At 52.7% G+C, this 142,029-nt stretch overlaps 2 protein-coding genes across 6 annotated transcripts; both read right to left on the bottom strand.

Annotated features, from left to right (window-relative positions):
• Nucleotides 1–632: 632 nt before the first annotated feature.
• LOC118725488 (2'-5'-oligoadenylate synthase 1-like) lies at nucleotides 633–8,705 on the bottom strand. The gene is made up of 6 exons (XM_036449369.2): nucleotides 8,416–8,705; nucleotides 6,210–6,501; nucleotides 5,076–5,260; nucleotides 2,983–3,215; nucleotides 2,136–2,282; nucleotides 633–1,081 (listed from the first exon to the last, which is right to left on the bottom strand). Exons 1-6 carry the CDS (start codon nucleotides 8,596–8,598, stop codon nucleotides 1,069–1,071), a joined length of 1,053 nt encoding a protein of 350 aa, XP_036305262.1. The 5' UTR covers nucleotides 8,599–8,705; the 3' UTR covers nucleotides 633–1,068.
• Nucleotides 8,706–15,042: 6,337 nt separating this feature from the next.
• Nucleotides 15,043–97,723, bottom strand: RPH3A (rabphilin 3A). Of its 5 annotated transcripts, XM_036449364.2 has the most exons (22): nucleotides 79,523–79,716; nucleotides 79,226–79,346; nucleotides 74,864–74,868; nucleotides 61,812–61,895; nucleotides 58,592–58,603; nucleotides 52,423–52,569; nucleotides 40,582–40,711; nucleotides 39,031–39,117; nucleotides 38,288–38,453; nucleotides 35,229–35,420; nucleotides 34,000–34,086; nucleotides 31,479–31,541; nucleotides 30,246–30,464; nucleotides 28,751–28,830; nucleotides 28,103–28,177; nucleotides 25,883–25,992; nucleotides 24,036–24,162; nucleotides 21,116–21,172; nucleotides 20,198–20,352; nucleotides 18,664–18,745; nucleotides 17,024–17,120; nucleotides 15,043–15,372 (listed from the first exon to the last, which is right to left on the bottom strand). In XM_036449364.2, exons 4-22 carry the CDS (start codon nucleotides 61,880–61,882, stop codon nucleotides 15,242–15,244), a joined length of 2,088 nt encoding a protein of 695 aa, XP_036305257.1. In that variant the 5' UTR covers nucleotides 61,883–61,895; nucleotides 74,864–74,868; nucleotides 79,226–79,346; nucleotides 79,523–79,716; the 3' UTR covers nucleotides 15,043–15,241. The 5 variants fall into 5 exon arrangements, with proteins under 5 accessions (XP_036305257.1, XP_045441374.1, XP_036305258.1 ...); XM_045585418.1 differs by lacking the exons at nucleotides 74,864–74,868; nucleotides 79,523–79,716 and adding an exon at nucleotides 97,617–97,723 and having other exon boundaries at nucleotides 61,812–61,898; XM_036449365.2 differs by lacking the exon at nucleotides 74,864–74,868 and having other exon boundaries at nucleotides 61,812–61,898.
• Between the last annotated feature and the right edge of the window lie 44,306 nt (nucleotides 97,724–142,029).

Raw genomic sequence — 142,029 nt, forward strand, 5'->3', positions numbered from 1 at the left:
CAGGTAACAGAGCTGGGCAGGGAGGGAGAAGAGCCCCGTTAAAAAAGACACTATGGCCGAAACCGGTTTGGCTCAGTGGATAGAGCGCCGGTCTGCGGACTGAAAGGTCCCAGGTTCGATTCCGGCTGCGGGCACGTCCCTGGTAGGGGGTGTGCAAGAGGCAGCTGGTCGATGTTTCTCTCTCATCGACGTTTCTAGCTCTCTATCCCTCTCTCCTCCTCTCTGTAAAAAATCAAAAAAAAAGAAAAGGGCTGAGGAGACAGGCCCCCAGATCTTACCAGGTGGGAAGGGGAGGCTGTGGAAGTGCTGTTGTTTTATCTCAAGTGATTTATTTTGCGAGTGTTAAAGGCTATAAACTAGATATCATCACGAAGGGAGACATTTCTACTCACAGATCCCTAGAAACAGGAGGGAGGGTCCCACACGCGGCCACACGGGATTGAGCCACAGGGAGAGAGGGGAAACAGGGGCGAGAACCTTCGCCACAGCCCTGGCTGGTTTCGCTCAGTCGATAGAGCGTTGGCCCTCGTACGGAAAGGTCCCGGGTTTGATTCTGGTCAAGGGCATGTACCTGGGCTGCAGGCTCCATCCTGGCCCTGGTGGGGCGGATCTGGGAGGCAACCAGTCCATGTGCCTCTCTCCCATCGATGTTTCTCTCACTGTCCCTCCCCTCCCTTCCACTGTTTCTAAAAATCAATAGGAAAAATACCTGTGGGTGAGGATTAACTAAAAAAGAAAAAGAACCTTTATGATAGTTCCCATAGGAAAGGGAAGGCGGGTCAGCAGGCCTAGGATGGGCCCGTTTGAATCATTCCAGTGCGCTCTGCCCAGGTGTCTGGGACCTGCCCTGGGTGAGTCGGGGGTCTGGGCTCTGATTGGCTGGTTTGCATCTGAAAGGCAACAGGTGAGTGTGTGTTCTGTTCTCCTCCATCGTGGGGGGGGGGGGGGGGGGGGAGAGGGAGCACTCTGCCCGGGGAAGGCCGTTGTAGAAGGACCAGGGTGCTGTCCGCAGTCGGGGTGCTGATGTGTCTTGAGAGCAGATGTTCCCCAGGCATCTCCGCTGCCTCCTCAGTCCTGCAAGAGTCAAGTGCACGGTCACCTTGCAGAGCTGCTGCCCGCCTTGGCTTTGGGGTGGCTCTGTGACAGGCCGCTCGGCTCCTCCTCAAGGAAAGGGGAGCAAGTCCCAGGTGGGCCGGGGGGCTGTTGCAACAGACGTCAGAGATAGGCCTTTTGGGGTTGGTTGTCTGGGTTTAAGGCCACTCCCTTCCTCAGTTGCCCCATTTAGGAGCCGATCCAGGGCCCCGGGGGGTGAGGGGGCTGACATTGTGGTCGGACTGCATCCCAGCTGGACTCGCCCTGTGCCCACACCTGCTTCCTTCCGCCCCGTTCCTGCATACCACACCCCCTCTTCGAGCCTGCTTCATGGGAACCCCCATGACATCACCAATCCCCTGGGCGTGGGAAGACGCCAGTTCAGGAGTGGCTGCCCCTACTAGCTGGGTGACATGCCCTCGCCACTCAGCTGCTCTGAGTCTCCTGTTTGTCAGATGCTGGAGGTGGGAGCAGGGGGTGGGGGGCGGGGACAGACAAGCTGTTTACACAGGGGAGTGGGCACCAGCCTTGGACTCCGCAGGTTTGAGTCCCAGCTCTGCCGCTCCCTCCCTACCTCGCTGAATGCCCTGAGCAGCAGCACCACCCCTCTGAGCCCCCTCTTGTCTGTGAGCCCAGAGAGGAAAACCTGCCTTATGCGTTGCTGCAGGGCTCGGTGATTGAATAAAATAATGTGTGCTAAAGGGCTGGGGACAGAAGCTGGGCGCCAGGCAGACATTCCGTGAGCAGTGGCTGCCATGCTTGTTATCATTGGAAGAAGGAGACAACTGGAGTGGTTACAAACGCGACCTTCGGCCAGGGCAGCCCGGTGTAAAGAAGGAACTTTGGACAAAGGACGTGGCCATTCAAGGAACCCTCGGAGTGGGGTCTACGTGGTGATGATAAAAAGTGACTGTAAAACCGGGAGCTCGGCCTGACGCTGTGTAGGTGAGAGGCGACTTCCTTGGGAACAAGGGCCCCCACGCTGTGTGGAGGGGGAGAGGGAGGGAGGACTGGGAGGGAGCAGGGGGGGTCTCACCAGAACTTTCCAGGGGCGCACTGGAGACCCATTTCCATTGTGAAAGCACTGGTACATCAACCAGGCCCCAGCCTCTCTCGCCAGCAGCTTCCAGCCTTTTCGATGTTGGCCACCGACGTTATTGGTAGGGTCCGCAGGGTCCAGAATTACAGGCCTGAGGAGCGACATTGAGAGAGGGACAGCGGAGGAGCTGGGCTGGGTCTCCCGAGTCTAGATGCTCCTGTAATTGCTAACCTCCTGGGGCAGGTGGGCCGGGGGGGGGGGGGTAGAGGAAGGACCCAGCAGGGCGTCGTTTCCTGGGGCTCACCCCACGTGTCCTGGTGAACAGCAAACCCAGGAAAAGGAGCCTTGCGCTTGGGCCTTGCTGTGCCCCTGATTCGCGCGCGGTGTGCCCTTGGGCCGGTCACTGGAGCTCCTTCAGCCTCGGTGTCCTCCTCTGTGAAATGGGGCCACCTCCAAGAAGGTGAAATGCCCCGCCCGGTACCTGGGACCCAGCCCAATGGGGGGGGGGGTGTCTATCTGCGTCAGTCCCCGTGATAATACGGTTTCCTGTTCGGGTGTGTGAGCCCCCCAGGGAGCCTCTCATCCCCCCCCTGTTTTAGCCCACATGGCAGCCGTGGCGCTCATTTCCTGGGACGGTGGGGGCAAGCTGCTCCCCCCTCAGACCCTCAGTGCCCGCCTCACAGGGCTGCCTGTTGTCTAACCGGATGGCAGAAAGGTGCCCGGCACTGGGGTTGGCAGCAGCAGATGGCCCCACCGACATGGAGCCTCCTGCTTCCTCATGCCCAAGGCACCAGAGCAGAGCTCCCCACAGGGCTTAGCGCCCCCCTCCCCACTCAGTGGGGACTGAGTACCTGGGTTTCCTGAACTGCCTCTCCAGGTATGGGCCAATCACGGGGTGTGAAGAGTCATAATATTGTGTCCAGTAGATGCACAGCCGCCGGTGTCTCATGACTAATGCCAAGACCTTCCGAAAGCCCTGCGCTGTGTTGAAGTCCTCAGGCTGGCCTGCACGCTCCCAAGCGTAGATGGTCAGGAGCTCCAGGGCGTACTTAGGCGGCAGGCGACCTACAACCTTCTCCTTACACTGAGAGGAGGGAAAACAGCCAGGAAGATGGGCTCGTCCGGCTCTGTGGCCGAAGCCTGCCTCCCGCCTGCTTTTGTAAATAACGTTTTCTTGGCGCCAAAGTCATGCTCATTCACGCATGTGCCGCCTGTGGCTTTCCCGCTCCAAAGCCTGCGTTGAGTAGCTAGGACAGAGACGCCCCCCACGGTCCAGGACAGAGACGCGCCCCACGGTCTGACACATTTACCACCTCGAGGTTTAGGAAAAGAGGTTGCTGACCCTGGTTAGGGCTGGGGCTCTGGATCCTGATTGAATCCTGGCTCCAACCTCACCTGATTCTGGGAGACAACTCTCTTTCTTTCTTTCTTTCTTTCTTTCTTTCTTTCTTTCTTTCTTTCTTTCTTTCTTTCTTTCTTTCTTTCTTCCTTCCTTCCTTCCTTCCTTCCTTCCTTCCTTCCTTCCTTCCTTCCTTCCTTTCTTTTTTTCCTTTAAATGTGTTCTTATTGATTCTTGGAGAGGAAGGGAGAGGGAGAGAGATATAGAAACATCGATGAGAAAGAGCCCAGACCCAGGCAGGTGCCCTGACGGCAATGAGCTGGTGACCTCCTGGCGCCAGTTGGAAGCTCAGCCATTTGAGCCACACTGGCCGGGCTGGGCAGACCACTCTTGAAGCCTCACTTTTCCCATTTACCAAGTGAACGGTAATAATAGCATCTACCTTAAAAGGACATGATGAGCCCGGCCGGTGTGGCTCAGTGGTTGAGCGTCGACCTATCAACCAGGAGGTCACTGTTCTGTTTTTTTTGTTTGTTTTTTTTTTAATATATTTTATTGATTTTGTACAGAGAGGAAGGGAGAGAGATAGAGAGTTAGAAACATCGATGAGAGAGAGTCATCGATCAGCTGCCTCTTGCACACCCCCGACTGGGGATGTGCCCACAACCAATGTACATGCCCCCGACCGGAATCGAACCCGGGACCCTTCAGTCCCCAAGCCGACGCTCTATCCATTGAGCCAAACCAGTCCCGGCTGTTCTGTTCTTGATACAAGCACATGCCCAGGTTGCAGGCTCGATCCCCAGTGGGGATCAGGAGGCAGCCCATCAATGATTCTCTCTCATCCTTGCTGTTTCTCTCTCTCTCCCTCTCTCTCTCTCTCTCTCTCTCTCTCTCTCTCTCTCTCTCTCTCTCTCTCTCTCTCCCTCCCTCCCTCCCTCCCTCCCTCCCTCTCCCTCTCCCTTCCTCTCTGAAATCAATAAAAATAATTTTAAAACGATGTTGTGAAAAATAATTCAGAGGAAGCACTTTAAGCACTTCCTAAGTGTCTTCTAGAAGCAAAATAAATAAATAAATAAATAAATAAATAAATAAAAATTCTCTGCAGGGAGATACATGATCCAAAGCTCCAAATGACCTCACAAATAATTTCAAGTACTATGACGAGCATAGAAATAACCAGGCACACAATGAAACAGGGCACCAGCAGGAAGAGAAGAAAAAGAAAAAAAAGAGAGAGAGATAAAATAGTAATAAATTTCTGAAACTCTAAATATTGCAGGGCCAAATACTGGCTTGGAAAGAACTGGGAACACTCTATCCAGAGAAAGAGAAACAGAGCAAGAGCTAGGAGGGACCTAGAAGTTATGCCCCTTCTACGCCTCCCCCTTCCTCCTCTCATCTCTCCCTCCATGTTCCCCTCTCCCGCCCCTCCCTCCCTTTCCTTCTCCCCCCTCCTCTTTCCCTCTCCACCGCTCCCTTCTCCTCACATGCCTCCCCTCCCGCCCCCGCCCTCCCTCCCTCCCTCCCTCCCTCCCTCCCCTCCTGCTCCCCTCTGCAGTCTCTCTCCCCTCCTCCCTCTCCTGGGTCTGGCAGGACCCACACCTTCTGGTACCAGTGCTTGACCAGGCGGACGAGGCTCTTGAGCTTGGCCGGGCGCTGTTTCAGGAAGGCTCGCTGCAGCTCCGTGAAGCAGGCGGAGAACTCGCCCTCCTTCTTCAGGATCTTGCACTCCTCGATGAGCTTGACATAGATGTTGGGGGAAGGTCTGTAGTGCTCCGTCACCTGACCTGTTGGGGACAAATCCATAACTCCCATCGCTCTGGGGGACAAGCTTGGTGGCCGTGGATACAGTGGAAAAGGCCATTTCCAGCCCCCCACCCCCACCCCCACCCCCTCATCCCACCCCGTTCTCCCATCCACTGCCACCGCCTGGCCCTTGCCATGGAGCTTACAGGCTCCGCTGTCCTGGCTGCTTTCTCCATCACTTCCTTCCTCCTGGTCCTCTCCTCCCCATCCATCCTCTGCGTCTTGCATTTCCCCCAATGCACTCAGATCCTCTCTAACCTGTGCTCTCCCCTTTTCTCTCTCTCTTTTAGGACCGTTGTACCCCAGCAGCCAACACGGGACATGGCCCCCGGGGGAATACTGCCAAGCTGTTTTTTGTTTGTTTGTTGTTGTTTTTTTTTCGTTTTGTGGTGTTTCTCTCGAGAGCCCAGGCCAAAAGAAATTCCTACCGGTTCTGTGTTCCTTCAACTTAATAGGAGCAGTTTGCACGGTGTCTGAAGGGAAAACAGATGTCGCCGTGTTTTCCCTCCGAAGTTTAAAAATCTAAGCTCTTCCTGCACAGCCCTGTGAGCCAGTTCTCCGGGGTGTCCTAGGGGCCTGGGGGCCCAGTTGGGGAACTCCCAGTTTTGAACACCTGCGAGGTGCCGGGCCCGGTGAAAGAGCTTCACTTTAAAGTGAGTGTGGCCGAAACCGGTGTGGCTCAGTGGATAGAGCGTCGGCCTGCGGACTGAAAGGTCCCGGGTTCGATTCCCGTCAAGGGCATGTGCCTTGGTTGCGGGCACATTCCCAGTAGGGGGTTGCGCAAGAGGCAGCCGGTCGATGATTCTCTCTCATCGGTGTCTCTAACTCTCTATCCCTCTCTCTTCCTCTCTGTGAAAAATCAATGAAATATATTTAAAATAAATAAATAAATAAAGTGAGTGTGACGTGGCTCGTGGCGGGGGCGCTCACCCAGCACATCGTGGGCGGGCAGCACGTCGAACTCCACCACCGCCCCCGGGAGAGAGGGGCTCTTGAGCGTGAAGCCCAGTGCGCGGGGGTTCCGCACTCCGGGGTTCCGGACCTCGAAGTTCACGGCGAACCTTCTCTCCCTCTGACACGCCTCCAGCTGACGTCTGATTTCCCGGATGAACTCCTCTCGGCGACGAAACTGCTCCTGAAAACTCGTGAGGGGGCTGAGGAAGACCACGAGGTCGGCGTCGGACGTGTCTCTGAGGGCCGTGCCTTTGCCCAAGGAGCCGGCCTGGAACGGAGCGGAGCATGAGAAGAGCCAAGGACCTGGGCGCCGGCCGTCGTTCTGAGGGCATTGCCAGTCCTACTTCCTACGATGCTCCCAAGGACTTTGCTATTCAGGCATTATTACTATTACTATTATTATTATTATTATTATTATTATTATTACTACTACTACTACTAATACTAGAGGCCTGGTGCATGAAATTCGTGCACTGGAGGGTGGAGTTCCTCAGCCCGGCCTGCACCCTCTCCAATCTGGGAATCCTCCGGTGATGTCTGCCTGCCAGTTTAGGCCCAATCCTGCAGGACTCGAACATCTCTCTCACAATCTGGGTCTGCTGGCCCCTAACCGCTCACCTGCCTGCCTGCTTGCCTGATTGCCCCTAACTGCTTCTACCTGCTGGCCTGATCACCCCCTAACCAGGGGTCCTCAAACTTTTTAAAGTGGGGGCCAGATCACGGTCCCTCAGAGAGCTGGAGGGCCGGACTATATGAACTACTAATTCCTACTGTAACACCTCGGCTGCGCTCACTGCCCAAAAAACCTGGCGGGCCGGATCAGACTCCTCTGTGGGCCGCATGTGGCCCGCGGGTCATAGTTTGAAGACCCCTGCAACGGCTCCCCTGCTGGCCTGATTGACACCTAACTTTTCCCCTGCTGGCCTGATTGACACCTAACTGCTCTCCTGCCTGCCTGATCACCCCAACTGCCCTCTCCTGCTGACCCGGTCACTCCCAACTGCCTTTCCCTGTTGGCCCGATCACCCAGAACTGCCCTCCCCTGCTGGCCATCTTATGGCGGCCATCTTGTAATGACATGGGGCAGCCATCTTGTGATGATGCAAGGGCAAGACGCCACTTGGACTTTTATTAGTATAGATGATGATGATGATGATGATTAGTTCCCATTTCACAGGTGGGAAAACTGATGCTCAGAGAGATGATCTAACAGCCCAAGCCACCACTGACAGGTGGCAGAGACACAGCTCAAGCCCCAGCTGCCTTGTTCTATTAGAAGTTGCAGTCTTCGCTGTCTGGCTCTTACTGTCTTGTATTATTACATGCTGTAGTCTGGCCCACGCTGGGTGGTTTACTTAATCTGCACAGCCCAGTAGCCTACAGGGAAGGATGGATGAGGAAGCGGAGGCACCGGCAGGCTGAGTGCCTTGCTCAAGGTTTTACTGCCAGTCGGTGCTACATGCTTTTTGCAATCATTATTAAACCCACTGGGGGGTGTATTAGCCGTGTACATCCGTTTCAGATGCACAACCTTGTGGTACATCTGTACAGGCTATTGTGTGCTCACCAATCAAGACCCTTGTGCCACATTGTATTTGAACCCTTTTATCCTCTTCATTCTCTCCCTCCACCCCCATCCTGCCCAACCTCCATTCACCTAGTGACCAGCAACCTGTCAAAATTTAGATTCTGCATAAATGGCCATTAATTAGCAGGTTGTTGATCCCAGCTGGGCCTCCGCTTCCCCATCTCTGAAATGGGCGTGGCTTAGGACGGTGGTTCATGAACTTCACTGGGTCAGTGAAGAGTCTGGCCAGGCCGGTGTGGCTCAGTGGCTGAGCATTGGCCTATGAACCAGGAGGTCACGGTTCGATTCTCCATCTGGCACATTTCAGGTTACTGCAGGCTCAATCCCTAGTAGGGAGCATGCAGGAGGCAGCCGATCAATGATTCTCTCTCATCATTGATGTTTCTCTCTTTCCTTCTCCCTTCCTCTCTGAAATCAATAAAAATATATTTATTTTAAAAATTACAGAGTCTATTTTCACAAACGGTGGTTATATTTTTGGTATGGATCAACTGGAAACCATCGCCCCCCTCTCCCCCAAGATCTCTTTCTCTGTGGAAACTCATACCCGTTCAACTCATACCCCCTCCTCCGCAGTCTGGCAGGGGGGCTCACCTTTACAACCTTCGATATCTGGACTTGACCTTGACCTTGGAAACACCTCTCCTTCAGGAAACTGCAGATGATGTCAATGGCTCCCTTGATCTGCGTTCGGAAATCAGTGTCCGGCAGGAGGTGGCGTTCAATAAACCTGTCCAGATCCCTGGCTGGGGTCGTTTCGAGCGTTTCGAGCGACATTGTGATGCTCGGGCAGAGACGGGAAGAGCCAGGGGCCAAGGAAACAGCTGGAGTCTCTCTCTCTCCTGTGACCCAAGCCTGAGCTGCCCTGGGTTTCGTTTCCTGGGAAGGGAGGAGCCAAGCCCGAGCCTCTTATCAGGTGGTCTCACTCCGGGGGGGAGGGGGGGGATCCCCAGCCCCACCCCACGTTCTGCACTTTATCTCTGCTGTTAGCAGCGGCCTGTCTTCAGATTGCGCCCGGAAACACCGTTTCTTCACCCCGTCCGGGAAGTACCTCACCAGAGAGAAACCAATGTTTGGTTCTCTTCTTCCTAGTTTCTGTTTTGTTTTGTTGTTGTTGCTGACAAAATTGTTTCATAGTCTCCCGGGATTAGTGCATGCATACGGCCAAAGGTCAGAAAACTCAGGAAGCAGAAAACCCCATTCATAACCCCTGTTAATGTGAATCTCTCTCTCTCTCTCTCTCTCTCTCTCTCTCTCTCTCTCTCTCTCTCTCTCTCTCTCACACACACACACACACCAAACACACTGAAACCTGTAAAGAATTTCTGTGAGTTTATTTGAGCTAAACTGTCAACATTTGGTTTACTATCTACCTGTCAATGGATCAACCAGTGTGTTCAGCGATCTGCTTCAGTTTTCCCATTCCATTTACCAAGTAATGTTAACATAAAACACCATTGAAGCCTGTAAAGAATTTCTGTGAGTTTATTTGAGCCAAACTGTAGACATATGCCGGGAAGCAGAACCTCAACAAATTGAGATAACGCTCCAGGGAATGGCGGGTTCCATCTGTATTTACCGTATTTTCCGGCGTATAAGACGACCCCCTAATTTTACAGTTAAAACATAGGTTTAGGCCTATATTCGCTGTATAAGACTACCCCCACTTCCAAGGCAACACCAGTTCTTTTTTTAATAGACTGCCTCTCTGACTCTGGCCAATCTGAGCAGGCTTTTTACTAGAACACAGTGTCGTCTTATACACCGGAAAAATACGGTATACATTGCCATCAAAGGAGGGACATAACTGGGTTTCATGAAATCCATTGGTCATAGAATGAGGAGGTGGGATGAAGCAAAGCGGAGGAAACCCCTTGGATTGGATAAAAAGTGAAATGATGGACACATGCTTAGGTGGGAGCAGGAACAATGAACAGGATAATGAAGGAATCTGTGGTCTCTGTCCTGGCGCCCAGCACATTTGGTTGTGCCCCAGGGGCTCCAGAAAAGGGGAGTTACAAGTCACCTAGACATTTTAAGGGTATGTTATCATAGATGCAAAAAGACAGCTAGGCTCAGTTAGGTAAAGGCTGACCTTGTCAGTGAAGATACCAGCCTAGGACAGAACTGCCCACCATCACTGCTTTTAGTTAAAGTTTAATTTCAGGCCATCCTTTGTGGTGACATCAGGTCTCTGAGTTTGCAAGACTGCCATGCAGGCCTCCCTTGAGCTGGTCAGGTCAGCATGTGGCCCCTTCCGTCCACACTCCTAACCTCAAAACCTACCGTCAGGAACATGTCGGTTGCTGGTGTGCCTCCCGGTCAGTGCACACACCCAGGTTACAGGTTTGATCCCCGGTCAAGGTGCATAGGGGAGGCAACCGAGTGATGTTTCTCTCTCCCATAGATGTTTCTCTCCCTCTCCCTTCCTCTGTCACTAAAATCAATACACATACCTTTGGGTGAGGATTTAAAAAACAAAAATTCCCTCTAATCACCGATTCCATTGCATCCCACAATTTTACTTGGTTGTATCTTCATTGTCAGTTGGTGCAAACTGTTTTTACATTTCTCGTGAGGATCCTTTGACTCCTGTGTTAGTCAAAAGTGTGTTAGTCCTCAAATATTTTGGAATTTTCCAGATAGCCTTCTGTTACTGATGGAGTGTTTGGTCCCCTCGTGGTGAGAGGCATCCCTTTTGAACGTGCTGAGGTGTGTCTTCTGGTCCGAACGTGGCCTGTCTTGGGGAATGTTGCACGTAAGCTTGAGGAGAACGTGTATGCTGTTATTGTTGGATGGCATCGTGTGCAGATGTCCATTCATCTGTCTTTCTTCGCTACCCTCCTCTTCGCCAGCTCCTCCGTTAGCTGGCTCTCCCCATTCCCGTGCACCGTGCTGACTTTTGCTTAAAGCAAAGTGTAACTTTGGCCAAAACCGGTGTGGCTCAGTGGATAGAGTGTCGGTCTGCGGACTGAAGGGTCCTGGGTTCCATTCCAGTCAAGGGCATGTACCTTAGTTGCGGGCATATCCCCAGTAGGGTGTGTGCAAGAGGCAGCTGATCGATGACTCTCTCTCATCGATGTTTCTAGCTCTCTATCCCTCTCTACAAAAAAATCAATAAAATACATATATTAAAAAAAATGTAACTATGAAGGGGCGGGCCTCCGTCTACACGGCACTCGAGTAGCCCACCGGTTGGGTCGTACGTATATCAGAGATTTTGTTTGCTCCCTTTGTGGCCAAAGTGCTTGTTCATGAAATGTTTACTTTGGGCTACGTCTACATATAAACAGATCCAACACGGGTCCCACAGAGACCTGCCCTTAGGAAACCAGCAGTGAATTCTTTAAGGGAAAGTGCAATAGAAGCATGTTTCACAAGACATTGCCTCGAATCAGGGAAGCGTGAGTTGTAAGAACTACCGCTGTCCGAGTGGAGGAAGGAATTGGAAGGGTACAGAATGACGCCCTCATGCTTTTGCAAGCGGCGTTACATTCTTGTTCCCTTTAAAGAAACAGGAACAGGAAACCATAGATGGCACAGCCTTGTGTGTGTCGTACAAGACGGACCGCGAGGGACTCCCCCCACAGAGGCCTGCCCTCAGCAAAAAGGTCTAGGACGGGCTTGGGGAACCTCCGGCCCGCGGGCCACGTAAGGCTCTTGCAATCATTGGGACTGACCCTGCCAAGGCATTAGGGGTGAGTTCATGAAATGTTTGACCAAATACAGCAGGCTAACTTCTGGGTTGGTCATTTTGTATGGCCCACGAAGGATGTTACAAATACCCAAATGGCCCTGGGCAGGAAAAAGGTTCCCCACCCCTGCTCCAGGCCTTTCTTGAATGGCCGGGAAGTGAAGGCCCGCGTCAGAGGATGGTGATGCTCGGATGTCCTACCTTTGGAGTCGAGGACCCACATGGGGAAGTGACTTGCTCAAGGTCATGCAGCAGTCCTGGGCCAGAGCCGAGCAAAACAGCCCTCTTCCGTGCATGCGTGGCAACGCGTATTTCCGTGGGGCTGGCATGTATCGTCGAATTTCCTTAGGCTCACGTCCCTGGCAAACTGGAGCGGAGGAGGGACCAGAATACTGACCGCTGAATCCGCTTGCCTGTGGGCCCAGCGCATACGCCTTCCACCAGGAACCACCAGCCTTTTGATGCCCTCCCCCTTCCCGGACCAGAGCTTGGCAACGTGGTCTCACCTCTTGGAAGTGTCCCCATGTCTAGAGATGTCCCCATGTCTAGAGAAGGAAATGAGGTGTCTTTTCAACTGCCCATGACTGAGTGGTGCTGGCGGCCTGGATTGCTGTGTTAAGAAGGATTCAGGCAAAAACCGGTTTGGCTCAGTGGATAGAGCGTCAGCCTGCGGACTGAAAGGTCCCGGGTTCGATTCCAGTCAAGGGCATGAACCTTGGTTGGGGGCACATCCCCAGTAGGGGGTGTGCAAGAGGCAGCTGATCGATGACTCTCTCATCAATGTTTCCAACTCTCTTTCTCCCTTCCTCTCTGTAAGAAAACCAATAAAATGTATTAAAAAAAAAAAAAAAAAAAGAAGAAGAAGGATTCAGAGGCTGCTAGGAGGCTCCGTGGGAATGATGCTGTATCGATTAGTGATGTCTGCCATGAGCAGAGGGAGAGAGTGGCAACAAGTGTCCTCTGCCATTCCCAGGAGGCCTGGATGGCTGTCATGGGCACCTCTCTCCACCTGGTGGCCGTTAGGTGAATTGCAGAAAAAAACCAACAGGATGTCAGGGCCGTGGTTTGCCAAGTCAGAATGGAGGTGGGAACAGACATCAACCAGGAAATATTTTGATCCACAGCAGGTGGATTAACCAGTCAGTGTTCTGGTGGGCAGAGCTTGGGTAGACTGAAAAAACATCTCCCCAGGGGATCCCGTTATGCCGCCTGCTGCCCCAACACTGGGAACCTCCCTTTGGGGGGGACAAGACAAGGAACTCGTTTCGAGCGTGGCCTGTCGGGTGGAAATGACTGTTCCTTCTGGGAGGAAACCAACATTCTGGATGCATTCCCCCCCCCCCCCCCCGAGCGCGCTGGGGATGGGGGACAGTGGGATCAGGGATCCAGCTGGGAAGTTTGTTACCTACTCAGCTCACTTTTGGGACCTGGAGAACCTCGAGGGAGGGGCCCCTGGGAAGGCTCCTTGCAGGATGGAAGGTGCTGGAATACAAAGGAGGCACTCGATGATCTCATTGGTGTGAATCAACCCTCGAGGAGCACCCACAGGGAGTCCCCGATCTAGGACCTAGCTCCCCCCACCCCCCCCCAGACTGGGCTTTGGATTACTCACCAGGTGGGTGAGTGAGCTGACAGCTGTCACGTTATCTGAGCCCACAACCAGGTGGGACTTGCCCCCAAGGCGGGGCTGACAGGGAGAAGCTGAGGATGCTGACTGCCTGGTGGGTGGGCGCACACACAGAGTCCTTGTCTAAGAGGCTGTGGGGTGAGACCAGTGGCCTTGAGCCTACCTGCCCAGGCTGACATCCATGGAAAGCAAGCTCCACGTGGACAGAGACCACGTCTTCCGTATGGAACGTAGTAGATGCTCATTAAACATCGCCCCTCAGGCCGGAGCTGTTTCCTGGCGGGAGAAGGAACCCCGGGAACCAGAAAGGAAGAGTGCAGGCCGAGGAGCTCATGGATATTCCTACTTTATTGTTGGCTACATCATCACAGAGAAAGGCGGGGGGGGGGGGGCGCGGTTCGGGGCTCTGCATGCACCAGAGGGCGTGTGTGTACACGAGGCTGGGGGGGGGGGGCGGTTACATCTGGGGGAGGGGGGAGCCGAGAGAGTGTGCGCCTGGGCTGCGGGCACCGGGAGCTCGCTGCATGCTGGTTCCAGCGCCAGTGCCAGCGCCAGGCTCGGGCGGGCGGCAGCCAGCATGCTTTCTCCGGAGGGCAAACCGTGGGCCGCGGAGGGTCAGGGGCCGAGGGCAGCCAGGAAGCTGTTGGCCATCTGGGGGCAGGCGGGGAACGGGGTGTTCGGGAACCAGGGGCTCCCCACGAACTGTGCGGAGAGCCGGGGGCGGAGAGCCTGGCCAGGGACAGTGGAAAGGCGCGCGTTTCCGGAAAGAGGGCGTTGGCGTGTCCGTCTCGGATGAGGGCGGGCGGGGTCGCTGCTCACAGGGGCCAGCGCGGCACCGAGGGAGCTGGGAAACACCAAGGCCGCCCGGACCCGGCCTCCGATGGGGACTGCCTGACGCACGGCTCCTCCTCCTTCGGAAGCAGTTTTGGTAAAGGGCCAGACCGGGTGGTTCCAATGGAACCAGAGCCTTTGGCACCGGCACTGTCACACTGACGTTTTAGACCCACGGTGGTGGTGGTGGTGCGTCCCTCCAGCACACGGGAGGGTGTGAGAGACAGAGACAGGGACAGAGATTTGGGGCGATTCGGGGTGAGACGCAGGCGCGCGAGTCAAAGCAGCCGAGTCCGAGTGTCGGGGACAGGGGTCGAGGGTCCACTGAACTGAGAGCAGAGGAAGGAGGAACCGATGCTGGAGGAACCAGGGAGGTCCCCACTCCTCCCTGCTCCCTCCAGACTGATCGTCCCCGATCTAGGACCTAGTCCGTCCCCCCCTCCCTCCCACTGATTGTCCTCTGGGCTTTGGCTTCCAGGCGCCTCCTGCGCCCACTGGGGGAGGCCAGGGGCTGAGAAAGCCCTCCTCGGCTGCTTACACAGTGCCCACAGCCGGCCCTCCGCCCGAGGCCACTGGCAGTGCCCGCAGGAGAGTGGGCACTCCGAGGAAGCAAGGGTGTGCCAGTTTCTCCATGATTGCTGGCCTGGCCGGCGGGAGGAGTGAGGGGGGAGGCTGTGTTAGGGTGCTTTCTGCTTTTGCTATTGAACCCCTTAGAGAGGGAGGGGAGAAGGGGAAAGAGACGGGGGTGGAGGGGGACAGAAAGCTGGGAGCCTGGAAGCTTCATGTTGCCCCCGTCCAGGGTCCCCACAGCCGTGTCCAGTGCTGACCGCCGAGGGGACACACAGACGCGACACAGGGAACGGGTGTGTAGGTGCCCGCCCGTTCGAGGCCAGGGCGGCTCAGACAGTCCTACACGACGGCGGACGTCTGTGACTACCCAGACCGGAAGGTTGTTCAAGGAGCAGCCTCCTTGTAAGGATCTCCCATCCCTGTCCCGACGGCTCCATCCCAGCGGGGCCTGGATGGAGGGGCTGCCTCACAGCCTGGCAGCCTCAGCCTGGCAGCCTCAGCCTGGCAGCAGCATCGCGGGGGGCGGAGTAGTTCTTTGGCGGCAACACCCGAGGTGAAGGGGACCCCAAAAGCAGGTTCAGAGAGGGCGGCAGGGGAGGGGTGGGGGGCATTCAGGGGAGAGACCAGAGTGCAGTGGGCCGCAGGGCAGGCTGGGGGAGGGGGGACCTGGGCACAGAGCTAGGGAGCTGGGCGCCATCCTAGTCGCTGGGCACGTGGTTCTCGTTCTGGAGCTGGTGCCAGCGCTCGATCTTCTTGTCCTTGTTCTTCAGACACTCGTACCAGTGTTTCAAGCGCTCTCCCTTGGCCGAGATGCCCAACTGGCAGCCGCCTGGGGGACACGGGCAGAGAGGGGCGGGGGTCAGCCTGGAGGGACTCAGTTCTGGACCCAAGACTGCAGCCACACAGTGAGCCCCTCCCGCGCCTGGGCATCCGTGCCCCGCGGGTGGGTGTTTCTGTGTTGTTACTCCTGCCTCTCCGCCCGCAGGCCACCTGCTCTCGAACCTGTCCTGGCTCCTACCGACACACCATGCTGTCTGTGTTTGAGGACCGGCCACAGATCACTGCGCACCCACAGAGACCGACCTCCCCAGGACTACTCCAACCATGAAGACAGAAGAGAAGCAGTCCAGAGATGGAAGACGCTGACGACGCCTTGCCATACTAGCAGTCAGCAGCTGTGTATCACTGCAGGTTGCCCAGGACCAAACCAGAGAGGGTTGGACCTGCATTTCCACCATTTGCCCACCATCCAGAACTGAAATATCATGGCTGACAGGTACACATAAGGAACTGTTTGACATTGAAATTGGGTCTCAAAAGAACCGGTGGCCCAGAAAAAAAGCTCACTACAGACTGATTCATATGCCTTTCATCATAACGATTATTGCTTGTCTCATTTTTTATTCTTATAAGTATATTTCCAGTAGGACATGATCTCACTCATCTGGGGGAAATGGTGAACAACCTAGATGGATGAACAAGAACAGACCCAGAGATAAGGAGCCATGGGTCAGACTGTTGGACCTCAGAGGGAGGGTAGGGATAAAAGGGAGAGATCAACCAAAGGACTTGTGTGCACACATATGAGCCTAACCAGTGGTGAAGGATAATAGGGGGGTGGAGGCATGAGTGGGGGGGGGATTGGAATGGGGGGCTGACGACAAATATGTGATACCTTAATCAATAAAGAAATTAATTTTTTTTTTTTAAAAAAAGAAAGATATCAACCTCCCTCTATTGGTGAAAACACATCATCAGTTTCCAAAGAGTTACTTCCATCGCCCGCTCCATCCTTTGCTCAAGCTGTGTCCCTGGCCTGGAGTTCCTTCCCCCCTCCATCTTTTTTTTTTTTTTTTAAGAAAAAAAAATGTTTTTATTGATTTTTTTTATAGAGAGAGAAAGAGAGAGTGAGAGAGAGGGATAGAACATCAAGAGGAGAGAGAGAAACATCATGGATCGGCTGCCTCCTACACGCCCCCTATTGGGGATGGAGCCCACACCCCGAGCATGTGCTCTGACTGGGAATCAAACTGGCATGGCTTTTTGGTCAACCACTGAGCCACACTGGCCGGGCTCCCCATCCATCTTTAGTGACCGTCCTTCCTCCGTATGTGGAGGCCGACTGGGAAAATCAGAGCCTTCACCCTGGACTTGCACATGGCTTAAGGAGACATCCTTTGCACCCCATTTTCTGCGAAGCCACAGGCTCTGTGCTCTGTGATATAACCATCCTGCCGGAGGCGACCTGTTCGGCAAAGAACCAATCGTGGCCCAATCTTCCCAACTCCGTGAGCTCTCTCACGTAACCGCTTCTCAAACTGGACCCAAGCAGGGACCGTGGTTTCTGACTCAGTGTTTGGATGACAGGTGCCAAGAAAGGAGGACTCTCCCCCCCCTCTCCCTCCTCCCCCCTCCCCCCCCCCCCCCCCGCAGGCCTGGGAGGACAGAGGCAGGGTTCGCGGGGAGCTGGGAGCACGCACCGATGTAATCGTTGGACTTGCCGATGTCATAGTCCCAGACCGAGATGTCCAGCGACTTCTTGGCCAGGTCGCTGTGCTTGATGTCATAGAAGAACTCCTGGAGGCAAGAGAGGGGGGTGGGCGTGAGTGAGAGGGTCCCCCAGCCTTTGGCATCAGGAGCTAAGAGGCCAAGTTCAAGGGGTTCACGGACCAAGGAAGGCCCCTGAAGTAGGCGTCCTGGGGACAAGGGGGCCCTCCCTCTCTGAGCCTCTATTCCAGGTCTGACAATCCCTCTTCTTTCTTCCTTTTTTAAATCCTCACCTGAGGATACTCTTTCCATTGATTTCCAGATAGAGTGGAAGGGTGGGGGGTGGAGGGGAAAAGAGAGAGAGAGAGAGAGAGAGAGAGAGAGAGAGAGAGAGAGAGAGAGAGAGAGATTTATGTGCCTCCCAAATGCACCCCTACCAGGGCTGCAACGGAAGTACGTGCCTTTGACCGGGAATTGAACCCATGACCCTTCGGTGTGTGGGCCGATGCTCCAACCACTGAGCAATACCAGCCAGGGCGTGACAATCCCTTTCCAACAAATACTCTGCATCACGAATCTCCTGAGCCCTGCAATTCTCTTTGCAGTGACTGTTAGGACCGGGAAAGCGGGTGGAGTTTGCCAGAGAGCTGGTCCCGGCCGAGTTTCCCTGGAGGCCGAGGGCCGTGGGTTCAGGCCTTCCACGTGGGTGGGCCTCCCTGGCCGCCATCACTGAGAGACCCCAGGTAGCTGAGGGGACTGAGGCCGGCATGGGCAACAGGTGCTCATGCTTCCCATGTTTTAAAGAAAACGAATATGAATATTCATGAACATATTATGTTTTGTGAAATATTCATGTAGCATACTATATTGAAATGCCTTACATCGTAGTTAGGCTGTTTCCAATTTTTCATGATCATTAATGACATGATGAGAGGCACGCTTGTGGCTAAACCATGCGTACACCCATGATGACTTACCGGGATATCCCAGTAAGTGGGGATATCCCAGAAGTGGGTTTGAAAGGGCTTGACTGTCGTGCTAAGAAGTTAGGGAGTCACTGTTGGGTTATTTACTGTAAGCAAGGGGCTGACCCATTCAGATTCATGTTTTACAAAGCCCATGTGGAGGTGACGGGGGGAGGGGGGGAGGTGTCTACTGCAATAGTCCTAGCGTGACACACCAGGGCCGAAGGCAAGGCAGCAGCAGGGAGAACATGGAGGAAGGAGCTGTTTGCTGAGCATCTGAACGGCAGTGTGGTGAGCTGGGTGGGTGAGGGAGGGAGGGAGAGGGTGCCGCCCGCTGGGTGGATGGTAGCGGGCATCACTACTCTAATGTATCTGCTCAGGTTTCAGCACTACAGCCTGTGAGAGCTGGTGACCTTACTGGAGGTGATTTCATTCATTCTCTCTTCAAACTCCACTTCCTGCCAATGGCATGCCTCGTTGACAGGTGTTCATCTTAGGCTTGATTCCTCCCAGGAACAAGAAACCCATCCCCTCTCCCCGAGACCATTCAAGCTGGTGTATGAGAGGAAGCACAGTCTTGGTGTGCCCGATGGCATTCTGGCGGGGAGTGTGTGCGACGCTCACGCCGTTGACATTCCACAGCACGACCAAGACCGGGGCAGCCTTACCTCGTTAAATTCAGGATTCAAGGTTTTCCTCTTAATCTGAGTCTTGTGTTTGGCCTTCTTCCCCATGTCTGGTTTCAGCCAGCTGAAGGGAGACACGAGAGGCTGTTATGAGTGGAAGTTCAATGAGTAAGAACAGCCCCTGGAGGACCCCAAAGGCTCCTTCCGGTGTCGGGGGCGGGGCGGTCACTGGTGAACACACGAGAGAGTGAGTCAGCGTTAACGATGACCAGGATGCCTCCAAGTCTCTGCTTGATGCTGGGCGCGGCACTCAGCACCTGAGGTGCACGTGTCCCTCCACAAACCCTGGACGGCAGAACCACGGCCACCCGCTTTACCTACAAGGAGACTCAGGGTCCAGAGAGGTTGAGACAGGTGCCTCGGGTCACACAGCAGGGGCTGAGCCCAGCTGCTGCATCTGGAGCCTGTGCTCTTAGCCAGGACTTGCTCTCAGAGGACCAAATTGAGACCCTGATGCTGTGCCCGGTATTTTACCATCCATCACCCCCCGGATGGCCCCAACGCCAGGGGAGAGGCCCTGTGTGTAGACGTGCTCCTTCTTGGAAATAAGTGGAACTATTGTCTCCACCTTACCAACGAAGAATCCGAGGCTCAGAGAAGTTAAGTAACTTGCTTAGAGTCACACAGCTAGCAGTTTCCAGAGGTGAGGAGGGGAGGGTTTGAACCTCATGTCTGATTCGAGGGCCGCTATGAGAATGTGCCTGGTGGACCTCCAACTACAGGGGCATCACCCACCCAGGCCCCAGCGGCTGGGCTTGGAAGCCAGGCCATGTTGGTGCCACGCCCACGCCCCCAGCTGACAGCCAGATGTGGTGGGGACACTCTGGCAGGCCCACTCTGCAGGGGTGGGACCAGGGAGGGGAGGTGGCATGGGGCCTAAGGACTTCCCTGACAGTCTTGCTGAACTTGTGTCTAGGAAGCTCCTGCTCATCCCTCCTCACTAGGGCCAGACTTGGGGCTCTCTAACAGCTCTCCATGTACCCCAACTCTCCCGCCTCCCCTCACCCAGCATTTCCTTTCATGAAATCCTCGGCTGTGTAATCCCACCGCGGATTTTTCTCAGAGGACCCCGACTAACAGATGACAAAGTCTCTTTTCTCCCCCACGGAGAGTGAGATCACAGGAATCACCCCGAAGTCTAAGGCCTTTTATCGGAGCGTTTCCAGCCTGAATCTGGAAAAAGGCCGGATTGCCTGTCGGATCCCGGGGCTCTGGACGGCTGGAGGTGCGTGTTGCTCATTCTGAGGGGCTGCAAATGGGGTGACTGTGACCTCGCCACAGGAGGGAACAGTCACAAACCTTTCATAGGGGCGCATGACACACCGTGTGACTGTGGGACTCCAGCCTCACACGTCAGCCGGTTCTGTCCTCTGTCTCGCTGTGTGGCCGTGGGCAGGCTCGTTTCCCTCTCTGGGCCTCAACGTACAACAGTCTCAGGGAAGCTCTCTGGCTCCCCATTTGCCAGGACCTAGAGCCCCCTCTGGGGCCCACTCACGGTCCCGAGGCACTGACTCACAGTTTGACGAACGGGTCCGAGTAGCCGTTGGCGTCCATGGCGGCCAGGTGCACGCAGCGTATGATGCCCACGATGAGGCCTCCCTGCTGGGTGCTGTACATGAGTGACACCAGGATCTTGCCGCGCTCCTCTATGTCTCCGATGCGCTCCACCTGCTGCAAGAGGAGGAGAGGGCGCGTGAGCCCGGAGGGGAGCAGGCCAAGCCCCTGGATGGGGGCCTTAGGGGAGGGCCGTGGGCAGAGGGAGGAGCTGGGCCAGCGCTAGTGCCGTCAGCACCATGGACAGCGGATCCCGACCTCTAGGGAGGGGCGGATGCGGAGGGTCAAGGGGACAGACAGCCCTGGGGACTGGTCTGGGCACAGGTCCGTGGTTTTACTTCAACAGAGACACAGGTAGAATTTGATCCTGGTCAGTGACTGCCCCAACTCTGACCCAGGACTGAGCCTTGACCCTGGCCTGGCCTGATCCCTGACTCCCCTGATAGAATGTGGTCCCTGGGGTTGCACAGAGACCCAGCCTGAGGGGCCTGGGCACCCAGAGCTCAAAGAGCCTCCGTCCATCCATCCCCACGGAGAGAGGTGGCACGGCTCCGTCCTGCAGAAGCACCGCAGGGCCTCTGCCAACGAGGCCAACTCAAGGCTGTCCCTGTGGGAGAGGATGGGGCCTCCCTGACCTCGGGCTCCGGGTGTGGCCAAGGGGACAGCCCTGGGGACTGGTCTGGGCGCAGGTAAAGTTTGCATAACATGAACCACTGGTTTTACTCCACCTGCTGTCATATCCTAACGCCGTGAGCAAGGCAGTTCTCACGGGAACCAGCAGGCAGGGGGGTTTGCGAGAAAGAGCAGGGGTGGGGCCGGGGAGGAAAGAAGAGGGAGGGGCCGGCCCCCGATTGGGGCGTCCACATCGCTCGGTGCTCACCTCCTCCTCATAGAGGGCCATGCCGCGGGCGGACCCGGTGGTCCCGGCGCGCTTCATCTGGAAGGAAGCAGAAAGGACATGTAACGTCGTCTGTGGGACTCATCTCCCATCTCCCTCCACAGCAAGGACAAGTTGCCCCACCCCTCCGTTAGCATCAGAGCCAGGAGGACAGGTTTTCAGAGCATCCAGCTTTCTCCCTTTCAGCTAAAGTCTGCATAACAGGAACCACTGACAGACGGTGTTAGTGCCTGTGATGCAGGCGGTATGCATTGCCCCATTTTACAGTGGAGGGCACGGTTGTTAAGCCCCGTGCCCCAGGCCGCACAGCCAAGAAGCGGCAGAGCGCTCGTGCATAAAACCGGCAGGATTTGATCTGCTCGGTGGCCGTGGCCATGGCCGTGGCACAGGGGGCCTGGGGTCGGGCCAGCACATGCTTCTTCCCCTGAAGCTCCTAAGGTCCTTTGGGGGGGACTCTAAGGCTCTAGGGCAGTGGTCAGTCAGCAAACAGCGGCTCTCGAGCCGCAGGTTGCTGCTCTGTTGACTCATGAGTTTGCCGACCACTGACCTAGACTCTCGATCCCAATCATTACAGGCTGCTGTTGTTCCTTGTGATGAAGCCCCTCTCCCAGTGGTCGGCAAACTCATGAGTCAACGGAGCGGCAAACAGACCGATGCTCCGGGGAACACAGCGTGAAGACAGCTGGTTAAAGATGACCTCACACTTTACAAATGAGGAGGACTGAGGTCGGGGGGAGGGAGGCACAGCCCCGATGTGGCCCCTGGCCTTGGTGGGGCCACGGGGAAAGTTGGTGGTGGGGAGCAGAGGGCGCAGAGTGAAGGAGGATGATCAGGGAGGTCCGTGGCCACCATGGCCTCTGTCCATCGTCCTGCCAGCCCCACACAACCAGGGCCAGCTGCATCCATCACAGCAGGACGGGCAGGCCCAGGAGCGGGCAGCTCAGGCGGTGGCCTGGCCACTGTCCTGGCCACCTGGACCCCTTGAGGGCAGGAAGGAAGCGGGAGCTGAGGAGCCGCTGTTCCTGGGCTGAGCCCAGAGGAAATGTGCCCTCCCTGGCCGTCCTCTGAGTTTTCTTTGGAGCCTGGCGTCCGGTGAACACTCCTCCTTGTGGCTTTCCTCATTGGGTCTGGTTCCTTCGCCTGTGCCACACACACACACACACACACACACACACACGGCGCGGCACACGGGTATTCCATGCTCGGGCCAGCCATATCTCACACACACACACACACACACACACACACACACATGTACAGCACATGCACACGGGTATTCCGTGCTTGGGCCAGCCATATCACACACACACACACACACACACACAGCATGGCACACGGGTATTCTGTGCTCAGGCCAGCCATATCTCACACACACACACACACACTCACACACACACACACACACATACACACATGGCATGGCACACGGGTATTCCGTGCTCGGGCCAGCCATATCTCACACACACACACACACACACACACAGCAAGGCACACGGGTATTCCGTGCTCAGGCCAGCCATATCACACATACACACACACACACACGGCGTGGCACACGGGTATTCCGTGCTCGGGCCAGCCATATCACTCTCACACACACACACACACACACACACACAGCATGGCACACGGGTATTTTGTGCTCGGGCCAGCCATATCTCACACACACACACACACACACACACACACACACACAGCATGGCACACGGTATTCCGTGCTCGGGCCAGCCATATCTCACACACACACACACACACACACACACACACATGTGCACATGGCGTGGCACACGGGTATTCCGTGCCCGGGCCAGGCACCTGGGGGAGGTTGCTATAGGCTCCCCCTCGGCCTGCCACGGCTTCCCCGTGGGCAGCTGGCCCTCTGCCTGGGGGCTGGTGCGCTGGCAGCGCGGGAGACCCGGGCTCTGGCTGCCCGGGAGCACGGCCCCGGATTCACGGCGTGACCTTGGCAGCACACTCCCCTCTCTGGGCCCGAGGTGGCCTTCGTGCCGCAAAGGGCAGGTTGGATTATGTCTGAACGTACAGATGGCTGGTCCCGCCCTGCCCCACCAGGCCGGGATCTCCCATTGGTTCTGAGCTGTAGCCCCATTGGAGAACCTCAAGTTGGTTTTTATTCCTTCTCAAGGGGCCAGAAGCACGTCTAACAAGAAAGTCCTCAAGCTTTACGAGTACTCTCCCATGAATCCTTAAAAGCCCTGAGGGAATGGATACTCTGATAACGTCCTGGTTTACAGATGGAAAACCAGAGCCCCAGGAAGCTGAGTTAAGTTGGCCCGGGTTCTATGACAAGTGGCAGAGCCAGGACTCGAACCCAAGGACTCTGGGTCCAGAGTCTGCGCTCTCAAGCACTGAGCTATCCCGCTCCCCTGCTCATCCGCACGGGGCTTCCTGCCTTCATGAGTGACAGGTGGGCCAGGCAGTATTACTCCTGTAAGAACAGCAGGTAACCGTTTATGAGTGCTCTCTAAGGATCGGAGGTTCTGTTCTGATTGTGTCTCTCACGCAGACTCCCCACGAGGCAGGTCCTGTTATCACGCCCACGGACAGACAAGGAGAGCTGAGGCTCAGAGCCGCTCAGACCCTTGGCCGAGGCCAGGGAGCAGGGGAGAGTAGCAGACCTGGGCTTTGAACCCGGGCCGGCCACACGGCCTCACCACTCCGCCCGCCCCAAGGTCACCGCAGAGGACTCTGACGGTCAGAGAGGAGGTGATGCTGGCCGCGGGCTGGTCAGAGGCAGGGACGGGACACCACGCGGAAGCTCTGGCCTGAATTCTTCACGCCCCTCTCAGCGGCTGTCCTGGCAGGCACCCTGCGGGCCCCGAGGGAGGCAGCACCCCCAGAGCTCTTTCCCGCCCCCATCGCACCCCCAGGGGGAGGCACTCACCGGGATCACGCGCTCGAGGCAGATGTTGAAGTTCTTTCTTTGGTTGGATTTCAGCTTCTTGAGGGAGAATCTGGTCTCACCGATAAACTCGTTATGGCCAAATTTGTCCTCATCACAGACAGAGATCCTGCGGTCCCCAGAAAGGGTGGGGAGAGAAAAAGAGCTGTGAGGGATGCTGGCCACGAACGTGTAATGTGCATGGTAGCGCTTCCATTTCCTATTTGTGGAGCACAAGGCCAGGCGTGTGTTTGTTTCCTAAAGACTGAGTGCCAGGCCCGGGCCAGGGGGCTCCGTGGGTTGGAGTCACTCTGTACACCAAAAGGTTGTGGGTTTGACCCCTGGTTGGGCCTGTATGGTAGGCAACTGATCAGCGTTTCTCTCTCTCTCTCTCTCTCTCTCTCTCTCTCTCTCTCTCTCTCATCAATAAGAACATACCCTTGGGTGAAGATTTTTTTAAAAAAGATTGAGTAGTGGGTTCATGGATGTTTGTTCCATTATAATCTACAGTTTTCTGTGTATTTGTAATATTTATTCATGAACACATTTTAAAAAATCTGTAATCAATCCATTCTGTGGAAAACGCTGAAGCAGTGAAAATGATGGAGATCTAAATGTTCCTCGTGGCTATGACTCTAAGACAGATCGCTAAGAGAAAAGGAAGGTTCCGGATGCACAGCATGGAACTGTCCAAGGTGCCAACACGGATCTGAGAATGCACGTGCTGGCGGAGGGAGGATGCCGACCCCGGCGGGGGGCGGGGACTAACGGAAGGGGGGGGGGGGTTCCTTCCTCTATCATAGTCTACATTGAATGTATCCTGTATCACGAATACAATTTAAAACGCAGTGCGAGACAACATTGTAGAAGATAAGATGCATCCACATATGGTTAAAACAGCCTGATTAACAGGACGGTCCATTTTTAAAAGTATGTTTTCACTGATTTTATTTATTTATTTTTTTTGAGAGAGAGAGAAAGGGAGAGGGAGAGAGAAGTAAACACATGAACGAAGTAGAAACGTCATGGTCAGCTGCCTCCTGCACACGCCCTATGGGGGATGGAGCCCACCCCCCGGGCATGTGCCCTGACTGGAAATCAAACTGGCAACTTCTTGGTTCCTGGGTCGATGCTCAGTTGCAGAGCTACACCGGCTTGGCATGATGGTCTATTTTTTTAAAGCACTTGATTTCATAAGAAACTTTTGCAAGCACACATAGACACACACACACACACACACACACACACACACACTCACACCCCCCAGATGCCCAGGCACCAAGACATTAAGAGTTTCACGTAGGCCGAAACCGGTTTGGCTCAGTGGTAGAGCGTCGGTCTGCGGACTGAAAGGTCCCAGGTTCCATTCCGGTCAGGGGCATGCACGTTGGTTGTGGGCACATCCCCAGTGGGGTGTGTGCAAGAGGCAGCTGGTCGATGTTTCTTTCTCATCGAGGTTTCTAGCTCTCTATCTCTCTCCCTTCCTCTCTGTAAAAAATCAATAAAATATACTTAAAAAATAAAGAGTTTCATTTAGATCAACCGAAGAACTTGTATGCATGCCTATAAGCAAACCCAATGGACGAAAAACTCGGGGGGAGGGCATGTATGGGAGTGAGGGCGGGTAATGGAAAGATATGTACACATATAATACCTTAATAAAAAAAATTTTAAGAAGTTTCACTTATTTGTATTTTTAGAAGTTCCTACCAGAAATACATATGGTTTCGTAGAAGTAAAAAAAAAAAAAAAAAAAAAAAAAAAAGACACTATGCAGACAGGTTTTAACGTGTGACCCGCACACACGTGCCAACCCGCCAGCCCCGCCCCTCGCGCCCGCCGGCCGGTACCTGAGGGTCTTGCGCTGCATGTCCTCGTCCGTGATGCCATGGTAGACGAGGGTCTCGTTCCAGACGGGGTTCCGGGTGTTCCGCAGGGTCTTTGTCCGAAGCTTGTTGGACTAGAGCCCAGAGACAGACAGACAGACAGACAGACACAGCCTCAGTGGGGGGCCAGCCCTGCAGTCACCCCCTCGGGGCTGATCTGGGGTGGGGGTAGGAGGAGTGACTTAGGAGACACTCCCTTTCGGAGTGCCCAGGAGCTCAGGGGCTCCCAAAGGCACGTCTCAGGGAGCGGGGGGCCTCTTCAGGGTGAAGCCACCACCAACGGGGCTGGACGCTGAGCCACCCCTCCCTCCAAAGCAGGCTCTCTCTTTGAACTTCCCATTAGGATTAAAAAGCAGTGCCATGGCTGGTGGTGTTCAGTGGTAAGAGCGTCAGCAGGTCCGATATCAGTCAAGGGCGTGTACCTGGACTGTGGGTTCTCTCCTCGTCCTCAGTCAGGGCACATGCGTGAGGCAACCAATTGATGTGTCCCTCTCACATAGATGTTTCTCTCCCTCCCTCCCTTTCACTCTCTCTGAAAAAGCAATGGAAAAATATATCCTAGGTGAGGATTACAAAAAGGAAAAGAAAGGGCCCTAGCCAGTTTGGCTCAGTGGATAGAGTGTCAGCCTGCAGACCGAAGGGTTCTGGGTTCGATTCCAGTCAAGGGCATGTACCTCAGTTGCAGGCTTCTCCCAGGCCCGGGTCCTAGCCGGGGATCGTGCAGGAGGCAACCAATCAATGCGTTTCTCTCACATCGATATTTCTCTCTGTCTTTCCCTCTCTCTCTTCCACTCTCTCTAAAAATCAATGAAAAAATATCCTCGGGTGAGGATTTAAAAAATAATAACTAAATAAGAAAGAAAAAACAATAACTAAATAATAACTAAATAAAAAAATAAGACATTTTCCTTTGAGAAAAACATTTATAGGTCAGGGAGGCAGAGATCAGGGTCCCCTGCTCCTCGGCAGCGAAGGAACAATGTCTAGGGATCCTGGGAGGATACCTTAGGTTTCCCCAAACAGCATCCTTCGTGCCTGAACTATGTGAGGGGGCAGGGAGAGGGGAGACAGAGTTTTTCTCTTTAAGAGAGAAGGCTAGAAATGCACTAAGCCAGAAGAGATGGCCTGGTGAGATCTAATTCGGACTGGCATGAGTCCCTGGATTCTTTGGCAAAGCAAGCCTGGATTTGGGAGTGAGCAAAGGAGAGAGCCTTACGGGGAGGCCGGTGTCACCAGGGCGTTAGAAGAAGTGGTCGAACACTTTGCAGTGTGGCCATGGCCAATGGGAGACTGTGTGTGTGTGTGTGTGTGTGTGTGTCTGTGAGTGCACATGTGTGTGTGTGTGTACGTGTGTGGTGTGTGGTGTGGTGTGGTGTGTGTGTGTGTGTGTGTGTGTGTGTGTCTGTGAGTGCACATGTGTGTGTGTGTGTACGTGTGTGGTGTATGGTGTGGTGTGTGGTGTGTGTGTGTGTGTGTGTGGTGTATGTGTGTGTGTGTGTGTGTGTGTGTGTGTCCTCTCTCATCTTAAGGGGCATGTAACACTCGCAGAGATTTTTAACGTGCCATTTGCTAAGATCATGCCACCAAGTGCACGGTCCCACTTGTACTGAGCACACCCACATCAAAAGGACAAAGCAAACCCCTCTGAGCAGGCCGAACCCCACGTCTCCTCCCTGGGGTAGAGTGATGGCCAGGGAGCTGCAGGGGGAGAGGGGGCGCATTTCTCTCGGGAACAGAGTGTTATTGCAGGCACATGGCCCTGAAATCCAAAGAGAGGGATTCCTTCCTCCTGAGAGATGGGGAGGGTTTGGCTGGGGCACAAAATGGGAAGAGGAGGGGAGGAGGAGGGGGAGGAGGATGGGGAGGAGGAGAGGGAGGGGGGCCGTGGTCAGCCCTGGGAGCCACGGGGTGGGGGGGGGGGGTGAGCCGGTGAGGGCATCCTGGGGGCATCCGCTTCTCCCCTGGCCTTCGGAAGCTCCTGGGTTTCGGGGTTCTGGGTTGGAGAAACGGACAGAGCCCATGCCCTCTGAGGGAGAGTGACTCCCAGCCCACCTCTCACCCCTTGCGAGGATTTGGCCACGCAGGGAGGGCGGGGCTTGGGGGCAGGTGGGCTATTTTAGGATCCCTGGGTGCCTGCCAGGGCCCGTGTTCCTGGCTTGCCGAGAGGCCCGGGCCATATGGTACCTTGCTGGCTCCAGGCAGGAGGTGCAGCTTCACATAAGGATCGGCCAGGCCGTTGGAGTCCATGGGCTTCAGTCCCTGCGAGAGAAAAGGCAGCGGTGTGAGGGCCGGCCACGCAGCTGCCAGGGCCCCGGCCACAGCCCCGGCCGCCGTCCTGCTCGTCGGTCCACCCCGTGTGCTCCCTCTTGCGAAGAGAGAGAAGGAAAAGAGCCCCGGCATCAGGCAGACGGGGCTCCAAGCCTGGTCACGCCACTTCCTGGCTGTGTGTCCTCAGGTGAGTTTCTCAGCCTCTCTGAGCCTCAGGTTCCTCGAGGGTCAAATGGGACGAGAACAATCCTGCCTCGTGGAGGGGTGAGACGTGCACACAATCTCCCCTGTGACGTGCCTGGCGCATGGTGAGGGCTCCATCGAGGCTGGAGCTCTGCCCTGGTGGCCCGGCTGCCTCTGCTCCCGCGCGCAGAGATGACCCTCTGAGACCATCTCCGGGGGGAGTCCTCCCCCCCAGTCTGGGCTGTAGCTAATGCCTGCCTTTTTCTCATCACTGTCCCTGCCACTGACAGGCCGGGCAGGAGCCTGGGGACCCGTGTCCCCCCTGAGTCCCCCGGAGAAGCCAGAGCAGCCCTTGGGGTCCCAGCCCAGCCCCTCACCCACCTTGGCCTTGATGATGGTGCAGTGCAGGGAGCTGTTCTCCGGGTCGTACAGAAGGCTGAATTCCAGGGCGCCCAGGGTGGCTGGAGGGGGCGGAGGCAGGAACCAAGAGGTCAGTCATTCAGTCATTCAACAAACATTCCCCGAGCGCTGACTCTGTGCCCTGTCTGGACTAAGCACGAAGCCCACACAGAGAGGGAGACTCAGGCCTGAAGGCCCCCGAGGGAGCACGGATGGGGAAGGGACAGCTGGCCTCTCGCTGGCTCTGGCCTCTGATGCAGGCAGCGGGGAGATGGACCAGCAGGCCCTCTCCTCCCTGGCTGTGATTTCTCAGCCAGGTCCCCGAGCCCCGGAGTTTCTGTCTCTGTCTCCTCCCTGTGAAACAGGAGAAGCAAAAGCAGCTCCGCCCAGGCCCCGGGATAAGGTCACAGGAGCAGGCGCCCAGAACACACTCGGAAACATGCCCGGCACCAAACAGGCGCCGACTGCTCCCTCCGGTGTGCGCGTTACCTGACCCCAGCGCCTCCTGTGTGCGTGGCACTAAAATGACAGTGGTTCCAGCTCACCGAGCACGCTCCCAGGGGGTGCCTCAGTGTACCCTCCTCGGTCCCCCCTAGGAGGCAGGATTCTGCTCCTCATTTTACAGTGAGAAGGGGTGACATCGTGGGCCAAAGCCATGCCACCGCTCACAGCCCTCGGTCCATCTAAGCAGATCCAATCTCTCCGCCTGACCGCGAGCTCTCGGGCCATGTGTGTGTGTGTGTGTGTGTATGTGTGTGTATGTGTGTGTGTGTATCTGTGTGTGTATCTGTGTGTGTATCTGTGTGTGTATCTGTGTGTATATATGTGTGTGTATCTCTCTCTGTGTGTATCTGTGTGTGTATATCTCTGTGTTTGTATGTGTGTGCATCTCTCTGTGTGTGTATGTGTGTATATATGTGTTTATGTGTATCTCTGTGTGTGTGTATGTGTGTGTGTGTCCCTAGGGCTCAGGTCTCAGTGGGAGGGGCATAGAGCGGGCACTTCATACATCCCTCATTGCATGGATGCAAAAAGAAACATCCAGAAATTTTAAAATGGTTTAAAAATTCGCTCTTTGAAGACACGCATTAGAGAGTTTTGGAACTACTAAAACGCACAGGTAAGTACACCTAGGAGTGGACGCTGGTCACGTGATAATTCCATGATCTACCAAACTGTACCACTCGAATATCGCCGAATTGCACTCTTTACAATGCGTTACAGGGTGAGTCTGATGTTACAGCTATTTTATCACAATAAGAAAATAGGCAGCTCCTATATTTTAGTAAGTTGATGTCATGTTGTGAAGACAGCAATACAAGCTTGTATCTTTATAACGGGGTGAATGCACCGATCATGGTTGGCATGTTGTGGAGCTGGGATGGTGTCTAGGGCCACACCCCTGGAGCCATCCCATGTCCCTCGGGGGTGACCCTGAAGGGGCTTTTCCCAGACCCCCTCCCCTAAGGCCACGTACTCCCTTCATCCGAGTCGTAGCTGTTGGCTTCCTCCTCGTCCTCCTCCGGGGGCGGGGGCTGGCGGGCAGGGGTGGCGACGGGCTGGGGGGCGGCAGCAGACGCTTGGGAATAAGGGCCTGGTGGGTGGCCCGCCCGGTCCTCCCTGGCTCCGGCTCCTAATCGCTCCTCCCAGGGTGGGATGGAGGCCCCCGGATAGCAGAGGTCGCTGGGGGCCGCGTCTGCAGGGGAGACAGAGAGAGGGCAGGAAGCGGCATCTGAGTCCCTGTGTTACCATGACAGCAGCAGCAATGGCTACAGCATGAGTGTGAGTGATGAGCACCGACTGTATACCACAGCCCTGCAACACAGAATTACTGCCTCCAGCTGACAGGGCGGCCACACTGTGCCGTTCCCTGGTTCTCAGAAGGCTGTCTTTGCCAAAACCACCGAGGGGAGCTTGCAAAATGCAGCTGCCTGGGCCCCACGCAGAATCAGTAGCCCATGCAGTGGGGCCCTGAAGTCCAAATTTTATAACAAGCCCCACAAGCTTAATCAGAAGCAGGCAAAACAGACCTCAAAGGGGGACTGGTCAGTGGTGTGGGCCCTGGAGCCAGAGAGCCTGGGCTCGCACCTCTGCTGTGTGATAGAGGGCACATTACTTAATGTCTCTGAGCCTCAGTTTTCTCATCTGTAAAATGGGAATTATCACACCGAAGTCACTCAACCCGTAGTAGCTATTATTTTTAAAAACTACCGAATGCATATACAAAAATCATAGCTGGCGCACCAGGAAGCAGTGACTACGCGGTAGCCACAGCGATGAGTGTGATGGTGACCAGGCACATATATCTCATGTAACAGTCACTGTCGCTTCGCGTGGTCTTCAACACTCCAGGCCACGTGCTAAGGTTTTATGTCTATGAGTCTGTTTCATCCTCACAGCAGTCACGGAAGCTAGTATTATTCCCACTTTAGAAATAAGGAAACCGAGGCTCAGGGAAGTGAAGTGACTTGCCCCGGGCCACACAGCTGGGATGCGAAGGAGCAGGGATTTGGATCCCGGCAGGGTGTGCTCCCCATCGCTCCACGTGTGGTCGTTTTCTCATTTTGGAATCGGGGTGGGGAGCCTTGGAGCTCATCTGGGAGGTCTCGGAGGGAAGGCTGGGCCGAGATCAGGCAGCCCCTGCTCTCGCGTGGAGACGTGGGAGAGAGGTGGTCACATGAACAGGCAATGGGAAGCAGAGAGCACTTGCCTGGTCTCTGGTCGGAAAAGCGTCCTGCTGGCCCAGGGCCGGGCCTGCTGCCTCCAGGGGGCGCTGAGGGGAGAGAGGAGAGGAGAGAGAGCAGAGAAGGTGGCGTCATTGTAGTGTCCTTCCCCTGTCCCCCTCATTACCTGGTCACGGACACAGGCCCAGGGGTAACAGGTCATGTGCAGCGGGACCTGGGGCTGCAGGAACAGTCCCTAGGAGGATTCTGGAGTCAGGAAGGCCTGGGTTCAAGCCCCAACGTTTCCTTCCTGTGCCTCAGCTTTCTCCTCTCTGAAATGGGCTAAGAATGCCTTAGATCACTCAGTCTAAGGGTCTTTTCACGTTTCACTGGCTATGAGGCTGATAAAGGAATGGAGTGAGAATTGTGTGTGAGGTGATGGGCACGTTTACACTTTGAATCCATCGGTGCTGTGGGGTCATTGCTGACCCAGTGGATTCTTCACGAGTCAGGGATGGGTAGGGAATAACAGTCACCACCACCATGCGAGCACCCAGGCTTCCCTCGCCTTTCAGCATGACCCCCTGAGGAAGTCTCACTGGAGGGTGCCTCTGGCTTTGGCACCTCTCTGAACTTGGTGGGTTTTCCTTTTGAACAAAAGGGGACAGGCCCCAGGCTCAGAATCTCCCTGGGCCAGAGGCAGGAGAATTTCGTTGCCTTATTTAATTTTCATTTAAATCATTATCCTCTGCCGTGGGTTTGACTGTGTTCCCTAAAAGATCTTCAAACCCACCGAAGCCGGTTTGGCTCAGTGGTAGAGCGTCGGTCTGCAGACTGAAAGGTCTCAGGTTCGATTCCGGTCAAGGGCATGTACCTTGGTTGTGGGCACATCCCCCGGTAGAAGGTGTGCAAGAGGCAGCTGGTCGATGTTTCTCTCTCATCGACATTTCTAGCTCTTATCTCTCTCCCTTTCTCTCTGTTAAAAATCAATAAAATATGTTTAAAAAAAAAAAAAAGATAAAGATCTTCAAACCCTGCTTCCCAGCACCTGTGAGTGTGACCTCAGGTGGAAAGAGGGTCTTTGCAGATGGTCACGTTCAGATGAGGTCATTGGGGCATATAAGCCTTAATCTATAGGACTGTGTCCTTATCAAAAGGAGGGGTTTGGCCCAGGCGGCGTGGCTCCCGTGGTTCAGCATCCACCATGAACCAGGAGGTCATGGCTCGATTCCCTGTCAGGGCACATGCCAGGGTTATGGGCTTGATTTCCAGTAGGGGGCGTGAAGGAGGCAGCTGATCCATGATTCTCTCATTCATGTTCCTCTCTCTCTCCCTCTCACTTCCTCTCTGAAATTAATAATATATATGTACACCGAGTGGCCAGATTATTATGATCTCTGAATGCATAATAATCTGGCCACTCAGAGTGTGTGTGTGTGTGTGTGTGTGTGTGTGTATTAGAGGCTCGGTGTCTGAATTTGTGCATGGGTGGGGTCCGGCCAGCCTGGCCAGGGGGAGGGGACATGGGCGGTTGGCCGGCCTGCCTGCTGGTCAAACTCCTGGTTGAGGGGATAATTTGCATATTGGCATTTTATTATATAAGATATACTCTGAGTGGCCAGATTATTAATCTGGTTACTCAATGTACATAAAAGAGAAGTTTGGAGAGAGAGAGAGAGAAAGGGAGAGAGAGAGAGAGAGAGAGAGAGAGAGAGAGAGAGAGAGAGAGAGAGAGAGACATCCTTAGAAGAAAGACATGGGAGACACAGGGAGGGCGTCATTTAGAAGCCCAGGAATGCCCGAGGCTCCAGGAGCTAAGAGGAAGGAAACAGACCCTCCCTCACAGCGTCAGAAGGAGTCCACCCTGCCAACACCTCTGGCCCCCAGAATGGGGAGACCACCCATTTCTGTTACTCTACACCACCCAGGGTGGGGTGCTCTCACACACTCTCCCTATAGTACGGAGCACTGGCTTCCATTGATGCCATCTTCATAGGTTTCTTTTAAACTAACCAAGCCCGCCCTGCACCAATTAGACATCATTACCTTTGTCTTCCACAGCCACAGGGGGTCAGATTTCCCCACGTTCCTAATCTCTCTGCTTACCACTGCTCCCTGAAGCTCACACAACCCTCCTGGGGACGTGTGCCATTTTATTACAGCCCCGTGGCCTCACATTCCCCTCGAGAGAGTCTGCGGTAGCAGGCCCTGAGCCATGCTTGCAGAGTGAGTCCGTGTGAAGAAAGATCAGGAACGTAAGAGGGTAGGCTGAGGGTGTGTGTGGTAAAAACTGTGCCTGTGGAGCGACCATCGCCGAAGGCAGGCAATGCTGAGGATGAAGGGCTGCCCCTTCCTGCACTCAGCTGGGTACTCTGCCCGCCCATGTCCCCCCATCCCCGGTCCCCCAGCCCAAGGATCACTCATTCTAAGGGACTTAGAGAAGCTTAGGACTCGGTGGCGGTGGCTGCAGCTTTGCAGAGAGCCGGGGATCTGCCAGCAAGGATGGGGGGAATTGGGGTCACCGCTGACTGATGTGACAGCCGGGGTGGCCTGGTGGGAGGCAAGTACCTGGCTGCCCGGGCTGAGGAGGTGCCTGGCTCGGCGTCGAGGCTGGGGCGGGTTTGGAGGCCTGGACTGAGTTGGCCCGTCTCAAGCCTGCGGGAGAGAGAAAGGGAAGCCGCCACCATGTTGCATGCACACACAGTGGAAGCAGAAAAGAGTGGGGACCGGGCAGCCAGCATAGAGCAAGGCCTTCTGGGTCTGAACACAATCCCCCTCCACCCTCAGCTCCTTCTGACCTCTCTGCCTCTGAAGGGGTTCGCTCTTTCCAATACTCAGACCCCCTGGGCCAGGCACCCGGATGTTGAAAAAGCTCAGGTTCTGTGATATCGCTTCCACCTGTATGACCTCGCACAAATGGCCTCTCCACCCTGGACCTCAGTTTCCTTGTCTGTTAAATAGGATGACAGTACCCACCGTACTGTGTATGGTGGTGATGCGATGATGCAATGCCTGCAGAGTGCTCAGAGCGTGTAGTAAACACTCAACATATGTCAGGTGTTGGTATTATTGTATTGTTCTTGAAAGAATCGGGTCTCTATCTTCACATCGACCTAACTTTGCATCCGAGCATGCTCTTTTGTAAGCTGTGTGACTCTGGGCTGGTCACTCCCCATCTCTGAACTTCAGGAGCTACTTGATAAGTATTAGTTATCATTTATTTGATGCTTACCATGTGCCAGGGACTTTACATATGAGAAACTTAATCTCTACAGCCCGTTTTATAAATGGGGAGAATGAGGCCCAACAAGGCTAAGGAGTTCATCAATGTCTGCCGGCTGGTCTGCGGCAGAGCCAGTGTTAGAACTCAGGCAGGCGGTCTCCAGAGTCTGCTGGAGACCACCAGATACTGCTCCCCAGCTCTCCTGCCAGGCGGAACTGGGATGCTATGCCACGAACCCCCTATTCAGAAAGAGAAGGCCAGGGGTCCCCGAGGGGACTGATATTCAGCCCATCTACTCAGAGGCAGTCTGATGACCTCGCTACAAAAGAAATGCGGGCATTAGAGTGAGAAAAGGATGTAACCAAAAATGTTGGATGTCTGGAGTCAGAATCATTTCTGAGTCCTCTCTTTCCTCCACCACAGGCTAGAACAAGCATCTGGCATTGAACACCGCACACAGTAGGTGCTCAATAAGCACCGAATGGATACATGAGTAAAAACACTCCCCTCCCCATTCCTTCTGATTCTCCTCATCCAGGAAGCCTGCCCGGATTTGCCTCCCACTCTCTCTCACCTGCTGGGCTCCGGCTGGAGTCCCCGGCTGCCCCGCCATGGCCGTGGCCCCAGCCCTCCGAGTCCCGGCTGGCGGAGCTCATTCGTGCCTCAGAGGCCCTGCGCACTGGAGGCCCATAGCTTCCTCGGCCAGGCGCAGTGGCCAGCTCAGGGCCTGGCTTCTGAGCTGGGCCCCTCCTGTCTTCGGTGTCACCTGGAGAGGGAGAACAGGGATGGGAAGCTGCTTTGTCTGGTGCAGGAGAGCCACTACGTAAGCGGGTCCCCAAAAGGGCCCATGCTCCCCTCCCAAGGGCTCTTGAACGTTAAAACTCTCCCCTCCTGACCAGCCCTTTGACACAGCTTTCCTTTACAATCTCACACGTTTCCTTTGTCTGCACAAGAATGTGATTGCACACAGGCTGAAGACGGGCCAAACTGGGACCGCCGGCTACATCCTCTTCTAGGTGGGCTTTGCCCGTTGAACCCGATTTTCCCAGGACTCACCCAGCACATTCCAACCATAAGCCCCATGCACACCACAGTCCCAAAGATCCTTCGGGCCCTCGCTATTGTTTCAGTCATGTGTCTCCCCAAAGACCTTGAATGGGGCCTCCTGTCACCGCCTGCCCCCTTTACCTGCTCTGCATCCATCCCCAGCACCTACCACTGTCCGATACTAGGTTGTGTTTGCATTGGCACCTGTTTCCCCCACCAGAATTTTAGCTGCATGAAGACGGGGGTCTTCATCTGTTGCAAACACCACTCTCTCTCTCTCCAGGGCTTAGATTAGAGTCTGGAACTCCTTCGGTGCCCAGTGAATGTTTGTTAAGAGAATACCGAAAGCACTGATGGACATAATTCCAAAACCATAAAGGACACTGACACCATTCAATTGTCAATAATCCTCACTATAGTGTGGTGTGGATATATCAGTCCGGTCAACAATCCCCTACTAACGAACCTCTTCCTGTGCTTTGCTGTCGTAAGTAATGACGCAACAAATATATCTATATCTTTTATATGGTACTTGGATTGCTATTCCATATAATCCCAGAGAGGGATTGCTGGATCAAATGGTACATACATTCCCCATTTTAATAAAGTCTGCCATATTACATTCCAGAAGGCTGGAGGTGACTTACAATCTAGACCATCAGTCGGCAAACTCATTAGTCAACAGAGCCAAACATCAACAGTACAAAGACTGAAATTTCTTTTGGGAGCCAAAATTTTTAAACGTAAACTTCTTCTAATGCCACTTCTTCAAAGTAGACTCGGCCAGGCCGTGGTATTTTGTGGAAGAGCCACACTCAAGGGGCCAAAGAGCCGCATGTGGCTCGAGAGCTGCGGTTTGCCGACCATGGGGCTGGGCCAATAGTTTGGAGAGTATCGGCCTCCTCATTCACCAGCACCGATGTTACTCCTATAACTTTCTAAGCGTCACTATGCAATGCTGGTGATGTTACTTCTCTCCAGGGAAGTGAAAGGGGTTATGTCCACCACATTTCCAGAGTGGTCTGTGTTGTCCAGAGCTTATCTAGTTCATGCCACTTACACGTGTCTGTGTATGTGTCTGGGCACAGGCGATGAACATTATATGTTATCAGTTAGCATTTACTCAGTGCTGCACTCTGTGAAACACTTGGCATGTAATAGTTTATTTAATACTCAAATGAATCCAATGAGTTATTTGCCCCATGTTATACAGGGTGGGGCAAAAGTAGGTTTGCAGTTGTTTATGAGAAAAACAGTAAAACAATTAATAAACTGTGTTTCGCACACTCACAACTGTAAATCTATTTTGCCCCACCCCATAAATGAAGAATGAATCTCAGAGAGGTTAGGACACTTGCCCAAGCTCACAGGGCTGGTCAGTGGGAGAGCTGGAATTCAGATTCCCAGATCTTTTCATTTTTAATTAAAAAACATTTTTATTGATTTCAGAGAGGAAAGGACAAAGAGATAGAAACATCAATGATGAGATCGAATCATTGATCAGCTGTTTCTTACACAGCCCCTATTGGGGATCAAGCCCACAATTTGGGCATGTGCCCTGACTGGGAATCGAACCGTGATTCCATGGTTCATAGATTGGCACTCAACCACTGAACCACACCGGCCAGACATACAGTATGTCCATGATCTTGACAGTTATGCTCTACAATCTTCTTGACCTAGAGGGGGAAATGCTTAAGCAGGAAGAAGAATGCTCTATTGGTAGAAACTGGGGCTCCTCAGGATGTAGTGGAGATGGACAATTTGGTAATTCTCTGCAAGGGATAGAAATTGCTCCCTTTGTCAGGAAGTATTTGTTGATGCCTTTTGAGTGCCAGACACAGCACCAGGAACATTAAGAAGTTATTTTATAGGAAACAAGTTCAGGCACTTCAATTTTTGAGACCTTCCTTCCAGAAGCACTGCTTGCACTCAACTCCAGAGTTGTCATCCAAAAATGATCACTTGGTGTTAATTGGAATTACTGCAAGGGCTTTATCTGATCAGTCCCAGTGGCCTCATCCAATTAATGTATTTTTATTGTGGTGGCCTTTTTTCTTTGTATATTTTTGCCTCTCTTTTTTAATCATCATTTTAATAATTAATCATAATACTTGGATGATAGTGATAGTATCCATAGTAGTGATAATTTTCTTTTACTAATTTCCTTTCTATTCAACTTTCCATTTTAATTAGTCCAATTTCAGATTTGCTGATGGTGGATATAAGAAATATCAGGAGTGAGGAAGGCCTCTCAGCAAGCCCCAAATGCCCCCAGGCTCCAGTGTGTAGTTTGGCTGTGATGATTATATATTATCTTTGCTCCTAATTTTAATTTTCACCTCTGCTGTGCCTCTAAATACTCCACCAAAAATGCCGGACATTGTTGACGAGTTCTCTGTACTATCTTCTTCATAAGGGTTCATGGTGAGCTGTGAAGGGGACATAGGATTCCCAGACCCAAACCCAGAGACTGCCTGTCCATCCACTTGGTAGAGAAACACAAACATATCAGGACATTCTCCAGGTAGACCAGTTAGCTGAGAGCTGTCCTTGATCCTGAAAGAACAAATTGTTTTGTCCTACCTTGAGTTGGAGCCCGGACAGGGTGCTTGGGTTCGGGGGTAGGCTGCTCTGGGACAGCGGGCTCAGTGTCAGGCTGCTTGGGTTTTGTCTTCCTTATAGGCATAGGCTGTGGGAGGACCTGTTTGGGGAAGCCCTTGAAGAACCAGGCTCCAGAACGCTTCCACACCTTGGGGAGGAGAGGGAGAGGATGATGACATGGCAGCCAAACATATTGCTCCTGCCTTCACGAGTGCCAGCTTTTAACTTTCCTCCCTCACCTAAGCACATGGACACAACAGCCAGCACACTATTCTCACCAGTATGCAGCCTTTCAGAATTTCTATTTGATCCCCACAATGTCCCTGACCACTCAACAGAGAGGGCCTGAGTACACCCATTTTCTAATAGAGAAAGTTGAACCTCAGAGGATATGAGCTAGTATAAGGCTTCACAGCCAGACCATACAAGGACAAAGACTAGACAACAAGTCTTCCAGCTCTTAAATGTGGTGTGCTGATCCCTATTACTAGGAAGAGAAAAGTCACAGAACTGGAAAGGAAAAGAAATTCACTCAAACACAAAGGGGCTGTTCTGCCAGTGGCCACAGCTGAGCTGGTTCCTTTTATACCAAACCCTTAAGACACATCCCTGCCTGGGTTCTCCAGCTCCCACCTGCCACCCTGTCTCCCTGGCTCTAGAGAGGAAGGGGGAACTGGACAAAAAGGAAGGGCGCTCTAGAAACTAGAAAGGACACGTCTACTCACCTCCCTCTGCTCGATGCAGATTTTGCAGAGCCACACAGGATGCGGGCGGTTGTTGGAGGTCTCCACCCCACACTTGGTGCAGACGTTCTGGGGGCAAAATAGAGGCCAGTGTGCACTCAGATTTGCCAGGTGCTCATGATCAGGGGAGGTGGCAATGGAAGCCCATTGCAGAAAGCTAGAACTTTCCTTCTCTCACCTCCTGTCCATGACCAGGGTCAGTTAGAATAAAGTTCCAGACCCAGAGATAAGAAGTCATGGGTCAGACTGTTGGACCTCAAAGGGAGAGTGGGGATAAAAGGGAGAGATCAACCAAAGGACTTATGTGCATACATATGAGCCTAATGGGGGCATGAGTGTGTGTGTTTGGGGGGGGTGGGGGGGATGGAATGGGGAGTTGAGGACAAATATGTGATATCTTAATCAATAAAGAAATTTTTTAAAAATAGAATAAAGTTCTAACTTGGGTCTTAATTTCCAATACCAAGACCTGGAGTGATTCCCATGCACTGGATAAAGAAATTCTCCAGGAGTGTCTGTGGGAACTGGGTTTCCAGCATTCACACAGGGGAGATGACTGAGAGGGTTTTTAAGGAGGGAAGGCCAAATATCCACGTGGCTTCCTAATGTTTTTCTCCTCCCTTCCCACGCAAATCTGAGTCTGCCTAGGCTACAACCATAGCTTCCCATCTTCAAGGAGAAGGAAGTTATGTGAGTAAACACCACGACTGCGTGACTGGACATTATATTTTTGGCTGTTTTCTGGCAGTCAAGGCAAACAGGAAAGCCTGATGAGTCACCGAATTCTCACTCTTGGCTGACGGCAGCAGATGAGATTTTTTGGAATAGATCGACTTCCTTCAATATTCCATCTAAATGCCAAAGGGGACCCCAAGCAGGAGATGCCAAGTGACTCTATGGGTGTTTCCAGGTGGCTCATTTTCCTAAGTTCCTTCCCTGGGAATCAGGCAGACCCAAGGACAGTTCTGTCAGGGCGCTGGCATTGTCAAGTGCAGACAGCTGAGGAGAGGGTACCGGGCGGAGGAATACGAGGAGAGCCCCCTTCAAGAATAAAGGGTCTCAAAGTCCAATGGTCCTAACTGGGCTGGAGAGGGGCCTTCTAAGTCACTGTACTATAACACAGGTTAAGAGAATGCTGGGTTAGCCTTTCACGTACACACGTGTGTAGACATGAGTCCACCATGCTCTTTTAGCCTGACACTTAACTTGCTAAGCCACAGCCAGAATACTTGCAGACTCAACCTTAGCTCATGCCTTACCTCAAGCTCCCAAGTTCATCCTGGATGGACCTGAGCTCTGAGGAGACAGAGGGGTCACAGGCAGGGGTCATGGGAGGAACCAGGATCAGGGTTACCTCAGGGGACAGCTGGATGTGAGAGCATCCCAGTAGGAATCATATTCTGGCAACTACCCTTCAGGCTCCTGGCCCTACCCCCAAGACCCAGGGTCCCCCAAAGTTTGATCCCAGGCCTGGTCCCTCTGCATGAAATGAGCAGGGATGCAGGGAGGAGAAGAGGAGGAGGGTGATGGTACCTTCTTACAGTCCTCGCACACGACGCAGGCAGAGCCCAGCATCCCCAGCTGCTCGCCACACAGGATACAGCGGTTCACCCCGTCCCCAGCCACGTTCTTCCTCATGGTCTCCAGACGGTCCACCAGACGCCTGGAAGCAGAGACAGGGTCCTGAGGACCTCCCAGGACCAGGGGCCACCTGCCTCTCCCACAGGATCAGGCTAATGGTCTATTGCTTCTCTGAGCCATGAGCTCTTACGTATGTCATGATGACTATTGGAACCTCCCTAAGAAACAAGCACAGGAAGTCTGGTGCATTTTCAGAAAAATCACAGAACCCCTCCCCTATCCCCTAAAGGCCATCTGGTCTACTGACCTCAGATTCAGACTCTAGTCTAGTCCTTTCTGCCTCGTGTGCCCTCTGATAGGAAACTGCCTTCTGAGCTCCAGGTCTGTCCATCTATGTGTCTACATGACGTTGTCACATGGATGTCTTCACAGGCATCTCATTCACTTGGCTCCATCATCTTGGCAGCTCTCTATTCCCACCCCGTCCCCAGCAAACATTTCCTTATTCTCCAAAAATGGCACCCTCATCCCACTGGCTTGCTCAAACCAGGATCTGGGGGGAGGGTCACCTTTTACCCCCTTCTCCCATGACATCCAATGAGCCAACTCAAACTCTAAGTGGCGAAGCTGCTAGCAAGCCTGTCTGCATGGGCAGGCTGGTTCTGCTCGCCTGTTTTATGCCTCCACATTAGGTGCCCAATTATCTGGACAGCATAAGTGCCTGTCGCCCTCTAGTTATGTGTTTACACACCTGATTAACTTGACCCTCCTGCCTCACACCCAGGAGACACATCCGTCACCAGGCTGCGTGCTGAAGGGGGGCTGTTGGTTACTCAGTAATGTCGGTGGGTACCTCCCATTTTCAGAGATGCTCCCAGAGGTGCCAGAAAGGGTATGCCCCCTCCTCTGGACACCAATGGATGACCTCTGGAGGTGGCAGGACGTGGATTCTCAACTTGGTCTGACCTCAGGATATAGATGAGCTCTGCTCATTAATTTGACAAATATTCATGGAGCACCTGCCAAGTAGACAGCGAGGATCAAAAAAAGGAGCAGCCAAAACCGGTTTGGCTCAGCGGATAGAGCGTCGGTCTGCGGACTGAAAGGTCCCGGGTTCGATTCTGGTCAAGGGCATATACCTTGGTTGTGGGCACATCCCCAATGGGGGATGTGCAGGAGGCAGCTGGTCGATGTTTCTCTCTCATCGATGTTTCTAGCTCTCTATCCCTCTTCCTTCCTCTCTGTGGAAAATCAAAAAATATATTTTTTTAAAAAAGGGGGGTGGGGGGAGCAAACAGCCCAAACCAGTTTGGCTCAGTGGATAGAGCATTGGCCTGCAAACTGAAAGGTCCCAGGTTCAATTCCAGTTAAGGGCATGTACATTAGTTGCGGGCACATCCTCAGTAGGAGGTGTGCAAGAGGCAGCTGATCGATGATTCTCTCTCATCGATGTTTCTAGCTCTCTATCCCTCTCCCTTCCTTTCTGTGAAAAATCAATAAAATATATTTTTTAAAAAGGGAGCAAACAGGTGAGGTCCCTGCCCTCATGAAGTTGGAACTCTACTGAGAGACTCAGATGTCATTTAAATAGTCACACAAACCGTCATAATTAGACTCCTAGTTGGTTGTCGGAAGGACACATCTGAGCAGCAGTGAGAACTCCTAAGAGAGGGATCTGAGAAGTCAGGATGGGGCCTCAGGGGAAGTGACCTTGAGTTGAGACCTGAGGATAAAGGGGAGCTGACCTAGTCAAGAGGGCGAGGAAGAGTCCTGGAAGAAGAGGGGACAGCATGTGCAAAGGACCCGAGAGCTGCTCAGCGTGGCTGGCGGCTGGATGGAGGAGAGGAGGCTGCAGAGATGGGCAGTGGCCAATCCATGTCGTGTCTGGAGTCTCAGTGACGGGAAAGCTTTCAAGGGCTTTGAATGGAGGTGACTCAACTTCTTCCTCGGGTTTGAGACAACACATGGACCTAAGGATGGAGCCCTCAGGAGGCTCGGAGCAGGAAGAGTTTCAGACACGATGGTGGTTCCAGGTAGAGTGAAGCAGGCGGGCCCCTAGAATCCATCCATACACGAGCTGGATCAGGTCCCTGGAAATGCCAGAGCTGTCCCAAGTGGGTCTGACTCAGTGGTGGTGAGAGAGTACGCACCAAATGCCACTGCATGCTCCCAGGTGTCAAGGAGCCACTCTGTGTATTAGTCTCTACGGCTGCTGTAACAAGTTACCACAACTAAGTGGCTTAAAGCAACAGATTTTATGTATAAATGAATATGACCTTCATATACATATGACCTTCATAGTCCTGCAGCTCAGATGCCTGGGCCAACGTCAGGGCCTCTGCAGGGCTGCATTCCTTCTGGGCTCTAGGGTAGGGTCATCCCCTGGCTTTGTCCGGTTTCTAGAAGCTTCCCACATTCCTTGGCTCATGACCCCTTCCTCCACCTTCAAAGACAACAGTGTACCATTTCCTGGTCTTTCTGTATGCTGTGGCGCTGGCCCTCCTGCCTCTGTCTTATACAGACCCGGGTGGTTACCTGGGGCTCACTGGATCATCTAGATGACCCCCACCCCCCTTCTCAGGATGCCTAATTTAATTACCTCTGCTAAGTCCTTTGCCAGGGAAGGTTCCATATTCCCAAGCTGCAGGGATTAGGATGTGGGCATCTGTCTACCATCCTCACGCCCCGGCCCCATCTACCACCCAGGTTCTCTTCCCGCCTGATTAGGCCTGAGTGAAATGCCAGCCTCCTTTCCAGAGCGAGGTCTGCGCTTCCTCCCTGCCTGGCTGTGGATGTCAGACCAGCCAGGATTTGGACTCTGCCAGGTGCCAACCACCTTCTCCAGGTGCTCAGCCCCGGGGAAGTGTGGACTCCCTACACACATGTACCAAACATGTACCAGGCATTCACACCTACACACATTTACACACACACCTACACGCACACCTACACACACACACACAACTACACACACTTACACACACACCTACACATCTACACACATAACTACACACCTACACACACACTTACACACACACCTACACACATACCTACATACATGCTCATACACACACTTATACACACCCCTCTACACACTTATACACACACACACCTATACACACACACACACACCTACACACACACACACACACACACACACACTTTCAGATGTTAGAAATAGGAGGCAGTTATGAAGCAGGTATTGGGTGCTTGTTCTGGAGTGAGTTTGTTTGCGTCCACCTTTGAACGTTGCTACTTCCTAGCTCTGTGACCCCGAGAAGGTGCTTACTCCTTTCTGAGTCTTCGCCTTTCATGTGTAAATTGGGGAAAACAAAGTCCTACCTCCTAGGGTTGCTGCAAAGATAAAAGGAGAGTGTAAAATGCCTGGAACATGGTATCTACTCGTTAATGGTTGCTGCTAATTATTTCTTCTGGAAATTTGTGGTTTTTATAACTCCCTGTAATAGCGGTTTTTCTGTGTAACCAGGGTGCTATAAGCTACCCAGGAAATTTGTCTTTCTAAAGCTTTTAAAGGGGCTGCAGTAACTAGAAGTTGACAGGACTCATGTGCCGGTCTCTAAACATACATATATGGTGGTGCATGTATCCACATGTGAATACATATGGCCACAGGCACACCTGTAGAAGCACACATGCATGTGCACTTGAGTGCACACACATGCATATGCACAGTCAGCACCAACGTACAGACCACACTTTCCCATGCAGGGCTGTGCGTGCCCTGGCCTGGCAGGGCCCCAGGCCCAGTGGCTGCCTTCCCCACACAAGGACAGCGCTGACTGCAGGCCCGATGGCGCGTGTCAGCTCCCTCTTCCCAAAAAAGCCGGGGCAGCCTGGGGAGCACGCGGCAGCTGCCTCTGAGCCCTCAGCCCAGCGCCGCTGCAGCACCTGCTGAATGGGGAGGGAAGGCTAATGATGAGCAACTGTGTCAGGAAGTGCTCCATGCGGAGCATCGCAGAGCTCAGGAAGACCCCCGCCTGGCACGGGCGGTGTGAGGGGTCTGGTACCGATTCCTCCTTCGGAGAGGGAAACAGCGAAAAGCTGGGGTTCCACTGCTGATCGGACGGACCAGAGCAGCTGCGATTAGAGCAGCAGCTAACCGTTACACAGCGATTCCTAAAAATGCTGCAAAGTAAGAGTGTGTGCCAGGCTGTGTGTGTGTGAGAGAGAGAGAGAGAGAGAGAGAGAGAGAGAGAGAGAGAGAGAGAGAAGGAGAGAGGGGGAGAGAGAGAGAGAGAGAGAGAGAGAGAGAGAGAGAGAGAGCGAGAGAGAGGAGAGAGAGAGAGGAGAGAGAGAGAGAGAGAGAGAGAGAGAGGAGAGAGAGAGAGAATAGAGATGAGACGAATCTCGCGACGAGCCCATGCTCTAGCTCTATAGCGCCCCGACCGAGACATTCATACAGCTACAGCGATGAGATTCGAGATATCGTCTCCGCACTAGTCTCGCCTAAGCGCGAGCCTCTCTCTCTCGCAACTCGCATCCTCGATCGTCGCTAGATCGATGAAGGAGAGAGAGGGGGGGGGAGGCATGCATACGCACGCACACCATCAATACCAGAGTCATGCTGCTGCTCTCGTTCTCACCCTAATTGCCAAGTAGGGGGACATTACCGGGAACTTTATTAAACGTGGCATTTTCTGAAGTTCAGATCAGGCCATCTGCCGAGGACGCGGACAGGATTTAGAAACAGAGGGCAGCTGCGGCTGTTGTGACCAGTGCCGCCGGGAGGGGCCGGAGCAGGGCCCCTCGGGAGCCCGTCCTGAGATGGCCGAGCCATTCCACCAGGAGGCCCTGCGCTGGGATGCGGGCTGTGCGCGTCTCAGACCCATTAATTCTCACGATTGTTTATGACTGCCGTCACCGGGGAGCCATCGAGCCCAATCTCTCCCCGTGATGGATGGGTGGATGGGGTTCCAGCCTGCACCGCAGCACTTCGTGGGGGGAGGATCACCCCAGCTCAGAGTTGGAGACAAGGGCGCTAATGTGGTCCCTGCCAGGCAAAGTGCTGGGTCATGATGAACCCGGCACATCACGGTTACCCAGTTCCCAGGTTCTGGGCTGGGCGCTGGACGGGCAGAGTTCTTATGTCTTCTACAGCCTATGGGGTCAACTCTATTGTTCACTCCCATTTCACAGGTGGGGAAACCAAGGCACACGCAGAGGAAGTTGCTTGTCTGGGGCACTCAACTGCCAGTGGGTGAGAGGGGATTGGAAGCGAGGTGTACCCCAGCTGGCCAACCTCCTGTGACTCTCCCCAGCCTCAGTTGTGCACTCAGCCTGGCCTGCTCCCCCTCACAATCTGGGACCTTTGGGGGATGTCAGAGAGCCAGTTTTTACCCTCAGGCCAGGTCGAGGGACCCCAAATTGTGCATGAATTCATGCACCAGGCATGTTGTCTATAATAATAAAATCACAATATGCTAATTAAACTGGACAGCCAAACGACCTTCTGGACGTCCTTCCGGACGACCTTCTGGAAGATGAAGATGCCGGGGCTGTGAGGGCTGAGGCAAGCCACTGCAGCTACAAGGGCCGAGACCCTTGCAAAAATTTCGTGCCTGGGGCCTCTAGTTAACTATGTGACTCTGGGCAGGCTGCTGCCTCAGTTTCCTCTTCTCTACAATGGGAATAACAGGATAGCCCACTACGCAGGGCTGTTGTGAGGGTGGCAGAAACGACTCTAACTAAAGCTTTGTGCATGTGAACTGGTATCATGTTAAGCTGAGGGGGGTTGCAGGGAAACCCCAAGTGTACTTCTTCCTGTTTTGTGAACCTAACAAAAGGGCCAGAGTGGTGGTCCTCAAAGGGGGTGCTGCTGCCCGCTGAGGGCATGTGGCACGGTCTGCAGACAGTTTTGGTTGTCATATCTGGTTGGGGGGGTCACTACAGGCATCTGGTGGACGAAGGCCGGGGGCGCTGCTAAAAAAAAAACACAACCCTCCAATGCACAGCACAGTCCACCGTCAAGAGTCATCTGTCCCACTGACACCGGTGTGGCTCAGTGGATAGAGCGTCGGCCTGCGGACTGAAAGGTCCCAGATTCGATTCTTTTCAAGCGCATGTACCTTGGTTGCGGGCACATCCCCAGTAGGGGGTGTGTAAGAGGCAGCTGATCAATGATTCTCTCTCATCGATGTTTCTAACTCTCTATCCCTCTCTCTTCCTCTCTATAAAAAAAAATCAATGAAATATATTTTTAAAAAAGAAAAGAATTATCTGTCCCCAAATGTCTACCGTGCCGAAGCAGAGGAGCCTGGAGACCACACAGTCCAACCTCGCACCGTGAGACTCAAGGGTTCTGTGAGAGGCCTGGACAGTTGGGTGGAGGGTTCATTTAACATGTGTTTCCTGTTATGCCAGACACGGACTAATGACGGAATTAAGAAGATTTCCATATATATATATATATATATATATATATATATATATATATATATATATATATATGTATGTTTTTTTTTTGTTTTTTTTTTTTTTGTTTTTTTTTGCACAAACAGACTCCGTACAGGCTGTAGCGCATGAGAAAGCTTTGGCCCAATCCCCAAGAAAGCGGAGGTGCTGCTCAGCAGTTTCAACATTGGGGGTTCAGAGTTTCCCCCAAACCTGGTGTGATCTATGAATATTCCTTCTTAAAAACGCACACAGACACATGTCACGGTGTCTAGAACACCCGCAGGACCCCGGAAACCTAGCCACAGAAGGCCTGACTCAAGGTCCAAAAAAGTGGGAAGGTTCTTTCTTTAGAAAGAGGAGGGAATGACCTGACTTACTGTCGGCTTGTCAAGCCATAGGCAAGATGCCAACCTAATAAGCACTATTACTCACTTCTCCCTCTGTCCACATTTTGGAAAGATTCTGTGCCTAAAATATAGGGGCCGGTGGAACAGAGATGGAGAGGTGATAGGAACCCAGCAGATCCTGTCAACAACAGGTTGTGTCTCTCTGATTGCCTCCTCCATCATAGCATCTGGACACCAAGGTTAATGACAAATCCTAATTACTTCTCTGGGGCCCATCTGTTTAGGGACAGTGACCTCGAATAGAAGCCACCGCTGCCTGTCCCTTCACAGGCAGGATCTGAGAGCCAATGCCTTTGAGAAGCTCCGAGCAGAAAGAAATATGATAAGGATGCAGAGGGTGCTACGATTGGGGGGGGGGTGTTAATTTTAATTTAAATATATATATATTTAATTGATTTTTATAGAGAGGAAGAGAGAGGGCTAGAAATTTAGAAACATCAATGAGAGAGAAACATTGATCAGCGGCCTCTTGCACACCCTCTACTGGAGATGTGCCCGCAACCAAGGTACATACCCTTGACTGGAATTGAACTTGGGACCTTTCAGTCCGCAGGTTGATGCTCTAAGCCGAACCAGTTTTGACAATTAAACCAAAAATGCAGGCACAAAATTTCCCAAGCAAATGTTTAATTCCAGCCTTAATACACGGTCAAGGTCCTGGGGATGCCTCATGGGCGTGTGTCCAACTCACAAAGCCCCTTTGCACACTCAGGAGAAGTACTCAGTGTCCATGCAGCCTGGCACCTCTAGTCTCAGCTGATTGGATGAGGGGCGGGCACTCAGAGGGAGCTGAGCCAATCAGAGTCCCTTCCCTGGGAATTTGGAATTAGGACTGAGAAGAGCTATAACCACTGGGGAAGTATAGCATGGCTATATTTTCTACCATGCGAGATGAGAAGCAGACCTTTCATGAAGCTAGGCTGTGTTCCTGTCCTCGGATCCCTAGAAATAGCTCTGCATCCTTATATTAAATTCCCCTTGCTGTATAATGTGGTAGTCTCCCAAGATGGCCACCACTAATGCCTTCCTATGGATGCATAAGTCACTCTTCCACAAGCAGATGGGACCCATTTCCCTTCTCCAATAGAATATGGTTGACTAATACCCTACTAGTTTCAGACCCAGCTGTTAAGAACCCTGGATCTTGTGGGATTCACCTCCCACATAAAGGAGCTCAGGCCAGACAGCTGAGTAAGGAAAAAAAAAAAAAAAGGATCACATAGAGCACACATATGTACGAACATGTCCTTGGACCTTCCAGCCCAGCCCAGCCGCCAGCAAAATGCAGCTGGGTCAGCAATCCCAGCCCATGTCATGTGGAGCAGAAAACCTGCCCAGCAGAGCCCTGCCTGAATTGTCAAAAATAACATACTGTCATTGCTTTAAGTCACCAAAATTAGGGTGCTTTGTTAATATAGCCATAGATAACTGGAACCACCTTGCTGGAATTAAGTTCCTTTCTGGCAAGCAAGCCAACTGTCCTAACGCATATGGAAAGCCTGTAGTAGGCAGGGCATGCAAAATAAACTCTGTCGTCCCACTTAGCCCTTGAATAAGGGGTGTGGGGGCATGATGAGGTGGTTATGAGTTTCCCCTCTCCTGTCCATCATCTCCTCTTCCGGGGGACCTGAGGAGAGCAGAGCTGGGTTGTGGGCTGAGTGGTGATCAAAGGTTTAGACACCCCATTGGGCCGAAGCAAAGAGGCTTCTGGGACAGAACCAGCTCTGATCTTCCGGGGTGCGTTACTCTAGCAAAGCTGCCCCAAGAAGACAGCACCTCCTTGGAGGCCTGAGGGTGAGGCTCCCTGGAACTCTCAGAGCCACAGGAGCATGGTGACCAGCTCTGGATGTACAAACAGGTTAGTCAGACCCGGAAGGAATAGGGACGGCATAGGAGGAGCTCCAACTCCTGGCTCCCAACATGCCCCCTCCAAACCCGAGCCTTTCAAATGTCCATCTTCTGCAGTCCGGGAAGTTTGGGTCAGACCTTCAGGAAAGATACCTAATAGCTAAGACCATACTTCTGAGAGCCAGCCAGCAGGACGTACAATACATCTTCACTTGACGTGACCTTAGGCAAGGGACCTGACCTCACTAGCAAAATGGGGATGATAATAATAGCATCTACTACTCAGGGTGGAGAAAAGCAGCTCAAAGGTTAATTCATGTGATGTTTTGTTATTATTGTTGCTGTTTTAAATATATACTATATACTTTTATTGAGAGGAAGGGAGAGGAAGATAGAAACATCAGTGATGAGAGAGAATCACTGGTTGGCTGCCTCCTGCACGCCCCACCAACTAGGGATGGAGCCCGCAACCTGGGCATGTGCCCTGACTGGGAATGGAATCGTAACCTCCTAGTTTCGTGGTCGGCAAACTGCAGCTCTTGAGCCACATGCAGCTCTTTGGCCCCTTGAGTGTGGCTCTTCCACAAAAGACCACGGCCTGGGCGAGTCTATTTTGAAGAAGTGGCATTAGAAGAAGTTTAAGTTGAAAACATTTGGCTCTCAAAAGAAATTTCAGTCGTTGTATGGTTGATATTTGGCTCTGTTGACTAATGAGTTTGCCAACCACTGGCCTACTTCACAGGTCAACACTCAACCACAAGGCCACACTGGCCGGGCCACATGGCATTTGTAGGCTCAGGGTTTGGCATAGAGTGGGTGCTCGATAAAGGGTACCCGGCAGGATGACTATTCGTGATGTGCATCAACAATGACTTCACACCTCTCTAGAGGGCTTTCCCTCGGGTGAGGGGAAGAGGACTCAGCATCACAGAGACGGGTGCCTGGACCCAGGACGAGGCACAGAAACGGCTGCTGTTTTAAGAGTCCGAAGGAGGTCAGTGGCTCTGGAGGAGCAGGTAGCCCCGTGGTCCAGAGGACTCCAGCCAACACCCCAACGTGTAGTCTGATTAGGAGGATCCCGAGAATCAGGCTGGCCACCTCCCTGAGGGTGGAGAAGCCGAGGCTCCCCAAGCCTATTCACCGGGAACCTCAGGTCCTGAAGCGGGGGGGGGGGGGGGGGGGGGGGGGGGGGGGGGGGCAAGGGTGCCAGGTTTCAGCCTCGCTCCACATCTGACCTGTCGCTTTGCTTTTATCTGGCTCCTCTCTGATCCTCTCCCAGGGAAGTGTGGGAAGAACTGGAATGAGGGCAGGTTGGAGCTCTTGAGACACAAATAGCACTGGGGGTGCCTCTGGCCATGCTGCCAACCAGGTCTTGCTGCTGGAAGTGTGTGTGTGTGGGGAAACAGCCGCGGCCAGAATCCCGCCTCTCCTCCCCTCCCGCAGCTGCTGTCCCCACCTGGATGGAAAACACAGCATCTCAGCAAAGGAAGACTCTGCCTCCCAGGGCTGGGTTCCCGCTTCCCCCGGAGCCTCTCAGATCTCCTCCCACGGAAGCCGGGCTGCTGGAAGCCCAGGGCTTGCCAAGCAGGAGTCTCGGGGCATACATTCCAGATCAGAGGGCTTGGCCAGGGACAAAGCCTGAGCTTCCACAGAAAGTTCATTGACAAAGGACTGCTACCGTTTACTGAGTGGGCGCTCTGTGCCAGGCACCACGTGAATCCGTCACGTGTTAAACACTCGCTGAGAAGCATGTGGTAACGTTATCCCCACTTTGCAAAAGAGGAAACTGAGGCACAAGGAGGTAAATGGCTTACTGACCAGGGGAGGTCACACAGGGGGTCAAGGTTAGACCTGGAATTTGGACCCAGGTTAACCACTGTGCTAGTCCATCCTATCACCAGGTTAGTCAAGGCAAATCACAAGACATGGAGGACAAGGCAGGCAATCCATCTACCCTGTTCCAGGATGTTCAAGATAGAACCTTCTCAGGCCACAGAGACATTCCCCACACCTTAACTTGACCCCCAGAGTCAGACATGTTCAGATGAGATGGGCATCGCAGCTGATTGGACGAGAGAGCACCTGACATAAGGCAGCCAATTAGAGTGCCTTCCCTGGGAATTTGGACCCTGAACTACAAGATTCTAAACTCTCCAGCCTCTTGGTCACAGGAGATGGAGAGGGAAATTAGGAGGCAGCATTATCTGTCATATTTTCTCATTCCCTCAACAAATATTCTAGTGTGCACGCCTATTGTGTACCAGGCTCTGGAGACTCCGTAGTGAACAAAACAGGCAAGCATCTCTATTCTTGGGAACCTTATCTAACTGGGAGACATAAACAATCATCAAAGTAAATATCTATATATACCCTGTTTCCCCTAAAATAAGACAGTGTCTTATATTAATTTTTGCTCCCAAAGATGCACGAGATCTTATTTTCAGGGGACGTCTTATTTTTCCATGCGCTAGGTCTTGTTTTCGGAGGATGTCTTATTTTTGGGGAAACACAAGTACATATAAAAGGCTAATATGCAAATTGTCCCTGTTGGAGTTGGACTTGGAGACCATAGTTTGATTGCTCACTATGACGTACGCTGACCACCAGGGGGCGGCATGGAACAAGGGAAGGCAGTGGCGGGCAGCTGGCAGCTGGGAAAGGAAGGGCACTGCCAGCAGCAGGAAAGCCCCAATTGGCCCTGATTGCCAGCCAGGCCTAGGGACCCTACCTGTGCACACATTTCATGCACCAGGCCTCTAGTGTAAATATCAAATGTTAGCTGGTGGTACGTGCTATTCAGGAGAAAGGCTGAGAGGAATTCTTGCTTCCAAGGGTTCATCCTTAACACACATATCCCTCTTCCCACAAGGCACAGGCCCACAGTCTCCTTCCTCCCCATCAGAAAAACCCCATTCCCCTCTGGAAAAGCCCTTTTCCCAGGAAGCTGCCTCTCCCCTCTACCTCCCCCAGCTCTCCAACCTCATGTGACAAAGATTCCAGTTCTGCCTGGGTGGGTGGCCTGGTGGGTCATAGACAGCAAGGCCCAGAGGCGGCCCCCCTCCACCCCAGCACTCCAGGCCCCGCCTCCAGGACCGTGGGATGGATGGGAAGTGTCAGGCCTCACCCAATCCGCGCCTGCTCCATCTCTTCCATTTTCTCCGCCCGGGCGATCACCCTGTTGATAATTTCCTTCTCCTCGTCTGTCAGCTCCTCCTGCTTCCTCTGCCTGTCGGACTGACCCCCGGGATGGACGGACCAGCCCGCCTGGAGCCTGAAAGGTAAGTTGGGAAGGCGTGAGGCTGGACCGGAAACGCAGCAGGCAATGTGGAGCTGTGGTTAGACCCCATGCTCTGGAGTCGGGTAACCCCCTGGGTCACACCTTTGCCGGGGAAACTCCCTGGCTGGGAGGTTCTGGGCTAAAGAATCGTATCTCTCAGAGCCTCAGTTTGCCCATCAGTACAATGGGTTTATTCTCATGATGTGCTTAGCACACATTTGCAGGAAGCTCTCGGCATCTTGGAGGACAGTGGTGTTCTCAGGAGAAGATGCCAGAGGGTGGAGCTAATTCTGGGAGGGCAGCCAGAAGCCCTGGGTGCCAAGTAGACCTCAGCCCCTGCCTGGCACAAAGATGCTTCTGGGTTTGAGCTACAGATTTAAAAAATAACACATGTAAAGCAGTTGCCAACGAGGCTTATGAAAGTCCCCTGCTTTCCTAGAAACGCCCAGATGTACAGCCTCAGAAGCTCCTGTAGCATTTTGAGTTTCATCCTGTGTTCTTCTTGGCTTTTTTAAAAATAAGCAGACACGCCCAGAAAGAAACTCTCTACAGACTGATTCATATGCCTTTCAGCATAACGACTATTGCTTGTCTCATTTTTTATTCTTATAAGTGTATTTCCAGTAGGACATGATCTCACTCGTCTAGGGGAAATGGTGAACAACATAGACGGATGAACAAGAACAGACCCAGAGATAAGGAGCCATGGGTCAGACTGCTGGACCTCAAAGGAGGGTGGGGATAAAAGGGAGAGATCAACCAAAAGACTTAGGTGCACACATGAGCCTAACCAGTGGTCAAGGACAACAGGGGGGTGGGGGCATAAGTGGGGGGGTGGGGGATTGGAATGGGGTTTGAGGACAAATATGTGATACCTTAATTAATAAAGAAATTTTTTTAAAAAAGCAAACATGGACACTGACCTCTTGGGTACCACACTACCTCACTCAATCCTCACATCCTCCCTACCAGACAGGGCCTGTCATACATCTCCTGGTGAGGAGACTCAGATATGGAGAAATTAGACCATTTCCCCTACATTGCACGGCTAGGGAGTGGCCGAGGTGAGATTCGAACCTGGACCGCCTGTGCACTTAACTTGCACAGCACAAAGAGGCCTGAGTGCCTGCCCATGTCGCTCCGGGGATGGCGCAGAGGATCAGAGAGTGCTGGGGAGAGCGGAGTCTACTGCACATTATGACCATCTCCACGGACGGCACAGTCCACGCCCCAGGGCACGGAGGCGCATCGCCCAAGTGGAATGCAGGGTTCAGCACCGCTAGGAATGCTGGTCCTTGTGTGTGTGGGGCGGGGGGGAGAGGGGGGGGGGAAGTATCTGGAATCCTCCAGAGCCTGCTCCCCATTAGCTGCCAGCCTCTATTACTTCCACTGCTCTACTCTCGCAGGCAGCCATGAAATTGCCTTTTGACACTCAACGTTAAAAATTAAAAGCTATCTCTCTTTCCCCCCGCCACCCCCCTCCTCTGCCATCCTCCTATCTCAGCAGGTTTGCACTAAAGAAGAGAGAAGGAAGAGTTTGAAAGTGAAGGGAAGCAGGTGTTCAGGGCCACGTCTTGTTGGGGGAAAGGGGAGGAAGATAAAATTCTGGTGGAAACACACCTTGCCCTGGAGCCAGGGCCTATGGGGATGGACAAATCAATGCTAAACAGGCTCACCCCCTCTGCTCAATACCTTCTGGTGGCTTCTCATTGGCTTTGGGGGGAAAAAAAACCCACATTGTGATAATGCTGAAGGCTACTGAATTGTACACTGTGAAATGGTTGACTTTATGCTCTGTGAAGTTTACCTTGGTAGAAATAAATGCCAGTCTTCTTGTCCATCTGCAAAGTCCTACCTGATCGGTCCTCATCACCCCCCTTACTGCACCCCGGCATCACTGGCCTCCCTCCTCAATCAAACCCTGAAACCTCGTTTCTGCCTCAGGGCCTTTGCACTCACTGTCCCCTTTCCAGGAACACTATCCCCCCCAGATCTCCCCGTGGATGGCTCCTTCTCATCATCCAAATCTGGTTCAAAAGCCAACTCAGAAAGGCCTTCCTTGATCCCTATTGTCCAGGTTCATTTTCTTCATGGCACCCGGTGCTAATGGAAAGTATCTTTTTAAAGAATTATGTTGTAAAGAAAAAGGAGGAGGAAGCGGAGGAGGAGGAGGAGGAGGAGGAGGAGGAGGAGGAGGAGGAGGAGGAGGAGAATCTCTGTCAATCTGCAAAAGCCTGTGTGTCTGATCACCCTCTTACACCCCTGCCATGGCATGACAACAAGCCCAGGACAGAAAGTTGGAGGCTGAGGGCCCTGTGGAGCAGAGCTGAATCATTCCAGCCACGGCCACCCTAGACCAGCCAACCCTTCGCCGCATAAGCGAGTCCAGCCAAGACCAGCAGAGCCACCAGCTGAGCCCAGATTCCTGGAAACAACTGTTCTACACCACAGAGTTTTAAGATAGTTTGTTATGTAGCAAAAGCTAGCTGATACAGGACCCACTATGACACCAACAAGCGAATGTGAAGCTTGCTAGGCTCCCTGCTACATTTACTTTGTGGTTTGGCATTGTTTTAAATGACAGTTGCACAAAGTTCACCATGATGCATTTAATGCTTTCAGCTACTCAACGTCCTTATCCAGCTCCACGCTTACCTGTCTTATCTGTTTAGCTTCGGGGTAAAATATTAATCAAAGAAAGAGTTTTACTGCTAGCAGAAAGCCTATAGATTAGGGGTGTCGAACTCAATCAGAGAAGGGGCCAAAATCTAAAATCTAGCATAAATCGCGGGCCGAATGGTTTACTGAACAGTCATAAACTGTCATTGTGATGGAAACGCAGCGGAGTGCAGTGATGACAGCGCGGTGTGGGCCACATTGCAAGGCCTGGCGGGACGGATTTGGCCCGCGGGCCTTGTGTTTGACACATGTGCTATAGATCATTGCGACTGACCTGCTCATTTTCTGGTTAATTTGCATACTCACTCCTGATTGGAGGGCGGGGAGTGGCCGAGAAACGTGTGTGGAGCAAGCATGCTCAGGGGCTCAGGAAACCAGCATCCTGGACATGCTTGATGGCTGCCTGAATGTACCCGCTTAGGGGCATCTAGAGAGGATCAGAAGGGACCCTCCCCCCAAAACCAGCCCCAGGGGCCCCAAATAAAAAAGGAACGAGTCCTGGCTCCAGGGGGGAGCCCCTCCCCAATGTTTCTCCCTAAATACCTGCCAAGGGCAGGCTCACACATCTGTCCTGCCTCCCCCCTTAATTCTTTATTTCATGCACACAATGGCCACGTAATAAACACCCAGCAGATGTCTCTTTTAACAAATTATAACTCCCAAAGGGAGTGCTGCGACGGAGGTGCCTCTGGGGCACCGAGGCTCTGAGGCATCGCACGGGGCTGCTGTGCAGAAAATTAATCCTTTTTCTTTCCTTTATTTTCCTCACACTCCCCCCCCCCTCCCCCCAGGATGCCGGCACAGGCAGGTGTCAGCAGGACGTCGCTTTACAGCTCCGTGAATGAGGTTTTAATGGATCCTGGAGGAAAGGATGGGGAAGAAAGGGCAGCTGCACCACAGAATGTTTTGCACATGCCCTGTGGGTGTAAAGGCCCCTTTCAGATGAAATTTACCCCCACCAGATGAAAGCGGGGTGCAGAGGGAAGCCAGGATCACCCCCTCCCCCCCAAACCCCCTTCAGAATGCTCAGGGAATCTAAGGCTCCTGCTAACCTGTTAAGCCAGACTGAGCCCCACGTGGTTCTTCTGAAATTCCATGTGTTCTCACTTTGGGACTTCGCCCATGCTGTTCCTCTACCTGGAACTCATCTGTCTCTGCTTTCGCTGGACCCCACCTTACTTCACTTCCCCCATCGTGACCCACACGGCTGTGCTAGACAGCCCTCCTGTGCTTGCTCGGCCCTCCGTGACGGCACACTGGAGTATATTTGTTGGTGACCGGCTGTTTACTTGTTTGTAGACCCCACCAGACACATTCTTTGGCTATCCCTGTATTCCCGGTGCTTACGACAGTGAGTGCTTGATACTCAGTAGACATTCGGTGAATAGTTGATAATGAAGGAAGGAAGGGAGGAAGGGAGAAAGGAAGGAGGGGAGGAGGGAGTGAAAGAGTATGGTCACAGACTCTACCTATCAACTCTTCGTATTCAGGAAGCTTCTATGAGCTTCCAGACCCTCTGGGGTCATGAGCTTCTCTCTTGTGACATTCATACTTATCACCTGACATTGTCTCGGCATCTCTCCCTGGCACGTCTGAATAATGCACTCACCATACTCAGAAGCAGATCTAGTCCGGCCAGTGTCTTACCAGCCAACAAAAGAAATTGTAGAACATTCAAACGGCCTTTAGCCATCAACTTGTCCAGAGCTCGCATTTGACAGATGGAGAAACAGAGACAGAACTGGGGAAGTCATTTCCCAGGGTCACCTGATCGATGTTAAGAAAACCTTTAGAGGATTTTGGGCCCAGTGATGTGGTCGTTTGGGTCCAAAAGAGCTGGACAAATTTTGCAAGTGATAGATATACAGGTTGTATATATACAAATACACACACAAGGTATCTATACTAATAAAAGAGAAAGATGCAAATTGACTATACCTTCGCAATGCCCACAGCCAATCAGGAGTGAGTATTCAAATTAACCCAACAAAGATGGTGGCTAATTTGCATACACAGGCGTGGAGCGGCCGGCCAGGAGCAGTGCAGGATACTCTGGGCCTCTGGGCTGGAGCAAAAATGGTGCCACCAGCCAGGGGAAGAAGGCCCATTTTTGCACGAATCTTCATGCATCAGGCCTCTAGTATATATATATTATGTATGGGTATGTATGTATGTACAATGTATATAAACAAAACACGGGGTAAGGCAACTTCCCAACACAATGCTTCACAGTTCACGGAGCTCTCCTGTGCCCCTCGTTGGATGCTCTGTCCACCTGGTGAGGGAGGAAGGACAGGGTGACCCCGCTGTCTTGCAGAGGAGACAGCCAGGACTCGGGAGGTGAAGGGCATGTCCACAGCCCCACTGGGTCTCCTGATGCCAGACCCCGCGCTCTGCCTCTGGCTCTGTGCTAACACCCCCATCGTGGGGAGGGCAGACCCCTTCCCTCCCCGTGGCTTCTGAGCGTGCTCCCAACCACCGGAGCCCTGCGTGCGGCTCTGCAGCCGACGCCTCACTGATTGGACCCGGCATCCAATCGGTCACGCCTATTTGGGAGATTAGTCCCATTGCAAAGACAGAGGTTGTGAGCAGAGCCGGGACCTTTGCGCCAAGGGCAGCTCACCGGGAAATCGGGGGCCTCCCTTGAGGGGACTGGGACAGCATGCATGGCGCGTGACTTCCTGCAAGCTCTGTTCTGCATCATCTTTTATTAATGGAAGCGGTTGCTTCGGTTAATATTTTCTTTATTTCGGAACAGAACTCTGGGCAAAGGCTGTGGAAACGGGGCACGGAGTGGTCCCCAAACTTGTGGAAATGCCACTAGAATGAAATTGAGGGCTTCCCTAGGGAACGGCTGTCCCTCCTTTCATCAAGATACTGTTTGAAATTTCATAATTCTTTTTCCCAAAAGGGTGTCTTTAAAAAAAAAACAAAAAACCACTTACATTTCTTTTTTAGATATATAAAGTGTGCTAGTTCCTTTTTTGGCCATCTCTATTGTAGGGGCAAGCCAATTAGATCAGAAAGTATATGCTAACCGTGTCCGGTTGCTCAGTGGTTAGGGTGTCAGCCATGGACTGAAGGGGCTTGGATTCTATTCCAATCAAGGGCATGAACCGAGGTTGCAGGTTCAATCCCTGGCCCCGGCCAGGCATGTGCATGAGGCAACCAATCGATGTGTCCCTTTCACATCAATGTTTCTCTCTCTGTCTCTCCCGTCCCTTCCACTCTCTCTAAAAATCAATGGAAAAATACCCTCAAGTGAGGATTAACAAACAAACAAAAAGAGATATAATTCAGTTGGTCGAACAATAAAATAGTAGCATAAGATACTCACTGTTCTTTGTCACTGGAGGAAGGCAGAGAAAGGAGAGAAAGAAAGCACGAAGTCAGGAAGGAAATCTCATCATGAGAGCAGCACTGTATGGATGCACCACCTCATGGTTTGACTGACAAGGACCTGTTTCCATTTGTCTCCCCCAAAATCATCGTGATCTGATTCCAGCTCATCCAGAACCAGGTTCCTGCAGGGTCGGCTTGTGAAAGCCACAGCTGGGGTTAAAATGACCCATCGGTGCAGCTTATGGACGAACCGAGCTGATCACTCAGCGTTTACATAATGGGCGTGGGGTTCTAAAGAGGAATCACTTCATGACGTGGCCAACGCCATTCTCGGCTTTTGTTGTCTCCATTGCTGTGAGGAGGGGCATGAGCCCTGAGCAGTGATTGGCTCCTCTGAACGTAGACCTTTCAATGCCCATCTATGAGATGTGCAACCCTACACAGACACCACCCCTGTGTCCTCTCTGTGTGACTTGGTTTCCCCCTCTGACTGCTGGCATGCTCTCGCTGGCCGACTTCAAAGCTATAGGGCAGCATGACCTTCCCAGCAATTCTCCCCAAGTTTTCTCAACATAAAGAGCTGAACGAGCCCAGCCGGTGTGGCTCAGTGGTTGAGCACTGACCTATGAACCAGGAGGTCACAGTTTGATTCCTGGTAGGGGCACATGCCTGGGTTGTGGGCTGGATCCCCAGGGTGGGGCATGCAGGAGGCAACCAACTGATGATTCTCTCTCATCATTGATGTTTCTATCTCTCCCTCTTTTTTCCTCTCCGAAATCAATTTAAAAAAAAAAAAAAAATATATATATATATATATATATATATATATATATACACACATTTTTTTTTAATAGTTAAACCACTGCCCGACCCTCACCAGACACAGGTTCCTTTTCCTCTTTCAAATGCCATCACATGTTTCACACACCACCTTAGGCTCAAGGAGGCTGAGAGAGGAAGGCGTTTGAGAATCACAAAGGCAGCCAGTGGATCTGGCTAGCCGGCAGTCAGTGACGACTGGACGTCTTCATTTCCCGGAGAAAGACATCACCAGCATCCGCATCGCCGCCGCAGCCGGCGAGAGAGCATGCGTGGCGGCTGCCACCCGCCCATCAGCATGTGTGGGAAAATAACGTTAATGTCCCAAGGAAACGCAGGCGCGAGGCGGCAGGCCATATGCACGCAGAACGCCGAGCTGTTATCCTTCTAATCTCATCGTAAAGCAAATGGCTGGGCCTGGTGCCCACGGAAGTAAACTCTCGGATGCGTGGGATTTTAATTAACTGACGTTTCGGCAATAAAATAAATGTCACCCCATCCAGCCTTCAGGCAACGGTTTATCTTCCAGAGACACACTGGTTGGTGGATGGAATATTTTCTGCAAAATAAGTCTGGGGCCCAAGGGAACATCATGGGAAGGGTTTGAAAGAGTAGGTGTTTTCTTTCTTTCTTTTTTTTTTTTTTCTTCCTGGTTCAATTTTTTAAATTTAATTTAATTATTTTCCAGGTGTTTCCTTTCAGAAAAGAAATTGGTAGAAAATTGTCTTCAAAACTGTAAGACTCCAGTTTTAGGCAGAAGTAAAGGGGTAGGGGCTTTAGCTCCACAGGAGGTGGATGGACTAGCTCAGTGGTCGGCAAACCGCGGCTCTCGAGCCACATGCGGCTCTTTGGCCCCATTGAGTGTGGCTCTTCCACAAAATACCACGGTCTGGGTGAGTCTACTTTGAAGAAGTGGCATTAGAAGAAGTTTCAGTTTTAAAAAAATGTGGCTCTCCAAAGAAATTTCAATCGTTGTACTGCTGATATTTGGCTGTGTGGACTAATGAGTTTGCCGACCGCTGGACTAGCTATTCAGAAAAGACCCTTCTCCGATACATATTCAGGTCCTAGATAAGTAAGAGCAACGTTCTTTCAAGCAGCTAGTTCCGGGATTAAAAAGTGAGGGGCCTGGACAGTGTGGCTCAGTGGTTGAGCATTGACCTATAAACCAGGAGGTCACGGTTCGATTCCAGTCAGGGCACATGCCCAGGTTGCGGGCTTGATACCCAGTGTGGGGTGTGCAGGAGGCAGCCAATCAATGATTCTCTCTCATCGTTGATGTTTCTATCTCCCTCTTTCCCTCTCCCTGCCTCTCTGAAATCAATAAAAATAAAATAATAATAATAAAGGGAATTCTCCAACAATTCTTCCCCCTTTCAAAACAGACTTCGTCCAAATAAAAGTAACTTGCCCTCTTCAAAAAACTCTGTTATGAAAAAAAAAAAAAAGGCAAGGCTAAACTGAGAAAATACTTGCAAAACGTAAATCCAACGAAGGGCCCTCACCTCTAACCTATGGAGGGAGAACCCCTGCAGAACTTACTAACAAGAAGCCACCGGACCTGACTTAACAATGGACAACGCATCTGAACAGACGCTTCAGCAAGGGGGCAGTGCGGTGGCAGTTTCGTAAGAAGGCCTGCGACACCGGTTTGTAGGGGAATGCAAGTCAACCCACGCAGACTCCCCGTCCCCGCACCAGAACGGTCCCAGTGAAAAGGGCGGCTGGGATCAGGTGCTGGGGAGGAGGGGGAGGAGCGGGAACTCCCATACATTTCTGGTGGAAGTTTATGACGCAGCTCAGTTGATGAGAGCGCTGCCCCAATACCCAAAGGTTGCAGGTTGTATACCCCCGTCAGGGCGCATACAAGAATCAACCAATGAATGCATAAGTGGAAACATCAGTGAAACAACAAATTGATGTCTCTCTCTCTCCTTCCCTCCCTCTCTCTAAAAATCAATTTTTAAAAAACGAAAACAATTATTATTTATATATTTATATATATTTATTTTATTTTTTAAAATATATTTTATTGATTTTTTACAGAGAGGAAGAGAGAGGGATAGAGAGTTAGAAACATCGATGAGAGAGAATCATTGATCAGCTGCCTCTTGCACATCCCCTTGACTGGAATCGAACCCGGGACCCTTCAGTCCGCAGGCCGACGCTCTATCCACTGAGCCACACTGGTTTCGGCTATTTTATTTTTCTAAAGCAGTAAAATCAATGGAGAAGTCTCCATGACAAAACCCCCACCGGGTTCCTTTGCCCCCATCCGGGGGGCACACTCAGTTCTTTGCTTGCTCTTCCTGTCCTCCTTGGAGAGCACCAATCTCAGGACCTCACCGACCCCAAACAAGCTACCAAGCCACCCCCAAGAAGACCCCGCGACTTACTTGGACTGAAGGGGCCGGTCGCTGGGACACACCCAGCGGCTGGAGCTGCTGCTGAACACGGTGTCGGTCATGGCGGAGGCCCGGCTCCTGGAACACAGTAACCACAGAGGAGTCACCCGGTGCTCCTGCCCTGGCCCCCTCCTCCAGGCCCTGCTCTGTGCCCGCACACCGGGGACACGGAGAGGGCGGACCTCATGCCGCCTGCCCCCTTTCCGGATGGGGAACCCCCAGCCCCGAGAGGGAACGTTCCTGCTGGAGGTCCCAGCTCCCACTGGCAGGAATGGATCGGAGCCGAAGACCCCGCCCTTAACCCCACCTTCTTCTCATTTGCCGAGTGGAGGTCCCATGCTGGCAGGGGTAGGGGCAACGTTCACAGGGGTCCCCCATCTCCCTGAAGGTCTGGGTACAGCACAGCCCTGTCCCCGGAGAAGCTGAGGAGGGGGGGAGTTGGGAGGGGCCGCAGAAGGACCCTGTGCTCCATGGGCCCACAGGTGGCTTAACGCTCTGCTCTCATTGCCTTGAAATTCTTAATGATTTGTGGGCACAGGGCCTTGCATCGTCACTTTGCAGCCAGTCCTGAGTAGAGTACATGGTAGACGTTCAATTAGCCCTCAGTACGTCGCAGAGCTCAGTGAGGGCAGTGGGCACTCATCGTCTCCGGTAAGTGGCTCCTGCTCTGCCCACCCTCCCTCCGCTTGGCGCGAACCTTGACGCCACCCTGCGTCTTACTGGGAGGCCCCGTCCCACACCCCGAAAAGCCAGGTTCAGAGCCCCCCTCTTTTCCCGTCTCCACTGCGCTCTGCCTGCTTCTCCTACGGCTCCGTCAGGGCTGTTTGCTGAGGACTGTGCCTCCAGCCCCAGATGGGCAGGTTTTAGTTGAACTGAAAACAACTCATATATATATATTATTGAGTTTTTACAGAGAGGAAGAGAGAGGGATAGAGAATTAGAAACATGGATGAGAGAGAATCATCGATCAGCTGCCTCTTGCACGCCCTCCACTGGGGATGTGCCCCCAACCAAGGTACATGCCCCTGACTGGAATCGAACCTGGGACCTTTCAGTCCGCAGGCCAACGCTCTATCCACTGAGGCAAACCGGTTTTGGCTGAAAACAACTCTTGAAACACAATGAACTTCCCAGTCACAGCAGGTGTGGCGCTCCACTCAGCTTGAGATGTTGCAGGGAACCTGTGTGAGCTCAGCTGTCTGCAGGGAGTTCAATGCCACAGTCAGCCTCACCACACACACACACACTCCAATTCTCCCGTTACCCCCCACCCCACCCCCACAGTCTTGGAATGAAACCAGATGCTTCTCAGCAGAACACACAGCCACCAGCTGGACGGTGCGCACGCACTCCCGTCTCTCTGTCTCTGTCCCCATCCCTCCCTCCCTCTGGAGCCCAGCCCATCTCTGCTCAGTTAGGGATCTGGGAAACCTCACTCAGACTATCTGACAGAGTGGGGGAGGGGGGCTCGGCTTACACAGAGGGCCTCAAAGGAAGGGGGGGGGGCGGTGGATTAGGGGCCCACAACAGCACCCAGGCTGAACATGGGTTTTGCTCGGCCCGTGCAGTGTTTTTGAAAAGTGAGATTCAGCCAATGCTTTAAAAGCACAGGATTTAACGGAAAAACACAGATTGCCAGCTTCTCTTGAGAAAAAAAAAATATATATATGTATAACTCTAGTCGGTGGCTCAGTGGTTAGAGCACCGGCTCACGAACTGAAGGGTTAAGGGTGCGATTCCGGTCAAGGGCACGTGCCTGGGTGACAGGCTCGATCCCTGGCCCCATATGGGGCAAGTGCAGAAGGCAACCCATCGATGTGTCTCTCTCACATAGATGTTTCTCTCTATATCTCTCTCCTCCTCCCTTCCACTCTCTCTAAAAATCAATGGAAAAAATATCCTTGGGTAAGGATTGACCAAAAGACAATTTTTTTTTTTTTTTAAATAGAACATCTACTACTGGATGCCAGACACTATTCTAGGCACTGGGGATCTGGCCTTCAAACAAACACAAAAGAGGAAAACCACTATTCCCATGTTACTCAGCCTTCTGGCAAGGAAGACAGGTCAAATATAAAACATACCAGCCGAGCCAAAATTGGTTTGGCTCAGTGGATAGAGCGTCGGTCTGCGGACTGAAAGGTCCCAAGTTCGATTCCGGTCAAGGGCATGTACCTTGGTTGCGGGCACATCCCCAATAGGGGGTGTGCAAGAGGCAGTTGGTCGATGTTTCTCTCTCATGGATGTTTCTAGCTCTCTATCCCTCTCTCTCCCTCTCTGTGAAATATCAATAAAATATATTTTAAAATAAAATAAAATAAAACATACCAGCAGATGGGCACTTTGAAGATAAATAAAACAGGGGAAAGGGGCTGGTGATGGAGAGGGACGAGTGACTTTAAATTGGTGGTCAGAAGGGATCTCTGAGGCAGATCATTCCAGGCAGGGGGGAAGCAAGTGCCAAGGCCTGGGGTGGCCATGAGCTCCGTCAGTGGAAGCGGCCTCCTCCTGTCGGAGTTGCTAAGCTCAGAGCACAGGAGCTGGGGCGGATCCTGGCGACCTCTGCCACCACGGCCACCACGTGGGAAAGACTGGCCAAAGGATGGAAGGAGAGCTGAGAGACGGAAGAAAACTGATGGCTGATGATGAGTTGGAATGCTGGATCAAACCTCACCTGAATCTACGATGGCCTTTTTGGATACCATGAGCCAGTATATTCCTTCCCCCCCCCCCACCCCCCCACAACCCTGTCAAATTTAAATTGAATGTCTGCATTGCAACCCTCCTGAACTCTGTGTGTGTGTTCGCCAACCAGTTACTTTGGATCTAACTTCCACCGGGATCAGCTGAGGGCTGGAAAAATCATGCCAGCCTGCAGCCCCTCCCTGCAGCCCCTCCCTGCAGCCCCTCTCTGCAGCCACCCAAACCCTCGCGGGAAGACAGGCGACATCTGTGAAGCATCCACACCGAGGCCTGCTGAGACCCTGCACTATTAAAATTCAGCGACAATAAGCAGCACTAATTAAAAGCGAAACTAAATACTTAATAAGACAAATGAGGTGGCAGCATTTAAAGTCGGGAATGAGAGAGCTGGCAGTAATTAAACATAAAGATTAATTTCTTTGCCTTCTCTAAAAAACGTGTGTGCCCGGAACAGGTTTTGTTTTGTTAATGTACAGAATGCCACGGGAACGGACAGACGGGATTGGTTCTGCCTGGGGGTGGGGTGAGGGGAGCCCCCCAGGTGAGGGGGATGGTGGGCCGGCTCTGGACGGATGAGCCGGAGCATGCATGACATGAAGGATGGAGGAAAGGCTGAGGGGAATGGAGTAGGCAAAGGCTCAGCGGCGCCAGTGGACTGGAATGTGTAGGGAACAGAGAAACCCATGGGGATGGAGCCTGGGGTGATGGGAGGGCAGGGAGGAGGGGGAACAGGACTGAAAAGAGGGGGAGGGGTGCCATGATGGACTCATGACTGCGGCTCAACAACCACAGTGCGTAGCACCCCCAGCACTTCCCACGCAAATACCCCCTCCTTCCATTTAAAGACCCAGAAGCCACCCTGACCGGTATGACCCAGTGGTTAGAGCATCGGCCTGCGGAATGAGGGGTCCCAGGTTCGATTCCGGTCGGGGGGCGTGTGCCTTGGTTGCGGACACGTCCCCAGTGGGAGGTGTGTAGGAGGCAGCTGATCAATGTTTCTCTTTATCCCTCACGTTTCAAGCTCTCTATCCCTCTCTGTGAAAAATCAATAAAAAATATATATTTTTAAAAAATAATGAAATAAAGTCCCAGAAGCCAAGACCACATGCTTTCAGCAGCCCGTTCAGCAGGGGGAGCTTAGGGTCCGGGTTTGGGGGGGGGGGTCAAGCCATTCAGCCTGACAAATACATTCACCTCCCTGGCCTCACCCGCGGAGTGGGGACAGAAGAGGAGAATTCCTGTGCGGATGGGGTAGGATCATGTCCAGGAAGTCCTGGGTCCAGGGCCTGGCACGGAATGCCCCTTGTCAAGTGGGCGCTATCACTGATCTGCGTTATGATTAATCATCCCTTCCTCCCCTGGACGATGGGTTCCTCTGAGCCCTGAGTCTATAAACTCCAATGCCAAACCAGCCGCCGCAGAGGCAGACACTGTTTGCAGCGCAGAGCCCAGGCCCTGCACGGCCCAGCCAATTACCTGATCCCCCGATAAAGCAGCAACTGCCTTTGTTGTGGTGCGCACCCAGCTTATCTCGGCCCCAGCCACGTCCCAGCGAGCAGGGAGCAGAGGGACCGCTCTGGACCGGCTCCTGCATGCGTGCGTGCGTGCGTGCACAGACACACGGCCCTGAGCGGGGAAATGTGATTAGACGGGTCTGCGTATCAGCACGTGTCCTGGCGCATAACGGCCCCCGGCGGCCACTGAGGCCCGGGCTGCAACGAAACTGACTGGGATTAAAATTCAGCTGCAGCCCTAATTCTCATCCTGTCATGGAGACCCCGAGGGTCATCCTGATCCTTCCCTTAAGGACAAAATACAGACAGCCCCCGGCTTAACATCCTTTGACTTACAATTCTTCTCATTTTATGATGGCTCCAAGGTGATACAATATCAAATTATGTGCAACCAACACTTTATTATAAAACGGGCTTTGTTTAGATGATTCTGCCCATTGGTAGGCTAGCAGAAGTGTCCTGAGCACGTTCAAGATGGGCTGGGCTATGCGATGATGTCTGGTTAGGTGTGCCAAATGCACTTTCTTTTTCTTTTCTTTTTTTAAGTATCTTTTATTGATTTTTTTACAGAGAGGAAGGGAGAGAGACAGAGAGTTAGAAATATCAATGAGAGAGAAACATCTATCAGCTGCCTCCTGCACCCCCCCCACCAGGAATGTGCCCGCAACCAATGTACATGCCCTTGACCGGAATCAAACCTGGGACCTTTCAGTCTGCAGGTCAATGCTCTATCCACTGAACCAAACTGGTTTTGGCCCAAATGCATTTTCAATGTACAGTATTTCCAACTAAAGCTGTGTTTCTTGGGGGGAAGTAACCCCCATTATTACGTCAAGGAGCGTCTGTATTCAGAGCAGGGGGGGTGGCACTTATTCCTCTTTTAAAATAATTTTTAAAATACGTTTTTATTGATTTCAGAGAGGAAGGGAGAGAGAAAGAGAGAGATAGAAACATCAGTGATGAGAGAGAATCATTGATCGGCTGCCTCTTGCACACCTCCTGCTGGGGATGGGGCCCGCCACCCCCATGTGCCCTTCACCGGAATCGAACCTGGGACCCTTTGGTCTACAGGCTGATGCTCAACCACTGAGCCACACCAGCGAGGGCCGCTTATTCCTTTTTTAAATGACAGCAGTCCCCGTCCTCGCATCTGAGGAGCACTCCCATTTCACAGATGAGAAAACTGAGGCCCTGGGGTTTGTCAGGATCACACTGGGAGCGGGTGGACCATCCAAGGACTCAGACCCGAGTCGTGCATCCATGAGCCTCCCCACCACCCTTCTCTATGGATGGTCGGTGCAAACCATATCAGCCTATTCATTGGCTGTTTTTAGATGGCAAATACCACTGCACGGGGGGCAGCCTCCAATGGCCCAGCCTCATGATAAAAACGGCTTCGCTGGGTATCTTCCACTCAATCCTCCAGGCGCACTCACCCTCCGCCCTGCTCTGTGCCCCAGAGGCCGCCCTGCGTGGACAGGATCCACAGCAGCCTTATGCCGGGCCTCCAGTTGGGTTTATCTATCAAAAGACACTGCAGGCCAAACCGGTTTGGCTCAGTGGATAGAGCGTCGGCCTGCAGACTGAAGGGTCCCAGGTTCGATTCGGGTTGAGGGCATGTACCTTGGTTGCGGGCACATCCCCAGTGGGGGGGGTGCAGGAGGCAGCTGATCGATGTTTCTCTCTCATTGATGTTTCTACTCTCTACCCCTCTCTCTTCCTCTCTTGCATCAATAAAATATATTTTAAGAAAGAAAGAAAGAAAGAAAGAAAGAAAGAAAGAAAGAAAGAAAGAAAGAAAGACACCGCAGAAGACCAGAGGGGGTGAGGAGAGAGACCGACTGGGGAACTGACCCCTTGGACCCCTCCTCCCGGTCACCAGGGCCTCTGGAAAGTCACAGCTCTGGAAAGGGAGGACCTGTCTCTTCTGGTCCATAACTGTCCCGCCCCCCGCCCCTCCCGGCCCGAAGGGGATGCTGGCCCTCTGTTTGGCTCCTGTGCCGCTTTAGCATCCTGGCTTCCCTTGACCTTGCTGGCTTGCTCCTGTGCCTGTGAACAGTCTTCTTCATTGAATTATCTTCCTTTTACTCCTCCCGTACGCCACCCACTCTCCTGGGCGCTCAGCTCACCTCATCCTCACAACGACCCGATGGAATGGTGATCGGTGCCCTTTCGCACGTGAGGCTCCTGGAGCACAGAGAGGTTGGGCAACTCCTCCCAGGCTGCACAGCGAGTGAATGATGGGGCCGTCTCTGGAATCCCTGCAGCGGGACCCCATTGCCTGTGCTCTGACCAACTCACATCCGGCCCCGAGGGCCTGGGCCTCGCAAAGGCAGGCAGCACAGACATTAGCGGCCTTTGCATGGGCGATTCCCACACGCCACCTCGTTCCCTCCTTGGCCCCCTCCTAGGAAATGGGCCCTGGAGTTACTAAGATTCCTAAGACCCAGGTGTTGTCTTAACTCACCCAAGATCTCCAGCCAGGAACGGCAGAGTCCCCAGCTGTGTCTCCCTTTCATACCAACACTGCTATCCACTACTTTGGACAACCACTCTCACAGCACAGCTGCCCGGCCGGGTCTGGCATCAGCAGGTGACAGGCAAAGTGAGGGAGATCTGGCTTGGGGTAAAGAACCACCTTTTAACCATCAGCAGTCTCAAAGGGAGGGTGTGCTACGCCCATGGGTAACACGTTCCCAGGCATCGGAGGCAATCAAACACAAAGAGCAAAACCACTTGTCCAGGGTGATGAAGAGAGGGCAGTGAAATGGAAAAAAATAAAATGGCTCAAGCTCACAGATTCTTCCCTCGCAACCTTGACGTGGCCTCTTACCAAGAACAGCGCCGGTCGAAAGAGTCCTCTCGCCTTTGGTGCTCCCTGCCCTGGGAAAATGCGTGTTTTCACTTTATCCTCGTGAAGAAGCAGCAACTAGAGCCTTGAGGCTCTCCTTGTCTTCTCACCTCACAACACACACACACACACACACACACCACACGCACACGCGCACACACATTTGCACATGAGCACATGCATGTGCACATGCATACACACGCCACTCGCACTGCACCTATGGCACAAATTTCGAGACAGAATCTTCCATCAGAAGCTCGGGCTTTGGAGTCACGTGGACCTGGGTTCAACCCCCAGCTACGCTCAAGCGTGGTGAGCCTGAGCAACATTTCAGAGCCTCAGTTTCCCTGTCTGTAAAATGGGGCAGTAACTGCCTCTACATCACGGAGTTGTTGGGAGTTTGGAGTGGGAAATGAGGAGGAAAGTGGATCAAGGCCCTGGGCACCCCCTTTCTGAGGTTACCCAGGAGTTTCTGCAGGACCGCACCCCCAGAATAACATGGGTCACAGAGTCTCCGGCCTGGAAGGGTACTTTCTGCCTCATGCAGCCTGGCCACTGCATGGGTGTGGATTCTAAGAAACCCGAGACCACGTCAGAAAAGAAACACAAAAAGCTCCTCTTAGTCCCCATGAATAATAGATCTTACAGACGGCCTCCGTCCATTGCCCTCTGCTGCCCAGGCCCCTCTGGCGCCAGGCGGGGGAGAGGAGCAGAAATACGAATCTCCGTGTTGGCTGGAGAACATGAATGAACCACAAACTCCCCGTCTCTCTCCCTGTGCCCCACCCGCACCCCGGAAACAGCCATCAAGTACGGACGGAGCTCTCTGCAATGGGCAAAGCCCCTGGTCTTTGCAATCGAGCACCTCAAACTTGAACCTGCATCAAAGACCCTGAAAGTCTGAAAGCAGACCCTGAGAGCAGACCGATGGCCACTTCCCAGCTTCAGGGTTTCTGGTTTAGGGGGTCCTGGACGGACCCCGAGAATTTGCATTTCTAATAAGGTCCCTGTGATGCTGGAGCTGCAGGTCTGGGGTCCGCCTGCTGAGAGCCACCGCTTTGTGCAGACCCAGCTCCCTGGCCCTGAGTCAGAGCAAATAGCTCTGGGTGTGCTGTGTCATGTGACCTGACATTGGGGGTCCCCCAGGGGAAGGCTGAGGGCTGTGAGGCTTTTCCTCCTCTTGTTTCTCTCCTTTTAGAACGAATCCACCGCTTAAGAGACTGGCCCTGAGCATTTGCTGCTGCTGCTGCTGCTGCTGCTGCTTCCCCTCGCGGCCCAAACCCTCGGCCTGCAATGCAGGGATTCTTAAATATTGAATAAGCCTCCTGCTCCGCCGGCCGCCGGGCTGAGGTAATGGTGCTCTTGGCGAAGGCTTTAATCAGGTTAGAGCCGGTTTTATAAGAGACCTTCCCCTGCTTCCCCATCACCGAGATCCCTGGCGCCTCCACGCCCTCCACGTCCATCCCTCCGGACCCTTCTAGAGATTTGCCGACGGCACTAGCAGGGGCGTGGGGACGGGAGCTGGGAGGGATCCCAACTTCTGAGAAAGCGTGAGAACTAGCCCGCTGGACCCCGTTTGTCCCCAGCTCCCTGGGGGGCCTCAGCCACCGGCGGGCGGCCAGGCGTGCTGTGGCGTGGAGCAGGTGTGGCGTCCACCTGCACCCACCAGGAAGCGCCCACCCCATAGCTACCGGGGTCCCCCGGGGGGGATCCGAGGCCTCCAGTTAACCCCTGCCTTTCCCAGCCCGCCTGGGGCTGCCACTGCTGTCACTTTTTGCTGGATGTACACCTTGTCGTGGGCCTGGTGGACCTGCTTGGCCTCGGAGCTTTGTGGCGTGGCCACTGTCACCCTGAAGCCTGGACCTTTTTCTGGTTCCTGACTCGCCGTGTGACCTTGGGAAATGGGTGCGCCTCTCTGGGGCTTAGTTCCTTCTGCATCTGTAAAAGGAGGCAGCAATTCCCACTCTCCCCTGCAGACGGTTATTGTGAAATATTGACTCTGGATGTAATTTCCTTAAAAATGTAAGTGCTGCCTGGCCAGGGTGGCTCAGTGGTTGAGCATCGATCTATGAACCAGGATTCCTGGTCAGGACACATGCCTGGGTGGTGGGCTCAATCCCCAGGGGGAGCATGCAGGAAGGAGGCAGCCGATCGATGATATTCTCTCATCATTGATGTTTCTCTCCCTTCCTCCCTGAAATCAATATAAATATATGTTTAAGTGTAAGTCCTATAGGATAATAAGCAGCTAATATTTAGATAGGACAGCATGTACTGGCCACTCCGAGGGCTTCCTGTAGATAGTAACTCATGTAATCCTCACAGCAGCTCTGTGCGGAAGGGGCTATGACCATTCCATCTTACAGGTGAGTAAACTGAGGGCAGAGAGGCCACATAACAGGCTCAAGGTCACAGGCTGGCAAGGAGCACGGCCGGAACCCCAAGGTCTGGAGGCAGGGACTGTGCTTCTGACCACTGAGCACACTGCCTCCTAGTGGTCGGTGCGTGCCAGTCCTTCATGAGAAGGACATTCAGGCTCTGGATGGGGCCAGGAAGAGCTGAAGACCAGACCCTATTTCTGCAAAGCTCTGTGTTGTTAGTTAAGCAGCATTCCTCAGCTGCTCGGTCCTCACAGCAACCCTGACAGGAAGTGAAGCGCTGACGGATGGTCACCCCGTTTTGCAGCGCCAAGGAACGGAGCCCGGAGAGGTTCATTTCTCTGCTGTGAAAACCCAGCATTTGGCTTGGGCGTCCACAAGAGCTGAGCTTGGGCCCCTGGCCCTACCCTTCCCTGACGATGGGAATCTGGAGAGCCACGATCTCCCTGCAGCCTGCAGCCTCAGAGCCCTGGCCTACCACCTGGGCATCAGAATAAGGCCTCTTGCCAAAACAGGTTTGGCTCAGTGGATAGAGCGTCGGTCTGCGGACTGGAAGGTCCCGGGTTCGATTTCGGTCAAGGGCATGTACATTGGCTGCGGGCACATCCCTGGTAAGGGGTGTGCAGGAGGCAGCTGGTTGATGTTTCTCTCTCATTGATGTTTCTTGCTCTCTATCCCTCTCCCTTCCTCTCTGTAAATAATCAATAAAATATATTAAAAGAAGAAGAAGAAGAAGAAGAAGAAGAAGAAGGAGGAGGAGGAGGAGGAGGAGGAGGAGGAGGAGAAAGAAAGAAAGAAAGAAAGAAAGAAAGAAAGAAAGAAAGAAAGAAAGAAAGAAAGAAAGAAAGAAAGAAAATAAGGCCTCTTGTCCCAGGGGTTGTGAGCATTCAAGGAGCTCACTCATTTCAAGTCCAAGTGCAGGGTCTCACCCCCATGACCGCTCTATGACTTGGTGGACAAGCCCTTTGCTCCCTTCACTTCCTGTACGAAACCATGGCTCTGGGACACAACTGCCCTGTGACACGGCTGGGCCTTGACCCCAAAGAGAGAGCCCTGAGCTCTGTGGTCTTTCTAGCAAGAGCCTGGGGCGATACAGAGAGCAGGTGGGGAGCCCTCTCCCCCACCCCCAACCCCACCCCGGGCATCGGAGACCACCCTGCAGGACAGACCTGAGGCCACCCTTACAGTCCGTGTCAACCAGAAATGACAGCCCCATCTTAGACCTGCTGCCATGACAACCAGAGGGAGCGGGAATGTGCTCAGTCCTGGGGCCCTGGGTGCCTCTGAGGCCTCTCTGGCCTCTCTGGCCTTCTGGGGCCTCCCACCTCCAGGCCCTGCAGCATTCGGCCCTCGGGGCACGTTCAGGGCCAAGGGGCGCCCGCCTGCAGCCACCAGCCTGGTCCCCGAGGCCACGTCCTTGTCGCCGGCGGAAACCCGAGCAGAGGCGGCCTGAGGAGCTGACTGTGCAGCGGGACCAGGGTCTCTCCACACAGACAAACCCGGGACAACAGGGGCCTAAGGAGACAGCGGCGTGTCCCTCTCGGAAAGGCACAGGAGTGTGTCATTGGGCTGCCCTCCGAGGGCCAGCCCCTCCCCGAGTGATGTCCGCCTGCGCCTGTCCTTGGGCTCACGCTCGGGGCGGGTGCCTCCCTCCGGCCAGACCGCCGGCTCCAGAGAAAAACAGGTAGGTCTCTGATGATCAGAGGAAAGACTGCAAACGTCCCACACTTCCTTCCACCTTCCGTCCTACCCAACGGCCTTGCCCACGAGCCCCCAGTCTGCGGGGCTTGGGGAGAAAGACTTGGCCAGACGCCCCAGCCCCTCACGCTGGCAGCCACTTCTAGTGCCTTCGCCAAGTTCCAATATCCTGCTTAAGGCTGACAGATTAATCCGGCCGTACAGGATTGGGGGGTGTGGAGGGGGGGGAGCCGGCAGGTGGAGGGGAACCAGGTCAGGGGCCAGGCAGTGGGACGAAATGGACCACATGGATGTTTCTGTGCCGGCATCTCCCGGGGAGGGGCTCCCCACGGACCAGGAGACACCCCCCTCCTCCGCGCAGCCCAGAACGCCGCCCCCCCGCCCCATCCCTGCTGGCACCGGAGCCCGCTTACATAATCAGTTCTCCGCTGAGAGCGGCTCCATTCACAAGCCGCCGCATGTCACTGTGTAGGTGCGTTATGAAGAGGAGAGAAAGGAAAAGGAGAGGAGGAGGCAGCTGAATGAACTCACTCAGATTATATTGGGACACGAGGCAATCCCTCCCCCCCCCCCGCCCCCGCCCCCTCTCCAAATGAAGCCTTCACAGGCCAAACACCATGATGCTGACGCTGTCAGATGCGTCTCCCCTTGTTGATTCACTGGGAAGGGGCGGGCGCCAGGCCCAGCTTCCTGAGGCCTGTTCGCTCCCTCGCAGGCTGCATGGCTCAAGCAGAGCCTGCATGGGCTCCATGACGGTGAGACTCAGGCGTGCACTCTGTCATTATGACTGATGACAGCAGGACAACCACTTCGAGGAAACGGCGGTGACACCACACACCGCAGCCTGGAGCCTCGACACTGCCCTGTGGTCTCCCTCACCCTCTACTCCCCCATTGCCCCGGCCCAAATGGGGAGCCCCAATGGCCAGGCCAGTCTCCCCATCACTGATAACCTGAGTCCCTGGGTCCAGTCTCAAGAGAAGCGCCCACGCCCTGTCAGACTTCTGTGGGGTTTGCAGGAAACGGGCCAGCCCTGAGGGATCCCGCTGCAGAGAGGAAAGAGTGTCTGGGTGGCAACAGGCCTGATTCATGTTCTGCCCCTGCCCTTAGGGGATGCAGGGCTCGGGGACAACCTTGGCAACAAGTGTGAGGCTCCATTTTGGCTCAGTGGATAGAGCGTCGGTCTGTGGACTGAAAGGTCCCAGGTTCGATTCCAGTCAAGGGCATGTACCTTGGTTGCGGGCACATCCCCGGTAGGGGGTGTGCAGGAGGCAGCTGGTTGATGTTTCTCATCGACATTTCTAGCTCTCTATCTCTCTCCCTTCCTCTCTGTAAAAAATCAATAAAATATATATATATATTTTTTAAGTGTGAGGCTCCCTAGCCTAGGACTGAGAGCTAACACCTGTAAAAGCGTTTTTGCATCTCACAAAACACTCCTCATCTATGGCAGGGGAGGCCTGTGAGAGCACAGGTCCCGGGGCTTGAGCTCAGAGCGCCTGGTGGCACCAGACCTGGCATTGGGGTCTCAGGTGCTTCTGGAGCCCTGCATCCCCGACAGAATGAATCTTCAGCGGTGTTCACCCCTCTCTGCCCTCTGTCCTCTGCCCTCCCTTCTACCTGCGAGATTCGTGTGTGCGAACGCCCCTCCCCACCCTAAAACCCTCTCCTGGCTTTCGGGGAAGTGGTTACCGCTCCCCCCTCGTTAGGGCGAATGACTGATAAGGACGGCTGGCTGCATCCCCCCACCTCAAAGCTCCGGCTCCTTCTCCAAGAACAAGCCTTAGGACAGAGAGTGAAGCCTTTGGACATCAGTGAGCAGAGTGTTTTAGGGTGACTAAGGACCGCCCCCCAAAAGATCACCTGTTAGAAGCAGCCGCTTACTTCATCTAAGTCCCACTGCGTCTCTGTCACCGTTTTATGCCCAGTGCCCACCATGGTGCCACGCACACTGTAAGTACTCAATACATGTGCGAAGCATGAGGAAGTGCTGACGCATGTCCAGGCAGGAAGGGAGAGAGGCCTGCGGGCTGCCTGTAGCAGATCAGAGGTGAAAGCCAAGTCCTCCTCAAACTCACCAAGGACTTGCCCTAATCAGCAAACACTAAGCGCCTGCTGTATGCATGTCCCTGGCTGGACCAGAGGCCACACTATCTCCCCAAATTAACGTGTCCACTAGTCAATCAACTGAGGTTTCTTTTAGTTGTCCACTCATTTATGCATTCATTCACTCTTTCATGCATGCACATCACTGCCGAGCTCTGTGCTAACTCTGACACCAAAAACGGAGACATCACAGCACCCGCAGGAGCCCATGCAGGAGCGCCGTGGAGGGAGAGCGAAAGCTCGGGTCTCCAGGAAAACTCGGGCTCCGAGCCGGTGGTTTGGGATGACTCAGCAAAAGCCTCCCGGGCTCGGAGGAACCAGAGACGCGGGCGCGTCCAACGCGTCTCTCCTCCTGGCTCTCTTCCTGCAGCACCTGCTCACCTCAGTCCCAGCAGCCCTGACCCTCGGGGCCTCCCCAGCTTTAAGGAAAGCGGGGGGGGGGGAGGGGGTGTTAATGCCCATTTCATGGATGAAGAAACTGAGGACCTGGGACCAAACACAGGGAACAAGTGGGGTGGGATGTCTCCTGTCTCCCAGCCACGTCCTCGCTCTCGTGGGCCACAAAGCTGCATGTCTGGCGGGAAGGAGTCACCTCGCCCTCCCTCGCCCTGATCCTGTTTGGATCCCCATTATTAAGATGCGTTGGACATTTATTCCTTGCCAGGTCCTTTGCAAGCATTAACTCTTAAAATTCTCATGATCCCTTTATTATTCCCACTTTACAGGTAGGAAAGTTGAGACCCAGAGAGGTGAACTGAGGCATCTAGAAAGTGCCAGAACCGGGATCTACACCCAAGAAGAGCTCAATTTCCAGAGCCCACGCTCTTAGCCACCACACAGGACCCCCTGAATATGCCTGCGCACCCTGAGTCTCGGAGAGGTTGAGGGTCTTGCCTGAAGCCCCACTGCCAGGAGGCACTGGAGTCGGGATTCAAACTCAGGGCTGGCTGCTCCCACAGCCCCATGTTGCACCCTTGGACGCTCAGGGGGCAGGCGGGGACGGGAGCAGAGGCAGAGGGAGTTAAGGGGCCGCCTTCCCCTCCCGGCACATGCAGGACCTCCATCCTGGGGCCGCTGAATAATTCAAGCTCCTCGGCTCCGGCCCACGCCTGGGTCCCGGGGATATTTTTATCCCAGGTTGCAGCCACCGTGCTTCACGGAAATAAACCGCCCCGCTGGCGTCTCGTCTTCGCGTCAGCTGCCGATTTGTCTGCATTTAGGACCGGCTCCCCTCGCGAATGGGATCGAGAGCAGGAGACAGGTCCATATGTCATGGTGGTTTTTATTAGAAAGTTACAAACTCTCTGTGACCCGTGTGTGTATATATAGAGAGAGAGATGGGGAGGGGGTAGATAAAGAGGAAATGCCACATGCTACAAAGAACGCCCCCACCACCCCCCCAGCAGCCGCCCTGACCGACCAGGTTGTGTGGGAGCAGGAAGGAAGGGGAGCAGCCGAGCAGGCTGCAGAGGCTGAGGCTCCAGGCACCCCTGTGACACAGCAGACACCCCGGCCGCTGCCTCCCTCCCGAGGGTGAGAAAGGGGGTGCTCGAGGCTCCCTCCTCCCCCCACATCCCAGGCTGGTGGCAGAGAGGTGGCCGTGGAGCCAGCAGTGAGGGATGACGCCTGACTTCGTGGTGGCAGATTTTTATGCTGCTGTGCCGTGACTCACTGTGTGGCCTTGGGCAGGTGGCTTTCCCTCTCTGGGCACCCCCTAAAAGGGCTGGGCTAGATCAGAGGTTCTGAACTTGAGATGCTCCGATGGGCATCAGGGAGCACTCACAAGCCCCCCCACTATTGTGTGTTTGAGTGACTGTGCATCTGTTCAGTATGGGAGTCGGGGGGGGGGGGGTCTCAATGGGGTCCTTGCTGTCACCCCGGGGATTAGTCTATAGGGCCCTCCTGTGCTGCAGATCTGAGTGTCTCTGCATCTGCCTGCGCCATACATACAGCAGAGCCCTCTCCATCTGAGCCCAGGACTCCAGGACCCGACCAACGAGCTTCCAAGAGACCCCATATCCCACCCCAGTTTACCCCAAACACGGACTCTCAACACACGTGACAAATTCCCAGAGACGGAGCTAACCCTTCCTAGAAGCACGTACACACACCCACGTACTTAGCACACAGCCAAGAACCTCAGAGCTGGAGGGGCCTGGGGGTCCCCAAGACCAGCTACCATATTGCACAGGGGGAGACACTGAGACCCGGAAAGGGGAGGGCCAGGATCCGGGTCTCCCACTCCAGGGGCAAGGCTCCTTCCAGAACGCCCATCTCCGTCTTCCCGACGCACCACAATGCGCCATTTCCAATGCGCTGGGGGAGGAGGCAGGGCTGCCTCTTGGATTCTCGCCATCCCCCAAGGAAGCGCAGCTGGGAGACAGCAAGGAGATGCTTGGAAAGCACCCACATGTGGACAACCCAGTCCCAGCCACCTCGGCGGGGCCGGCATGGACCGCAGCGCTGGCCTGATCGTTAACATATTGGCATTCTCCCGTGCCAGGCGGTGATGGCACACCGAGGCCCCTGTGGCTCCCTTGTCCCTCCCCCAGGCCACGCTGAACCCTCAAAGGCTAACACTCGGCACTGCGGGGGACACCTCGGATCCCCCACTCTGGGGCCCAGTCATAGCCCAGTCTGGCCGGTCAGTGCCCAAGTTCAACATCACCCATGGCCAGATGGGTGGCTCATAATCTGAGCCTCACGTTCCTCATTGACAGCTGAGGCCTCCCAGGGAGAAAACTAAGGCAACTTTGTCCTCAAGGTCACCCACCAAAGGAAGCCGAGGATTTGAGGACCACCAAGGAACCCCCCCCCCCCCCCGCCCCACATGTCCTGCCTGACCGGGCACATGCCTCGGGATTTGGCATCTCCACATGGCCCTGGGGGGTGGGAAAGGGAAAAAAATGACTGAGTGGGCTCCGCTTGCACCCCAGGCTTGCCAGCCTCGGGGGGTGAGGCTTCATCCCTCCCACCTCCAAGAACAAGAACTTCAGGAGGAAATCCTTGGGGATGCGGAGGACTGAAGCAACCCGTGAGAGAACAGCAGAGATGCTAAAAATAAGGGCGTGCGTTCCCAGAAAGGTAGACGTAATCAAAGCGGGAAGCAAGGAGAAATCCCCTTCTGATAAGTCGCAGATGAGCAGCCGAGGCGTTTTTAACATTAAATGTGAGGTGTTTTTTTTTGATTCGCTTGCCAAGGACCACCGCTCGCCAGGTGGATGCAGGCTTAGCCCATCAGGACCTCAAATCAAGCCATGAGAGCAGCGTGGGCTCTGCCTTGGAACAGATCGAAACTGGGGCTCGGAGCCCTTCCCCAGCCTCAGAACCAGCCCTGTCCTCCCCTGTTTCCCCTGCGCTGAGACGGGTTCAAGGATGCAGTCTCCCAGGCTGCACCCCTCCCCCCCATCCCCTCACTTACAGGTGACACCACCTGTGAAAATAAAACACCGTCTGCTCAGCAGGCAGCGGGCCGGTCCGCTCTGGTCTGTCCGACCACTCACCCCAACCAAAACGGGGTCCTTCCGTGGCTCCCACATCTCCCATCCCAGGAAGCTTAGGACAGCCAAGCATTGCACACATCACACCACGGAGCAAATGACTCGGCTATCCCTAGAAGCTGGCACAATCTGAGCCTGTCCTACGCAAGCCTATCTGGTGTGCCAAGGCGACCCTAGACAAGGGTTACCTTCCAGCCTCAGGCGACGCACTCCTATCCAGGGCCAAGATGCCCACCCACTAGGTCAGAACACACACAAAGACCCTCCATGCCAGGCTGGCCAGCCCCCCGAAGGGTTAATTCACTAGGAGGACTGCCGGCCACTTTCCACAGCCCCTGCTGCAAGGGAGAGGGCACACTGGGCAGAAGCCACAGTGTTGATCGCAATGCCTAAACCTGAGCACATTCACCCCCGGTCTCCCCCCCCCCCCCCCCCGCCCGGGCACTGGGCCGAAACCCAATTTGGCTTCTGGGTGCCGCTTGGGCAGCCGAACACTGCAGAATGTGGGCAAAGGACTGTGGTCATTCCTCAACGCCCCTCCCCTCCCGCCTCCCCTCCAGCCCACCAGCTCATATGCACACACCGCATGGCACCCGGGATCCCAATCCACCACCCGCCCCCAGCCCCTTCGCATAACGGAGAAGAATGCCACTTACCACAACACCAGAGGACTGCAGGGGGGACCGGGCGAGCCAAATTCTTGCCAACTCCTCCCTTCCCTGCCGGTGGGAAGATGTTAACTCCCGGCGACTTGGTCTGAAAGCTCAGCGGAGGCGCCTGGAAGAAAAATGTTTGACTCTCCTAGTCTTCCCAAAATAAAATCCAAGTGCCAACACACACACACACACACACACACACACACGCACACACACACACACGCACACGCACACACACGCACACGCACACACATGCACGCACCAACTATCCCTAAATCACGCAGGACCGAGACATACCACTGCCAGGCGAGGAGAGAAGTCAGCCAGTTAGTGGGCAAGGCAGGCTGTGGCTCCCTCAGACTGTCCTCCCCATGGATGAAGGGTTTTGCTCTGTAAGTCAGTCTCTCTCTCTCTCTCTCTCTCTCTCTCTCTCTCTCTCTCTCTCTCTCTCCCCCCTCTCTCTCTGTCCTCCGAGTAGGCAACTCGGGGCTGCTGGCAGCGGACGAATCGGTTGCGCTGCCTCCTCCACTGCTGCAGAGCCCTCTGTTGAGCAGGGGAGACGGGGGGGGGGGTGCAGAAGCTTCCCGGTGGCGCAGGGGAACCGAGCCTGCCTCCCACCCGTGATTTATGTGTGAGGTGCCTGGAGAAAGAGAGGTGGGAGGCGGGGAGGAGAGGTTGGGCGCATCCGAGATCCCAGCTGGCCGGAACGGCAGTCAGGAGATTGGCGATCAGCACCGCGGACAGCGCTAAGACGTGGAGGAGGCGGAGGAGGAGGAGGGAGGGGATGGGCGGGAAGCAAGCCCTAAGGCAGCGAAGTTAAGTTATTGGATGGATAGAGCAGAGAAGGGGGAGTGGGGGGGGGGGGAACAGAAGTGGGGGGAAGACAGGACTTCTCGCCATCGCACAGTGAAGTCAGTGTGACAGCCCACCTACCGCACACCCATTCGAATAGTGTCACTCACTCCCGGAGCTGAGGAGCTGTCACTTGGCAGCCCCTCTCCCACACAGGCCCCCAGACCTTCCTTCACCGCTGGGCTCAGCTCGGTGAAGAGTTTGACTACCCGGTGTGGGAGCCTTCAAGTGGTTTTTCTCAAAAGCAAACAGCCCAGCTGACCGGTCCTCCCCCACATGGTGGCAGATTTCTGACCTGGACCTCGGGAGCCTCAGGAATTTGGAATAAGGAAAGATAAACTCTTAGGAAAGGGGGATGTTCAAGGGACAGGGGGGCTTCGTGGAAGAAGCACTGGACCCCGTAGTTTCTGGGGCCCAGGTCTGGCCTCCATACAACCTAGTAAACGTCATTTAATGTCTCCAAGTCCCATCCATAAAATGATATTACGACTGCTCGATTTCCCCAGAGACAAGAAGCAAGAGGCTCAAAAGCAACAAGAAGAGCCCACAAGATGTGAGCTGCTAGGATCCCACGATCCACAGCTTGTCCCACGACTCAGATGCGTTGACAGAGGGAGAGAGGAACTGACAGCCAGCCAGGAGGGTAGGTGCTGGTCCCTCCTCTCCCTGGGCTCCCCGTGGTCTGAGGAGGAGGATGTAGGGAGATGACAGGGGGTCTACATCGGACGACGGAGCCTTCGCCAAAGACCCAGCCCCGGGAGATGCAGACTGACCTTCTGAAGTGACACCACCAAATGGACAAGAAAATACAACCACTGAAAGGACAAATGCACAAAGAGAAATTGATTCCCGTGGATTCCAGCGCTGCAGAGCTCCAGGCTCCTATCCCTGCTGACGACGGACAAAGGATAGGAAATCTCGAACAGACTGAGGTTCTCTGCCACGTGAAGGTCCACACAGACCCTCCTCTAACGCATGCCACTCAGGGGCCCCAGGGCAAGCTGCCACATTTGCCATTTAGATGTCAGAATTTGAACTTAAGATGTCAGAATCTCTAGACCATTTAGAGCTACACTTTACAGATGCGTAAAGCATCATCGTGATCATAATGCTTATGCTGGTGGTGGTGGTGGTGATGGTGGTGGTCTTTATGGTGATGATGGTAGTGATTTTGGTGGTGGTGGTGGTCAGTGGTGAAGGCAGCTGTCATTTATTGAAAATCACCTATGCACCAGCCATTCTGCTAGGACCCTGGTTGGCAAACTGCGGCTCGAGAGCCACATGTGGCTCTTTGGCCCCTGGAGTGTGGCTCTTCCACAAAAGACCACAACCTGGGTGAGTCTATTTTGAAGAAGCGGCTTTAGAAGAAGATTAAGTTTAAAAAATGTGGCTCTCCAAAGAAATTTCAATCGTTGTCCTGTTGATATTTGGCTCTGTTGACTAATGAGTTTGCCGACCACTGTGCTCGGTAGGACCTTTACCTATCTCATCACCTTGAGTCCTCACCATGACCCTGTGAGGGTGTTATTCTTATCCCCATTGTACAGATGAGGAAACTGAGACACGAGAAGTTAAGTCTTGCGTAAGGTCACATAGTAAGTGGGCAGGCACAGGGTTCAAAGCCAAGATTGTGTGATTTCAAAGCCCATGTTTCAGAAGGTCAGAGTCAAGTTCAAGTGCATTCTACAATGTTTTGGCAGGACCTCACTGCATCTTTTCTGGGAGGGTCCTAGGACACACATTCAACCCCCTCACTTTACACATGGAGACACTGAGGGCCAGAGTGGGGCAGGGAGAGCCAAAGAGTCAGGAAGTAGGAGAGCTGAATCTGGAACCCAGACTTTCTGAAGCCAGGACCTGTGTCTTAGTGCCAAAAACAGTGCCAGGTACATAGGAAGTCCCTCAACAAACACCTGAAAAGTGATTCAAGAAATCCAGAGAGGGCTCTAGCCTGTTTGGCTCAGTGGATAGAGCATCGGCCTGCAGGTTCAATTCTGGCCAAGGGCACATGCCCTGGTTGTGGGCTCGATCCCCAGTAGGGGGAGTGCAGGAGGCAGCCAATCAATGATTCTCTCTCATCGTTGATGTTTCTATTTCTTTCTCCCTTCCCCTTTCTCTCTGAAACCAATAAAGAAATATATTAAAGAAAAGAAAATCTTTTAAAATAAAAAATAAATTAAAAAACAAAAAGAAGCCCAGAGAGGGACTAAAGTCACACAGGCTGCTGGTGGTGGATTCAGAACCAAGTAGGTCTCAAGCCTTTCGGCTCCGGGTCCCAGGGAATATCTATCTACTTCATCCCTCAGCTTCCTGGACATTAGACACGTGTTCTCAGAGGGTCTGTCAATACAGCTACCACCTGCTAAATGCCAGGACGTCTACCGTGTACTGGGCACTGGTCTAAGCACGTTAGAGTTTCTGCCGCCTGTCTTCACCACCTCCTGAGGCAGGTGTGACTGAGGTCCCATTTTCACAAGAGAAGACTGAGGCTCAGACAGCTGACGTGAAGCCCCACAGCTCACACCACCGGCGGTGGCAGAGGCAGGGACGCCGATCTCGGGTCTGACTCCAAAGCCTATTGTTGTTTTTTGCCACCCTGCTAGTTTTTCTCAAACGGGGCCCCCCCGAGGTCCCCACGGGAGTGAAAAAGAGGCTCAAGTTGCTGCCCCCACACACCCACCCTAGTTTCCACTAGAGGAGCAGCGCTTTTAACCGTTTTTTGCATTCTGGGCATCTGCCCAAGTCCTCACTGCAACGGGGCTTTGCAGCAAAAAATTTAAGAGATAATATGGTTGAAATCAGAACCCTGCATCTTCCCTGGTATCGCGTCATCTAGGAACCAGCCCTGTCTTCTCGGGGAATGGTGCCCCCACCCTCCCTGGTCACCATCTCCAAACCCAGGAGCCCCTCGTCCGAAGAACCAGAACCAGCGGCTGCTGTAACCTCTGGCAGTGCTGCAGCAGGAGCCACCTCCACTTCGGACTCCTCAGGACTGAGCGGTGTCGCTCTGATCCTCCCGAAGCCAGGGCACGGCTAAGGGTTCCTCAGGGCCCTGGATTCAGCCCAGCCCAGCCCTGCCCTGCCCTGCCCTGCCCTGCCCTGCCCTGCCCTGTCCTTGCCCTGCCCTGTCCTTGCTCTGCTGAGGCCGGAGGCAGCCAGGAAGGCTTCCGTCACTCCCCGGGAGGATGGGGAACGATGGTGGTGGTGATAACTCTACCAACCAAAGCTACCCGCCTGTTCCAGGTGGCTCCGGGCACCGTATTAGTATTATCTTCACAGCAATCCTATGCGTTAATATTATCATTGTTTTCTTTTCTTTTTTTTTTATGTCTTTATTGATTTCAGAGTGGAAGGGAGAGAGATAGAGAAACATAAAGGAGAAGAGAGATTCATCGATCGGCTGCCTCCTGCACGCCCCACACTGGACACCAAATCCGCCACCCAGGCACGTGTCCCGACCAGGAATCAAACCATGGCCGCCTGGTTCATAGGTCAAGGCACTACCACTGAGCCATGCTGATCGGACTCATTGTTTTATTTTCCTTTCAACAATTGGGAAAGCAGACTCGGACACCTAAAGCAAACAGCCTGAGGCCATTTTGTTCAGAAGTGGCGAGACTGGGATTTGAACCGAGGCCCTCTGAGTCTCTATTATGCTCTAGAGACCCCTCATTATAATGGTCTCTCCCATTTACTGTTGGGGCTTGTTGTTCACCACGTGAACACTGTGCTTTGTCACCCCAGTACTTCCCATGGCATCACAGTGCAATTAAGTTGTGTTACTCCTTCGTTCATCTTACAGACGAGGAAATCAGATACAGAGAGGTTGGGCGACTTGCTCAAGGTGACACAGCTAGGACGAAAGGGGACGGCAGGGTGTGAATCTAAGCAGTTTGCTTCAGGGTCCATTGTGCTGTGCTGTCTCCCGGAGAGGTGGGTACTGAGCTTGCCCCCAAAGAAAGAAAGTGGCACACACAAAAAGTTCCCATTTCACTTGGCAAGTGGGACAGAAAAATGGCCTCAAAAGATGTCCACATTCTCATCCCAAGATATTGTGACTATATTACCTTACATGGCAAAGGAGACTTTACAGATATGATTACGTGAAGGATCTTGAGGTGGAGAGGTTACCCTGAGTTACCTGGAGGGGCCCTGTGTAATCACAAGAACCCTTATATGGGAAAAGGGGGGGCACCGAGGTCAGAGAGGAGAGGTGATGATGAAGTGTGCGGGGGGGGGGGGGGGGGAGGGAAAGAGGGGGAGAGGGAAGAAAGGAGAAGGAGGAAGGGTAGGAGGGAGGGAGGGAGAAGGAGAGAGAAAGAAAGAGAGAGAGGGGGGGGGAGAGGGAGAGAGAGAGAGAGAAAGAGAGAAAGAGAGAGAGAGACCATGTTACGGGCCTTGAAGATGGAGGGAAGTGGCCACAAGCCAAGGAATGCAGGCCACCTACAGAAGCTGACAAAGCACAGGAAATAGATGTTCCCATAGAGCCTCCCGCAGGAATGCAGCCCTGACAGCACCTCGATTTTAAGAATTCTGACTCCAGAACTGCAGACAAAACTCATTATTTGTTGTTTGTCACAGGGGCCGAGGGACACTGACACAGCAGCTTTGCCGAGGAGCCTGCAGTGAGAGGCCTCGGGAATCATCTCATAGTAGCTCCACCTTAGGGGTCATGAGCCCCCTCGTGGCCAGAGAACCCAATGTTTCAATCACATCACCGCCTGTCCTACAACACAGTGTGTGTGTGCGTGTGTGTGCATGTGCACGCGCACCTGCACACGTGTCCGCCCAGGAGGGGGCTTGGAGAGAAAGCATGCATGCTCCAAGCTTTCGCCCGGCCACCAGGCTCTGTGGCTGGATGACCCTGCCAGGCAAGCTGCGCTGTATTCGCTCCAACCTTCTCTTTGAAGAGCCTCCAGGGAAATGCTATCATCGGGAACACAAAAGGGAAGAAATGTCACCGGAGCACAGCTCCTCCCGGGGGACCTGTCAGAGACAGAACAAATAAATGCAGCAGAGACACAGGAGAGCAGGGAAAAGAGAGAACAGGAAAGCAGAATAGAGAGAGAACGGCTGGGTCCCCAAGGCTGGCCTGGGTCCTGGCAGACCCCTTCCCCCTGGGAAAGGAGCCAATCTTAAGGAAGCTCGTCAGCACACACACACACACACACACACACACACACACACCGTGGGAGAAAATGGGGTAACTACAGAGAAGATGCTACAGGACTTGGCAGGACACGCTTTTAAGACAAGTCAACCCGTATTATTTACTAATCAGTCCATTTGGTGCTAGGACTTGCATTCTGGAGCACTGAGCTCCATTCTAAGCTCCCCATTCACCAGCTGTGTGACCGTGAATATGTCCCTGGCATGCTCTGAGCCTCGGTTTCCTCATCTGTAAAATGGGACTATAACGCCATCCCCCTCTCTACCAACCAGTGAGCCCAGGACGTTTCGCTGAGTTAATGGAGGTGAACAAGAGTGGTATACTCTACTAGGGGTGTCGAACTCAATCAGAGAAGGGGCCAAAATCTAAAATCCAGCCTAAATCGCGGGCCGAATGGTTTACTGAACAGTCATAAACTGTCATTGTGATGGAAACGCAGCGGAGTGCAGTGATAACAGCGCGGTGCGGGCCACATTGCAAGGCCTGGCGGGACGGATTTGGCCCTCGGGCCTTGTGTTTGACACATGTGCTCTAAACAATGAAGAGCAACTACCGTTTATTAAGCACCAACTGTGTGCTGGGTGCTTAACCAGTCCCCCTTCTTCCTCCAGGAGCCTAGATAAGCATCCAGCCTAAAATGTCTGCCCTGGATGTTTTGGCTCAGTGGATAGAGTGTCAGACTGCAGACTGAAGGGTTCCGGGTTTGATTCCGGTCAAGGGCACATGCCCAAGTTTCGGGCTCAATCCCCAGTGGGGGGGGGGGGGGGGGGAGAGTGCAGGAGGCAGCCGATCATTGATTCTCTTCATTGATGATTCTCTCTCTCCTTTCCTCTATGAAATTATACACACACACACACACACACACACACACACATATATTTTAAAAACCACCCATAGGTGCTGGAGGAAGGGGAGTGGGCAGACAGCGTGACTAACAGTTAAAAGGCCAGGTTTAGGACAAGGCTGCCGAGGTGTGGCCTGGAGGAAGTAACCAAACGTCTCTGTGCCTCAGTGCTGCCATCTGTGAAGTGGGGACACACACACAACACCTCCGCACACGGTAGTCAGTGGAAGCACATTCGCTAGCCCGTACAAAAGCACTTAGAACCGTGCCTGGCACATGGGAAGCCCCATGAGTCTCATCTTTACGTTTTTATTGTTGCGACGGTATTATAACTATTATTAATAGTAGTAGTAAAGAGAAGAGCTCCCCACAGAATGGCACACGTTCTGCCGAGACACAGAAAATGAGTCAGGTGGTCTACGTGCAGGCATCGTTTTCAGGCCCCCATGTCACGCATTTATTTTCAAGGACGTTCGAAAAGCACGGCCTTGCATTGCCGGCGGTGACATCGTGTTTTCTGCTCTGCAAATGCACTCCGGCCGCTGTGAGGCAGGGGGAGGACGAGCCTGGCCTTTCTCCTTCGCTGTCCGGGACCTCGGCCGCAGCAGCTGCCGGGACACCAGGCCCCCTCCCCTCAGCATCTGCGTCTCCCGAGGGCAGCTTCCCGGCGGCTCGGTACCGGACGCAGGGTCTCGTGCCAGGAAAACAGCGGAAGCGAACAGGGTCATCCCTCTCCCGGGGCTCCTCCACGGGCTGCTTCTGGTCCACGACAGACACATGGCGCTTACTGAAGGCTAACCGCGTGCCTGTCCCTCCTCAGAGCTCCTCCACCACAGCCTAACCCGCCGCGGGGCCCCCTTCAGACCTGGCGGGCCAAGCACACAGCTCCATCTCGTGTGTCTCCGCGTTCTCAGGGCCCAGGGAGCGGCCGAGTCAGTGGGTTATTCTTGGGGCTACACGATTTTAGGGGGACCCGGGCTAGACCGTCGCCGCAGACCATCAGCGCCAGGCCTGCCGGCCACCAGGAGAGAGCCGAGGGAACAGGCGAGGCCGGGAAGGCCGCCTGGAGAGGGGGTCGGAGCTGGACCGTGGAGGGAAGGAGTGGCAAGAGGAAGAGCAGCTGGAGCAAACAGCTCAGATGTCCTAACACCCACCGAGCCGTTAAGGATGGAGGGGGCTGGCCGAAACCGGTTTGGCTCAGTGGACAGAGCGTCGGCCTGCGGACTGAAAGGTCCCAGGTTTGATTCCGGTCAAGGGCATGTGCCTTGGCTGCGGGCACATGCCCAGTAGGGGGTGTGCAAGGGGCAACTGATGGATGTTTCTCTCTCATCGATGTTTCTTACTATCCCTCTCCATTCCTCTCTGTAAAAAAAAATCAATTATATATATATATATATATATATATATATATATATATATATATATATATATTTTTTTTTTTTTAAAGGATGGAGGAGGCTGGTGTTTGCTGGAAGAACCTACATTTTTAAAAGGAGCTTGAAGCTCTGATGGGAAAGGGCTGATTCCCACTGAAACTGGAGGTGGGGGCAGGGGGAAGGTAAGGAGAAGCAGGTCCTGCAAAGCACTCCTCTAAGACGACCCTCTCAACTCCCAGTCTGGCTTTTCCCTGGAAATGCATAGACCAGATCCCTCGATTCTGCCGGAATGGGCATGTGTCCATGTCTTCCGGCCGTGAGCCAGTGTTGGGGAGGAAGCAGAGGGAACCCTTGCTCCTCGTTCAGTGCCTTCAAAGCTCGTCAAGCACCCAGCAGGATCATGGAAAGAAACTGGCTTGAGTCCCACTCACAGGCTGTGTGACCTTGGGCAAGTCACTCCACCTCTCTGAGCCTCTGTGAAATGGGGGGTAATCACAACACTGACCTCATTCATGTATGGGGCCCCTTTGAGGAGGTACAGTAGGAAAAGGGCCCAATACAGCCTGTGAAATGCTGGCCACAGAGGAAGTGCTCAACGCATCAGCTGTTACTCTTGCCATGACTGTGACCCTTATTCGCATGTTGTTCAGTTTTTTTTTTAATCACAAGGCAGAGACTGGAAATACTGAAGTGAGTGAGACTCCACCCCTCTGTGCTCCAAGCCCACCGGGAGAGAGAGAAAAAGGCCCCCAAATCACAAAAGAGTGATATGAGCTCCAAAACATCCTGTGGAGAGGAAGCTTCTTTCTGTCCCATGTGTGAGGCGGGGAGACCCGGAAAGTGGGGGGCAGGGGGGGCAGAGGGGGTAAGGGCATGCCACGTGACCCACCTCTCTGCACCCCGAGCGTTTCTCCCTCCCGCCTCCCACACCTGGGGAGTGGCGTTCCTCCCGGGAGCTGTGGGCATCGCCCTTATGTAATCCTGGCAGGCACGGCAGAGCTCCAGCAGCCTGGACGAGGCGGAGGCTGGCTCTGCCTCGGAGCCCGTGTGGCGAGGCGGGGAAAGGGCCGAGGAAACACGGCTTCCGGGCGGCGGTCCAGGCACTGGACCCGCTGACCCAGGTGGCAGGGTGAGCTGGCAAGAGAACTTCCCAGAGGGCGACCTGGCACTGTGTGCCCCAAACCGTAGAGGTGATACACACCCGCTTACTCCTCCACCCAGGGGGGTCTCTCCGGGAACGAAACCTAAGGAGACAGGCGTTTGTACACAGATGATCGTCCTGGCCTTGCTTCTCATGATGACAAATGGGGCACAACCTACATGTCCCACAACAGGGGGTCGTGTAAATGGACTGTGGTGTATCCCCCTCCGGGGACAGTTTCAGTGTCAGCCTGAAACAGGATTCTGTGTCATCCGGATGCTGGTCTTTACACCCCAGGTTAGAAGGTCCTGGACTAGGTCTCCGTCCCAGGAGGTCCCTGCAGAGGCCCGGGGACCACATCTGTCCTCAGATGCCTGGCGCAGTGCCTGGCACAGAACTACTTCCAAACCAGTGCCTGATAAATCAGCGGGTGGCTGCATGAATGGGAAGGGGCACTGGGATTTTTTCCCCCCCCAGAGATAGAAGTTTCTTCCTCTGACATGGACACCTATAGCTCACCGGGCCTCCCACCATCACCACCTCAGCCTGAGAACGGCATAGAAACGGTGCTGAAAGAAAGCAAGCACCCCATTCCCCCAGGGCCCCCCTCATGGACCGAGACCACATGGAAGAGGAGACTTGGAGAAAAGATAGGAAGTGACGCTAGTGGGGAGAGGGAGGGGGGTCAGGGGGGGAATCATTGGCCAATCTCCTGCCCCAGACCCGATCGCCCGAAAGACGTAGTCTCACGCAGCATCCCTGCTCACTCAGACGGCAAACCCGGGAGCCTGGTGCTCACCCTCTCTAGCACAGGAGACGGAGAGAGAGGAAGGACACAAGCCGGGCTGGGCCACGTTGAAAACGCCCGCTGGCTTTTCACAGGAACCAGGTAAGACCCAGCGGGTGCTTTTCATAAGCGTTTACGTGTCGCTCTCAAGTCTGGTGGTCTTAGGCGATCCTGCTGGTGGTTCTCAGCCTGTGGATTGTGACCCACAGGTTGAGAGCCGCTGCTGTGGAGCCTAACACCATCGGAAAACACAGATATCTACATTAGGATTCATAACAGCAGCAAAATTACAGTTATGAAGTAGCTACGAAAATAATTTTATGGTCACCAGCACATGAGGAACTGTATTAAAGGGTCGTAGCATTAGAAAGGTTGAGAACCACTGATTTAGATGGATAGGTGATTGATTGATTGATGGGTAGATAGTCTGTTTCTCTTACTACAATATAAGTCCCATGAGATCAGACACCTAATAGTCTGTCACAGCTGTATCCCCAGAACCTGAGTATATAATATACAAGATGTGCTCAATAAAAGTTGTTGAATGGATGGGTACATAGTGATGGATGGGAGATGCAGCCAAGGACAGGGTAGGAAATTTTAGTCAGACGTGATATGATTTGATCCATCATACATCAAATTTCTCCCTGGCCCCAAGGTATTTTCTTTGTTTTGCTTCTCTCTCTTTCTCCTTTATATTCTGTAATGACTTCAGATTTACAGAAAAGCTGTGAGTCCTCACAGACCCTTCATTCATCTTCTCCTAAAGTCAACATCTTACAAAAGCATGGCACAGTCGTCAAAGGTGTTACCATGGGGACATGTTAGTAACTGCCTCGTGTTCTCTGGTTGTGCGGGGGTCTGAGGTTGCAGGCAGTCATCACGTCTCCGTCTCCTCCGATCTGTGACAGTGTCTCAGTCTTTTCCTAGTTCATGTCCTTGACACTTTGGAGAGTCCTGGTCAGCCATTGGCAGAAGGTTTTCCCACCCCACCCCTCTCAGTTTGGGCTTGTCTGATGATTCTCATGATGAGGCTGGAGTCGTGGGTTTGGGGAGAGCATCCCATAGAGGTGAGACGCCCTTCTCATCACATCACTTCTGGGGGTACCTGCTATCAACGTGGCAATGTCTCAGCCACTTTCCTGGGTTTGCATAGGACCAGGGTCTCTTTGGCTCGGCATTTCTACGCCTCTGCTCTCTGACCACAGGCTCCGGGTTCTGGATTTTTCCACTCAGCAGTGCTCATGGGGCTGTCCCGGGAAGGATCAGGCAGCACAGACAGAAAGAAGAACGTGGCAGATGCTTTTCAGAGGGTGTATCAGTTTCCTGGAGCTGCTGTAACAAACTACCACCCAGTGGATGGCTAGAACACCAGAGTTATCCCCTCAGTTTTGGAGGCTAAGTCCAAAGTCAAGGTGTCCACAGGGCCGTGCTCTCTCCTGAAGGCTCCGGGGAAGAGTCTGCTCCATGCCTCTCTCAAGCTGCTGGTGGTTGCCGACACTCCTTGACTTGTGGCTACATCACTCCCGTTTCCGCCTCCACCGTCGCCTGGCATTCTTCCCTCTGCCGCATCTGTATCTGTGTCTTCCGCTCTTCTTATAAGGACACCGGTTCTACTGAATTTGGGGCCCACCCCAATCCAGGAGGACCTCCTCTTAACCTAACTAACTATAGTACAGAGATCCTATTTCTAACTAAGGTCACATTCTGAGGTGCCAGGTGGTTATGAATTTGGGGGATGCCATTCCCCACCCAGCGGCGGGGTATGATAGGTAGATAGGTGAAGGTCAGGTTCTGGGTCCCAGCTCTTAACTGCTCCTAGAGCGGCTTGGGAGACATCATTCCCTCTCCTGTCTCGCCTTCCCCATCTATGAAATGGGGGGAGGTGATGACACCGTTATTTGTACCGAAGGGATCAACTTAGCGCCAAGCTGTGGCAGCACCTTGGAATCGGCCAGATGCTTCGGAAGGATGAGCGGTTGCCTGTGGCCGCCCTGAGAACGTGGCCGCAGACTTCCGGCCACAGGAAGCTTCTCTGACGGAGGGCCCCCTCGGCTGCGCTCAAAAACTCATCGGTCAAACAAGGCCACAGGTCCCACGGGCGGCTCCCAGCCTATAGCCCAGTGCCGCAGGGACATTCAAACAAGGCCACTGGTCTTGGCGACCAGGGACGCCTCTGGCAGACGCAGTGGCCAGAGGGCTCCTGACACCTGCTGCAACTTCCTCAGACTGAGCAGAAGCCGAGGACGCTCCCAGCCCAGCTCCTCACCCCTCCCCTCGCTCTAAGCCTTCCTGGCTCTCTTCCTATTTTCTCCCGTAAGTGTTTCCCTAATCCAGTCTTTGCACATTTCGGCCCGTCTTTGGTGCGTGCTTCCAGGAGGACCCAGACAAGCGCATGATCTCAAAGGTCATCTTTGGCCCTGGCCGGGGCGAGGACCTACTTCCGTGCCCCTGGCTGCCCTCTGGGTCAGCCATCCTTCCCTGTAGCTGGCCCGTGACGTCCAAGTGGAGTTGTTGCCTCCCTCAACTCCAGGAGCTGGCACATGCCCACACCTGACCAATCCATCTATTTTGTGCCCTTAGCCACACTGGTTGGTACCAAGCACAGCACGTGACCAAGGCAAGCCCATGAGATCCCCATTGCCAGTGCTCTTAAGAAAGAGGTATGGCCAAAACCGGTTTGGCTCAGTGGATAGAGCATCGGCCTGCGGACTGAAAGGTCCCAGGTTCGATTCTGGTCAAGGGCATGTACCTTGGTTGCGGGCACATCCCCAGTAGGGAGTGTGCAAGAGGCAGCTGATCAATGATTCTCTCTCATCGATGTTTCTAACTCTCTATCCCTCTCTCTTCCTCTCTGTAAAACAATCAATAAAATATATTTTTTAAAGATATATTTTTTTTAAAAAAGAAGAAGGAGGTATGCCTTTCAGACTGGGGTTGCCAAGCCGGTGTAACATACGCCAGGAGCATCGTTGCCCTCCTCTAGCCCGAGACTGAAGTTTATGCAAAGGAGAGAGCATTGATTTCTGCCATCAAATGAGCACCTGGATCCAGCCATGCCTGAAGCCCCTGCACGTTTCCATGTCAATCAATAAATGAGTCTGTTTGTTTGTTTGGTTGGTTGTTGCTGTTGTTTCTGCTTTAGCTTATTGGAGTTGAGTTTCTCAACTACAAAACATTAAGTTTAACATTTTCCTCTGACACCATTCTTCAAAGTAAGGGCCAGAGGAAGAGATGGGGGCTGCCAGAGAGGGACTACAAAGTCTCGTAAACATCAAGGATGGGCAGAACAGGTTCTTCTCATTCTGTGTGTGAACAACTATCAGTGTCAGAAGGGTTAGAGATAAAGAAAGAACCGAGGAAGCGTCCGTGGGAGCCAGCGCGGCTCTGGGCTGCTTTTTAAAGAACAGCCTCTCCCAATTAGGATTTCCAAATATAACCCCCCTGCCGTTCGCCAGAACCCAGACCCTAGACAGCCACCTTCCTAACAGAAGAGAAATAAAACCCATCTGCTCTCCAGTGAATCACAAATGTACTACATCGCTGGCTTTGCTTCTGGTTTGGAGACGGGATCAAAAGAGGGTATTTCCCTTCTTTTTCAAAAAATAAAAAAGCCATGGAGATTTCTATCCATACATGGCTTCTGCTCTTCTCCCCACACACGGAGAGGCATTTTACAAGTGCTGGTGCCTCCTCCTTGGAAGAAGGGCTGATGTCAGCCCCATAACAGGGACTGCTGCTGAGGCTTCTCCTGCACGATGAAGAGCATCCTGGCCATTTTTTTTTTAATTTATTTTTTATTGATTTTTAACAGGGAGGAAGGGAGAGGGGTAGAGAGTTAGAAACATCGATGAGAGAGAAACATTGATCGACTGCCAAGATACATGCCCTTGACCGGAATCGAACTCAGGACCTTTCAGTCCACAAGCTAACGCTCTATCCACTGAGCCAAACCGGTTTCGGCTCCTGGCCATTCCTTGCTTGGCCATAAACAAGAACTCCAACAAAGCCAAGACCCCCTGACCCCTTTTCTCTACGCTCGATGTCGGGATCACGCGGCCAGCGGAGGCGCCGCCGTCGGCAGGACTGTGGCATTTAGCAGCATTGCAGCCGGTGAGACGCATCCAACTCAGGACCAATCGCTCGCCTTTGGAAATAAACATAAGCAAGAAGCCCTCAGTGTGCAGTGGTGGCATCCTTTAACGAACAGGAGGTGACCGAGCTCCACTGGGCAACGCCTTCCCCAATCCTGCGTCCAGGCCGATGATAGGTGGAAGGTCTGTCTCCTGTGGGCCCCCTTCCTCCAGGCTCAGATATGTCTCCATCCCTGGCCCAGCATTGACGGCACTCCGCAGAGGTGCCTATGTGTTCTTTATTGTGTTGGTTTTTTTAAAATATATTTTATTGATTTTTCACAGAGAGGAAGGGAGACGGATAGAGAGCTAGAAACATCGATGAGAGAGAAACATGGATCAACTGCCTCCTGAACACTCCCCACTGGGGATGTGCCCACAACCAAGGTACATGCCCTTGACCAGAATCGAACCTGGGACCTTCAGTCCGCAGATCGACGCTCTATCCACTGAGCCAAACCCGTTTCGGCTCCTACGTGTTCTTTAAATAGAGCCCCGCTCTGGCTTTGGTGACGGCGAGGGGTCGGAGGACACTAATGCGCCGTGGCTTCTGCGCGAGCAATCACGGGCGTTTTCCACGAACCTACGTGCTCCTCTGCGGAGAGGGAAGGCGAGCGGGCGTGCAGGAGCCAACGCGGCCAGGGGATCTGAACCCCAGAAACGCACTGAGCAGATGCCCAGCGGTGAGGAGGATGCAGATCAATCACAGTGATGTATCGATGATCACGGCAGCGGCCGCGGCAATGGCTGGGGTTTGCCGAGGGCCTCCACATCACGGCTGTGTGTGCGCCATCTCACCAGATCCTCACAAGGAAGTCTAAGAAGTGAGGGCTCATGGGATCTCCGCTTAATGAGAGGAGTGTGGCTGGCTGCAAGAATGGCCCTGATCCTGCCTTCCCCGGGACCCACAGCCCTCGCCCTGGGGCTCCACACTGCGAAGTGCCTTTGCAGCTCTGTCCACCCTGAGGCGGTCAGTCTTTGTCCCTCCTCCTGCCCCCTCGCTGTGTGCTGGCCTGGGCTTGCTTCGAACAATGGAAGCCAGGAGCCTGGACTTCAAGGGGCCTTGCGACTTCCGCTCCATCTCCCTGTAAGCAGCCTTTGCACGTTTCCTGGGTCTGCCGTGCCTCTGTGCTGCCGAGCCCCCGGCTGATGGCCCACGGGGGACAATTCATCCCATTTCCCTGTGGCTTCGCAGATGGCACGGAGCTGCCGCAGCCAAAGGAAGATGGCTTGTGCAGTCCCATCAGTACCTCTCCTGATACTCAGAGAGCTCGGCAAGTCACTCCTCCGAGAACTGCGTGGAGTGCCTCCTCGCTAGCAGATACCACAGTCGGGATACACCCTGGGGGGAGGGGGGACCAGGGGCCCTGTCCTTGGGAGTTGCATAAACACTAGGTGGAGGGTCAGGTCATTCACAAAATAAGGGGAAATGTGAAGGCATTGTGATTGTGGAGGGAGAGGAAGAGACAGTTTCTAACAGGGGACCCCCGAAATGAGTGACACTTGGACCTGAGGGATGAGTAGGGGAAATGGACAGGATGTGTGTGTGTGTGCATACATGTGTGCATGTGTGTATGTGTGTGTGTGTGTGTGCGTGCACGTGTGTATGCATGTGAGACAAGGGCTTAGTGTTCCAAACAGAAGACATAGCGGACCCTGAGTGAGGCCGGAAGGACTTCTTAAAGCAAAGGTGACTGAGACAGAAAGTTGTTCAAGTCCAACTGTAGCCACTGTTTCCAGGACCCAGCAAGGCAGCGAGGCTTTGCACTGGGGGTGGCAGAGCCCGCCGAAGGGGGCTTAGAAGAGTGAGTGAGGCCGTTTTCCGCATTGCGGTGACTGGAAGGAAGCTCCTGGCCGGAGTGTCTGGGGCCAAGGTGTCTGAGTGTCCTGTGATGCCCGGGACAGCCCCCCAGAAAGAAAAAACATCTGCCCTGAGAGTGACCGCGCCCCCTGTGACTCAGTCCCCAGCAGTGCCCCCTGGAGGTCCTGGGAGAAGCTGTCTGCACCTGGCAGGGGGAGAAGGGGAGTTGGGTGCCCCCTGTGGGGTGGATTTGCATTAGAACATTTTTCTCTGAGGACAGGGGCAGAGATGAAAGGGGAAGAGGACCTTTTCAAACTCCTTAGGCCCACACCCTCGGTAAGATCCATGTTTCCCATCACAACGCGTCCATATACACAGGCGAGCACAAACACGCAACTAAAGCCGGAGGTTCACAAGCAACACTTGCCTTTGTCACAAATGGCATTCTCTGATATGTTCTCGTCTGTTCTCTGATGGATTCCACCCACCAAATTGGCTTCACAACTTGCTAAATACATATCACTTCTGGGTTTGAAAATTATTGCTGGAGACCTAACTAGAAGAAAGTATGTTAAATATAAAAAATGTGACAGCACTCTATGCTGATGAGTGTGTGGGGAAATGAGCACCCTCGTGTTCCGTTAGCGAGCGTGGGAATGAATGCGGCTCCATTAGTGGGCCATGTGGCAGCCCTTATCAATATTTAAATGCATGTGCCTCTCTGACTCAGCATTTCCACATTCAGGAACTTCTTACAGATTTGTCCACATGTGTACTCAGAGATGGCTGTAAAAAAAAAATATATGCATTGCAGCATTTGTTTGTAGTAATGGAAGACTGGAAACAATATATCGATAAATGCCCATCAATAGGAGACTGGTGAATTGAATCATGGGACATCCATCCTTACTATTATAGAACTAGAGGCCCAGTACACGAATTCGTCCCTGGGTGGGGTCCCTCGGCCTGGCCTGCGTTTGGGGGGGCCAACCAGCCAGGGGGTTGGCCAGCTTGGGCTTTTATATATAAAGCTACTAAGCAACCAGGAGAAGAAACAAGGCAAGTTTAAATGAACTGGAATGGAACAAGGTGCATAGCATACTGTATAGTTGGAAAAGCAAGGGCTGTATGCTGATAATTGTTCAGGTGAACAATGCATACAGAGCGATGCATCTTTGCTTCTATATGTGTTTGGATTTTCCCATAGTTAAACAATTTTTTAAATATATTTTATTCACTTTTTACAGAGAGGAAGAGAGAGGGAGAGTTAGAAACATCAATGAGAGAGAAACACCGATCAGCTGCCTCTTGCACACCCCCTACAGGGGATGTGCCCGCAACCAAGGTACATGCCTTTGACTGGAATTGAACCTGGAACTTTTCAATCCAAAAGCCGACGCTCTATCCACTGAGCCAAACCGGTTTTGGCCATAATTAAACAATTTAAAAGACAAATGCCTGGACTATGTTGGGAAAGAGGTCATTTGTGTTAAAGCCCACTTGCTTTAACAGGCGAGAGGATATATAAGAGACTGTAAGTGGCCAGTGTCTCTGGCAAGATAACAGACATGAGAGGAAGGATCTTAACCTGCTAGCCATTCCTGCCTTCTAATTTGCAACCACGTGTAGCGTTGATCTACACGTGCATGGAAAATTAAAAATAAAATAGAAAGTTAAAAACAAGATAGAAATAGGACCCCCGCCGAGGATAAACACCTTTTTTATCTAAAGTCAAAAGAATCCAAGTTATACCTGAGAACAACAAACAAACCAATTCGTGAAGTATATACTCCTAAGGTTGACCCCCTACCTTCACCCTCAAGCATACCAAGACCTTTGGGGTCTTCGGAGCTACCAAGCGGAAAATGGAATTGTGGTCAATTATATTTTCCTGGCAAATTGTTATTTCTTTGAATGGACGCAGCACAAAGACTGGGCCCCAGGGGTCCCTGATTACATGCAGGTTACACTGAAAATGATTTCACGTTTAACTTGTTCAATCCCCACCCTTTAAGAATGGCAGGACTGTGGCAGAACCATCCGAGGCTCAAGGTCTATCTGAGAGAGGAGCCGGGCGTCATGTGACCAAACAGGGCGCCTTGGCCCAGAGCCTTTGGGGTGGCTGCCAGAGTCTGGGTCCGGCTGCGGTGGCCACTGTGCCTCGAGCATCCATGCAGCCCGGACACGGGCCAGCTGGTTCAGCCCAACGTGACTCAGCACTGGAGACGTGTGCTTCTTTAAATAGAGGCTGCTCTCTGCTGGCTCTTGGAGCTGATGGATGACTTACCGGTCACGGGAGGGGAGGTATCCAGGCTGGTCGAGGCCGTGGTGCTGGATGGAGGGCAGCAGAGGGGCGCCGTGAGCGCCGGAGGGAGGGCGTCAGTGGCTGGGACCCTGCTGGAGAATTCAGAGAACGATCGAGTGAGACACCCCTCCTGGCGCAAGATGCTAGTCAACAACAGAATGGGTCGAAACAGCCATTGTCTCTGATCATGAGAAAGGGTGCTAAGCCCCCTCTGGCCGAAAGCTAGGTAGGTGTGTGGTTCATGGAAGGTAATCAGGTGAGGCTGCTCTGCCTTCCATCCAGGAGGGGGCCAAGATTCACCTCCTTGATAGTCACACTCGGATGTCAACCTGCCACCTGCTCATCTCTGGTCTGAAGTACAGACGTCCACTCCCGACTACCCATCTCAGAGGAGGAATGAGGTCTCCTGAGCCCTGGGAAGCACACGACCCCACCCTGCTCCAGCCCCCTGAGCACCCATGAAGGACCAAGGCAGGCCAGGGGACACTCTCAGCTCCTGGCTGCAGAAGGCTGCTTCCTTGGGCCTCAGTACCCCAGCCTCCTGGAGAGCTGTCCACCAGGGCTGGTGCTGAAATGTGAGGTCCCGGGCTTTTCCTCAAAGAGCACAGCGAACAGCCACAGCCAGGCCCAGTCCATACTTGGGACGTTGAACCAGGGTAGTCAGAGCCCGTGTTTAAATTCCTTTCATCTCATCCATTTGTTTATTCAGCAGAGGTGCAGGAGGGAATCAATACGCAGACAATCCCATGGAAATATATGGTTCGAGGGTAGTGAAAAGACAATCGGTAGGGAAGGAAATGTAAATGACTCTTAAGCATTCTCAAAGAGGCTCAAATCTCGCTCCAAAAAAGAGAAATGCAAATTAAGATAACACTGAGATGCCATTCCCCCCACCACCACCACCACCACCACCGGCAGATTGGCAAAAATCCAAGAGGCGGATAACAGGCTGTGTCGGTGAGGCTGTGGGGAAAGGTATTCTGAAGCCCAGCTGGTGGCAGGCTCCTAGGGTGCATAATTTGACAACATCGATCAAAATAACAAATGCTGCAGATATTCTTTGACATGGCAATTCCTCTGGAAATGCATCCTATAGAGGTGTTCAGGCGTGTGCAAAATGGTCTGTGAGCAAGGTTATTCACCGCAGCATTGTAAGAGCAAAATCTAAAGAACAACCCAGATGCCTTTGAATAAAAGACCAGTTAACTGAATGAGGTAGGGTATATCCAAACAATGATAGTCTGTGTAGGGTGTTTTTTTTGTTTTGTTTGTTTGTTTGTTTTTTGTTTTGTTTTGTTTTGTTTTTAACAAAGGAGAGACCTCTCTCTTCCCTGATGTAGGCATAACTTCATAATATATTGGCAAATAAATTGGCAATGGGGTGACTCTGTTGGCTGGGTATAGGTTTTATCCCCAGATGGGGCTCATTTGGGAGGCAACCAATCTCTCTCTCTCTCTCTCTCTCTCTCTCTCTCTCTCTCTCTCTCTCTCTCTCTTTCTCCCCCCCCTCCCTTCTTCTCTCTAAAAATCAACAAAGCTCAACTGGGGAAATTTCTTAAATTCATATTGCTTGCATATGAGTGCTCTTCTTCCTGAATTGAATGTATGCCCTTACTTATTTTTTGTTGTTGTTGTTGATTCTAAGGATCTATTTCCTTTTTTCTTTTTCCTTTTTTGTCATTGGTTTATGGTATGTGTTCTTATAAGGTGTTCAAATAAGGTTTATTATTATGATCCAGACACTAAGGTGGGCACTTTCAATGTTTTATCTCTGATTTTTTTTTTAATACAAAGAGAAGAGGCATCATTATGCTTACTTTATAGATAACAGGCTGAGACTCAGAGATGCTACAGCTTGTCCAGAGTCACACAGCAGTCTCTAACCAGGCTGGTGTATTCGCTTCCTGGTGCAGCTGTGACAAACTGCCACAAACGTTGTGACTTAATACAACGCAGGGTTATTGTCTCACAGGTGTGTCCCAGTGGGTGGTCAGAGCTTTCTGGAGATTCCAGGGGTAATCACCTCTTTGCCCTTCCCAGCTTCCAGAAGCTGCCCACATTCCTTGGCTCATGGCCCCGAACGGCCTCTGCTCCCACCGTCCCATCTCCTACTCACTGGACCCTCCCGCTCCCCTGGTATGAGTACCCTTATGATTGCATTCCCCTCCCCCCCCCCCCAAAAAAAAAAGAAACCCAGAATAATCTTCCCCAGGATAATCTATCCCCTCACCACTGGCTCTTTCCCCCACTCTTTGCTGCCTCCACAAAGCCTGGGGTTTCCTTCTGTGGAAGCAGTAATCCCAGCACCTTCCTGGGTCTGCGGAGAGAGAGGAACACACTTCCCTGCAGACTGCACAAGACATGGGAATGTACGATGGTCCTCCAAAGAGGCATTTCCCCACTCCCAGTTGGAGCCGGGAGGGCTGTTTGTAAGGCGGGGCACCTAAGGATGTCCCCACCGCCGTGGCTGTGAGCCGGGGAAGCGCTGAGATGTGGCTGGCGTGGTTTTCTGCGTTGTGTGTTTGTTTCCTTGTCTGTTATCCCCTCCACTAGAACGTCAGCCTCAGCGTGGAGGCCACAGCCATCAATTCACGATTGTATCCCAGAGCCAGCGCCCGGAGCAGAGCTGGCATCCCCCTCACAAATGCAAACCCCCAGGGTACCCGATTGAGTGGATCTGGTTTCACCTGGGTGAAAAACTGGAAGATGAGGAGGGGCACCGGGTGTGCCTGCCCAGAATCCCTCGCCTTTGGGAGGGGTGATGTGCAGGCGAGGGCCCTGGTCCAGACCGTAAGGGAGAAGTGGGAGCAGGCTGATGTCGGCCTCGCTGTGCCCTTCTGAGAACAGGGATCCCATCTCCCGAGCATCCTCAGCGACGCGCTCTGCATCGATCGTGCTTGGACATCAATAACAGTCCGCCTGCGAAAACTTCCCCGCAAGGACACCGAGACAGATGCACAAGGAGACCCGCTGCTCTGTTTGCAACAGCAAAGAGATTGGACACAGCCCAGATGCCCCTCAGAAGGCGTCTGGGAAAATAAATGATCACTCGGCTACAATGATGGAATGCAAGGCGGCTATTAGATGGGCAAAGATACCCAAGATATATTGCTAAGTGAAAAAGTGACTTGCAGGAAAGTGCATAAAATATGGTCCTATGTCGTTGTTTGTTTTTTAAACAAAAACAAAAACAAAAAAGAAACAAACCACACAGTATATATCAAAACTCAAACTGCAGTGACCTGTGCAATTTTGAATATGAATTATCAATAAAGAAAAAGCAATATATGTATGCATCCTAGTTCTTTGACTTTTAAGAGTCAACTATCTTCCAATTATTTTGAATTGAAGAACTGCCTTTTATTATATATTGCCTTTTTTGCTAAGAGGCTGTTAAGTGCTGGCGATTTGGATTAGAAGAAATACAAGAAATATATATACTGTATATGTTAGCGTATATGCACATAGACAGTAAACACAGTAGGTAAGAATGAACATAGAAAAGCTAAAAAGATATGCATTTTGAATGTAGGAGGGACACGGTAGCAAGGGGAAGGTGCAGAAACTAAGCAATATATTTCTATAAGTCATTTTTTTTTTTTTACTAGGGACACAAATTGCTTTAGTAATGAGGAGCAAGTTAAGTTTAAAGGCTTTCTGGGGCCTTTGTCTTCCGTGGGAAAGAGTGAAATCCACTTTGTGTGCAGGAAAACGAGGGGCATGAGGCAATCTTACAGGTCCAGAGAACTGAGCCTCATTTGTAGTTTTAGAACAGGAAAAAAAAAATTACCCACAGACATAAATCGAGCTGATGGCTGCCAAAGGGAGGGGGAGGCAAATAAACTTTAAACACTAGAAAAAAAATTTCTTTGAAATTAAATAAAACACACAAAATAATCATTTTTCCTTTCTAGACACGCACAAATAAATAAACAAATGGTATTTTACTCTGGGAGAAATGAAACATTAAAAACAAAAAACCTGCCGAAACCGGTTTGGCTCAGTGGTAGAGCGTCGGTCTGCGGACTGGAAGGTCCCAGGTTCGATTCCAGTCAAGGGCTTGTACATTGGTTGCGGGCACATCCCCGGTAGGGGGTGTGCAGGAGGCAGCTGGTTGATGTTTCTCTCTCATCGATGTTTCTGACTCTCTCTCTCCCTTCCTCTCTGTAAAAAAAAAAAAAAAAAGAATCAATAAAATATATATCAATATTTAAAAAAACAACAACCCTAGAGCCTACAGGTGGCTCAATTGGTTGGAGCATCATTCCATACACAAAAGTTTGCGGTTCAATTCCTGCTCAGGGCAAGTATAGGAGACAACTGATCAAGGTTTCTCTCTCTCACATCAATAAAAACATACCCTCAGGTGAGGATTAAAAAGAAAAAAACAAAACCTAGAAATGGTGATTATATTGTTTACATAATGATAATGGCTCCTGAAATGATGTACAATGACAAGGTCAAAAAATTAAATAAAATAAAGATTTTAACGGGTTTTCTGATTATAAAAGTCATCTGTGCTCATTGTGTAACTAAACACCTAAGCAACATGGGAAACAGGCATTGAAATGTAACCATAACCCCACACTCTGTCCCCAAAGAGAGCAAACCTTAAGACGCATGCTTATTTTTACTTTCAAAAGCAGCACCTATCTCAGTATGCTCCTTAAAAATCCAATTTCCTCCCAAAGTGTATAGAATACCATACTACAATATGCGTCTTTGTTCCAACGCCCCCAATGCATCACATCGTGTTACCTTCATAGCTATATGAGACCTTACCATTGAGCATTTACATGGTTTTCTTGTTTTTCCCTCATTTAAACAATGGTGCAAAGAAATCTCTCGTATGCATATCTCCAGGCCCTTATCTGATCATTCCCTGAGGGTATAATAAATTCCTAGAAGTCCGATTTGCTGAGTCGGGGAGTTTGCACAATCTGAGAAGACGTGGCCACAGAGTCTCTCCTTAACAGAAATGCTCATTAGCGTCAGCCATCACTGAGCATGGAGTTCGTGCCAAGCCTCCCGTTCCTTTGCCTTCTGAGCAACCCCCTGAGGCTGGTGTTTTTACTATCCCTCATTCTGTAGAGAGGAAAACAGAGGCTCAGAGGTATAGCAACTCTCAGTGTCATTCAGCTAAACACTGGCAGAGCCGGGAACAGAACCCAGGTCTGCCTGCCTCCAAAAGGCAAGCTCAGTCATCGCACTGTGCTGCCTGCTGTTAACTCGGCTTCCAGAACAGTCCGTTAGGCTCATCATCCAACCAATGGCACTCGAGAAAGCCCACATTCTCACTCATTCCCCCTTCGCCCCAAGCTCAGTATGTTCATTTGAATCACGTAGGGAGTATACAGTTGCAAACAACGACAAAAAAAACCCAACCACCTCATTGACTTCAATAATAAAGTGATTCATTGGCTCAAATAACCAGAATTCCTAAGAAGGGCTCAGTGTCAAGGACAGCTGGATTCAACAGCAAAATGGCGGACCAGGGTTCACCTTTGTTTCTTCTCCCCATTTCCTGCGGTGCTGCTGGCTTCATCCTCCATGTGCCCCTCCTTCATGGTCTCGAGATGGTCCCTGACCGCTCCCAAGACTGCGTGCTTCCTTCCCCGAGCCCAGACGGGGAGAAGGGTGACTTCGGAAGCCCTCTCAGGGGAGTGGGGAATCCTTCCCAGCCTCCCCCAGACTCTCCGCAACCCACATGACCCCCGAGTGGTCTTCTGAGCCAACACCTCTCTCTCTCCAGGGGGAGGCTTATGGCGATAGGACGAGGCCTAAGCTACCTATTCCCATTCCCAGATCCGGGAGTGGGTAGCTTTCGCCTCCTCCAAAGGCTAAACAGAGACTGCGTGGAATGAAGGTCAGGACACTGATCAGGACACTGGGCAGGTAGCTCAGTCAGTTAGAGCATCATCCCTGTATGCCAAGGTTGCAGGCTCCATCTCTGGTCAGGGCACATACAGGAAGCAACCAATGAATGCATGGAACAACAAATTGATATCTCTCTCTCTCTCTCTCATCAATAAAGAAAGATGGAAGGTTAGATATTGGGCACATACAGCCTTGAACCCTCCACCCATCACCTCTCCTTGGGCCTCATCATTGTAGTGCACCCTACATGCCCCCTCTCCCTCTACCTTTGCTCATGGCAGGGCGAAGTATCAGAAAATTAACCCAGTGGGTAATCCCCAGGAAGCAGCCTTCAATCAATGATGATGATGATGATGATGATGATGGTGATGGTGGTGGTGATGATAATGATGGTGATATGATGATGATGATGGTGGTGGTGATGGTGGTGGTGATGGTGGTGATGATGATGATGATGCTGGTTGTGGTGATGATGATGATGATGATGGTGATGATGGTGATGATGGTGGTGGTGATGGTGGTGATGGTGATGGTTGTGGTGATGATGGTGATGATGATGGTGATGGTGATGATGATGATGGTTGTGGTGATGATGATGGTGATGGTGATGATGCTGGTTGTGGTGATGATGATGATGATGGTGATGATGATGGTTGTGGTGATGATGATGATGATGATGATGGTGGTGGTGGTGATGGTGGTGGTGGTGGTGGTGGTGATGATGATAGTTGTGGTGATGATGATGATGATGGAGGAGTAGGTGTAGAAATATCCCAGCTCCTTCAGCCTTTGGGTGGGTCCACTGAGGTTCACAGTTTCCGTGAATCTCCCGTGGGGTTAACTACGCAGTAATGCCCGGCTCGGTGCCTCACCCTCTTCTCACTCCTGTCTCTCCCCTCCCCATTCCCCACCCTGTGTCATCTCCAAACAAACCCCTTCCACTTGGGTCCCGGACTTGAGGTCCCCATCTAAGGGACCCCAACAGAGACAGGGATGCCGCTACGAAGTCCTCTCTGACCGTTCTGTTTTTGTCCGGTTCTGGCACATTCCACAAAGATAAAATACCCAGCGAGCAGGCTGATGGCAGGTCCCGGCAGAGGCTCTGAGCGAAGCGGCACCTCCGGGCTCCCTGTCTCACCTTCAGCACCAAGGAGAGGGGAGGCCCCTTCCTCCGGAAACTGCTCTGCGGGGCAGCGACCTCAGCACTGACCAGACAAGAATGCGTTACCAGGTACCCCACCGCGAGGCTGTCCTGCAAACAGAGACATCTGGCTCCTGGGCCGCATTCCTTCAGGAGACCGGGGAGAACTCCAAGACCAGACTCAGTCTGTGGTAAAGCGGGGCTGTGAAGAGACCTCTTTCTGGCTGCGTTCATTACCCACAAACTATTGGCCCGGGTGAGAGATTTAAAAAATAAATAACTTGCCGCAACCGGTTTGGCTCAGTGGATAGAGTGTCGGTCTGCGGACTGAAAGGTCCCAGGTTCGATTCCGGTCAAGGGGCATGTACATTGGTTGTGGGCACGTCCCCGGTGGGGGGTGTGCGGGAGGCGGCTGGTCAATGTTTCTCTCTCATCGACATTTCTGGCTCTCTATCCCTCTTCCTTCCTCTCTGTGAAAAAATCAATAAGATATATATTTTTTTAAAAATAAAAATAAAATAAATAACTAAAAGGCCTTCCTCATAAGATGGCAGACATTAATTTTTAAGTCTGTGCTTGAGAGAGTCATCTCCCTCTTCGTGCCCGTTAATGGGTTTTGTTTGATCATCGTTTATTTGCCGCCTTAATTAACTGCCGCATGGCTCTGCATGGCTGGGGGGCAGAGTTGGCAAATGACTGATTTCTACCAGGAAAAGAGGTGTAAGCAGCTTCGTTTCAGGGATGAGCCGTGCACTGAGCAGGTCTCCAGCTCAGAAACAGCCCTTTGCAAAGGGAAAAGCCTCTAGATTCCTTCAGTGCAGCCAGACTGCCAGGCCCGAGAGCGGGACGGGAAGGGAAAGGTGATGAGTCCCAGCGCTTCCCATGTGCGGAGCTGGGAGCCCAATGCCCCGAGGCAAAGATTACACAGTGAGATGGCGCAAAGCCAGGAGAGCACGCAGGCTTCCTGACTCCGCTCAGTCCTGGTCCCACTAAGCCCTGTCCCACTCAGCCCTGAGCCCACTAAGCCCTGTCCCACTCAGCCCTGAGCCCTGTCCCACTAAGTCCTTATCCCACTAAGTTCTTATCCCACTAAGCCCTGTCCCACTAAGCCCTGTCCCACTAAGCCCTGTCCCACTAAGCCCTGTCCCACTCAGTCCTTATCCCACTAAGCCCTGTCCCACTAAGCTCTGTCCCACTAAGCCCTGTCCCACTAAGTTCTTATCCCACTAAGTCCTTATCCCACTAAGCCCTGTCCCACTAAGTCCCGTCCCACTAAGCCCCGTCCCACTCAGTCCTGTCCCACTCAGCCCTGTCCCATAAGCCCTGTCCCACTCAGCCCTGTCCCATAAGCCCTCGGCCCACACCCCAGAGCACTGATGAATAGACAGCATGTACTTCTGTTCCCAGGAGGTAGGGCCGGGGGCTGTTAAATCAAATAGATTGAAGAGGCAGGTAAGAGAAATATGTAGCCTAGAGTGCATTTGAGAACCAACCTCTCTCTCTCTCTCTCTCTCTCTCTCTCTCTCTCTCTCTCTCTCTCTCAAAGCAGACTGACCCTGGGGTAAGTGCACTTTCTGAGAAATCACACAGAAGAGTACTTAGACCAAGAGAATCACAGGTAAATGCCTCCAGGCCCCAGACAGCACCAAATGTGTGAGGGCAGCGAGAGGGGAGCATTAAGGAGTGGGGGGTGAAAGGGGGGGACTGTGTCTAACATGAGAGCAATGTCTATCTCAAGGACCTCAGTGCTGACAGACCATCGAAATTTTTTGAGAGAGGCCCAAAAGTCCAAAGTATTATGGGCAGAAAAAGTTGCATGATATCTTCTGGCTTTTAAATCGTGACAAATAAAACAAAAATTAAGCCCCATAGAAGCCAAACAAAGCATGCCTTCTGTCCCAAGATAATAGTTTGTAACCACCGGTACAGATTGTCAACACCCGAGGGCAAGTCTGGTCACTCATTCATTCAGCATTGATGTGTTTGGGGTCAGTAGTGATAATGCTGATTCTTCCCACACATTAGAATCATCGAGAGCCTCTGTGCTCCTTAATCCTTGCTGCCTCATCGTGAAGATGGCAGGCCCACTGTGGACGCAGCTGAATGGGTCCATGAAGAACTCTGAAGGCCAGGCATTGGCTGAGTCCAGTCCCTTTGAGTTATTGGTGAGATCCTATTGCAGCTGCCTGACCAATACACTAAGCAATCTCAATAAAGATAAAGATTATGACGGCAGAAGGACCGGATGCTGTGGAGGATAGACCCAGAATGGGGGGACCAGGGAGGGCTTTCTATGTATTCAATAACTCATTCAACAAGTATTTACTCAGCACTTGCTATGCACCAGGCACTGAACTAGATGCAATGAATGAAATCAGTAACTGGTTTGTCATCTCTCTATATAAAAGCATAATATGCAAATTGACCAGATAGTCACTATGATGCACACTACCACCAGGGGGCAAACACTCAATGTAGGAACTCCCCCAGCCCTCAGGCCCCAATCACTTGATCAGGGCCTGCTGGCCAACCTCTCTGTCCCTCCCCCTGGCTGGCAGGCTCTGATCGCCCAATGGGGAATAGGGAACCCAGGGTGGGTTGCAGAAGACATGGGCAGCACCAGGCCAAGGAGAGTGCCAGTGGGACCCTAATCACCCTGCTGGTTGCCCCACACACAGGGGGCGGGGCCAGTTGTGGGCAGCTGGGGAAGATCAGCCCGAATCGCAGGCCAGGCCTAGGGTTCCCACCCGTGCACAAATTTCATGCACCGGACCTCTAGTTGTCATATAAATCCCTTTTAAAGTTTTGAGGAAGCCTGGCCAGTGTGGCTCAGTGGTTGAGCATCAGCCTATGAACCAGGAGGTCACGGTTTGATTCCCGGCAGGGCACACGCCCAGGTTGCAGGCTCAATCCCCAGTAGGGGGTTTACAGGAGGCAGCTGATCCATGATACTCTCTCATCATTGATGTTTCTATCTCTCTCTCCTTCTCCCTTCCTCACTGAAATCAATTTTTTAAAATATATCTTTAAAAAGAATCATGTGAAGTCCATTTTAGAAGTTTCCAGGGATATGGCAGGGTTGACTCAATAAACCCCGTCCTGGTGGAACTCAGGTTCCTTAGAGTTCAAGTGACGTGAGGAAGGGAGGCGGGAGCTGGGGAGGAGGGGACTGATATCAGCGCTCCCGGAAGATGGAACACGTGCCAGCCGTGAGGGCGGGAGACGGTGGCACTTTGCGGGGGAACTTAAGTAACTGGGTCTGGCTGGTGCCCATGGCGGGAGGCCAAGGAGCTGGCGAGAGATGGCCCTGAGACAGAGAAACATCCAGAGAGACCAAAAAACTGGCAGAGATGGAGAGATGGAGGCAGAGCAACACAGAGAGGCTGTCGGAGGCAGAAGCGGAGATGCGGACACGGAGAGGACAGACTGGCGGGGACAGTGGGACGGGCACGCAGATTCCCCTCCCCCGATCCCCGTCCTCGGCCCTCCTCTCACACCGGAGACAGGTGTCCACGTTGCACTCACTTCGCTTTGTGGAGAAGGTAAATATTTGATCTCCTGCCGCTCCCAGGGGTTTCTCTTATGTAAGAAGGGCATTGTTAATTAGCCTGAGAGCAGGCCGTGCGGGCTGGGGCAGGAGTGGCCTGCGGTCTGTCCTTAGCCACCTGGGGCTGAGGTGGAGCGCTGGGGGCAGGAGGAAGGCCTGGGTCCCAGACCCTCCCTGACTCAGCGAGGCTGAGGGGTGGCGCCTCAATCGCTTCGTTCACAAAAAGAGAGGAGCACTTTCCTTCTCCGACATGCGGCAGTGGCACTCGGTGGCCACATGTTGGTTTGATTGTAAAAATGTTTAATGGGTGTGACACAAAGGGGAGCATGAGGGCAAGTGTGTCTTATTTTGGGGTGAGCACATAATAGGTGTTCAAGGGCACATGGTAGGTGTACAAGAGCACTGGTTTGTTAACAAAAGGGAGAGAGGAAGGGGGAGAGAAAACAGGGAGAAAGGGACAGAGGAGAAGAAGAGAGGAATGAAGGGAAAGGGAGAAAGGGAGGGAGGGAGGGAGGGAGGGAGGGAGGGAGGGAGGAGAAAGGGGAAAGAGGGAGGGAGGGAAGGAGGGAGGGAGGGAGGAAGGAGAAAGGGGAAAGAGGGAAGGAGGAAAGGAGGGAGGGAGGGAAGGAGGGAGGGAGGGAGGGAGAGAGAGAGAGAGAGAGGGAGGGAGGGAGGGAGGGAGGGAGGAGAAAGGGGAAAGGGGGAGGAAGGGAAGGAGGGAGGGAGGGAGGAAGGGAGGGAGCTGTGATGTCAGGAGCAGTATTCACCCAGCAAAAAACCGGACTGTCTCCTTCAGACCTGCAGGAAAATGAACCCCATGGGTAACCGCACCATTTCTTACTGGTTTCCCCAGCCCTGCTCACAGTTTGGAAATAACTTTTAAAACAGCTCTTCGAGATAGTGTAAGGAGCCTCTGGGGTGGCTTAAAGCGTACCAACATCTGGATTTTTGGGGTGCCAGAGGAGAGCTAGCAGGATATTGAAGGCTTAATGGAAGAAATAATGACAGAAAACTTTCCCTACCTGGTAAAAGAAATAGACTTACAAGTTCAGGAAGCATACAGAACCCCAAACAAGAGGAATCCAAGGAGGGACACACCAAGAAACATCATAATTAAAATGCCAAGGGCAAAAGACAAAGAGAGAATCTTACAAGCAGCAAGAGAAAAACAGCTACTGGTAGTTACCTACAAGGGAGTACCCATACGACTGTCAGCTGACGTCTCAACAGAACTATGCAAGCCAGAAGGGAGTGGCAAGAAATATTCAAAGTGATGAACAGCAAGAACCTACAACCAAGATTACTTTACCCAACAAAGCTATCATTCAGAATTGAAGGTCAGATAAAGAGCTTCACACATAAGAAAATGTTAAAGGAGTTCATCACCACCAAAAAAACAGGATTACATGAAATGCTGAAGGGTATTCTTTAAGGAGAGGAAGAAGAAGAAAAAAGTAAAGGTAAAATTACGAACAACAAAAAGACATAAAATACATACCTGCCAACAAGCGAACCTAAAAATCAAGTGAATAAAAAAAATCTGAAGAACAGGATGGACTGGTGGATATAATAGAATCAGGGACATAGAAAGGGAGTGGACTGACAATTCTCAGGGAGAAGGGGGTCTGAGGTGTACGGGAAGATATTGGACAAGAATCTTACACCTATGGATGAAGACAGGGGCAGGGGGTAAGGGCATGGGGTGGAGTTGGGGGTCAGGTGGAGGGGAGCTATGGGGGAAGAAGGGGGAAAGAGGAACACCTCTAATAATCTGAACAAAGATTTATTATAATAAATAAATAAATAAACAAACAAATAAATAAACAGCTCCTCGAACAATCCTGACTGTCGCAGGCCGCCGTTAACCCCGCCTCCTGAGGAAGCACAAGGGTTCACCCCTAGACGCCTGCGCATTCCAGAACATTCCTGCCCCTTTGTGTGGGCACCTCCCAGGCCGACCCCCTCAGGGTCCTCTCAGCGTCCTCACACCGGGTGCCACGGGTGCTCCCACAGATGCACGAGGATGAGCTATAGCCCCCGAAGCCTCATCACCTCCTCACAGGAACCCGCTCGTGGCCAGGATTTCCTAACAATGTCGTCTTTCACAGAATGTTCCATGGGTGGGGTGGGGAGGGGGGCAGAGAAGAGGTGTACGTCCCAGCAGCACGGACAATAGTTGGTGGCCACTGGACACGTCGCCAGTCCCATTACTGGGCTCTCTCATGGTCCTTCCACCCTTTCCCATGCCTCTCCCCAGCTTGCTGCGGCACCTCTGCCCCTCTTCCGATCTCTGCCCCTCTCCACCCTCTTCCAAGCTCTAAGGTGAGTCCCAGAAAAACTCATCCCTCCCCAAACACCCATCAAAACGACCTTCTAGACAAAGATGGTTGTGTGCCTGCGAGAAATTCCCGTGGAGGGAAAATGTTTTCGACCCTCGCTGCCAAAGTAGCATGGCTGTGGACTTTGGAGGCTGAGCAGCAAACCAACAAGAGGGATGCGAAGAGAGAGATCGGGGAGCCGGGAACCCAGCTGTGTGGCCCTGGGAAGGCACCCAGGAAGAAGGACAGTGAGGAGGAGGCCCTCTGTGGGCATGGCTGGGAGGCTTGCAGTGTCGAACATTCCGTGTCAATCTGTCTCCCATTCTGTCTCAGGCCACGGTCCCCTCAGCCATCCCCAAACCTCCGGTGCAGGTCAGCTGTGCGAAACCCGCCTGTTCTGGTCCTGCTTTGGGGCCAAGAGGACAGGGTCTGTGTCCTGAGCAAGACAAAGAGCAGACAGCAGCCCCAGGAGGCGAGACGTGGCGTGGATGCCAAACAGAAGCGATGGGGAGTGCCAGTGTCCTCCCAGAATCCTCAGTATGCCCACGAAGGCAGCAGGCTTCCCCCAAGACCCGGGAGGGGAATGTGGACCGTTGTGATTTGATTTTAAAGGAACCAGTGGCGGCCCCAGGATTGTGGAGGAGTGGGAGAGAGACATCCACGTGGAGTGGCACGTTCGGACTTTGAACCTGAGCACAGCTAACGGTCAAGGACTCACCATCACCATGCAGAATGGAAAGGAGCCTGGATCTCGGCCGCCCTGGGGTGGTAATTGCCTGTCTGGGAGCCCGTCAGGGGGACGGCTAAAATTAGCCGACGGCCTGACAGGATGGCACCTGACATCAGAGATCGGAGCTTCTAGGACAGACCGATGGGTGCGACGAGCTGGGTTTCACGGGAGCACACACGCTCTCGGGGACCCAGGAGCTTCTGCAAGGTCAGCGTTTTCTCCGTGTCCCCGTGGTGAGGAGGGAGAGAGCGGGCGTGCCCGCTCCCGCAGGCGGAGGAGAGAGGGGCAGAAGCTGATGGATGGGGCCGGGGAGGTGTCTTCCTGGTGGTGTTCCTGAATATGCAGACCCAGAGCCAGTGCTTTGCAGAAAAGCAAAGCAAAGTCAGGCTCTACAGAGCGACTGGCTATCGAGCAACTTGTGCTGCTTACATTGCTGAGAGAACCTCGGCCTTTGGTCTCCGGGCTGGAAAGGTCATTCGTAGCAGGTGCCAGAGACAGAGCCAAAGGCTTAACGAGGATGATCTCATTCAATCCTCACAGACGTGTTAGGTGGGAGGTACCGTCCTTATCCCCATCTTGCAGATCGGGAAGCCGAGGCTCAGAGGAGCCAAGTCCCTTAGCTGGTGCCTCAGTTGAGATACAGACACCATATCGCGTGTTTACAACAGAGAGAATTCAATGTAGGGGATTGAGGACGTGGGGGAGGCGGGGAGGGGGGGAGAGGTCACCGGAGATCAGCAATAGCAGAAAGGATGGAGGGAGGGAAGGATGGAGGGGGGAAAGATAGAGGGAGTAGGTCGGATTTCCCAAACCCTGTGGCCAAGGTCCCCTGGTGGAAGCTGGAACCTTGAAGGCATTAGCAAAATTGCTGGGGGCAGAGAGAAAGGGGACAAATACCCTGATTTCTCGCCTCCTCCTGCCTTCTAATCTCACTCCAGCACTTCCTATTATCAGGACCCAAAGGGAACACCTACACACACACACACACACACACACACACACACACACACACACACACGTTGGGAAAGGCAGGGCCAGGGCCAGGTCTGATCCAGCGCCGCCGATCCCAGCTTCCTTCATGGAAGAACACAGCAGCCCATGTTCCATCTACGGGGCAGCCCCTTAGTCCCCTGGAAACAGAATCGGCTCAGATGACCCTTCCAGATCCCGGGCATAATATCTGTTCACAACTCATCATATAAAGTAGTTTCTTTCAGCCTAAATGCACACGGGTCCAACCTTCAGACGGGTCTCCCTGCTCCCCATCAGGTCCGCCTTGCCCTAAGGGGCCACCCTGAGGAGCCTCGGCGGAACACACACGCCAGGATTGGCAGCCAGGGAAACTCGGAAGGCCGTGCTGGAAGCAGTCACTGCTGAGCTGATAATGAGTTTAAAAGCTTTAATCACAATGTGTTTATCTGATTGAACCCGGACTTGAGAAATGAGCCCGAGACTTCACAGCAATCCAGTAAACACACACGCTGTGTGGCTTCTTTGTAGGTGTGTTTTGTGGGTTTTGGGTTGTTTTTTTTTTTTCTCACCATCTCACCAGGCAAGAGAAAGGGAGAGAAAACAGCACAAGGACCGCGTGCATGTGACTGAAACACCTGCTGTGGTCCGGACCAAAAGAAGCCTCTCTTCGTAATTAAATGTCATTGTTCTAGGAGACTCCACTGGGAAGACTTCAAAGCAGAAATGTCCCCGAACAGGTCTGATACACACTGCCCTCCGAGGCGAGGCCAGGCGAGCGAGGCGGCTAAATTAGGAGGGAGGAAGGGGCTGGGGGAACAGGAGGCTGTCCAGAGCCTCCGCACCGGAGCGGAGGGTGGGAGCGAGGACAGGAGACATCTCCCTGACTTGTCGTTCATTATGAAGTCACTGGACCGCCTCCACAGGTGGCCAAGCTTGTAGGAAACGGCACTTCCTGCGACTTCAATAGGAATAGAGAGCCGGACACTGGCGGGAGCTCAAATGCTGCACGCCAGGTCACGGAGGTGGTGCTTGATCGGAATGTTCAGCACGCACTGGGGAAGGCTGGAATGGCCGCCCCGGTCTGATTTGGACTGCTAACCCACCAGGTGAGGGATCTTCAACAAGGCAGTGAGGGGAACCCACACGTGTATTTCTTGACATTCTTCTCTCCTTGCAATTTCTGCCTCTCTCTCTATGTCTCTCTCATTCCTCCCCACCCCACCTCATTCACACACTCACACACACACACACACACACACACACACACACACATACACACACACACACACCATAAGGTGAAATGAACTACAGAACCTAGAATTCCCTTTCCCCCAAAGTGAAAAACACGTTATTATTCCCCCATCCTCAATAATTAGCCATGCCTTGACCGGTTCGGCTCAGTGGGTAGAGCGTCAGCCTGTGGACTCAAGGGCATGTGCCTTGGTTGCGGGCACATACCTCATGCGAGATATGCAGGAGGCAGTTGATTGATGCTTCTCTCTCGTCGATGTTTCTGGCTCTCTATCCCTCTCCCTTCCTCTCTGTAAAAAATTTAATAAAATACATATTTTTAAAAAATAATAATAATAATTCAGCCATATTCAGCTAGGTGCACTGATGCCCAAACAATACAGGAGTCTCTTATTAATAAAGAAGCGATAAAGTGATAAAGACATGGAAGTTAGACAACTAGGGAAGTATTCCACAGCATTCCTTACAGATGCTGGCAGTCACCTTTCCAACTGTATTAAGAACTTACTTAGGCAGCCTTTTCACAGCCCAAATTCTTTATTCCTGAGTGAGGACTGCTTTGGGGCTCCTTGCCTTTCTCTTCTGTTAACGAGGCGGGGAGAAGGGGAAGGGAGAGAGATTTCTCTGACCTCTTCCAGTCCCCACACTCGGTGGCACTTTTATACAAAGCCCACTGATCAGATCACCACAGGGGCAGACAGATTAAATCTTGAAAGACTTCGGAGAAAAGGAGACACGCTATTTTTAAAAACCCATTTCAGTTCAATTTCATAAGAGTGCCTTCATTAATGGGACTTGGAAATGCATGAAAATTGGAGACACAAACTCTAGGATTAAAAAAAATATATTAAAAGGACCACTTCCCTGCTGCCTTATCGTCTTCATTTCATTGAGTCACATGTAATGTGGGATTACCTCAGCTGAAGCGGCCACATCACGGATGCAATTACCACTGTCACAGCGGGACCCGTAAGTGTGCATTCCTGAGGTTAGCAGCTCTTGCAAATGACTTGAAATCGCTAAATAAGGCAGACCACCGCGAGGAAAAAAAAAAATTCATTACTGATCGTGTTATTCATTTTTGCTGCAAAAGCTATTTAAACACAGCAGGCTACTTTCATTTCTTTCCTAAAAGAGTATCATTTTGCCTATAATTGTTAGCCCAACAAAATTTTAAATATTTAACCTGAACAAATACATCAATGTGTGTGTGTGTGGTTTTTAAAAATATATTTTTATTGATTTTTTAAAAATATATTTTATTGATTTTTCACAGAGAGGAAGAGAGAGGGATAGAGAGTTAGAAACATCAATGAGAGAGAAACATCGACCAGCTGCCTCCTGCACACCCCCCACTGGGGATGTGCCCGCAACCAGAATGTATATGCCCTTGACCGGAATCGAACCCGGGACCCCTGAGTCTGAGGCCAGCGCTCTATCCACTGAGCCAAACTAGTTTCGGCTATTTTTATTGATTTTTAGAGAGAGGAAGGGAGAGGGATAGAGACATAGAAACATCAACGATGAGAGACAATCATCAATTGGTGGCTGCATGCATACCTCCTCCTGGGGATTGAGCACGCAACCTGGGCATGTGCCCTGACCAGGAATTGAACCGTTACCTCCTGAGTCATGGGCCAACGCTTAACCACTGAGCTACACTGGCCGGGCTTCTCTCTTTTTTTAAAAAATGTTTTCTAATAGGTTCCTCAGAGTCGAGTTTAGTTGCAATCTGGCCTCCCATCTGCGTGTGTCCTGGAAATATTGCTCTCCGCCGCAGCTGCTGCTGTCTGCGTTCCTGCTGATCAATTCAAGGCTTCACACTCCTCCTATTTCCAGGGTCAGATCTGGTGCCATCATCTATCGTGGTCAGAGTTGGACACGTTTGGAGATTCACAGGCCCCTCCGGGTCACTGCAGTCCCGGGACGCGCAGCAAAGCAAGTCATTCTCACGCCGGCTCGTGTCCAGAGGCCTCGTTCGTCCCTCCCCCTGGAGGAGTGTATTCCACCACCGTTTAGAGCTTTTGTTTTTCAGCCAGAATTTCCTGAGTGCTTGCCACACGCCAGCAACTCCAAGTGGCCTGTGTGTGTCATTCTGTGTATTCCTCACGGCACATCCGAGATGTGGATGGATACCATTATTACACCCGTTCGTCAGGTGGATGGGAAACCAAAGCATCTTTGGCTAAGTCGTGTGCTCACGTCATAATAGTCAGGGGCGGAGCAGGGATTCAAACCCAGGTCTGCCTGACTCCATGCACCGGGTCTGCTATAGGTTAAACTCTCGTCCCAGCTCTTCACCCTTGCCAGGATCCGTGCCCTGTTCTGTGTGGTCCTTCCCACAAAAGACAGAGTGTATACATCCCTTCCCTTGATGCTGGGCTTAGTCACGTGACCTGATTAGGCTAATGTGACCCATGCAGATATGACACAAACATGGGCCTGGAGTGTGCAGCCAGTGGCCTTGCCCTCTTCAAAGTCTACCATTTCCAAGAAAAGAACACGCCATGGCTGGCCTGCTAGTCCCAAGAGAGGAATAAGAGACACGTGGGACAGAGTCTCTCCAGCCGTCCTACTCACTTGTGGGCAAAACACACGTTTGGCCCAGCTCAGTGCTTGAGCATCAACCTATGAACCAGGAGGTCACGGTTCGATTCCCGCACATGCCTGATTGCGGGCTTGATCCCCAGTGTGGGGCATGCAGGAGGCAGCCCATCAATGATTCTCTCTCATCATGGATGTTTCTATCTCTTTCTCCCTCTCCCTTCCTCTCTGAAATCAATAAAAATATAAGTGCTTTGAAACTACATGTGTGTTGGATGCTGCTGTGATGTTGAGGTTGCTTGTTACACGGCAATAGCTAACGGATACAAAACTGGAGTTTACTGCATCTTGAGTGCCATAGATCTTCATCACAGAGGGGAGGAGAATCCTGTTCTTTCAATTCAGTGTTAACCACTAATATTTACCGAACAAAGATATTATTTAGCCACCGATTTGTGGGAGCTATAACCCGCCCGCCACAGTCTGATATCCAGAGACATGTTGGCCCCGTGCCATTCATCATCACGTTCAAATGCCTGGCTTGATTAGCTCACATGAAATCTCTGAGTCCGACATTGAATTTCTCAGGATCTAATCAATTCCTCCAGAAATCTCCAAAGCCGCACACGCGTCCCCCTGCCCCTCGGGAAGATAGCTGGCAATCCTTAAGCCTCTGTTTCTCCGCTACTTACTGCAAAGAGACTCAGGAAACAGCCTGAGCCTGAAACACGTGGTGGGGACAGTGATTCTGGCGTTGCTTTCCTCCAGAGGGTCTCTGGTGCCATGAGTTAAAGCGGGGAGAGGGGGAGCTGCTCCGGGGCAGAACGCAGGGGACACGTGAGGGGAGAACCAATGCAGAAAGGAAGGGAAACGGGCTAGGTCAGATTCAGCCAAGAGGATGCCAGAACATTCCCAAACCCAAGGGCACCAGTGAGGCGCTCAGCTCAAGCTCTGCAGAGGTCAAGGCTGCTGTTGACGTGAAATTCTGGAGCAGCAGCCACCACGGCTCCTCTCAGCACCAGAGCTGCATCAGCCCCATGAGTCCTCTCCCCTGTTCCCTGTGTGGACAGCCAGAACCTGCCCTAAACCCTTCGCACGCCATTCCCCCTTCTGCTGCATACCGACCCTGTGAGACACTCCCATCATCCCATTTTACAGATGAGGAAACTGAGGCTCACAGGGAAGTTAGGCAGCGTGCCCACGGTCACCTAGTCAATGCCAGGAATTGAACCAGGAGCTTAGCACGAAACCCAGCAGTCCTCCGTCTCTAATTCAACCCTCTTCCTTCTCCCCCTACCCCATCCTTGAACACCATTTGGTTCGGAACAAAGGGCAGCACTGACTGTCACTCAGAGCCACCTCCTGCCATCACCCGCGCTCTTTCATTGGGTGCCTGGCCCCTTTAACCTGTCCATGCGGCAAATGGTCACTGAACGTCCACCCCAGGCGAGGGGGGCACCGCCCGCTGGCGGGCCGAGGCTGACTTTGTGCCGGGAAATTCTCTTCCTCTTGCAAAAGCCTGCGTCTCACGGCGGGGACGGGGCGCCATTGTTCGCTGGGAGGGGGCTTTCTTTTCCCCTGCAAATTCCATGGCATCTTGCTTGATACAAAGGTTTTCCAGAAATACAGGCTGAAACGAGCTTGGGTGGATGGCCGGGGAAAGGCTGTAAACACGAAATGTGCTTCCTTTGTCACGCTCTGGCGGTTTCACCGCAGCCTCCCCGCTGCCTGCTTCTGGGAAACAGCGCTCACCGGGAGCCGCACAGATCGGCACGAGGAGCCTCCGCCTGACGCTGCAGGAGGGCACGTGGCCTTGGTTAGTACTTAGAGAAAGTGACGCGCAAAACAGCACAGTCCGACTTGTTTAGGGACACATACGTGAGAGAGAAAGGTAAAAACACATGCTGGGCCCTGTAGCTTAGTTGGCTGAAGCATCATCCCGTACAGCAAAAAGGTTGCAGGTTCGATTCCCTGTCGGGGCATATATGGGAGGCAACTGATTTGATCTCTCTCTCTCTCTCTCTCTCTCTCTCTCTCTCTCTCTCTCTCTCCCCCCCCCCCCCTTCCTCTTTCTCTCTAAAATCAATAAAAATATCCTCAGGTAAAGATTTTTTTAAAAAATTTTAAATTAAAAATTATACACACACACACACACAGGTATGGGAATGAGAAGCACTACATTCAAGATGGCGGTTACCTCTGATGGAGCAAGAGGAAGGGGATTGGGGAGCAGACTTCAACAATGTTGGTAGAGTGTTATTTCCTAAAATGGGTGATGAGTGCCTAGGTGTCCATTACATTACTTTTTTAATATCTGTGTTTATTGATTTCAGAGAGGCAGGCAGAGAGAGAGAGATAGAAACATTGATGATGAGAGAGAATCACTGATTGGCTGCTTCCTGCATGCGCCCTACTGGGAATGGAGCCCACAACCCGGGCATGTGCCCTGACCGGGAATGGAACCGTGACCTCCTAGTTCATAAGTTGATGCTCAACCACTGAGCCGGACTAAAGTTATTCTTTTCAATGTATAAAATATTTACACAAAAAGGTGTCAAGAACAATCGAATAGCCCAGCCAGTGTGGCTCAGTGGTTGAGCGTTGACCTATGAACCAAGAGGGTCACAACTTTATCCCCAGTGTGGGGGTGTACAGGAGGCAGCCTATCAATGATTCCCTCTCATCACTGATGTTTCTACCTCTCTCTCCCTCTCCCTGCCTCTCTGAAATCAATAAAAATATTTTTAAAAGAAAAGAATAACTTTAAAATAGACACCTAGAGACGTTATGTGCTTTCTGTTAGAAACTGAGGAGATTGGACCATTTTTAACGGACAAGGGGTGATTTCCTATGTTCGTCATGGGATACAGATACATCGATTCATCAGAAATCAGCCTTCCCAATAAAACGCGGTTAAGAATCAAAAGTAGATGCTGGGAGCCAAAACCAGTTTGGCTCAGTGGATGGAGCGTCCGTCTGCAGACTGAAAGGTCCCAGGTTCGACTCCAGTCAAGGTCATGTACATTGTTTTGGGCACATCCCCAGTAGGGGGTATGCAAGAGGCAGCTGATGGATGTTTCTCTCTCATCGATGTTTCTAGCTCTCTGTCCCTCTCCCTTCCTCTCTGTAAAAAATCAATAAAAAAAAATTTTTTTTTTAAAGAGTATACGATGGTGGCCTGGGGTGATCTGCATGGATGTGTGCATCCTTGAACTCCAATCAGCTACGGTTTTCAAGGGACAGACCTGAAATTGGTCTCTGAGTTGAGATGGACAGAGTGGGAACAGAGATGGTGCAGGGGAAGGGGACGGACAAGGTGTGCGGCCTGGCCATCCGTTTTCTGGGCTGCGTGATTAGCAGCGAAGGAGCACTTTGAAGAATTGGCATTCGTCATTTCCCAACAACTCGCCGCCCAGTGAGGAACATTCCGGTTGTTAAAACCTGGAGGAAGGCTTCAGGGGCGAATAAAGCCGGCCGCTCGTTTCTAAGGTCCTTGAGTCCATTTTTCATTACCTCTTGCCAAGAAGAAAAAAAATCTACTAGTATTTATGTCAAGTCGTGGGATTCAGGCCAAGAACAAAGGAATAATGAGAAAACGACAGCGCACTGCTATCATTTCACCATCTCTCGGTTCTTTTCAACTGAGAGTTGTCCCCAAAGAGATGGGCTGCTTCTTCTTTATTTTTTTTCCTCAAGACTTTAAAGAGATAGGGGGTGGGGGAGAAGGGGGAGCTGTTCATAGAAACTGAAGCACAAAACTGAAGCACAGATGATCTAACCGAACAAGTTCTGCATCTAAGAGAGGGCAAGTGGGGTTTTAAAACGGAACGCGCATTGAAAGCACTCTGGGAGCTCATTAGAAATGCACATTCCTGGCCCTGGCAGGTTCTGATCCCATGGGTCCGGCCTTGAGCCCAAGAACAGAGCGCTCTTAACAAGCAGCCGGGGTGATCAGACCTCACCGGGGGTGTAACGTGGTCCGAGTGTCCGGCCACCCAGAAACCGATCTGATTTCTCCTACACATGGTCCTGAATCAAAGGAAGGGCTGTGTTGCCATCTGTTTGAACGTGAGAAAGTATTCCAAGCTCAACAACGTCATTTTCCAGCCTACAGGCGTGGTTCATTTACTATTCATGCAACATGTATTTATTGAGCACCTACTATGTGCCACGGGCTATGTGACAGTCAGAGACTCATGTTCTCAAACAAAAAGGAGAAAGGGAAGAAGGGAACAAGGAAGGGAGGGGAGAAGGTTTTTAAAAAATTTAAATTTAAAAAAAAAAGGAAGCATGAAAAAGAAAAATACAGGTCAGCGGAAAAAGGAAGGGAAGGGGTTTTTAAAGAATTTTTTTTTAATTACCAGGCAGCCCGCAGTGGAGACAGGGTGTATCATTCCTAATGACTGATTTCCATATCTTTCTGCTGAATGTACCTAGATCCTCTTTATTTTCTCGTCTGGACGATAAGCTCCGGGCAAAATCCTCTCATTTGCTACCTGTAATTGGGGACCGTGCACACTGGGGGGAATTCTGCTTCTGGCTTTATGGGGCCAGACATGATTAGGCCCAAAGGGAACAGCAGAGGCCGGGGGCTGGGGACCCGGAAATGTAACGACCCCCTGGGGGCTGCCTGGGGCGCGGGGGCCACCCAGGGGTGCCGCCTCTGTGGGTTCAGAACCGCCCCTCCCCGACTTTCCCGCTTTGTCTCGGCCACACATGCCACGCGAGGACCGCCGATGGAAGCACCCCTTCCTTTTCTCATCTTTGTCCGGTTTCAAATGGTAGTTCAAAAAATAAAAATAAAAAATGAAGCTGACAACTGTCTGACCAAAGTTAATGCAGCTTTCCATCTTGCCATTGGAAATGGCCGCATATCAAATTTCCCTATGAAAAGCCCAACACCCCGAATCAGAGCTTACAAGCCAGTCGTCCAGGTGGTTGGGTTTGACCACCGTGTCTGTTTTATCCCGCATCTAGTGCAGGTGGAGGTAGCCTGCATGGTGCTTCCAATTTAGAATTTGCTGTTGACGTTTACAAACTGGGGGATTCTACTCCACCATCCAGACTCCCGGATGGATTCTCTTGAAGAATCTGGGGCTGGGGCAGTCCTGGGTCACACAGCCACGTGGCAGCCTCAGCGTGGAGCTAAGTCACGGACGGGGCTTGGGCGCCCCTGTCGCCACCACTCCCTGTTGTCTGCCAATCCCGTGGCCACCGTTTCAATTGTCATTCATCTTCTTACACCTGGATGGCTTTGCTCACTTAGGCTACCTGCCAGGTGGATGGCTTCCTTTTGCATCTTGTCAAACAGAGCCAATTCGGAGGCCTCGCTTCATTAGCATCTCAAAAGGGTGCCTGTGCTCTGACTGCAGGAGGACAAAGACATCGTGTGCAGTGGAAGGTAGAGAATGAGACAAAGTACAAAAAGACTGACTACCTGGAGGCCCTGATAATGGGTCCTCCCTCTCTGAGTCAGCTTCTCCACTTGTGAGTTCCCATTCAGCCCACGTTCAGTGACTGTGCGGGGAAGAGATGGCAAGGTGGACTCTATGCGGGGCTGGCCCGACGTTAAAGTGTGGCTGCCATTCTCTGACGTGCCTCCCCAGGGGGGGTTGGGGGGAGGGGTCGCGTGTTCCCCTCCACTGGATTGTGGTGGGCTTGTGGTTGCTTTGACTAAGGTACCTGTGATGCCATGGGACCTCCAGGATGGGACACAAAAGGCCACACAGCTTTCCCCTCATTGGCTGGGACACTCCCTCGTGGGGCCCAGAGCTCTGATGTAAGAGGTCCTCCTGACCTTGTGGCTCCCGTGCTGGGAGGAAGCCCAAGCCTTCACACGGGCAGACCACGTGGAGGCACTGAAATCAACAGCGAAGGCGTTCCGTCCAGCGCCGAGTCCTCCCGGCCCAGACACCAGATACGTCAGGGATTTTTCCAGATTCTCCCAAGGACGCCAGCCCTCAGCCATTCGGGTCAGAATCTGCCCAGCGGAGCCCCCAAGCACCATGTAGTAAGGGACTAGCAATCCCAAATGTGCCCTGTCTGAATTCTGGGCCCTTCAAAACTGTGAGCCTAAGGAAATGGTCATTATTTTAGGCCACTTAACCTTTTACACGGCAATAGATAACCCAAACAGGGACTTTGTATGGCTTTGTGGAACATAATTATCAGAGCCACATATTTATTGAGCACTACCTAAGTGCCGGATACTTTGACAAGCTTTTTTAAAAGTGTCTAGTGCCCCCATATATAATCCTCACAGCAATCCTAGCACAGAGCTCCCATTACCTTCTTCCTCCTCCCGATGATCACATGGAAACAGTAGCCTCTGAGAAAACCCTCTATGCTCTGCGTTTGACTTCCCCCTCGAATACCCAAAACAAAATCTACTAAAGACCACAGTCAGCCCTAGCCGGTTTGGCTCAGTGGATAGAGCATCAGCCTGTGGACTGAGGGGTCCCAGGTTCGATACCGGTCAAGGGCACATGCCTAGGTTGCAGGCTTGATCCCTATTGGGGCAGGGGGGGGGGGGGTGCGTGTGCAGGAGACGGCCAATCAATGATTCTCTCTCATCAATGATGTTTCTCTCTCTCCCTGTCCCTTCTTCTTTGAAATCAATAAAGATATATTAAAAAAAAAAAATCAGATTCCAAACGCTCTTGCTCACTCGCAGTCTAGGGAGGTGACCAAAGATCACCAGGCATTTGAGGAACCCCTCCAATGGGCAAGAGAGCGGTACAAGGGGACACCTGTGCCCCGGAGACTGGCCATTCCACGGTGGTCAGCAGCCCACCCAAAAGCCAGAAAGCCCCAGTGGCTCTGGGAAACACCGGGCCAGGCTAGAGGGACCCTTCCCGGGGCACCCATTTCTGACAGGTCACCCGGTGGGGTGACTCATTCACCCGTGCGTGTGCAGAAAAAGGGTGATCTCATCGCCGTCACGCCAAGCCAGCTTCGTTCTTAACTACTCTTCCCAGGGCCACCGCCAGCTCATCGGGCTTTTTGTGCAGATTAAGAAAAGGGGCCCCACTGGCCAGCTCCCTCCGGGCGGTACGCAGAGCCTGAGCCAGCCTTCAGCCCCCAGGCAGCTCTCCCCCTGGAGCAGGCAGCAGCCTGCACCACCGCCCTCAGCAAGTCTGCTTAGCAGTGATGCATGGCTGTCTTTAGTGGATTTAGATGGAGTCGGAGATTTGAAAGAGAGAGAAGAAAGAGTCTTGTTTATTTTTCATCGCTCAGGGAGCTGCCGGGAAGACAGATTTCTGCATATAAATCTACGTTGGTATTCTCCTCTGGGCCCGAGAGAATGAAAGCCAGAGGAAGACGGAAGGGGTGAAACCAGGGCAGCGCTGAGGATGCGGCAACACTAATTCATTCTCTGCCCAAGTGCACCTACACGGAGAGAGTGAGCCAGGGGGAAACAGAGCAGTCTGATTTGGGGGTGGCTGGCTTGTCCAAAAGCATCTTTTGGTGCTTTTCCAAAGCACCCTAAGAGATCTTTACAGAAAGTTATCGACCCGTTAGAGAGGACCAGTCGTAGAGAAAGCCCACTTATTGCTTATTCACCCCACAAACATTTCTTGTGGGGACAGGGAATGAATGAGACCAGTGCCACCACGGCTTGGTCTGTGAGCTGAGATACTAAATAATCACACAATTACTGACACATGACAGGGCTATGAAAGAAGCCATGGAAGTGTATAAATGGGGTGTTGATCTAGTCTGGGTGAGTCAGGGAAGGCTTCCTGGAGGAAGGGACATTTGAGCTGAAATAAGAAGAATATGCAGGGCTTAAGGAGGTCAAGGGAGGAGGGGAGGACTTGCTGTCACTCATTCAACACTTTTTTTAGTTGATGCTCAAGACAATCACTATTCCAATAAGGAATAAGAAATCAGATGAGGCAGCCCTAACCAGTTTGGCTCAGTGGGTAGAGCATTAGACTGCGGACTGAAGGGGTCCCAGCTTCTATTCCGGTCAAGGGCATGTACCTTGGTTGCAGCCACATCCCCAGTGTGAGGCATGCAGGAGTTCCCTTTGTTCACATCTTTTTGTTCACATCTTTCTGTTCAGCCCCTTTATAAATAACCCTTTAAATCGCCATGATTTGAATATGCCCTGTTTCTGGTGGAGATGACTCAAACAGCCTCAGCCCAAATTTCTAAAACGGCCCAATGGGAGACAATAAGACCCAGGCGACAGATGAGGGAACGGGTGACCCCATAGTACTCAGCCGATGAGGAACCGGAGGCGGGGCTGGGTGAGCAGGCTGTACTGGCTACTCCACGCGTGCCTGAACAACCTGCTCTCGAGAACATATTAAAAGTCCCCGTTTTCGCCACACCTGTCTCGGAGTCCGTCATCTGAATTCAGACTGGTGAGCATTTCTCACACATTTTCCTCCCCCTTCCTCTCTGAAATCAATAAAAATATGACACACACACACCCTCTCCTTCCCAATGTGCCTTTCAGAGCCTACTGTGTGGCTACGGCAGCTCGATCTTCACACCCTCAGCTGCCTGGCTGAACTGCAGCAGTAAAACATGAGGTGCTCTGAGCCTCAGTGTTTTGAGGAGCTGGAGGTGCTGGAGCTGAGAGGCACCGGCCGGTTCCGAAGGCAGGGAGGAGGGGTGGCCGTAAAAGCTACAGAGACAGGGCCAGGGGAGAAAACGCAGAGCGCGGTCGCCAATCTAATGGATGGAACGGAACGCTGAAAAGCGAGGCTTTCAGACATGCCCTCCCCGCCTTTCCCTGAACCATTAAAACACCCCTGGCACCGCACAGCCGAGAGAAAAAAAAGATATAAGCTATTAAGTTCCATTTCCATCTGAAACGGCAGCGCGATAATTTCCCGTCGGTGACCTACATTGTGGCTGCAGCCGTGGCTGAATCTGCAGAACCTGACTCCCAGCTCAGGTAAATGAAAGAAACCCGAGTCGTCTGACAGGTCCATGCTGGCTCCGTGAGGAGGGGGGAGGGAGGGGGCTGGTCTGTCAGTCTTGAACCTGATGCTTCTGACTAAATTCGCTTCGATTCCCCTGCCTGGGAAGTAGCTGTGTGCCCTTGCAGTCACCGTGCCCCCTGCCAAGGCCAAAGGCGGCCTGGGAAGGCTGGCAGGGGCCTCCAGGGAATTGGATGGCTTTAAAATCGGAGTTTATGAGGACAATTAAGAGCGATCATTTGCATTACAAGACGATGCCTCCTCCTTTCCAAGTGAATTCACAACTGGGTTCCTATAAATAGTAAAGCCCTTATGCAATGAAGTTTTTGTTTATAGGACATACACTCAGAGAATAAAAGAAATCCAAAGAAAGACTACGAATAGCCAAAATCAAGCAAGCATTCAAATTCAAACAAATAACAACGGATACTTATAGACTATCTAGCCTTACGCCAGGGTAGGCATGGTTAAGCTCTTTTCTTTCTATATATACTCATTTCATCTTCATAATATTTAAACCTCTGACATAGAGACAAGTATTGTTCCCATTTGACAGATGAGGAAGCTGGAGCAGCAGGAGGAGTCGTGATTTGTCCTTCTAATAAATAGAACCACCGGGATCCAAACGTGGAGGTGTTGAGTCCTGTGAGGCAGTGGGAAATGTGGGCCTTTTAACACGTGAGGTTCAAAGAACCAGGTAGAATGCCTCGCCATGCCCCTGCGAAGGGCATTCTGGGGTATTTATCCACTGGCTTTTTTTTTTTTTTTTTTAATATATATTTTACTGATTTTTTTACAGAGAGGAAGGGAAAGGGATAGAGAGCCAGAAACATCAATGAGAGAGAAACATCAATCAGCTGCCCCCTGTATACCCCCCACCGGGGATATGCCTGCAACCAAGGCACATGCCCCTGACCTGAATCGAACCTGGGACCCTTGAGTCCGCAGGCCAACGCTCTATCCACTGAGCCAAACCAGTTCAGCTTATCCACCGGCTCTTGTTTCCACTGATTAAAGGTTACTCCCCAGACCTCCCGGCCTGTGCATGGGCTAATTGGCCTTCAGTGCTATGGCAGAGATCTAAGGCTGAAAAGCTTAGATAAGATCAGCACATGCAGAGGGCCATGTAGCTGTCCGTGTCCCTGGTGCTGAAATCACAGAGAGGGTGTGGTACAGATCACAAAACGCATCTCCTGCTGAAACCAAGGCTCCACCTGTCCAGCTGCCATCCATCACAACTGAAAGTGGCCCTTCTCTGCTGCAGGTTTCCTTCTGAACAAAATGAGTTTTTAAGGACGGTCATGTGACCCAAGCTTAGCCATCAGATGTTCTTCCTTGTGATAAAGAGCAGAACAATGCACTCCAACCCAAACCCTCAGGGAGGCAATCCAGTAGCACTCACTCACTGTAGGACGCCTCCACCCCTCTAACGAGCCATAGAAAGGACATTTTTCCAACTACTGCATCCAGGAGACGCTCTCACACACACTTTCACCCACCTGGGAAACTACAGATATTCCTTACTGGCCTCCCAGCCTGGCACATTCTTGAACCTACCATCTGGAGAGAGAATACGGTTAGCCAACTTTTGCTTAAATCCCCCCAAATAGACCCCCACTGCTCTCAACACATAATCTGAACCTCTTGCCATGGCTTACCCTGTCCTTCCTTCCTCCTTCTTGGTCTGACCTCTGACCTTTCTTGCCTCAAACCTCCTTTCCTCATCATTTCTCCAAATGTGCTTTATGCTTATTTGCCTAAGCCACCTGAACTCCCAGAATTTCCCTTATACTTCCTGTCTTTGTACGTGCTGTCCCCTCTGCCTGGAATAGTATGACCTCTCCACGTCCATTCTTCAAGACTCGAGCCAAGAATTATTCCCTTCGGGAACTGCTGGCTTTCGTGTCTCAGAATATGCCCCACACACTTCTTTCCCCACCCCACTGCCAACCATGGGAGGGCCTTTGATCTGGCCCTCGGCCATCGGTCACCCTTCTGAAAACGTTTGCTGATCCCTCTCTTGCTAATAGCAAAACCCAGCACTTCTTGTCCTTGGCTATGTAACCTGAGGCATATCTCAACCTCTCTGAGCTTTAGGTTACTTATCTGTAAGATGGAAACAACAATGCCTTCTTCACAAGGTGAATGAGTGGGTGGATGGGTGGATGGGTGGATGGATGGATGGACGGACAGACTGATGGATGGATGGATGGATGGATGGACACAGGCATATAGACACACAGAATGGAATACTAGAAGTCCTTTGTCCAGCACTGCATTCCTTTAGAGCACATGTGTCAAACACAAGGCCCGAGGGCCAAATCCGTCCCGCCAGGCCTTGCAATGTGGCCCGCACCGCACTGTCATCACTGCACTCCGCTGCATTTCCATCACAATGACAGTTTATGACTGTTCAGTAAACCATTCGGCCCGCGATTTAGGCTGGATTTTAGATTTTGGCCCCTTCTCTGATTGAGTTCGACACCCCTACTTTAGAGTTTGATTTAATTGGGAAAAGGTTAATCTGGAATGAGCTGAATGGGAGACATGCCAGGGAAATGCTCCTCCATAACAAATAAAGACCTTTACAACGTCACACATAAGCCCTCTATGCATGGTTGACCAGGGAAACAAAATGAATGGAAACCCAAAGAAAGCAGAGCTACCCCACTGAATGAGAGCAGAGCAGGTAACTTTGTAAAGGCACAAAAGGACTTTCTCTTTAATATATTTTTATTGATTTCAGAGAGGAAGGGAGAGGGGGATAGAGATAGGAACATCAATGATGAGAGACAATCATTGACTGGCTACCGCCTGCGCAACCCCCTTCTGGGGATCAAGTTCGCAACCCAGGCATGTGCCCTTAACCAGAATCGAACCTGGCCCCTTCAGTCCGCAGGCTGATGCTCTATCCACTGAGCCAAACCGGCTAGGGCCAGAAGGACTTTCAGCATTTCATCCTCCCTCCTCCCTGCTGAGATCCTGATGCAATTATGTCTTAATCAGAGGAAAGCAATTCGTCCCTGTTGTGTAGAGAGAAGAGGATGGTCCCCGCCCTGATGTACAGGCACCTCTTGATGTTCAGGTACAATGGCAGGTGAGGCCACCGCCAGCCCAGAGGCACTGCGTTGCTTGTTGGGAGGGAGAGGTGAGGCAGAGTGGGGTTTGTGCAATGCTGCTATGAAAACAACGTGTTTTCCTTTTAACCAAAAGTGCTTCCAGAATAACTCTTCCTTCATGGCTCCCGGAAGGCAGCCCACCCACTTCTACTTCTGAAGATTAAGTGCAAGACAAAACTCTCAAGGCCACATCTGCTTCCTGTCAGGGGCTTCCTACTCTTTCCAGGACTCAGCTGACTCATCTGTAAAATGGGAAGACAACTCCGTGAAGATCCCTTCCAGGGTCAAAGATCAAATTGTGCCTCTAAAGACTATTTCCTCCTTTTGAGTGACACACACAGTTTTCTGAAGCCTTGACAAGGACCCAGGTGCCCTTTCACGACCGCGTACCGTGAACCAGGTTCTCTGCTGAGGCCCGACCCCTACCGCTCCTCAGAGAGGTGCTCTGTCTCGCCAAAGGCCATCCCTCAGGCCAGTGGTACCCAAGATGTAAACTAGGGTCTTTCTGGCTTGAAACCCCATGCTCCTGACCTTTTCATATGAGAGGAAACGGAGGCTCCAAAATGCTAAGTGAGATAACTTACTGTCCAATGATTCAGGAGGGGGGAAAAAGCCGGCACTGTACTCCCAACTTTTCTCTGTAAGTTTGTGATGACTTATTTTTTTCCTAAATGTATCACGAAGAATATCTATTGACCACATCAGATATGGGTGCTAAGAACAATGCCTGGCATCAAGTTAAGTTCTCAAGCAATATTGGCCGTTATCACTGTCAGCCTCGTCTTCTGCCCCCTTCAAACCCAAGCACATAGACCAACAGGCACCAGAGGTGAAGGTCAATTCATCTAGCCACCTGGGCACCAGACCAACAGCAACCGCCATCTACCCACGAATGGATCTGCCTCCATAAGTCAAGCATGTGGCAGCCATTCCTGCAGGTGCAGTGAAGCATTTGTTTTCCTTAGAGCATCCTACTGGCGATCCGTCAACAAATTCTATCAGCTCTGCCCCCGACATATATCCAGAATCCAAACGCTTCTCATCACTCCACCTCGGACACTCCAGAATGCGCTCTCATCTTCTCTCGCCTGGATCATTGTAACCATCTCCTAAATCAGGGGTCTTCAAACTATGGCCCGCGGGCCACATGCGGCCCACAGAGGAGTCTGATCCGGCCCGCCAGGTTTTTTGGGCAGTGAGCGCAGCCGAGGTGTTACAGTAGGAATTAGTAGTTCATATAGTCCGGCCCTCCAGCTCTCTGAGGGAACGTGATCTGGCCCCCACTTTAAAAAGTTTGAGGACGCCTTCGGCCTAAATGGTCTCCCTGCCTGCACCCGGGTCCCCCGTATAGTCCGCTCTCAACAGCACAGCAGGCAGAGTAGTCCTGTTGTAAGCCCTGGTCTAATGGACCAGGAAGAGATAAAATCACTAGAAATATGACTTACTAAATCTAGTCCATTGTTACCATCACTATCGTCCTCTTTAACTGTATAACCACCATGATTGGTTATCTTCCCAATGGTCTTTCCTCCTTCCATCAAAGCTCCAGTTTTGCCCAGGATCTGCTGCTCATCTGTTAGGATTCGTTCTCTCTCTCTCTCTCTCTCTCTCTCGTTGTGGTTCTCTTTTGGTGGTTAACAGACCCCTCCCACATTTAGTGTTTTTAAATGACAACTACCATTTACTTTGCTCAGAAATCTGCCCCTTGGCCAGGGTTCAGTGGGGATCCACACAATGGGGCAGCCTGGCCAGGAGCTGGGGGATTCACTCTGAAGATGGTTCCCCCACATGGCGGAGAGATGGTGCTGTGGGCTGTGGGCTAGGTTCCTCTCCACCTGGGACTCTCGTGGGCTAGCTGAGCTTCCTCCCCGCATGGCGGCTGCGTTCCAAGAGCAGCATCCCAAGAAAACAGGGAGGAGTCTACGCTGGGCCTTTATTACCTCCCCCGGAAGTGACCGGGGTTCGCGCCACCACAGTCAGGGGCACGCCCGGGTTCGAGGGGAAGGAACACCGGGCACTGCCGCTCCACGGGAAAAGCCTCGGAATCATATTGTAAGAGGAGGATGGGAGATGGGAGGAGTCGTCTGATCCTTGGAAAACGCCCTCTACCACAAGGTTCTGGGGCAAGGGTGACCCTCTCCCGTGGCCAGCCTTCGGGGTCCATCCCCTTTGACTCAGGCGTCTTCCAGCCGGTGAGAGTGGGGAGGAACCAGCTGGGGTCTTCAGAGAAGGCTTGTTTGCTCTTGAAGAGACACACAAAAGGAAAGAAAAACTCGTCCCTGCCTGGACGTGAAACTGCATCGGAAAATGACACCTAGAACTGGGAGGGCCGTCACGTGACCGTTGGTGCTGCTGACATTTATTTATTTTTTTAAATATAGGGAAGGGATCTTTTTTTTTTTTTTTAATATATTTTATTGATTTTTTACAGAGAGGAAGGGAGAGAGATAGAGAGCTAGAAACGTCGATGAGAGAGAAACATCAACCAGCTACCTCTTGCACACCCCACACCGGGGATGTGCCCGCAACTAATGTACATGCCCTTCACCGGAATGGAACCTGGGACCTTTCAGTCCGCAGACCGACGCTCCACCGCGGAGCCAAACCGGTTTCGGCAAGTGCTGCTGACATTTAGAGAGCAGGGAGAAATGCAAGGACATTGATCCGTGGTGAAGTTATCGAGGTACTGAATTAATCCTGGAGTCACTGCTCCTGGAGACAATAAATTTCCTTTATGTTCAAACCAATCGAATCAGGATTTTTTTTTTTTTCCTGTCGTAATAAGAGCAAATCCCGATGGATACACACAGTGAGCTTTTATTGAGCATTTACTTTGTACCCACAGCACATAGTACCATAGCTATGCCGCTGGGCCAAGCACTGCACATTCGTTATCGAATGTAATCCTCACTTCTGTTATTAATCTTTTTTCGCAGAGAGAATGCTGAAACTCGGAGACAATATGATAACTGTCCAGGGACCCCCCCCCTCCCCCCCCAACGAGCAGCAGAGCGGGGATTTGAACTTGGGGCAGGAACCTGCATTTTACCATTCTCCTAGGAAACTGTCGCCCCTGACTCTTCACAAGCTGTCTGCTTCCACTTCCCCCTCCCCCGGCACTCAACGCCCCACTCATATTTACAAGCTGATTCAGAGAGCAGCTGTTGCAGCCATGAACTTGTGAATCAGATCTACTGCAAGCAATTGCAATCTTTGCACAAGTCTGCGAAGACGCCTAAGAGCTATCCTATCAAATCCCAACCAGAGGTGATCAACCCCCCGGGAGAGCGGGGGGGGAAAGGTCTGCAGAGGAGAGCTCGCTCCCCTTGGAATCACCCCACAGCTCCCTCTCCAAACGTGAGATTCCAATTTAGGGCAGGCGCTGCTTGCAGACGCTTTTTACTTTTTATTATCTGGTTGGGATCATCATGAAGACCCAGTTCGGGAGCTTTGCCTGAGAGACGGAAGCACACCTTTCGGAGAACAACGATGCTGCAGAGCAGTAAGACTGAGCACAGCCATCCTGAGTGCCTGGGTGGCCCATACCCAGAAGCACCTAGGAAAACCACCGAGGTAAGGACATCGTTTGACAAAACCAAAGCAACCAGTAGACGTTTAATGACACCAAGTGTCACTCACTCCACATGGGCAGAAACCCACCCGTGCTGATGTCGGACGATATGACCCTTCGCTGTGTGGTCAAAGGAGTCAAGGGTAACATTAAAATGAATGGCGCCTTGTAGCCGAAACCGGTTTGGCCCAGTGGATAGAGCGTGTCGGCCTGCGGACTGAAGGGTCCGGGGTTCGATTCCGGTCAGAGGCATGTACCTGGGTTGCGGGCACGTCCCCGGTAGGGGGCGTGCAAGAGGCAGCTGATTGATGACTCTCTCTCATCGATGTTTCTAACTCTCTCTATATCTCTCTCTCTTCCTCTCTGTAAAAAAGCAATAAAATATATATATTTTTAAAAAATGAATGGCGACTTGTTGTTTGATGCAGTAAACTATCATTTCAAACTCAGACCTCTAAGGCTTTATTTCTACAACTCACAGTTTCTTCGTGTTGATGTATCAGTCAGAAGCCTTCAAGTTATATGTGAGCAAAACCCAGCTTTACAAGTTTTCTTAAAATTGAGAATTTTTGTTTCAGGTAAATGACATGACCAGGCACTGCTTCAGGTACAGCTGGATCCAGGCACTCAAATGACATCATCAGGATGAGGCCCGCCCCAGGTCATGATGCTGTGTTTCTGTGTTAACTGAACCAAGGACGCCGTACTTTTGCCACATCTGAAGCCGTACAGGAATCCGCTTGCCTCTCTCCTAAAAACACAGTCCCAGATCCCCACAATTTCTAGCATTTCTCCGAGGTCAAACGTCTAACCTCCACATTCAGCACCCCTCCTCTGAGCCAGGTCACTCACAGCAGGCACGCTGTTTCAGGCAATCGTGAGAACCCTGAGCTACGCTCCCCAGAGCCAAGGACGCAGACGAGCCGTGATTTCACCGCATGGGCTTTGAATTCAATAGAACCCAGACGTGGGCTGGCTGCAAGAGGCAAAAATTAAATGGTGACCTTTTCAGGATGTGCTTTCTCCGATGCAAATGCTGGCCCGTGGCTGCAACCAGACGTTTGTCATGTCTCATTAGTAGATTTCTGGTCCGACAATTCTAAACACACAGAAAACGAAAGCGTGCCCTCATGTAGCCCTCCCCGGCCCTCTTTCTCCACATGCTTCTTAATGCCTGGTTGTTCCGCGTGACCCCACCACGTGCCCTGCCCCGGACACACAAATATGCCATTAAGAATGATTGCATTGACTGTCAAATTACAGCAGGGAGGGTAGGGAGATCTGGGGGAGATAAGAGATCAACCAAAGGACTTGTATACATGCATATAAGTACAACCAATGGACACAAAACTCTGGGGAGAGAGGGTATGTATGGGAGAGGGGGGCAGTGGTAAGATATGTACGCAGATAATAATTTAATTTAAAAAAATAAAATTAAATAAAAAATAAAATTAATGTTGTACCTCAAAAAAAAAAAAAAAAAAAAAAAAAGAATGACTGCATTGACACTGCCGTTATTTTTCCCCACCATCTATGCTGGGGAGCGGAGGCAGGGTGTGTGGGGGAGGGGATGCTTCAGAGGAGAGAGGAAGAACCCGACAAAGAAAAAAAAAAAAAAAAAAACCTAGAGGGTGGAGGAGGAGACATCAGGGACTAACGGATTCCCACTCGTCATGTTCATCATTCTCCTCGCTCTCCCGCCCCACACCCCTCCGAGAATTCCAGGTAGTTACAGAGATCTGCAAATGGCATTCAGTTCCGCAGAACCTGCGCACACTCCGGTTTTCTGGCAGTGAGTTCCATCAACATTTAGTGAACGAAGCATCTATTGCCCCAGACTGGGATGCTATTCAATTAAAAAAATATATTTATTGGACACTGCGTGTGCCAGGGAAACTGTTCTAAGAAGGCAGAAGGAGGGAGAGGGGGAGGAGAAAAGAGGGAGGAGGGGAGGAAGGGGAAAAGAGGAAAGGGGAGGGGAGGGACAATTAACGGCCGTCTAGGTGGTGTGTGATGTGGGCGTGCAGTGCAATGGTTAAGGTCAGCCGGCCCATGTTGAGCCCTGGCTCCACGCATCCCCAGCTGTGTGACCCCTGGTGAGCTACTGACCTCCCCGGGCTTTCGTTTCCTTGTTTGTAAGACGGAGGTCACTGCCAACAGCGGTCTGGGCTGTCTGAGGACTCAGTAGTGTGCCTGGCACATTAGCCGGTACCCAGCCCCTGGCAGATGTTACCACTGCTTCCAGGCGCCGTGCGGAGCGGTTTGGGTCCCACCCTCACCTCAGGCAGGCGGCACGGCGATGCCACGTGTACTGATCAGGCTGTGGGGCTGGGGCTGACATCCGGGCCTTCGCCCTTCCTTGTCCGCCAGCCATTTCCAGCTGCCAACATCTGCATCTCTGTGGGTCTGTTTACAGAACCACAGCAGCCTCGCATGCCACCCAAGCAGAGCAAGAAGTGCCCAGGCCTCAGCCTCACCCTGACCCGGGAGGGAGCCCTCCTCTCACCACTCCCTGGCCCACTCCGGAGGCAGCCTGATGCTACCCTCACACTGCCCCCCCCCCCTTCCTGGTGTCATTCCCGCACTCTCCCAGGACCTCCCAAACCAATCACGACCATGAGAGTCTTGGGGATGGGTCAGTTTCTGAGCAGAGGCTCAGAGTGGTGGAGGCAGCTACCTAAGGACAAACAGCTATCAAGTGTGTTAGGCAATTGCGGGGGGGGGGGGGGGGGGGAGGTTGACCTAGAGTGAGGGGTGGTTTTGACCTAGAGCCGTCTCATTCCCTAAGGGCTGCGATAGCTTGTCAGCAGGTCTCCCCCAGCCAATGACATTTCGGTGTCTAGGGAGGCGGACGTGTCCTGGTTGCCCACATTCAACGGGAAAGGCTGCCGACCTCAGCCATGTCCCCCCTCCTTGTCCCACCAAGGACAGTGTGCATTTCCTCTAACATCTTACGTCTCCCCACCTCCCCCAGGGCAGTGTGCCAACATTCTGCATTCTCTGTCTCGCGATACTTGTATAGATGATTGAGGAAGCATTTCCGGAAACCTTTTGCCCAAGACGGGTGGTAGAGATCAGAGTCCTGGGTATAAAAACTAGGTGTGGGTAACGGGGGGATCTCAATCTGCCGGCAAGTCCTGCAGTGGGCGCCGTGTGTAACCCACTGTCGTCTGGGTTTATCTGACGACAAAACCCTCTGAGGTTCATTGGTTACCCAAGGTCCCCACGAGTCCCATGGAGCGCATCTTGGCCAACCGTCTTCAGGGGTTGATCAGAGACGAGAGCCTTCATCTTGCTAACAAGCGGGATTTAATGAACGTGGATGGTTATCTAATTAGCGTGTGTGGACCTGCCCCCTGGGACAAGACGTGCTTGGCTTAAGTAGCACACCTGGTGCCAAGAAGCCAACACCAACCAGACCCATCCAGGGAGCGTCCTGGTGCCAACTGGCAGGCACTTACTATCTATGGTACGAGGTGCCAGGAAGCGAAGCAGGAAGAGGACCAGGTAGGCCCCTGGGAGGACCCTCCGCCGCTCCATCTCGGCGCTCTTGCTTCCTCCCCCAGCTCTGGCTATGGATCGCAGGCTGTGTGACCTGGTGACAAGGGATGGCTGACTAGAGAGGAAAACGGAAATGCTAATGTGACACGGAGGGGGCCTGGCTGTAGAAGCGGAGGAGAAGGTGATTTATGAAACATTAAATAAATAAATAAATAAATAGCCCCTGATTCCAAAACTCTGTCCCAGGATAATACGGGAGGGAGGAAGAGGGCGGGGGCATAGATGAACCAACACTGGGCATGAGCCGATCGTTGTTAAAGCTGGGTCCTTGCAGGCTTCTACTATTCGTGCTTTTTTAAAAATTTTTTTGAAGACAATTTTTTTTTTCTTACAGAGAGGAAGGGAGAAGGATGGAGAGTTAGAAACATCGATGAGAGAGAAACATCAATCAGCTGCCTCCTACACACCTCCCACTGAGAACGTGCCTGCAACCAAGGTACATGCCCTTGACCGGAATCGAACCTGGGACCTTTCCGTTCACAGGCCATCACTCTATCCACTGAGCCAAACCGGTTAGAGCTATTCTGTCTACTTTTACAAGGGACAGTGCCCATGTTTGAACGCATAATAATCTAGCCATTCAGTGTGTGTGTGTGTGTGTGTGTGTGTGTGTGTGTGTGTGTGTGTGTGTATTTTAGAGGCCCGGTGCATGAATTCATGCATGGGTGGGGGCCAGCCAGCCTGGCCAGGGATAGGGGACATGGGCGGTTGGCCGGCCTGCCTGCAGGTCAAATTCCTGGTCGAGGGGACAATCTGCATATTAGCCTTTTATTATATAGAATATACACTGAGTGGCCAGATTATTATTCATTCAGAGATCATCATAACCTGGCCACTCCGTGTATGTATCCCAGCAGAGCATTGGAGAGAAATCAGAACAACTGTTAGGGGCCCCAGAACACCCAGCAGAGACTTTCCCGTGACCTCCTCTGAGGGGCAGGCAGGGATGTGAAAAGAGGACACGTCTCTGTGTGATTCACGAGGTTACGCAATGCTGGGCCTCAACGCCTCTCGCGCCCTCAGAAAGCATCTCCCATCCCCGGGAGGCACCCCTGGGGAGCTCTCTATTCACCGTATGAGTCACAGAGACCCGGTGACTGACGTGGGTGTCTGTCACTCACCCCCGAGACCCATTTTATTTCCTAAACCGGCATGAAACCTGAACGGCACTGCCACCCGGGAGGCGAGTCCTCTGGGTCCATAGCGCTCACTTCCTGTTTTGACCCAGCACTCGAGTGCTATCCCCCTGAAGGAACATCAGGAAGCAGAGACGTGCCTTGCCGGCCGAGATGGCTCAGCGGCTGAGTGTCAACCAGGAACCAAGAGGTCACCGGTTCGATTCCCGGACGGAGCACGTGCCTGAGTTGTGGCTCAGTCCCCAGCGGAGGGTGTGCAGGAGGCAGGTGATCAATCATGTTTCTCCATCTCTCCATCTTTCTCCTTTCCTTCTCTCTCTAAAAATCAATTCTAAAAAAAGCAAAAAACATTAAGCCGAAACCGGTTTGGCTCAGTGGTGGAGTGTCAGTCTGCAGACTGAAAGGTCCCAGGTTCGATTCCGGTCAGGGGCATGTACCTTGGTTGCGGGCACATCCCCGGGAGGGGGTGTGCAAGAGGCAGCTGGTCGATATTTCTCTCTCATCGATGTTTCTAGCTCTCTATCTCTCTCCCTTTCTCTCTATTAAAAACCAATAAAATATATTTTTTTAAAAATAATAATAAATAAAAACATTTTTAAAAAGAGAGAGAGAGACAGAGAGAAAACAGAGACGCACAGTCCATGTGATGCTTCAGGGAGGAGAGAGGAGAGATCCCAAATGGCGAGCCGAGGGCCCCCAGCTGAGCCGAGACCGGAACCTAAGGCCCCGCTCCAGGCCTCGAGCTTGTCATAAACTCTGAGCTTCCAGGAATAGCTCGTCTCCAAGCTCAGAATGGTCAGCAAAGCTTTCTCTCTACCCGAGGCCATGGCCACACTTGGCCCTGCTCCTGCCCCCATATTTTTATGGCCAGGCCCCTTTCCCTAGCTCAGCAGCACTTCCATCCTCTTCTCCTGAACCCTAAAGGCAAGCCTTACCCTGCCCGTCCTTCCCCCGCCATCTGAAGTGGTTGGAGAACACCATTTCCTGCTCACCTTTCCAGGGCTTGCCTCCCCGGCCCAGAAGCCCCAAGTTAAGCCCCTTTCCTTTAGCCTCAGAGGGTCTGTCAGCACAAGCCCTAACACCCCTCTGTGTCACTCATCTCTCCTGCTTTTCTCTGGGGAACTGTCCAGCCCGGAGCCTGGAAGGTAGAGAAGAACGCTTTGTCTTCCTCCCCTACGCCTGGCCATGGGACCCTTTCTCTGCCTTCGCTGAGAAGGTTCTAGCAAACTCCGCATGGCTCAAGGCTTCTGATGCACACACATGGGTTCTTTTGCAAGAACTCAAAGATGTGGGAGACTCTGCGGCTGGCCTGGGGGGAAACTACAAACCACACAGAGACTTGGAGGCTGGCATTGGAAAATTGGAAAGATTAGAAAGATTCTTTCTAAAAATCGGGACTTTTTTAAAACGACACGGGACGGGGGAAAAATTGTTAGAAATCAGGACTGTCCTGCCAAAAGCAGGATGATCTGGTCACCTTAGATTACATATATATATATCTCCTATCTAATAAAGCAGGAATATGCTAATCGACCCTCCTGCCATCCCAAAGATGGCAGTGCCTGCAGCCAATAAGGAGGGAATATGCTAATTGACTGTCCCACCCTCAAAGATGGTGGTGCCCACAGCCACAAGGTGGCAGCACCCAGTCTCCTCAGCCCTGCTGGGAAGGTAGGTGCAGCAAGGGTGGACCCGCCCCCCAGACGGGCCTGGCTGCCCCACGTGCCTTTCTCCAGAGTCCCCCCGTCCCCTCAGCGCCCCAGCCGCCCAGGGCTGGCCTGAGGCACAGGCAAGCCTTGATGGCAGCTGTCCAGCCACCCAGGGCTGCCCGAGGCTCAGGTAACCAGGGCCGAGCAAGGCTTGCACTGCCAGCAGTGGCAGCAGCAGATGTGTGATGGGGCGTCACCTTCCCCTGATTTCCGGGTCACTTCCTGTCCCTGAGGGCTCCTGGACTGTGAGAGCGGGCAGGCCGGGCTGAGGGACCCCCTCTAGTGTGTATGTGTATGTGTGTATATGTATGTGTATGTGTGTATATGTATGTACATAAATAAATGTACATACATATGTATGCAAACACACACACATAGAAAGACCTCGAAAGGATAAATGCCACACCATTGACGGCGGTAACCTCAGGAGGCGGGATTCAGAGCAAGGAACAAGATGACTTTCATGTGCTTCCCTGACATGCTTCTGCCCTGAGTTGGTGGCAAGGAGCGAGACCCATCCTGTCACCCTGAAAAGGTGAAGCCAACAACCCAGGTGCCGCCTCTTCCAGGAGGCCTCCGGGACTGACACAGGGACTCTGCCTCGGAGTCCGTTCCTTCTGCTGTTTCCTTTGTCTCTGACACAAAGAACCGAGTGACTCTCTGGGAGATGGATGAATGGAGAGTGAGTGAATGAGTGAACGAATGAATGAGTTCAGCTATGCCCACAAGCAGCCCTGAGTTCCACCAGCCTTTCCCCAAGCCCATCCTGCGGAGACTGGCTCAGTGACAAGAGGGGCCATGTGGGGATGCTGGGCCGCCCCCGGGTGCCAGAGATTAATCACACCTCCGCCAGCACCTCCGAGGCAGCGGCAATGCAGGTTTGCAAGTCTTAATCACACACAGGGACCAACAGGAACGCTCATTTGTGACCCCCGAGTCTCTGCTCTGCCCTTCTCGGCACCCCCACCTCCCTGGAGAAAGCCGGGGACACAGATGGAGAAGAGGTGCACCTTAAACAGGACGAAGAGAGGGCTTCGGGCTTCAGGACTCAGGAGGGGAGTCTTCTTGGATGTTTAGGAAATGGCTCAGCCACAGGTGCTGGAGGGGAGCCGGGTCCTCGCCCAGGCTCAGGTCTGCGTTACAAATGCCTTCCAGACCCGCCTGGGAGACCAGCAGGAGTTTGGTACGGTCTGTTCTCCCATCTGAGCTGTGAGGGACAGGAGCCGTGGGTGCACAAGTGACCTCTGGTTTTAGGGCCCCTGACGGGTGGTCTCCCCTGTGCATGGCTCGAAGGGACCGAGGGAGAAAGGAAAGGAGACTCGGGTTCAAACCCCAGCTTCCCTGCATCTGAAAAGCAGACCCAGGTTCGACTCCTCACTTCGCTTCCCAGCCGTGTGGCCCCGAGCAAACGGCTTAACTTTTCTGGACGTCAGTGGCGCCGTCCTTCTGTCGTTGCCGAATCCTCCCACTGCCCGGTCCCTGGCAGCATCCACCCTCCCCCAGATCTCGCCTTGGAGTTAAGGCCTGACCATCGCTGGGCCTGCTCTCCTAAGATGCAAAAACCTCTAGGAAAGCCGCAGGCTCGCCCTTGGACGTTCAGAATCATAAACAACCGGCTGCTTAGCAGGGGCCTGGTGTTGGCAGGCAGCAGACGGGTCCGTTTTGATTGTGGGAAAGAAACAGGAAGAAGCCCAGGGAAGGTGATGGCCCCAGAGAAAGGGGGTGGGATGGGGGCAGGCTTCGTGCCTGGGAGGGTCCTGGGGCCAGGGCCCAGACCTCAGTATCCTCGCCTCAAACCACAGAGAATGTAGCGTGAGCTCACTGAGTAGTCACCAGCTCCCACGTATCCTGCTTACGGGCTTCCCAGTTCTCTCTGTGTGTTTGCAAAAAAAACAAAACAAAAAACACCCTTTTACAGGTGACTGTGGCTCCTCAGAGGCACTGGAATCTTCAAACAGGGCTGGGAGTGGAGGACACAACACAAGAAAGGAGCAAGATGTGAGAAGAAGCCGAAACTGGTTTGGCTCAGTGGATAGAGCGTCGGTCTGTGGACTGAAGGGTCCCAGGTTCGATTCTGGTTAAGGGCATGCGCCTTGTTTGCGGGCACATCCCCAGTAGGGGGCATGCAAGAGGCAGCTGGTCGATGTTTCTCTCTCATTGATGTTTCTAGCTCTCTATCCCTCTTCCTTCCTTTCTGTAAAAAATCAATAAAATATATATATTTTTTAAAAAAAGATGTGAGAAGAAGTCACTGGAGGACAAGCCTAGCCCTCCCCCGCTGCTCCTGGATCCGCCGCTCTCTGCAGCCCGGTGCTCTGCTAGAGACACAGCATGGCGGCTTGTGTGGGTCCCTGAGAGGGGCTGGCTGGCTGGCACGGACACCCTTCCCTCCCCTACTCCCTCTGGCCGCTGTTAGCCCTGTGCTCCTGACACGGTTGCCATGGAGATGACTCCCCCAGCGGGCGCCCGGCTGAGTGGCAGGAGGCTGAGAGAAAGGGCTGGTACCGGGTCCCGGGAGTGAGCGCTGGAGGCCTGGGGGACACGGTGCCAGGACACACCAGATGGCTGGGGGCAGGAGGCCAGCTCAGCCCACAAGGTGGGTCCCCGGCTGTGCCAGGGCCTGCCAGCCCCTCCTCAGAGCGACCAGAAAAGAACCAGCGCCGCAAAAAGCACAGACACACAACCAGAAAGCAGGTCCCCCTCGCCAGACACGGGAGCTGCTGTCCCCTTGATCTTGGACGTCCAGAGCTGTGAGAAAGACGGGTCTGTTGTTTCTGAGCCACCGGGCTGGGGGATGTGGTTACAGAGGCCCAGGCGGATGGAAGCAGGAGGCTCTTACTCCTGACCCTCCCGCCTCCTCTTCTAAGGACACTCATTGTTACAGCGGGACCACAGCCAGGCCAGGGTCACACTCTCCCCATCTCCAGAGCCCTCACTTCAGAGCATCTGCAAGGTCCATTCAGGGGCTCCAGGGATTAGGACCTGGCCGTTTTGGGGGGCCCATTCTCCAGCAGACCACAGCCAGCAGGAGCACAGCCCCCAGTCTGATACCAGGCCAGCAAGAGCACCCCGGCCCCTCACTTCCAGGGAGCGGAATGGCCGGGCTCCCCAGCCAGTGCCCTGGGAGGAAGCTCAGAAAACCAGACTCCGGACAAAGTCAGCCTGGAGGCCATGTCAGGTCAGCACCCCCGGGCACGGCGCTGGAGCACTCGTGTAGAGGAAAGAGGGAAACTGCGAGCTTTGGAGTCAGGCAGTGCTGGGCTTCCGTCTCCGCAATGACCTCTGCCGGTGCTGTGACCCTGGGCATGCACTTCGCCCTCTCTGAGACTCAGTTTTCCTATCTGTAAAGTGGGCATAATTAAAGTTGTGCAGGTTAAATGAAAGAAAGGGCTAAACACAGGCCCAGCACAGAGTTGGAGCTCATTAGATAACAATTATTATTATTATTATTATTATTATTGAAAAGGTAGAACTTTGTCACAAGCCTACCCTTCTTTCTTTTTTTAAAATATATTTTATTGATTTCTCACAGAGAAGAAGGAAGAGGGATAGAGAGTTAGAAACATCGATGAGAGAGAAACATCAATCAGTTGCCTCCTGCACATCCCCCACTGGGGGTGTGCCTGCAACCAAGGTACATGCCCTTGACCGGAATCGAACCTGGGACCTTTCAGTCCGCAGGCCAATGCTTTATCCACTGAGCCAAACCTGTTTCAGCATGCCTACCCTTCTTAAATAACCTCACTTATACCCTGGGTGCTCTCCTTGGGCGTCGCCCTGAAGATCTCAGAGGTTACAAAGTAAAACTCCCTCCTCCTGTGACCCCCAAAGGCCCAGACACTCCGCCAGGAACTCCCCACCCCCAAACAGTCAGGAGAGCCCCATCAAACGTTTGACAGAACCCATGGGAAATGCTAGCACCTTCCTGAGAGGAAAGTACACGCCCCACTTCCCAGCCCTGGGAAACAGGTGTGGACCCTGAG

Source organism: Pipistrellus kuhlii, unplaced genomic scaffold (assembly GCF_014108245.1).
Source record: "Pipistrellus kuhlii isolate mPipKuh1 unplaced genomic scaffold, mPipKuh1.p scaffold_m20_p_20, whole genome shotgun sequence".
NCBI lineage: Eukaryota > Metazoa > Chordata > Mammalia > Chiroptera > Vespertilionidae > Pipistrellus > Pipistrellus kuhlii.

Coding starts and splice junctions, on each gene's coding strand:
- RPH3A (XM_045585418.1), bottom strand. CDS start 61,882: ATGACCGACACCGTGTTCAGCAGCAGCTCCAGCCGCTGGGTGTGTCCC. Junction 38,454..39,030: donor TCTGCATCGAGCAGAGGGAG/GTGAGTAGACGT, acceptor CTCCTCCCCAAG/GTGTGGAAGCGTTCTGGAGC. Junction 17,121..18,663: donor TGAATCCTGAATTTAACGAG/GTAAGGCTGCCC, acceptor TCTTGCCTCCAG/GAGTTCTTCTATGACATCAA.
- LOC118725488 (XM_036449369.2), bottom strand. CDS start 8,598: ATGTCGCTCGAAACGCTCGAAACGACCCCAGCCAGGGATCTGGACAGG. Junction 6,502..8,415: donor AGATATCGAAGGTTGTAAAG/GTGAGCCCCCCT, acceptor GCTCCGTTCCAG/GCCGGCTCCTTGGGCAAAGG. Junction 3,216..5,075: donor TCAAGCACTGGTACCAGAAG/GTGTGGGTCCTG, acceptor CCCTCCTCTCAG/TGTAAGGAGAAGGTTGTAGG.